The following is a 144179-nucleotide window of genomic DNA, read 5'->3' as shown; positions in this document are numbered from 1 at the left end:
TATTAGCAGAGAAGGGTAAAAACATGACTGTTCTGTTTCTGCTTTCTCAAACTGGAAACTGAAGTTCACTTGTAGCATGGGACCTTTCAAAAGTGGCAGGTTTCCATCTCCTGCTGGCAATGAGACAGGGAAAGCACCCTACAAGATGAAGCAAGAAGGCTCCCATTGTCAGTGACAACAGGACCATGAGCAAAGCAGAGCCACACCCAGGGTGAGGAGAGAAGAGCAGAAATGGGTCTCCAGAGCCCTGCAAGAAACTGTTGTGGTAAGGCAGGCAGCAGAAGGGATGGGACAGAGAGAAGGTAAGCGTCTTGGCTTGACATGAGTGCACTTCGGGGTGAAAGAGAAGTAACTACAAGGGGAAACTGACTAGGCAAAAGCAAGATTATCTTTGGGAGTGTAGGTAGGAAAGGCCACGAAGGGGTACAGTCAGGGCATGTGCACTGGGACTAGTACATGGCAGCCCAGCTCTAATTACAGAACCAATGCAAAGGCTGAAAGCAAGGGATGAGCCAGGAGGCAGTGAGACTGCCTCCCTCTGTGGCCCCACAGTGTACTTAATGCCCTGGGTCATCCAAGGTGGGTTAACTCACCCACAAAATGTACTTAATCACTCCTTTACAAAGTACTCTCAGAGTTGCCACGTGACCCAAGGCTGGCATTGCTGTTCTATTTTACAGATAAAAAGAAAAATGAGAAGATTATGTCAGTTGCCAAAAGGTATAAAACTAATTAAGTGACCGAGATTGCTAGAGCTTACTTCTTCAGAAATTGAGGCTGGGGCACTGTTCACTGCACTGCACCCAGAGGCCGCACTCTGCCCACAATGGAGTTTCCAGCCATGTTGGGCATCTGTTGCCTATTTCTCCTTGTTTAATTAAGGAAGCTTCTCTTTTGTTGTTGCCTTGATTGAACTTAAAAGAAAAAAGTCGCAGAAAAGATATATCAAAATCTGGCCCTGGGACTGGAGGGACTGCTTGGTGGTTAAGAACACCTACTACTCTTGAAGAGGACCTGAGTTTGTTTGTTTGTACCCACGCTGGGCAGATCGTAACTGCCTGTAACTCCAGCTCTGGAGATCTGATGCCTCTGGTTTCTATGGGCATCTGGGCTCATGTGCATACTCCTTCCTACTCAGACTCACACAATTTTTTTAAAAAAAATTTTTTTAAAGCCCAAACCAGCATAGCTTAGAAAAAAAAAAAGTCAGTTTCCCATGTTATTCATGGAGCCACCAAGGCCCAGCTGTAGTCAGGGCACCCCTAATTCCACTCCCACTACCCCAAATTCCATATGGCTGCAATTGAGGGTAATGATGACCAAAGGGTTTATAACAACTTTATCTAAAATAATTCTCTCTCTCTCAGAGGATATATTAGTCTCAATTCTGCTGGTGAAAATGGAGGGTTATAGTCAAAATCAGACTTTTACAAAGACATAGAAGAATGTAACTCAAAGGAATGGTCTCTGCCAGGATTTAGAACTCGACCCTTTGGCTAAACAGCTCTGCCAAGCTCCTTCCAGTTAATGCCCTGCTTTCGGTACTAAGAAGCAGAATAAGCCACCTCAAACTGAGTAATAGCTTTTCTTGTGGGTCATGTGATTTTACTTTAAGAGATTTTTTTTTCCAGCCAAGAGGAGACTCTGTCGCTAAGGCTCATAGTCTAGCATGCTAAACAATGTGACTTTTTTATTTTTAAAAGGTCTGTTTTGAAATGAACAAACCTTAACACTTCATCATGCTGAGAGGAGAACCCAGAGCGGAGAGGCAGTCTCCAGGGCAAGCAAGACACGGAAACTGAAGTCACCTGCAAGGGCTGCCAGCCTGACTGCCTCAATGTTTTTTAATCAAACAAAATGACCACAGACCTCCTTTTTCTTTCAACTCTGACAAAATGCCCATGTGTTAAAGTTCCACAGCCAAAACATCTGTCAAATGCAATGATATCTAATAGACATTTCACAAAACAGAGATTTAAGAGTTTAGTTTTCTAAGACTATAAGCCTCAGGCTTTCAAACAAGATACACCCCACACAGGCAACACGGACACACACACACACACACACACACACACACACACACACACACACACACACACACACACACAAAGAAGGTACAAAACTGCTCATCTCAACCACTGAGGGCAAGTCCCTACAACAAATACAAAACAGCTATTGCATGACCTACTAAAAGTGTATTTTTATAACTACTGACCTCTGGGTGAACTAAACAATGAAACTGTTCACAAACCTGACAGAGAGCAGCTTTTCCAAAGTGAAACAGTGAACCACTGTCTCTAATGCACTCACCAAGCTAAACAATTAAAAATGGCATTTAATGCTAGCATTTAAAAAGCCATTGTAAAGTAGCACTGTCAAAATTATTGGTCTTGTGTCAACACACACACACACACACACACAGCATTGTTTCATTTTAGTGTTTATTTTAAGAAATAAAACAATGTATTTAGTAGAAAAATAAAGTGAAAAAATTTAATCCAAAGAAAGTCAGGGGTAAAGTTTCACCAAGATGTTGTCAACATAGCTTGGGCATCAATGCCGTAGAGTGGCATGACACAGCAGTAGTTACTGTGTGGATCAAAAAAAAAAAAAAAAAAAAAAAAAAAAAGCTTGAATTCGAGTTATCTAATTACTGGTTGTGTGGCTTCGGGAGAACAGTGTCTCTGAGTTTCTGTTGTCGTTTACAATGTGGCATCAGAATGCTGACTGCCTCCTGGAAGTTATGCTAGACATAAGGAATAATATAAAGTACATATACAAGGAGCTTAGCACAGACCACATGCCTGACAAGGTAAGATTGTCGTTATCATCACTGAAAAAGCCCATTCAAGACTAACTGCATATTTATCATGCAATATTGAGCACTTTTGAGGTGGATGCCATAGCAGTTAGTGGTGGGGATGGGGGGATCTACATAATCACTAGAGAGAAATAAGAGCAATGAGAGGCAGAAAGGACTCAAGCAGCTCAAAAACTCATGGCTTCATAGTCAGCTAATCATATGACCATAGTAAAGACAGGCATTAGCATCAGCCTTGATTTAGCACAGTAAATTCAAACCACTCAAACTCTTGCAACACCACTTTAACACTTTGGAAGGACAAGTTTTCAAATTGCATTAATCATAAGTCATTCTTAATTATTTCTTAGGTCAGTTCACAGTTTTCTAGTGTGATTTTATGTGAGAAACTAATTTGAAAATTGGGAAGAAACATGGCACGGGAGGAATCATATCATCAAACCAAGCAGATACAGCACTGTGAATAACACACGAGAACATTCTAGAAACCAGGTAGATATGGCAGTGTGAAAACACACCAGAACACTCTAATTGCCTCAAAGATGAGCTCCCTCTCTGATGTCCTCAACCCAAACACTGTGTTTTTCAGAAAACTAGCCAGTCATTCTGAGATCTTGTAAGAGTACAATCTTTTAATGTTAACTTTAAAACATGTTGCTATGCTATATACACAAAGTAAAACACTATTCAGCCATAAAGTGTAATGACTGTCATTTTCAACAACAGACAGAAGTAGAATTTATCATGTCAAGTGTAATGAGGCAGGTGCAGGGAGATAATAATAAATATCACATGAGTTCACTCACATGTGGAATATAAAAAAGCTAATTCAAGAACCAGGTATGCCATAGGCCTTTAATCCCAGAAACTGAGAGACAGCAACTGGCAAGTGAATCTCTGAGATCCAGTCCAGCCTGGTCTCTATAGTGGATTCTATGCAAGCCACGACTGCATAGTGAGATTCTGCCTCAAAATAAAAAATTGTAAATGTGGGAAATAGAGCACTCATTATATGCAGATGGTTAGTGAGGCAAGGAGAAAAGTTGGGTTGAATTGGACTAAGAATTGGCAAGTAGCTATAGTGGCACAGGCAAACCCAGCACTCAGAGGCAGAAGTAGGAGGATGATAAGTTCCAGGCTAGCCTGGGCTACATACTGGAAAAAAAAAGTTCTAGTATGCTACTGCAAGCAGGGTGTATATTTCAATAGCCAAAAGAAAGGGTCTTGAATATTTCACCACAAAGAAGTAATAAATGTTTGAGGAGATAGATATAATTATCTTGATGCATAAACATCATACAATATTTATATACACTAAAACAGTACTGTCACTCCTTTAATAACATTGTTACTTTTATGTAGCAGTGAAATGTAAATTTAAATAAAAACCATATTATTAATTTCAACAAACTTAAGGAGATCTTTTTTTGTATTTTATATAACCAAGTCCATTTAAATGAAAACAAACATTTATAGACAATATTTGAGAATTTGGGCGTCGTTCTTTCCAAACTACTTCCAACTGGTAATGGGAGCTGTCATGGGGGATTCGAAGAAGATTCAGAAATCCTGGCTGTAGTCTGTCAGGCTGCTTTGTCCAGCTGTTTTGAATGTAGGATCACTTGGTACTCTGTTTTAGGCAGTCTGGCTTGATCAAACCACATTAGTCTGGAAGGAATCCACATCTTTTCATTTTCTGTGGAAACAAAAATAGAAATACTTTTCCCAAGTAACATGTCCTTGAATTTAATTTTGGAGTAAAATTTAATTCATTATTTTACATGTCAATCCCAGTTCCCTCTTCCTCCCTCCCACCCTCCCAACCTCCCTCACTCTCTCCCTTCCTCCCTCCCTTCTTCCCTTCCTTTTACCCTCTCTGCCCTCTCACATGCACTCTAACCACCCTCCCATCCCCCCACCCCAATTCCGTATGTAGGGGAATGCCATCCAGTTGGGGTCACGTAGATCTGACAGGTCATGTGAAGTAGGGACTAGGGCTTCTCTCCTGTCTCTAGATTAAGGCAGTTATCCCTCCATGGGGTTGTGTTCGCAAAGTCATTTTGTGCTCCAGGAATACATCCTGGCTCTACTGTCTGAGGTCCCTTAGACCCATATTCAGGGGGGCCTGAGTCAGTCCCAGGCTGGCTTCCCAGCTATCAGTCTGGTGGCCCTATATCTCCTCCTTGTTCAGGTAAGCTGTCTGTATGTGTATCTGCCACCTGGTATTGTCCTCTCCCTCTGCATCTGAGTTCTACTTCGACTCAGTGTTTATGTGTGGGTGTTTGCTCCTGTTTCCAACAGGCATTAGTTGAGGGCTCCATGGATAAGTTAGTTGTTGATCTCACTCTCTGGGAAGGGCATTTATGATAGCCTTTCCACGGAAGCTCAAATTGTTATTTGGCAGCAGTCTTGTAGTTCTCTAGACCTTTCTTTGTGTTCAATTTTATCTTCAAACCAATATTGGCTCCCTCTTTTATGTTCTCTCTCTCTCTACCTCTCTCCCTCTCTCTCTCTTTCCTGTCTTCTATTCCTAACCAGGCTAAATCTTGCTGGTCACACATGTTTTCTTTTCCTCCCCCTCGTTTTCTCCTACTTCTCTCTACATTCATTGCCCTCCCGCACTTCCCCTGAGCACTGAGGGAATTGTCCCTTCCCAGTTCTGTGAGGGACTTTATATGAATCTCTTTGAATACACCATGTATCCTATTTCCTCTGGTGGTGAGAATTACAGAGTGAGTACATAACTGTGTTCCTCTTTTTGTGACTGGGTTACCTCATTCAGGATGGTTTCTTCAAGTGTCATCCACTTGCCTGCGAATTTCAAGATACCATTATTTTTTTCTGAAGAGTAATATTCCATTGTGTAGATGTGCCACATCTTCATTAACCATTCTTCAATTGAGGGGCATCTAGGTTGCTTCCAGGTTCTTGCTATTACAAATAGTGCTGCTATGAACATAGTTGAACAGATGTCTTTGTTGCATGGATGTGAATCCTTTGGGTATAAGCCTAAGTGGGGGATTGCCGGGTAAACTAATTCCTATTTTTCTGAGGAACCACCATACTGATCTCCAAAATGGCTGTATGAGTTTGCACTCCCACCAGCAGTGGAGGAGTGTTCCCCTTTCTCCACATCCCCTCCAGCATGAGTTGTCATTGGTGTTTCTAATTTTAGCCATTCTGGCAGGAGTAAGATGGTATCTCAAAGTTGATTTGATTTGCATTTCCCTGATAGCTAGGGATATGGAGCATTTTCTTAAGTGACTTTCAGCCTTTTTGAATTCCTCTATTGAGATTTCTTTCTTCAGTTCTATACCCCATTTTTTAATAGGGTTATTTGGTGTTTTGTTGACTAGTTTCTTGAGTTCTTTGTATATTTTGGAGATCAGCCCTTTGTCAGATATAGGATTGGTGAAAATCTTTTCCCAGTCTGTGGGCTGCTGTTTGGTCCACTGTGTCCTTTGCCTTACAGAAGCTTCTAAGTTTGAAGAGGTCCCATTTATTAATTGTTTCTTTCAGTGTCCGTGCCCCTGGAGTTATGTTCAGGAAGCAGTCTCCTATACCAATTTCTTCAAGGGTACCTCCTACTTTCTCTTCTAAGAGGTTCAGTTTGGCTGGATTGATGTTGAGGTCTTTGATCCATTTTGACTTGAGTTTTGTACATGGCGACAGACATGGGTCTATTTGCAGTCTTCTACACACCCTCATCCAATTGTGCCAGCACCATTTGTTGAAGATGCTGTCCTTGCCCCATTGTATAATTTTAGCTGTTTTGTCGATAATCAGGTGTTCATAGGTGTGTGGGTTAATATCAGGATTTTCAATTCGATTCCATTGGTCTACCTGTCTATTTTTATGCCAATACCAGGCTGTTTTCAGAACTATAGCTCTGTAATAGAACTTACAGTCAGGAATGGTGATGCCTCCTGAAGTTCTTTTATTGTATAGGGCTGTTTTGTCTATCCTGGGTCTTTTGTTTTTCCATATAAAGTTGATTATTATCCTTTCAAGGTCGGTGAAGAATTGTGGTGGGATTTTAATGGGGATTGCATTGAATCTGTAGATTGCTTTTGGCAAGATTGCCATTTTTACTATGTTTATCCTATCTATCCAAGAGCATGGGAGATCTTTCCATTTTCTGGTATCTTCCTTAATTTCTTTCTTTAGAGCCACAAAGTTATTATTATATAGATCTTTACTTGTTTGGTAAGCGTTACACCAAGATAAACTCAAAAAAATCAGTAGCCCTACTTTTTTCAGACAACAAAGAGACAGAGAAAGAAATCAGACAAACATCACCCTTTACAATAGCCACAAGCAACATAAAGTATCTTGGTGTAACGCTTACCAAAAAGTAAAAGGGTTGGGAAAAGATTTTCCAATCAAATGGAAATAAGAAGCAAGCAGGCGTAGCTATCCTAATATCTAACAAGTTAGACTTCAAACCAAAAGTAGTCAAAAGAGATGAAGACGGTCATTTCATATTCATCTCAGGAGAAATCCATCAACACAAAGTCTTAATTCTGAACATCTATGCCCCTAATACAAAGTCACATTCGTAAAAGAAACACTACTAAAACTCAAAGCTCTTGTAATACCTCACACACTTATAGTGGGAGACTTCAATACACCACTCTCAACACTAGACAGGACCACAAATCAGAAACTCAACAAAGAAACAAAAGAATTAACAGAAGTTATGTCTCAACTGGGGTTAACAGACATCTATAGAACATTCCATCCAAAGACAAAAGAATATACCTTCTTCTCTGCTCCACATGGAACCTTCTCTAAAATCGACCACATACTAGGTGACATAACAAACCTCAATAGATATAAGAGAATAGGAATAGTCCCCTGTATCTTATAGGACCACCATGCTTTAAAATTGGAATTCAACAACACAAATAGCAGAAAACCTGCAAACTCATGGACACTGAACAATATGCAATTGCACCACTCCTGGGTCAAAGAAATAAAGAAAGAAATTAAGGACTTTCTAATATTCAACAAGAATGAGGATACAACATACCCAAACTTATGGGACACCTTGAAAGCAGTGCTACGAGGGAAGTTCATTGCACTAAGTGCTCATATGAAGAAAACAGAGGATAGTCACATAAGAGAATTAACAGCCCAACTGAAAACCTTAGAACAGAGAGAAGCGAATTCATCCCGCAGGAGTAGACGCCAGGAAATAATCAACTTGAGGGCTGAAATCAACAAAATAGAAACCAGGAAAACAATACAAAAAATCAATGCAAGTAAGAGTTGTTTTTTTGAGAAAATCAACAAGATAGACAAACCTTTATCCAAATTAACGAAAAAGCAGAGACAGAACATGCAAACTAACAAAAGCAGAAACGAAATGGGGAACATAGCAACAGACACAGAGGAAATCCAGACAATTTTCAGGTCATACTTTGAAAATCTGTATTCCACAAAAATTGAAAATTCAAAGGAAATGGACAAGTTTCTGGATAACTATCACTTACCAAAATTAAATCAAGAACAGACAAACAACTTAAATAGACCTATAACCCGCAATGAAATAGAAGCAGTCATCAAAAGCCTTCCAACCAAAAAAAGGCCAGGGCCAGATGGATTCAGTGCAGAATTCTACCAGACATTCAAGGAAGAACTAATACCACTACTCCTCAAACTGTTCCACAAGATAGAAACAGAAGGTTCTGTGCCAAACTCTTTTTTGAGGCCACAATAACTTTGGTACCCAAACCTCACAAAGACACAACTAAGAAAGAAAACTATAGACCAATATCCCTGATGAACATCGATGCAAAAATACTCAATAAAATAATGGCAAATCGAATTCAAGAATACATCAGAGAAATCATCCACCATGACCAAGTAGGCTTCATCCCTGGAATACAGGAATGGTTTAACATGTGAAAATCTATCAACGTGATCCACCATATAAGCAAACAGCAAAAGAAAAACCATATGATTATCTCCCTAGAGGCGGAAAAAGCCTTCGACAAAATTCAACACCCTTTCATGATAAAGGTATTGGAGAGGTCAGGGATAACAGGAACATACCTAAACATAATAAGAGCAATATACAGCAAACCAACTGCCAACATGAAACTGAATGAAGAGAAACTCAAGCCAATTCCTCTAAAATCAGGAACAAGACAAGGCTGTCCTCTCTCTCCATATCTCTTCAATATCGTACTAGAAGTTCTAGCTAATGCTATAAGACAACAAAAGGAGATCAAGGGCATCCAAATTGGAAAGGAAGAAGTCAAACTGTCTCTATTTGCAGATGATATGATAGTTTGCATAAGTGACCCAATAAACTCTACCAGGGAACTCCTACAGCTTATAAACACCTTCAGCAAACAAGCAGGATACAAGATAAACTCAAAAAAATCAGTAGCCCTATTTTTTTCAGACGACAAAGAGGTAAAGAAAGAAATCAGAGAAACATCACCCTTTACAATAGCCACAAGCAACATAAAGTATCTTGGTGTAACGCTTACCAAACAAGTAAAAGACCTATATAATAAGAACTTTGTGACTCTAAAGAAAGAAATTAAAGAATTATGAGGGTTATTCCGGGAAGAATTTCTGACATTTATCTCTGCTTTTCATTTGCATTAGCGATGTAATAATATGAGTTTTTGTAAAAAATATTTACAGATATTCTCTGGAAAGTTTTCATAAAATATAAGAATAGGAATTTTTGCTTTTGCATAATTGTGGTTTATTACTTAAACTAGGAAACCAAGACTGACAACAATATAGACCAAATATATCTAGGTCCAAGCTTCAAAATTTTAGGTATTTAAAATGAAGTTTGGGCATGATACTGTAGTGAGATTGTAGCATAATGTTTTATTTCACTTAAAAATTTCAGCATGAAAGACATATTTGCATCTAAGAATATCTTCAAAGAACAATAAAAGTTAGTCCCTCATGCTGCATAAGAGAGAAAACTTACCTAAAATTTCACTGAAAATTGGATCCCAATCCTTAGCAGGAAATGACTTGTATAAAAAGTCAAACTAAAGTAAACATATTATATTTTCTACCTGCTCAATGAATGTCATTTGACCACTCAATCCCAACAAAACAATAGGTACATAGGAGGGAGGGAATAGAAGTCCTGCACTGTACTTTTCTATTGTGTAGCCATTACCAAAGGGAAGACTGTACACAAAGGGTATTTGGAGTAACTCAGCTATCAGTTCACCACAGGGACCAATAGCCTCAGAAAGAACAACATCAAACTTGGATTCTTTTAGTTTTGCCATAAATTGTTTGTTTGTAACTACTTCTCTACAAAGCTTTAACTACATATTAGAATATTGCCGAAACTTTCTTTTCAATGATGGGTAATATCTCCAATACCTATCTTTTGGTACATCATATACCCACACATTGACCCATTTTGTAAAAAACTTTTCTGTTTCCTCCTTATTGGAAGCTGTAGGAAATGTTTCATATATGAGACCAGATGCTTTTTTGGGATCAAGAAAGATAGAAGATGAAGGTCTCAGAACTGTCACTTCATGACCCCTTTGTGCGAGTCCATCCAGGATTATCTTTAAATTCATCCAGTGACTGTATTCCATTGGCCACACCAACACCTTCCCACAGTTGCCGGATCTGAAATAGCAGCAGCATCTGCAGCAGGAACAGCACAGGTATCCACTTCACAGGCATCCTGGGGAATCAAAGCTCTTCAGTCCACAGTGTGGTCCCTTCTGTCACTACTCATGTTTTTATCTAATAATAGATTAGTCAAGAAGTTAAAATATAACTTGCATTGTTCAAAGCTGATAGCTGAATCACCATCAGCATGTTGGAGGTCAAAATACAGAAAGCTAATTTTGATTACTATTGTTTTACTGGAATGTGTTTAATGTCTCTTTTATGATGAAGTATTTTCAATAAACCAGGAATTGATGACTGCATGTTCAATCATATATGCTACATAGACATTAGAATAGTCTAAAATGTCTCACAAAAGCACTGAAAGGAGTATTATGGCTGCTCTCTGAATTCTTCTCTAGACAGAATGGGAAGCATATTAATTTACACAGCTGAAAGTTATTTCTTTCATAGAATGAAATAAAATATTTTTGTGGTACATTGACAAATGTACTTGTGTACATAAAAATCACCAACTTAAACTGTGTGACAATTGATTTATGGTACATTTTTCATAAAGCATAAATACCTCAAATACCAGTTTGCAAGAATTTCATGAGAAGTAGTATCCTTATTTAATTCTCACTTTGACAAAGCCACAAAACCTGGGAAAGTGAAACCAACCATGGCACTGGTACATTCCAGGAGGGACCAAAATGTGGAAGGAAGTGTTGAGATTGCACAATGTAGGTATGAGGGCCAGAAGTAGTGGATAGCTGGGGTGGAACAGCATTGTCTGGGCATTACAGAACTGTTGCACCCATGAATTGTGGTGGTTGTGAGCGGAAGCACAAAATCCACACAAGATTAAACCAGACACAATCCCAGAATGGATGGGTGGGTACTTGAAGTACAATGTCTGTCTAAGGAGCTTTTGGCAGGTGATAATTACTAAGGAAGAAGAGTCAGAAGCTCAAGCCTTGAAAGTTATTGGCATGTGCCAGGTGGCTTTATACCCCCCACATTCTGACAGCACTAAGTGAACTCAACCAGGTTTTAAAAATGAGATCCTGAAGTTGGGAGTGAAAAGCAGTATGGGGGGTGGGAAAATGGAGGGCAGGGAGGGGCTAGCGTTTGATCAGTACATGTTATACACATGTCTCAAACTCTGAAATAATAACACAATGGTCTTATAAAAAGAACTGAGCACAACAAGGCATCTACAGTCTTGGCACAGAAAACAACACTGAACCACAGGGAACTTAACTTGGCATGAAGAGAGTAAGCAGGAGACTCCTTGCAGCTTCTTGTCTGCAAAGACCCTGTTTCTCACAATCTTGGAAGCTTGTTTGGTGAGCCTCACAGTTAGCGATTGCATTTTACCAGAAGAAAATTACCTAGAACATATTTTTCCCTCTATCACCAGATCCTCCTGCATAGATCTGCTTAAGATGTCTTGAAAGGTAGATGGACAACTTTCTCATAGTCCTTGTATCTTGAATCATCCTGCTTTATAATCCTATTACCTAGCCCTGCATACATTCACAATACTGAGAAGCACATGGGAAAACTACTTAATTTTCACTCAGTAGAATCCCTTGTAAAATAATTTGGTAAATACACTGACTCACCCCCCCATATTCTTCATGCAAATCAGTTCCTAAACACCTATACTTAGACTTATCACAGAAAGAGCTTTACTTCTTGGTACCATTTTCCCCCCATTAGATACATTTCTTGGTGCTGTGACATTCTCATGTCAATAACACACATTCACTGTGTATTTCATTTGATCCCCACAAACAATAATGACATTGTTTCTTCTCAATGAGCTGTGTGTTTTTGTGAATGCATGCTTATAAAAACTCTTACCCTATTTAAACAAGGCTATATACAAAGAAAACTGAAATTTTGAAGATATGAATAATTCTCCCAATATTAGTCATTATTTAAACTTTTGTTTAAATTTTTTTAGTTTTTTTGTACAGACAAAGCACTATTATAAATCTACCAAGAAATATCCTTTTTCTGGGTTTTTTCTATATTGTATCTAAAATCTTTTAACAAAGCAATAAAACTTCTTCCTAATATGGAAGATGATTTATATTAATCCCAGGTAGTCAACAGGATTTTGGATTATGGCGTTGCTAATGATATCGGAGAGATCATGCAAAAATTTGCCGTATAGTTTAGTCAACACTTTGCCATGGCCCACGTTTCCTTTATAATGCATAATGTCATGATAACTACATAATCTCTAAGTATAGCTTGACTGTATAGGATAACAGTATGAGGCATAATCATACCTATTGTCCACATGAGTTCCAATCTGTATATATAACTCACCAATCCAAATCCCAAGTAATGAGACTATGGCTTTCAGATATGGAAGTCCTACATATTAGACATTTCCTTATCTTGGAGTCACTTCTACTCTTTTGATCATTGGTGAAATCCCTCAAATTTTGGTTGAGTTGATTTTATGTAAATTGTATAAAACAAAATCATCTCCAGTGTCAATAATTTTTATGGTACAACTGTCAAAACTGACCAGATGTTAAACTCAAAAGATGCCTCAGTAGAGGTGTAGAACATATTTTATTTGCTTTAAATAAAGAAAGACATGCAGCAAGGCATATAAAGAGAACATATATATATATATATATATATATATGAACATATATATATGAACATATATATATGAACATATATATATATATATATATATATGAAGCACTCTTTTAAAATAAAATTCCTGGAGAGCTCATGAACCCCAGTCTGACAGATGGGGAACCAGCCTGGACCGAACCAGGACCCCTGAACACAGATGAAAGTTAGGAGGCTTGGGTAGTCTATGGGGCATCTGGCAGTGGAATCAGTGTTTATTGCTAGTGCATGAATGGACATCAGGTGCCCATTCCCTATGGAGGGATATTCTCTCAGCCTAGATACACAGGGGAGAGCCTAGGCCTTGCCCCAAATGATGTGGCAGACTTTGATGATTCCCCACGGAAGACCTTACTTTCCCTGAGGAGTGGATGGGGGTGGGTGGGGTGGGAGTTGTTGGAGGGCATGGGAGGATGGGAGGGAGAGGGAACTGGGAATGATATGTAAAATAAGATTGTTTCTAATTTAAATAAAATTCAGATATAAAACTCAAAAAATAAATTCATTATCTTAATGATGTACAAATACTCACTGAAATGTGTAGGATTGTCTCTGAACTCAAAGAGGGAAGCAGCCTTGACCATTCATTTACACTAGTAATCGAGGTGACTCTACTTAAACTTACAGAAATCACAAAACTTACATATACATAACCTTATGTCAAAAAAAGGAAACCAGTCCTGGTATAGGTTAAGAAGTTGGAAACTGAATCCTAAAGCATTGGGCAAGTAAGTGAGTGTATCTAATACCAGAATGGGAACACAATCAGCCCTTCCATATCGCTAGCTTAAGTGTAGCTTTCAGGAGATACAGACTGTCAAGATCTTGTTAGAAGTCACTAAGAGGAGGCAGAGTCTTCATGAGTACTGCATAGTCAATGCACCTGTAAGTACCAAATGAAAGAAACCCATTGAATTTATACTTTGTGATTTATAGGTGTCTGCAGAAAAAGAGAGAGATACAGAGACAGAGGCAGGCAGAGACAGAGAGCGGGAGGGAGAGAATGAGAGAGAGAGAGACAGGGGTGTAATCGAAATAATGCTAACTAGTTCAATTTTTCAGCTCAGTTGAGTGAATTCCAAGAGAATTTGAATATACATAAGATCAAAGATAGAAGCTATGGATTAATCATATCCTAACGCCAACTTCTCATAATCATGCAGTCAGGCATTAATTCTATTTGACTTCTCAGAATGGGTAGCTCTTATCAGAATCACAAAGCAATAAATAGCGGAGTTATGCAGCAGGTAGTATATCTTATCACATCACTAGGGCGGTAATCTAAAGGTTAGTATCTATTAACATGATTCAACAAAAATTTCATCAGTTATCTCTAGAAACACCGATCTAATAGCTTGTTTACTTTCAAAATATATGTTAAAATGCAATGTCCGATATTAAATAAAAATCACTTTTATCATTTATAATGTACTTACTTTATTATAACGGCCACAGATGGTGGTATCACGATGCACCATCTTACAGTTTCTGAAAATATGATCTGTACTTTGGTACTGTAATAGACTTTATGACTTACTTTGATTTTACTTTTTACTCTTATATCTTCCTACTTCAGACAAAGACAGAGCTATTCTTCCCTATTCTGGCTGTGTTTTGGTGCCTCTAAAGACATTTGGCTGGGTAGCTACTCAGTCTCAGAGTGTATCCCATCCAACTTTCTCTCTGAATAGCTCTTGAAGAATCATATGAACACAATCATTAAAATGTGTAAGCAATGCAAATATGATCATATTGTGTTTCACACATGTACTGCATGACACAAGTGAGAGTTTCCTAATATTTTGTATATTATACTGTATTTATCCACTAAACTAACTTGGCCTTCTCTGGATGAAAAGATACAAAAGCTGGAACTCTGGAAGTGGCCCCTTGGATCACATGCCATGCTCCTCCTTGGATGCAGCTTCCCTGCCTTTGTGTTGATACCTGTCTGCAAGATGGCTTTGAAAATAGCCTGTGGGTCTGACTCTAGCTTTGGTTACCATCGAACTTCCAGCACTGTTGCTAAACTGACAAATGCCCACCTGTGCTTTCCAGGACCATCTGGACCCCACCTGTGCTGGCCTGACACAGCTGAAGGACTTCACCATGGCATGGGTCAAAACCATAATTTCCTAAACATCCTCATGGGAGGAGATTGCCCAGTGCAGCTCTGCAGCAGCATTTTATGCCTGGCAACTGTTCTCTGCCTGATGAGGTGTCTGTTCAATTTTTATTAATATGAAATTATAAGAAATGTTTGTTGCAAATAAACCGAGTATATTCAAAAGACGAATCTTGCTTGGAAATCCTTATTGTGGAGCTTCTCACTGCCCACTGACCATGCTCCCTGTATCCTCAATCTTACTTTGGTTACCTAATTCAACATGATACAGATGACAAGAAAACTGCAAGCAGCCTTCAAACTTAAAAAAGTTATCAGCTGGGGAAGGACTTTTGCCAGATAGTGTATTTCTGAATTTAATAAGTATAGAACTTTGTCTCATTCAGTGTTTTCATAGGAGACAGGGGATCAAGATCATAATGGGGGAACCCACAAAGACAGCTGACATGAGCTTGTGGGAGCTCACATCTCTGGACTGACAGCTAGGGAGTCTGCATGGGACCACCTATGCCTTCTGCATGTGGATGACAGTTGTGTAACTAGGTCTATTACAGGGGCTCCAATAATGGGATCAGGACCAGTCACTGGATTTTGGGGATCTATTCTCCATGCTGGGATGCCTTGTCCAACCTTGATGCTGGAGAGTAGCTTGTTCCTGTCTCAACTTGATCTACAATGTTATGTTGACTCCCATGGGAGGCTTGTCCCCTTCATAATGGAGGAGGAGTGAATGGGGGGGGTGGGTGGAAGGGAGGTGGAGGGAGGGAATGGGAGAAGACAGAGGAGAAATTGTGGTTGGTATGTAAAATAAATGAAATTAAAGTAATATTAACAGATGAAACAAAGTCTACATTTTATTTACATTTCCCCCTCTTTAACAATATGTTTGCATTCATTTCTTCAACTCCATTTAACATTGTCTTTCTTGTTCTGAGGCAATCATCAGTAGGATATTATGATAAGATGTATGATTTTTTTTCAGACTTTTTAAAGTAATCGTTGAATTAAATCCCTCATACACATGTAATTATACAACATCTAGCTGTGGTCATGACTCTTATGAATATGAGAAGGGATGTCAGGATGAGACCATTACTTGTTTCTATTTTTTTTCACAATATTATTCCATAACAGAATAAGGATATTCCTTTGTTTGATTTTTTTCCACATTTTTTATTGATTCTTTGTGAATTTCACATCAAACACCCAATCCCACTCATTTTCCGGTCCTTGCACATCTGCTCTCCAGTCTTGTAACCTCCCCTCCATAATAACATAGAAAATAAAGCTCACAAAAAATGTCTCACTGTAGAAGTGGCAATGTATCTCAAGGTGTGTTCTTTTATACAAACAAGTTACTTGCAAATGTTCATTGCAATGAGACATTGGTCTGCTTTGTAACCTCTAGCTTATCTTACTTTATTGGTAATGAATCCTCAATGAGACTCCTGTGGGATATTCTATTGTAGCTCTGAGTCATGGAGATCCTGCAACTTTGGTTCTGTAGGAGCAGCCACTCCATCAACTCTAGTAGTTTACAGATGGAGTTGGTGTTGGGTGTGCCAGCTCAAAGCCCTGGATATAGGCCTAAGTGGTAGCTTAGTTGGTCAGCCCACCCCCTCTACCTTGCCCATGTCACTAGGGTCAGCTCTCCCATGATGCCCAGATAAGTGGTGGGCTGCCTCTACTGTGCCCACACCATCAGGGCCAACTCTTCCACACCCATGCCTCCAGTGCCAGGTCTCCTGCACTGTACACATGAGGGGCAGCACCAGCTCCCACGCACACTAAGTCATGAAGCCAGCTCTTCCACACCATGCAGAGCCAGCTCTTCTTAGCTGCTCAGGCAAGGTGCAGGGCCAGCTCTCCCTAGTGCTGAGGCCAGCAAGTGGTGACCGGTCAAGCTCTCCTGTGCCAAACCGCTAGGGCCAGTTCTCCCACACTGCCAAGGCAATGGGCAGGGTCATCTTTTCTGTGTTCATGTCATCGCTGATGCTGTGGTGGCTGGTGAAGGGTTTGACTGGCTCAGCACAGTACTGAGATGAAAATATGGCCTCAAAAGTAGACTAGAGTGAGAGATCCTCATCTGCATGGACACTGACACAGACCCTAGCTCCAGAAGACCCATGGACCCAGACATGGCTCTCAGAAGCACTCCAGGTCCAGTTATCACTATAGCTTCAGATGGCAGTGTAGGTCTCTCCCATCATGCAATTTCTTGCTACCTGCAGATCTCCAGTCCCGAGTTCCACCTCTCTTCTTAGTGGACAAATGGCTCCCACTCCTCTCTCTCTCTTTTGTCCATCACATATCTGTTCATCATAGTGGCATTTGCTGTGACCCAGGGCCAGGGTCCTCTTTTGTTTGAGATTTTTACATTTTCATTTTCATTTGATGAAGGTGAGGGTTTATTTCATCTCACAGCTCTCTGTGCATTACCCAGGAAAAGCAGGTCAGGGGAAAAAGAATCAGGAGGCAGTACTGATGCACACACTGTGGAGGATCTGTGTGGAGGAACAGCTTGCTCAGCTTTTTTCTTTTTATTGTATCTTTTATTTTTGAGATTATAATATAATTCCATTATTCCCCCTCCCATTTCCTCCGTCCAAAGAAGATATGCCTTGATCAAGTAATCAGTGAATGTTTAGTAGTCAGTTCATTAATCAGAATGATTCCAAAATTTAGTTCATGTAGTACTTTCTCAGTGACCTCTACTCATTCTTCATTTTCTTTCCCATCTTTACAAACTTTTGATAAACAAATAAACTGGATTTTATGGCAAGGACAGCTATGGATGCCACACAGGCCAGTAGGAATCCAATCACATCCAGAGAGTGGTACTGGTACCAGGTGAGGTTGTATGCAAGTGGCCTCAGGTGCTTGGCTCCTTTGTGGCGCATGACAAATTCAATCCAGAAGGTGGCTCTGTCCAGAGGCTTCATGGGCTGGTCATGGTGAATGGTTGATAACCACCTAGCATTCTCTTTATAGCTGAAATAAGTAAAATGGACATCAGCTTATATAATGGATGAAAAATTCACATGCATAATATTCTGTAAAGTAGATAGTAAAGAAAATGATACAAACATAGCAGGAAAATGAATTATGCTTTATGTTCATGACTAGAAAGATATTCGAGGTATGTGTGAGGTCCTTGAGCATGGAAGGACAAACATCTAAAAAAAAACAAACAAAAAAAAAAAAAACTGGAAGATCAAATAGTCTTAGAGTTTGGAGACAGCTAAACCTTATGTACAAAATATCAAAATTAGATCTTATTTCAGAATATAAGACTTCAGTTACCCATAAGCAACTATTAATACATTGTGTGTTCAAAATGTATACTAGTGTCAGGATATATAAGTAGAAGGCAAATCCCTCTCAAGTCACAATTATGGTATATATCTATATAAAGCTGACATAGTTTGAGATGATATTTTTATTGAACTTTATCAATGTTTAGTAGTTAGAATTACAAAAGTGTCCTGGTTCTTATTAATTAGCTCTAATAGCTGCTTCCCATTGCTTTTTTGCCTTTTTCATCTTGGTTATAAGCTACTAAGTAAAGCAGATAGGAAAGGTAGCTTTCTTCACTTTTACTGGATACTGGGATTTTCATTACTTATATTATTGTTATTATAAAGTATAACCACAATATATTTTTCCTATTATTTTTAAATAAATAAATTATATGTATATATGTGTGTGTGTGTGCATGCACGCGTGCTTGTGTGTGTGTTTGTGTGTTGTGAGATACGCTGATTATTGAAGTTAAAGTTGCAATTGGTTATAAGCACCTGGCATAATTTTTGGGAACAGAATCCTTGTCCTCTGATGGAGTAGATCTTATCTTTCTTATCCACTGGGTCATTTTCAAGCCTAATTTTTGTTATGATTGTTGATATTCATTTTTTGCTGTCACTGTAACTTTAGAAGTAAAAATGGTAAATATTGCACGCTGAAGTATTATAGGTGCATTCTATTCCAATACTGAAATAATTATTGATGAGTATTTAAAAAAAGAAGGGCAACTTAGACACTAACCCAAATGTCAGTTTGATGTAGCAGAAGTAGCAATTGTAATAACGGTAACTTACTGTCTTAAACTTACTAAGCAAACAGAGAATCATGTATTTCTTCTCATTAAATAATTTAGCCCATTTCTTAGTATGCATATTACTTTTACTTAAAATTTAGCATACAACTTATCTGGTGGGAAAATGGGAAGAGGGGGAGGATCCTTAGGGAAGGGAGAGGGAAATTAATACCAAAGAACAGAAAACCATAAGCTAACAATAAGAATGGCAGAAAAAGCCACAAAAGTTGTACTATTAACAATTTATCCAAATCCCCCATAACACTTGCAGTTCCATGTATAAATATACATATATGGTGTTAATGATCTTTTTCATCTGGACTGATCATGCTCCATCTAAGAGACAAAGATCACCTAACATAAACCCCAATGCCAGACATGAGAAAACCTCTTTTAAGATGTTGTCCAGGTCTGTCAAAAAGACTCCTGAAATGTAAAGTCCATTGATGTAGTTTATTCTCCACATTTGGAAGGTAAGTTTGTATTGCTGAAAGAGCATGGAATTCAGAAACAGCCCAGAGACCTTTGAGGTGAAACTGATTTGAAAGTCACTTACTTAAAAACTAGCTTTCATGGTGCATCATAGAAGTGAGGATTGAAAGATTTCAAAAGTCATGTAACCAAGACATCTGCTGTGAAGCTGCATGTTTGATAAGCTATATTCACAAAGTCCCGGCAATATGTATATCTAAACAAGGTCTTAATAATGGTGATACCAATAGTTATTCTCAACAACATAAGACCCTAAACAAGATCTGAATAAGGATGAAACTGTCATGGTAACATGGAAAGAGGTCAATCTCACTCTGGTCTCAACTCTAAATAAAATTATTATAGACACTTGAATAATGCTGAGGGTGGAGAGAAATAATCTTTTTCAGGAAAGAGCTTCCAAATGGATTTTTTTTTATATCAAACACAAATAATGATGGACTTATTCATTTGCTTCACTCTAATGGGTTTTCAGTATTTGAACTTATCCTAAAACAGATGGCATGTTTCAACATTTAGCTATACACTTACTTTTATGTTAATATCTTTGTTATTTCAATACAGAAGGTTACAACTTCCATAAAGGGTACATATCTCTTTTTTAACACCCAAGTTTCTCTGTTTTAATGTTTTCCTATAGCTTCTAGGTGTAACACATCTGGTTCAACTCATAACATTTCATTTAACTTCACTTGTTGGGTATGTTTTCCTATAGCTTCTAGGTGTAACACATCTGGTTCAACTCATAACATTTCATTTAACTTCACTTGTTGGGTACTGTCCTTAATACTCTGATTAGTTACTTTAATAAAAGATTTGAAAAGAAAAATTGGCAAGAGCTGATGGTATATGACTGTTGACCATGCAGTTTGGAGGGTATAGTAGAAGGGTTGCACGTTTTGGACGAGACTGATTCACATAAGAAAGAAACATAAAGTGTCACATGCAAATAAAATAATAAAGCCAATAACAAAAAGAGAGAAAAACCTATGACACTGAGTCATGCCCTTATTTGTCTCTGTATCTACCACTTTTTTTTTCCCTTCAGGATAATTCTTGCTCCTTTGGCCTTCAGTAAGAAGCATAAGGAATGAAAAATAAATAATGAATACACATTTAAAAAGGGTATACTCACGAAGGATTATCTATGACTGCCTCCAGTGCGTTGAGCAAATCTGACCTTGTCAATGTTTTTAAATTTAATGCAACAGCTGCTCCTTTGGCCACCATGTAGGCAATGTTATCATGCTGTTCTGCAAACAATGGAATGCCAATCATAGGGATTCCAAAATGAATTGCCTCATAGATGCCATTAGCTCCACCATGAGTTACAAAGGCTTTGGTTTTCGGATGACCTAGAATAAGATGAATTCAGATTTATTAGCAGTTCTAGTAATGTAATTAGAAATGTACACTGTGAGGAACTGAAAGAAATATTTTCTATATGAAGATTCTTTGTTTATTAATTGGATTTAATAATTTAGCTTACATCAAGACTACAGTTTACCTTCCTTCCCCATTAGAAGTACTCCTTCTATTCTTATACTCATAACTTCAGTAAAATGGTTTCCTAACTCAGAATGAGAATAAACTAAATTTACAGAGAAACATCTTGCAAATTTACTTGTGACTTGAGACTTAAACTATGAAATACTGATTTCCAGTTGATCACATGTACTACATGGTAGATAAGTGAAAATTAGGAGTTAAAAAGGCCAAGTGTGTATCAGAAATTGTTATCTTAAATAAATAATACATCCACTATCTGTAATATAGAGGATTTTGAAGTCAAGGAGTATAGGTTCATTTTCCAGAGTCTTACCTAGAAGGTCATTCTGGGGAAGCCATTTGTAGATTCTGGTATTGGGTCCTAAGGTGTCTGGTGTTTTGCCATCAAATCTCCAAAGAACCTGTTAAAGATAATCTTTATTGCTAGATTCCAGTTTAACATTATACAGGTTGAACAGGTTATATTGAGAATTTAAATGTACATAAATACACATATGTGTAAATAACAACATTAATGAAAAATGATGCTATGAATCTGAAAGACAGCATGGGTATGAGGGGGCTTGGGGATAGAAATGAACAGAAAAGTGTGGCACATTACTAATAATTTTTATTTTTGATAAATATATCTTGATAGTTGTAATAGTCTAATTTTAATATTATATTTTATATTTTTGGTTGTGAACCTAGCCTTTAACAGCTGAGCCATCTCTCCAGCCCTTAGTATTATATATATTTTAAATGCTTAGAGTTTACTTTTATTCACTTGTCACATGTTATTTTTAATGAATTTCAAGTTTTTTTTCTTTATTTATTCATGACAATTATTTTTGATCCACAATTCTCTTATGTCTGGAGTTTTCTGAAACAATGCCATAATGGTGGCCAATAGAAATGTGGAGTCAGTCATTTGACCCACCTCAGGAGTAACATTGAATAGTGTAGATTTACATCATGGTCCAGGTTTGGAATAACATGAGGAGAAATCTGAGTATTTGAGAGAACACTCTAAGAAAACAGGACAAGAGACTTGTGACCTCAATTTCTTCAAAACACAAGATTTTTCTTGGAATGTATTCTCATCCTCTTCCCAGGTGTAGCAGAGAGGAGTGTGTTAACCACTTCAGTTTAACTACTACTGCTTGCTATTGTTACCCTGATAATGTTTAAACTGTCCTTTGTGTGCCTCTGTGGTGGTTGCAAAGAAAATAGCCTACTAAGGAAGTGGCACTATTAGGAGTTGTGGCCATGTTGGAGCAAGTATGTCACTGTGAGTGTGGGCTTTGAGGTCTCTTTTGCTCAAGCTTCCCTGTGTGTGCCTTTCAATAGACTTCCTGTTGCCTGCAAGATGTAGCATTCCCGGCTCCAACATCATATTTGCCTTCATGCAGCTATACTCCCCTTCATGATGGTAATGGACTGACCCTCCTGAAACTGTAAGAGATCCACCACAATTAATTGTTTTCTTCAGAAGAGTTGTCATGGTCATGATCTCTTTTCTCAGCAATAAAAACCTAGCTCAGAGAGCCTCTATAGAAAAACACATTTGTTTCTGTGTTTTGTCACATGTGGCTTGTCCTTGTGATTGTATATGGCTTCAGTTCATGTGATCTTTACTCATATGACCTTTCTTAAGCCTCAGAGTATACACTGTTTGATTCTTTGATAAAGTTGTCTATCACATAAGACTTTATTCTGCCTCGTTTATTGGCTGCATTCTCTCAAGACCAACTTTCTCTTTAGCTGTTACATTGACTCCTTCACACAGAGCTGAAGTTGGCTACATGATAGAACATGGCCTGGCCTCATAGAACGATGTGATTGAGAATAATGATGCAGAAACAAGGGAAGACTTTGCAGTATATCAAAGATTGTGCATATTTTTTAAGAAAGGAGGACAAGTATCAAAATCTCAACTATTAGACTACAAACAAATTGCTTGTGATCATTATCCCTAATTTCCAGAAGAAGGCACTTTAGATGAAGAAGTATGGGAGAGTCTGAATGAACATTGAAAACACATATAAATTAGTGGAGGAGATGTCTATTTGATTTGGGTTCTTGAGCATTGATTTGGACTATTCATAGAATATATAAGGAGAATAAAAAGGTTATTCATCATGAGGAAGACATGGCTATTTTTGCACTATTATAAACTAGATGATCACACTGTAAAATGGGTAAAAGAGACCAGAGAGAGAGAAAGTGAGAAAGAGAGAGAGAGTTAGAGAGAGAGAGAGAGACTTTCCCAGTGTAGGTAAAATCAAAAGTAAAACAGCACCCTTGGCAACAATCTGGGTGATGGCTCCCTCAGCTCCCTTATTGGAATCGACTTTAAGAATATTTCCTGTATTGCCTAAGACAATCCTGAAGCACGGTGTGAGGAATCTGACAATCTATCTAAACTTGAATTCACTCTTTTTGATGAGGATTTAAGAGCCTCCAAAAACCTAACTTTACAACATAGACAAGCTAGGGCAGCAGGGAAAAGGATATCATTTAGCAATTTCTCGCTGGCCTCCTGAACTGAGCTTAGAATTCCCAATGATATTTCAACAAAATGAAAATATTTATCAGGTGCTAGACATGGATACAATGAAAGATTTTAGGAAGGCTCTTGCTTTATGGATCCACTGTTCTATGAAGTTATGGTTATCTTTTTGACTGCAACAATAATATGCAATTGGTTCCATATGATTCTTATGTAACTGTTAAGATGTTTCCTAGGTCTATCTAATTACTTAAGCGGCAGGTGTGGCTTGCTGATAAAGTCCATTAAAAAGTTTGATAGTTAGGACTGAAGAATAATCCTACAAATATCACATATGAAATGCTTATAAGGACTGGAAGATGGGTGTCAATGGATTATCAGCTGCTCAATATGCCTCCTGAATTTTCCCACATATTAGGGATGTAGCCATCTATCACCAGCTGGATGAAAATTGATATGGTATCTGAAATTGGGTCTAGTTATGTAAAAATTATACAAAGTCCCTCTGAACCTTATGTTAGTTTCATGGGAAACTCAATGATGCTATTGGACAACAAGTAAAAGGGGAACAAATTCATGAACTATTAAAAACAGCTTTTGATAATGCTAGTCAAGATTTCCAAGGATTAATCTAGTTATGTAAACATTATACAAAGTCCCTCTGGACCTTATGTTAGTTTCATGGGAAACTCAATGATGCTATTGGACAAGTAAAAGGGGAACAAATTCATGAACTATTAAAAACAGCTTTTGATAATTCTAGTCAAGATTGCCAAGGATTAATCAAGCCTCAAAAAAAAAAAAAAAAAAAAAAAAAAGAGAGAGAGAGAAAAAATGTTATGGACTTTCCAAAGTTATGTAGAAATCTAGAGCTCTATAAACATAGAGAAAAATTAGCTGTTATAGAAATCTATGCTGTACAAAAACAGATTTTAGCAAAGTGGCCACTTAAAGAAAAAATATAAATTGTCCTTGCAACACTGAATGCTCAGAATCAATAAGCTTCTGGCTTATTGCCTATTTGCAAGAAAGAAAAATATTGGGTTATGATGGGAGATGTCATTCTGTAAATATGTGTCTCATACTGGTTAATGAATAAAGTACTGTTGGCCAATAGGAAAGGAAGATAGGAGGGACTAGAAGACAAGGAGGAAAGAGGAAGTAGGAAGGAGTCAAGATGGAGAGTGTGGAGAGATCTGGACACCAGCCGGCTCTCTGAGGGTAAGAGGAGTCCCCATGGAAATATATAGATTAGCTGAAATGGGTTAATACTTAAGACAGAGCTAGCCAATCGGAAACTAGTACCTGGCCAACAGCATTATATCTGATGCAGAGTCTCAGTGTGTTATTTGTGGCTGGCACATCGGTGGGTCAAGACCAGTGGCGGGAGGGAAAACCTTACTCCTTACATATGGTGCCCATGTGGCTAATAAGAACTCCCACTTAAAATTTAACAATAGCTTAAAAAAGGGTTTTACAAACAAAAGAACAGAGAAAAGCAAGGTTTTTTGGTAGCAGCATTTTTCTCGGTTGTACTCTGATTTGCTAGAGACAAGCAGATATTAGCACGGCTCCTTTAAGGGAAGATTCCTGACTCAGCATAAGTGGCAAAAAGCCTCACAGCTTTTAAGAAGCACTGCTAACAATTTATTGGTGTGTACAAGAGCTTGCAATGGCAATGACCACGTCTCCAAGCCGGCAGCATGCAGACCAAGGCAGTGAGAACAGTTCTCAGTGCTGGCGGCAAAATAGCCGCAGCCATCTTTGGTAAACTGCGACAGAAACAGCTATGACTTTCATTTTAGCAATGTTGTTGTTTAACAGATAAAGACTCGTGGCCAGAAATAAAGATAAAGATTTACAGTAAAGACGGATTCATATTAAGAAAAACCACTAAAGGTGTAGGCTTGGAAAGGAAAAGAAATAAAATGGTTTTAAAAAGACAGGAGCTGGGTGTGGTGGCACACACCTTTAATTCCAGCACTGGGGAGGCAGAGGCAATCAGATCTCTGTGATTTCAAAGTAAGCCTGGTATATAGAGTTAATTCCAGGACAGATAAAAGTTACACAGAGAAACCCTGTCTCAAACAATAAAAAAAAATACAAATAAAAGAAACAGAGTTATAAAAAGGCCACATAAAGATGGAGAGAATCTGTATACTGTACGGCATTATACTGTCTTTGTATTATTTGACTGATGAGGAAATAACTGTTAAAACGCATGCTGCTGTATTAATTCAATTTATAAATTTTAAAAATGCTTTGACTTCAAAATTTAAGTCTAAGGACAAGTTACTGGGGTAAAAGGATTTCTATTTTTGTTTCCACAGAAAATAAAAAGCTGTGGATTCCTTCCAGACTAATGTGGTTTGATCAAGCCAGACCCCCTGAAACAGAATTGCAGGTGATCCAACATTCAAAACAAGACAGCCTTGCAGACTACAGCCAGGATTTCTGAGTCTTCTTAGGATCCCCATGAGAGCGCCCCTTACCAGCAGGAAGCATTTTGGAAAGAACGACGCCCAAATTCCCAAATAGTGTTTATAAATGTTTGTTTTCATTTAAATGGGGTTGGTTATAAATGGTTAATGATCACAACCAATATTTTTAAAGGTAAAAAGGGGATTATGGTATAGATATAAATACTTTGTTTTGGAATGGATTTTCATTTATTGATTACTTTGTTTTGGAATGGATTTTCATTTACTGATACAATTTAAGGTGAATTTTGTGATATGTATATTTCTCCTGTTGTTTAGGTATTTTGTTTATAAAGCTCATTTAGAAATGCAATGTATAAATTAGTACAGATTATAGATAGATAGCTATGATAGTCAAAGCTTAGAGTTAAGTTAGTTAGGTTTTTCAAGATACAGAGATATATTTGAGATAGATAGAAATTCTTCAAACCTTTCAAAAACCTACAGAATATGGCATTTAAAATGGTTTAGGGTTTTTCTTGACAGTGAGACATAAATACTCCTGGCAATACCACCTGCACCAGAAAGGAAGATGGAAGATGGACATCAAAGAAACACGCTATGAAGTTTGCTGTCAATATAGCAAGACTAGCCATTTGGACAAGATACTGCTCTTGTCTGGACTGTTTGACCTTGTGATGTATAAACTGGACATGCAGGACCCACAGAAAAGTGACTGCTGATTCAAGATGGACATTGCTACAGAGTCCCTGCTTCATGGAAGAGTCTGCCAGACAGCCTGCAGGACACAGAGAAAAGTCACTGACAAACTGCCAATACAAAAAACAGTTTAAAGTTTCCTGCTTTGCTGAAGAGTCTGCTAGACACACTATGGCCTATGGGCTGAAGATGGAAGATTACAGAAGAACTTCAGGTGACTGACAAGGCAAAGATGTCTTTGTCATTTCTAGAGTTTATATACTGTACTTCTGTGATCTTTGATGGAGTTGAAGACAGATAGTTATGGTTATAGTTTTCCTTAGTTAGGCTTAAAGATAAGTTACATATAGGACTTTAGACACATAAAGACATGATAGATGATGGAATATTTTCTTCAAATCTTACTAAATGTTAATGGACTAAATATTGTTAATTGTGATTCTTACTTGATAAGTGTTGTGCTATAAAATTTGCTAGGTTAAGGTTAAATCCCTTCTTTTTATTTAGACAGTAAAGAGGAGATGATGGGAGATGTCATTCTGTAAATATGTTTCTCATACTGGTTAATAAATAAAGTACTGTTGGCCAATAGGAAAGGAAGATAGGAGGGACTAGGAGACAAGGAGGAAAGAGGAAGGAGTAAGGAGGAGTCAAGATGGAGAGACTGGGGAGACGAGAAGCCACCAGGCTCTCCGTTAAGAGCACATGGAAATACATAGATTAACAGCAATGGGTTAATACTTAAGACAGAGCTAGCCGATAAGAAACAAGTAAATAGCCAAAAACATTATATCAAATACAGAGTCTCAGTGTGTTATTTGGGGCTTGCACGGTGGCGGGACAAGACCAGAGGCAGGAGGAAAAAAATTTACTCCTTACAGGGTTAAGAGATACTGATCTAAATATGATAAGGATGACAATACATTGCCGGGCAACAATAACTATGCCAGTTAACAAACAGAGTAACATGTTGAGGGGTTCCCTAAAGACCCCACAAAATATGAGGGTTTAAATCTAAAGCAATAACATTTATGCCAGCTTCAGATTGTAATCTGTCTATTCTTTTGTTACAAGCTGTTATCAAGGAAGTGCTGCCATTGGTTGTCCTTGCTCTAAAGCATTGCCATTTCCTCTCTTCTGTGTCCTTTTAAGTTACACACAGGATACTGCCTCAAACAGATGGACTTCTACTGGTTTGCAATAGTTTGTCCTTGAAAGGAATCTTTGTTCATACAGGAGTCATTGATGATGATTATACAGGGGCAACTGCTGTCATGATCACTGTGCCTACTAATTGGCCATTTCAAGTGGGAGAAAAAAATGCAGTTATTATTATTGTTTCTATACTCCCTTCACATAGAAATGTGCTTTATGAGAGAGGGTTCAGTAGTACAAATAAGATTTTTATCTTAAGTCCCTTACTAAAGGAAATGATGAACCATTATTGGATTTAAAAACAAGAAGAAAAATGTTTATAGGATTAATTCCTATATTTTTATTATAACTGTAGAAGAATGGCCTCCTGAATGGTCTGTTATGGCAGAAAAATTCAATCCCAATAGGGTTTGGGAGTATGAACTCTAACGAGATTAAACAGAATCCTACAAAATCGCAATGTATGATCTCAGAAAGCATAATGGAAGTTCTCCAGCCTTATGCTACTCATGTTGTGATTAATCTTTGGGGAAGAGACTTTCTAAAATAAGCTCATGCAGAAAACTATATTCCCATCTCTGAGATACCCATTCTTCACAATTACATTGCTGATGATAAGCTTTGGTTTTCACAATGAAAAAGACTAGAAAAAGTGTTACAAACGATTATTGAACCTGCATTTCCATGTGGACAAGAAAATGAGCATGGGTTGGGTTTTTCATCCGTGTCAAAATTACCTAAATATCTAGCAACCCTGTTGGTATACCTCAACAGCATATTTCTAAAGAAAGGTGTGGATCTTCACAAGGTAGTCAGAAAACAGTAGAGAATGGGCCCATAGAGCCCTTCCCTCCCCCACCCTCCGGAATCCTCCTGGTTCCATAATCAAAAAATAAAAAGAACCTGGCAAATGGAGATGGTTGATTGATTTATTAAATGTTAATGCCACCCTGTGGCCAATGAGAGCTTTACAGCCTTGTTTCACAGACAGCTATTGTTAAAGACTGGCCCTTTCACCCTCCCTAGGAACCAGAAAGGAGATGGGACAGGTCATTCCTTGGGGGCAGGGGAGGAGGGGAGGGAAGGGATATTGGGATTGACAGGTAAAACAAGAGTGTTACTCACTTAAATTAAAAAATGTAGAAGGGAAAAAAGATTGGCCTTTAATAACTTTGCGTTTATGAAACGTTGCTTTGATACTTCATAAGGTAATTTTTTGCTTTTTCTGTTCCTTGATTCAATCATAAAGAATCTCAGCTCTGGTACAAGTGGGCTGTGTTACCTCAAGGCATGACAAAATCCCCTATCATGTGTCAGTACAATGCAGGAAAGGTTTTAGAGCCTGTGAGGGAGGCCTTCCCTATGGCTCATGTGTGTTAGGATTGAAAGCAGGACAAATGTCTGAGGTGCCTGTTTAACATTTCAATGCTGACCTGGATACCAGGTTTTCCCTGTATCCCTCAGTTGATACCTATTACAGGGCCTTCCTGGCTGGCATACCCTGCACCCTGTCTTGAACTCTCCAGCCCAAGGGAGACTGTTCTTCTCAATATAATCCAACCATTTTGGTTACCCATTCTTTTTTTTGTATATTTGGCCTCCTGGCTGCTTCACCTGGTTCCCCTTTCTTATCTCTTCTTTCCCCTCTCTACCAACCTCACAAGGCATAACTCAGTCTGGCCATGACCATTCTGGACTTTCTCAGATTTCTTTGTCCCTGACTCTGGTTATCTTCTCTCTTATATCTATAATATACTTTCTATCATGCCTAGGACGAGTCACGTCCTTTCTTTTCTTTTTCATTTCTTGTTTTCATTCAATATAATTCATTGTATGGATGATATCATGTTAGTCTCCCCCAAAGAGAAGGAGCTACAATTCATATATGACATGTGTTACATAAAAATTGGCTTACTATTACCCCTGAACATTTACAATGACCAGATTCTGTGTAATCTCTGGGGCAACTAGTTTCTAGAACATCTACTAAGCACCAATTCCCCCTTCCCCTCACAAATGTCTATTAGATAATACAATTTTACAAAGCTCAATGGCTTTTGAAAATCATTAGGGAATATTAATTATCTACATACCACTTTAGGAATACCTGATTATGTCCTAAACAATCTATTTAAAACTCAGAAAGGAGAGACAACATTGGATTATTCTTTATGTATCTTGAGAGGCAAAGGAAGAATTAAAGCTATTTGAATCGAAAATAAAAGAGGATTTTGTGTATTGTGCTGGTCCCTTGCTACCTTTAAACTTACGTATTTTCACCATTCAATTGTCTCCTACAGGTAGTGTCGCACAAAGCGATGGATAAATCTTTAGAGTTGATTTATTTACAGCAGAAAGGCCATAAAATACTAAGTGCTTTCCTTATTCTTCTTGCTCAGCTAGTAAACCAGGCGAGGACCCAATATCAACAATTATATGGATTTGATCCTTGCTCGTTTACATTACCTTTAAGCAATTATCAGTTTTAAAGAGAGCTACAGAACTCTATGGATTTTATAATTTCATTTATACATTACTATGGAAGGCTAGGAAACTGTTCTAATTTCATCATCGCATCCTATAATTTTTTGGAGTGTGTTTTTACCCTTTTCCCAGGTGTAGTAGATAGGAGTTGGTCTACTTCATGTTGACCACTTCCACTTGCTATTGTTATCCAGGTAATGTTTAAACTGTCCTTTGTGTACTTCTGTGGAAAAGCGTGTTTTTGCCACACACACAGCTTGCCGTTATGATGATATACAGCTTGAATTTGTACGGTTTTTATTCATGACCTTTCTTTACCCTCAGAGTGTACTGTCTATGCTTCTCTGAATAAAGTTGACTATTGCATGAGACTTTAATCTGCCTCATTTATCACCTCCATTCTCCCAAGTCACTCTGCCTCTGGAGCTGTGACAGTGCAGTTTAAAACAAGAGAGTAAAGCTGCTGTATCAACTTCACCCCAAAAGATACATGTTCTTTGTTGAGCAATGCTGTCCAAAAACAGACTCAGAGTTCCATCTGCTGTCCAAGATTACTATGACCACAATGAGTGTAGTTTCCCTCCCTCCCTCCCTCCCTCCCTCTCTCCCTCCCTTCCTTTCTTCCTTCCTTCCTTTATTTCTTCATTTTTTCTGTTTTAGAAATGATATGGCTCTTTTGTAATGTGGAAGGATACAAAAAATTAGTAGTCCTCCCATATACAGATGATAAACAGGTGGAGAAAGAAATCAGAGAAACATCACCCTTCACAATAGCCACAAATAATGTAAAATGTTTTGGGGTAACTCTAAGTAAATGAGTGAAAACCCATATGACAAGAACTTTAAGTATTTGAAGACTCAATTAAAGATTTCTGAAAATGGAACAATCTCCCATGCTCTTATATAGGTAGGATCAATGTAGTAAAATTGGCAATCTTACCAAAAGCTTTCCACAGATTCAATGCAATCCCCATTAAAATCCCAACACAATTCTTTACAGCCTTGAAAGAGCAATACTCGATTTCATATGGAAAATCAAAAACTCAGGATATCCAAATCATTCCTCTATAATAAAGGAACTTCTTGGGGTACCACCATCCATGACTTCCAGTTCTACTATAGAGATACCGTAATAAAAACAACTTGGTATTGGCATAAAAATAGACACGTGGATCAATGGACTAAAATTAAAGACCTTGATATTAATCCACATGCCTACAAACACCCGATTTCTGACAAGGAAGACATAATTGTACAATGGAAAAAAGAAAGCATCTTCAACAAATCGTGCTGACATAACTGGATGTTTATATGTAGACATTTCTTTCTTTTATTTCATATCTTTGGGAGTTTCATTTAATAATGTACTTTTTTCATGTACACTTCCTACCCCAATCTTTCCTGAATCAACCCCTTCCTTTTCCACTCAACTTGGTGTCCTTAAAAAAAGGATGCTTGAAGACCAATTTATGTATTCTATATATCATATTCTTGAATGTTTGGCCTTGCAGTAGACAATGACTAACTTACAAGGGGGTACCCTCTTCCCCTTTCACAAGCTAATAATTGTCAGTAGCTCCATGGCTTTTGGTGGGATTGTGTACCCAACTTCCCTCTTCATTCTTAGGTTTATCTGTTTTTGATTGCATAAATTTTGTTCACAGTTTTTTTATTCACTTGAATTCAAATCTATGCAATCATTGTCTTTTCATAAGAAATAATTTTTGATTAAGGAGTCTAAGAATCTTAATGCAGATATACAAATCTCTAGTAACTAATGGCACAAAAAATTGCATGTAGAAGTTTGAATATTAACCCACATTATTGTAATTGTTGCTGAGATTGAAAATTTCTTCCTATACTTTGGGCTCATTCTCTTCCTCCTTCCTTGGGTGTTCTGTACGTGTTGGAGTATATATGAGCCAATTCCCGTGAGATTGAATTTTTAAGCATTCCAAGGTGAACCTGTGGAATGGTGAGAACTATAGATATTTATTCTGATGTCTCTCTTGTTTTTTGTTTGATTTTATTTTTCTGCTGGCCTGGAGGAATTCTTTTATATTTGCCTTCTGTTTCTGATAGGAGTAGTGGCATTAAAGACACATACAATACCTTGCATGACTTGATATGGGTTTGGGGGATTCAAACTGAGCTGATTGCACCATAGAAAGTGTTTATCATACTGAGCCAATTCTCTAGCTCAGAAAGCCATTAAATGTAGCAAACAGATGTTCAAATGTACTAGCTCCTCCATGTTATGAGGCTTTTAAGGGAGTTATAAAATTACTATTGTTCAGGGCCTGGACTGGAGCTGAATCAATGAGCCTATTAATCCATACAAGGACACTTTGCAGTCTATTGTAAATAATTTTCTATTCACAAGTGGTTTTTGAAAACATTCCCAAATCTAATGATACTTCTTTATGTCCTACTGATTGGTATGTAGTCCTTATGACTAACTGCAAAGATTTTACTGTAGAGGTCGTAATGTTCTGAAACAGTAAAATTGTTCCACATACAGGCCTATGATAGATGCTAATATTAGAATTCTCAGACAAATTCTCAGACCCTTATCTACATGGCTAAGATGGATTTGCTGTATGACTGACAAAATTAACTACAAGTTCAAAAAATTAATGGAGAAGATTAAAGAGAGTCGGTTCCATCACAAAACTTAAAAATGTTCACAAGCAGTCCACTTAAATTCATAGTATATTTTATGAAATGAGTCACCTGCAATTTCTTTTAAGTTTAGATTCCTTTGGATTCTTTCTTCTTCTGTATTTCTTCCTTGAGTGGTAGGACTTTCACTTTGACTGGTTCTAAGCAAGCCCTGTGATTACCCTTTTATGTTGCACAGATATCACTGGGAGGTAAGCACCCATCGGTGTCTTTCCTTTATATATTTCTTCTACAAATATTGGCGAGGCAGTCCAGAACATAGTTTTTTAATTATCTTCATCTCAAATAGCAAAAGTGTTCTTTGATTGAGAGTGACGAACATTGGACTCCCTTCCTTTAAATGGCCCTCTCATTGCACACTAAACAGGCCTACTCCAAAGTTAGGATGCAGAGTCATGCTACATTTCAAGCCTTTTCAATTCCTGCTTACTGTTATTCTGCTAGAATAGTAAATAACTCCCTGAAAAAATTCTAATGTATGCAATGACTTTCAATAATTAACAAATAGAATAAGTGACACTGAAGAATTTGACTATGTCTATTGACTCTTGATAGCAATGTCATCATCATGCCACCATTTCAGAATGTGCATACAGTGATCACAGTGTTTATATTTAAGTCACTCTCAGTCAAAACCACCTTCTGTAGTATTGCAGCATCTGTTGTGAATATATTTCTAAATTGGCTAAGGCCAATTAGAGCTTACTTAAAACTTAATGTTTCAGATAGTTATTTTATAATCAGACCTTTCAAAGGACTTTCACAGTCTTAGTATACAGTCATCTGCCTTGGAGCAGTTTACCTTACCTTTTGTGGAATCTGGGCAAGGGCCCATGCAATTGCATTGGCCTTTTCTTCTGACATGTTCCTGACCAATGACCCCAGAGTAAACACCACAACACCATGCTCTCCAGAGGTCTGGACAAAGTCTTCCATTTCCTGTGAAGAGAATTTGCTTCATTACAAATACCAATTGTAGAAAAAGCTAGAAGAATAGAAATTAAAGTGTTCCTAGGAATTTTTAGAATAGCGATATTAAAACATACAGAAGACAAATATGGCAATGTCAAATATCGGAACTTCACAGGAATCAATACAAAGTGAACTCAATAATTGTGCAAAAAACATTCTAAATATTTCCCTCTGGCAATATTAAAACTCAGGAGTACAAGTATATTATTGAAATTTTCATAAAATTGAAGCTTCATTTACATGTTTTCATCCTATTTTTCCTTTACTATTCTATTTTTCTCCTATACCACCTGATTTAATATTACTAAGTAGTGTTTGATGAAATATCTATGTTGTAGTATATACATATGTAGTAGTTAACACAAACTTAGTTTTTTGTGAAATAATCATAACTGCTTGGCAAACATGTACTATATATTAATTTTCTGATATTGTGTATAAATAGGGTATTATCAGATATGATCTCCACAATTTAGAGGTTGGAGATAAATTATATCTATGTTATTTCTCTGGATATCAAACAATTACCTCAGATGAATTTAACTGACTTAATTTCTCTCTTTTGTGCATGTGTGTGTTTGTGTATGTGTGTGTGAACATGTGTGTGTGCTTATGTGCATTTGCTTATTTGTTGTGTGCTTGTGCTTGTAAGTGCCTGTGTATGCATGTGTGTGTGTGTGTTTGTGTGTGTGTGTCTGTTTACTGAGGGTCCTGGGGAGGTTCCCTGCCTTTGTATTAGTACGTGGATACCAAAAGTTAAAAATTGATGCTTTCCTCTATCAATCTTTAACATACTTTTTGAGACTGTCTCCCACCTAACACAAATCTCATCACCAGCAAGCTCCAGGTATCAGCCCATTTCTGCGTCCTCAATACCAATGCCATAGCACTGTGCTAGGGCACCCAATTGTTTACATGGGTGTTGGGATTCAAACTTTCATCCTCATAGTTGCTTGGAAAGGACTTTACCCAAGTAACATAACTGACTTAATTTAACTCACTGATATGAATATTCCCCAGGTCTATCCCGTTCTTTCCTGAGTTTATTGATCTCCTAGTTAGAAAGTTAGCAAGATACTTAATCTTCTTGTTAGCAAGATACTTAATCCCACTTTCTAAAGATCTCTACCACTGGGAGCAAAATGTAATGAAAGGTGAAGAATCTCTGTCACCAGAAATTAAATTAAATGGAAAAGGTATTATAAAATGTATTTACCTTGGGCAAGGGCTTAGCAGGTTTACAGTGGAGTCCTCCAATATAGTCAACATTTGGTAAGGTTGGGCGAGGAAACTCCAAGTCCCAGTAGGACCGAATGAGCCACATTTCTGCTTTGCCCATTGTCTCAGCTAAGGTAGTGCTCCTTCCTGGATGGAGAAAATGAGCAAATGAGAAACTAAAAAGTCAACAGGATTATCATCTGAATATAAAATATATTTTCTTAAATGATGGAAGAATTTATGTTTGATGTAGAACATGTGCATCTAAAAACCAATGTTTAATGATATGTAACATAATTTGCATGTGCAATTGATTTGTGGCTCACATAATATAAATAAATGTCACTTTGGGTTTTTTATTAAGTAAACAGAATTACCTCATGTTTTCTCATTAATTTGAGATAATAAGTATCTATTGAAATAACCCACTAAGCCACTATATGTATAAGCACACATTTTACTCCTCTTAAAATCTACTAAAGGAACAGTGCAATATACACATACATTCCAGGTTAAAAGTCACACAATCACACCTTGCTGTGTAGCCTGGTCAGACTTCCCTGGGTCATTGTAATTTGTAGTTAATCTTTCTTCCTTGTTTTGCCAAAGGAGCTGTAAAGTTTATGAATGGTTGAATTTTTGGTTAGTGCTTCTATTTTTGTTTCATATTAAGAAGTTTAATAGCACTCATCCTATGAAAACCATCACAACATTTTCAGAAGTTATGATAATAGGAATTTTTGGCCAGTCTTAACTATGGAATATTTTTTAAGATAAAAACCTTCATGACTTCAAAATTACAGACTGAGAACATGTGTGCCCATGACCCTGTAGTGTTTAAACAATAGATGCTAAGAGAGCACACAATAAAGGAATGTGGTGTTAGTAGCAACCACAGTTCCATTTTGAAGTCTGTGAATCAACATAGTATCTTTCAAGCATAAGAGAATTCTTAGGAAATACACAGGAAATATTTTTTAATTTATCTTTTTATTTGTTTGGTTTTTCGAGACACCACTTTTTAACTTAAATAAAGACAGTGGCCTATCAAAGAGAAAACAATTTCTTCAGTGATTTTATATATATATATATATATATATAATATAATATATATATATTTATATATATATATATGTATGGATTGTAAAATATGTGATCCTTTAATCTACATCAATCAAAATTTGTTTACTGAGCTAGTGATTTATTAAAACAAATGAAAACTATAGTAAAATAATTACAAAATCACTTAGGAAAGGTCTCTTGCATCTCTTTGCAATGTATACCTCACCAGAATGTCCTGTATCAGAACTACTACCTGCTTCTATTTGATGAGTAATATGAGCTTTTATAGAGTTTGTGAGTTTAGTAGCTAATATATATTACATTTAATCACCTATAAAAGAGAACTCTCACTTTGTACTTCATGGACACAAGGATAGACTTAAATACTTATGGAATTTTGGTGACTGAACTACAGATAAGAAACATAACTTACCCAAAGTTTCACTGTAAAACTGATCCCATTTCTTCTCATTAAAAAGCTGTATCCAAAAGTCAAAATAAAGCATACATATCATATTTTTTACCCTCTCCATGAATGTCATTGGACCCCCAAATCCTGACAAAATTATAGGTACATAAGAGGGAGGGACTGGAAGTCCTGCGCTGTACTTTTCCATTATGTAGCCAGGAGAGAAGCGAAGACTGTACAGAAAAGGGATTTGCAGCAGTTCAGCTATCAGCTCTCCACAAGGACAAATAGCATCCGAGATAAGCACATCAAACTTGGATTTCTGTAGTTTTGTCAACAGTTGTTTGTTTGAAACTGTGTCTTTACAAAGACTTAGATAGCTATCAGAATATGCATCAAACAAATTTTGTAGCAAAGGAGAGTATGATAAACATGTATCTCTTGATATTTCATTAGTCCATACATCCGCAAACCTATGATAAACCTTATCCAGGTCATCTTTACTGATAGATGTAGAAAAACTCTCAAACTTCAGGCCAGGTGACTTTTGGGGATCAAGAAAGATGGAAGCTGAAGGTCTCAGAACTGTCACTTCATGACCCCTCTGTGCAAGCTCATCCAGTATTATCTTTAGATTCAACCAGTGACTGTATTCCATTGGCCACACCAACACCTTCCCACAGTTCCCAGATCTGAAGCAGCAAGTCATCTGTAGCAGAAGCAGCACAGTAGACATCCATTTTGCAGGCATCTTGGAAAATCAAAGTCCTCTGTTCACAGTGTGCTCTCTTCTGTCATTGCTTATCATTATATCTAAGAAGAAAAAAAAGCCATGAGTTAAAATTTAACCTTAGTTGGTCACAGCAAATACAGTAAATGACCTCATTGAACTTGTGAACTGAATAGAGATAGTGAAAGCAAATATTAATTATTTCGTATTTGCAGGCAAGTGTTTAATGTCACATGTTTTGTAATGAAGCAAATTTAGGATTAAATCACCTGTTTGCATAACTTTTCTGTTTCTAAGATATTTGAATAGTAAGTTTCAAGATCGCTGGTTAGAGAGGAGTTAGTCTGAAATTTGTTTCTCAACACAGAACCCAAGATGTAGTAATTGCACAGTGTATAATTACTTTATGGGTATCATTTTCAAGAATTTTTTGTAACAATGTTAATTAACATATTCACTTACACATAATTTCTAAAATAAGCTTAACAGTATGCCTAACTACTTGATTGACAGAAGCCTTGGGAAGCAGAGAGGCTTGAGCCTGCATAATAATCATGATGTCATTTGTTGTATCTGATTTGCAACAATGAACACAATCTCTGAGAAGCTATTCTTTTTTCTGGATAAAAAGCCTTGCTTGAAAACTGCAAAATACCCTCAGATTCAAACTGCCTTTGTGTGTGTGTGTGTGTGTGTGTGTGTGTTTTTGTTTGTTTGTTTGTTTGTTTGTCAGCGCTGCATCCTTACCCAGCTAGTCTTCAACAACCCTCATCCCAGGGATGCCCATAACTGGCTAGGGTGTTCCAAGGCAGTCTGTGTCTTCTTGTGTGCCCTGGAATCTGCTGAAGATATCAGTTTTCAAAGCACTCTAAGAGGCATAATCTAGAAAAAGTCTTTGATTATAAAAGCCAACGTCTCATCACCAAAACAAAATTTTAGTATTATAGATGTACTTTACCCTGTGATTTGATGGGGTAGTATCTATTATTCCAAGCAAGCTCCATAGGGGTTTATGTGGTTGGAACATGTGGCAGAACTGCCCGCAATACGGAGAACGAGAAGGTAATCCTTTCTGGAAATTCCTTACAAATACACCCAAATATTTCTTTCAATTGTGCTTTTATCAGTTAACTTAGCAATGAGAAAAGCATCAACTTAACAAAAATGAACAATAAAAAGAACAAAGGAACAATAGATACTCAAACAAGAAATGTAATTAATGAAGTGACAGTAGGATTTATTTAATTGTAAATAAGATGCTTGCATGTTAATTATAAATGGAGTTCTTAATTGGTCAAAGTAATAAAAACCTAGAGTCTGATATAGAGGAAAGTGCTGAGAGATCAGAAAGAAGGAGAAAACCACAGCCACACTATACCTCCTTCGTGTCTCAGGAGGCAAGCAAGCAAGTTCCCGTTTCTCCCTACTTATATCCTGTTTCTGACCAGTTACATCATTTCCTGTATTGTTAGCTAGTGGCAAGCTCCATTAGCTGACCTCAGATGTGCTTTACTTGTACAAGCAAGATATCACCACATATCCTTCCTTTTTTTTTTGGTCTAAAATTTACAAAAAGTTAATAACTAATATAAGAAAAACTATACACAGTAAGTACAATTAGTTTATCCAATATATACAGGCAGTAATTACATAAACAATATCTAGTCCATTAGCATTATGTCTTCTAAACAAGGAAAAGTACAACTCTACTATCTAGTCTTCAACTCCCTCAGTGACCAGAGAAGTCAATAATATTAACTGAGTAAACAGAAAGTTTGAGCATGTGACTTCCAAATACTATGAGGAATGACAGAAACAGCTGACTGCCTGGACAGTCAGCCAAGATTGCTCTGCAATGCTGGGTCATCCATCTTTGGCCTATAGGCCTAGCATATCTGACAGACATTTTCATGAACTAGGATAATCTGAAGGACGGGACCACCTTTTCTTGGCGAGGTTTGTAGTCACTCTTTTCAGTGTCCTGTTTGTCCAATTAGGAAAGCATACTGTCAGCAGTTGAGGCAAGGACAATTTCTTGCCTAGTGGCTTACCTTTGCCACTAGGCAAAGTAAACTCCATGTGGAGTTTCTTCCATGGCCATCATCTTCTCCCATGTAGATTCAAACTGCCAGGAGCAGACATATCTCCTTGTCATAAATAAGAACCTATGTTATTAAAACAAGTTAAATAACATATTCTATAGATCTCTGAAGTGTTTGAAAATGTTCTGTCTTTCTATAATATCTGGTTGACCTTGTCAGTACACAGAATGTGACAGTAAGTTTGATTGTAATGTTGACTAAGTACTAAAATATACTGGCTTATTATCCCAATTGTTGATAATAATAACTTTCAAGGACTAGAGACTTGTATAATATTGTAAAATGAGCTGTATAGATATAATACCTCAAATAATATTAGAAATGTATGTATAGCATGTTACTTTTAAAACTTTAGACTTAAAAAGGTAGGATAGATGATAAAATATTTTCTTTAAGTTTTGTAAAATGTTATTGATCTAAAAATCATAACTCTAATTCTTGCTTGACAACTTTTGTTGTATATAATTTTGCTATGTTAAAGTTAAAACCTTTCTTTTGATTTAGACAGAAAAGAGGAGATGGTGGTAGTGGCCCTACTATATGGTGTGAATGTATGTTTCTCTTATTAGTTGATGAATAAAACATTGATTGTCCAGTAGCTAGGCAGGGATATTGGAGGAGCTACCATACAAAAAGAGTTATCAGAAGAGGGAGGCAGAGAGGAGCTGCGAGAGAGATGCCATGTAGCCACTGAAGAAGTAACAGATCCAGGCATTCCCTGGTAAGCCAAAACTACATGGAAATATTTAGATTAATAGACATGGTTTAATAATTAAGAGAGAACTACCCTGTAAGAAGCCTGAGCCATAGGCCAAACAGTTTATAATTTATATGGGCATCAGTGTTTTTAGTAGGTACTGAAGTGTGGCAGGACCAGACTGGACAGAAACTCAGTCTTCAGTTAACAGGTCAAATTTCTTAGTTAAAATATGAAGACTATGTAGTTCAAACATCTGAACACAAGATTCTTCACAGTGTGTCAAATTGCTACCTCTCCTCAGTGTGGCTGGAGAATGAATGCCTCTCTGAGACTTTACTTCTGTCATATACACTTCCCTAATGTTGGGATTAAAGGTGTGAGCTGTGATTCTCTTTTAGACTGACTCACTCTTGTGTAGATCTGGGTGACCTTGAACTCACATAGATCTGTATACCTCTTAATCCTGAGTCCTAGGATTAAAGGTTGTACTACTACCTCCTTGCTTCTGGGAGCTGGCATTAAAGGTGTGTATCACCACACACACTGCCTGATCTCTATAGCTTGAGGCTACTTTGCCTTTCTGAATCCTCAGTCAAGTTTTCATAAATCATAAATAATATATCACTACAATTCTTCCTTTTTGCCTAATAATAAAGAAGGCTACAGCTAACAAGAAAAACTTCTCTAGCTATGCTGAAGAAAGGCTACAGTCTGAGGCTTGTGAGAGCTCCTGTGATAGGATCACCCCATTCAGCCTGAGGTAGATGTAAGAATCTGGTGGTCAGCTGCTTTGTTTCCCACTTCTTCAGCTTGAACCCCAACATTAGTCTCTGGGTCATTTATTTTTCATGTTACAATTTCCTCTATTATATCTTCAATGCCTGAAATTCTCTCTTTCATTCTGTTGATTATGCTTGCATATGTAGGTCCTATCCATTTTCCCATATTTTTCATTTCAAGAATTCCTTTGGTTTGTGTTTCCTTTATTGCCTCTATTTCAATTTTCAGATTGTGAATTGTTTCTTTCATCTGTTTTTTTCAGATTGTAAAACCCAGCTTTATTATTTTTAATTTTTTTGGTAGATGACCGAGTAATGCTCTAAGAGAAAAGAAACTACAAAAATAAAAGAATTGAAGATTTAATTAAAATTACAGAAATTATCATTGTACATTTTTAGTGTAGTTTATTTATTTATTTATTTATTTATTTATTTATTTATTTATTTATTTTTGCATGGTACCCTAGAGAAGGGGAAAGAGACAAGATATCCTGAGCAAATTGGGATCACTGGAGGAGGGGAAAAGCAGTTAGGAGAAGAGGAGGGGAGATGAAGACATGAAGGACCAGGAAGATTGATTTGAGGGAAAATAGAGGAGAGCAAGAAAAGAGAAACCTTATAAGAGGGAGCAATTATAGACTTAAAGAGAAATCTGGCACTAGGGAATTATCCAGAAATCTACAAGGATGACCCCAACTAACTATCTAAGCAATAGTGGAGAGGCTACCTTAAATACTCTTCCCCTATAATGATACTGATGACTATCTTTCACCTGTTTGATTGTTTTTCTTGGCTTTTAAAAATAAATTCATTGATTTCTTACAATATTTTGTTTTTCCCTTGATTTCTTTAAGGGAATTTTTCATTTCCTTTTTAAGGGTCTCTATTGATGGAAGATGTTATTCTAGAAATATGTTTCTCTTATTGGTTAATGAATAAAGCACTGTTGTCCAATAGGGAAGCAAGATAGGTGGGACTAGGAGAGGTGGAGGATTCTGGGAAACATAGGAGAGTCTCGATGTGATCTCAGGAGGAGAGGACATGTGAGTCTGGCATTCAAGATAAGATAAGATCATAAGAAACACTAATAGAGTCTCTGTGTGTTAGTTTGGGACTGACACAGCTCTGGGACCAGGCTGACAGGAAAGCACACATAACACTCTATCATCTTCATAGTTATGTTTTAGGTCATTTTCTTCTGTGTTGGAATGTTCAGGTCTTCCTGTTGTAGGATTACTAGGTTCTGGTGGTGCTATATTGTTCTTCAGGTTGTTGAATGTATTCTTACATTAACATACTACCCATCACTTTCTCCAATAGGTGCAGTCAGTGTCTTTGCCTCTTGGTTTGATTGCTGTCATCAGTTTCTGTGTCTTAGGGATCCTCTTGGATAGATCATTGCAGTTGCTGTCTGTATATAAGGGATCCACTGACATAGCAGGGTATGGGTGGGTTTGTGGATAGAATGGAACTTATAGATTATAAGGTCCAATATGGGGGGGTAGTGTAGCAGCCTTTCTACAGACTGACCAGTTAGTACATCTGAGATAGGGAGGGGAGGGGAATGGGATTATTCCTTGGGCCTAGGGCCTGGAGCCGAGAGACAGGGCTGTCCAGCTGGGAGGCTGCTGGGTCACCTTTTGGTCTGCTGTGCAGTAGCTGTCTGTGTCTCTGGTAGCAGCTGACCCATCTAGTCAAAAACCTGGAAAAAAACAGAAGTAATTCCACTGATTTATCCTTTCTTTGTCATTATTACTTTCACCATTACTCTTTCGACTGCTAAGCTTAAATAGTAAATAATGAATATATAAATGAATAGCTAACTAAATGAAATGAGACCAAGACAGAGCTATCTGGTAGAAGTACATGCTTATCATGTGCAAAATCATGTTCAAAGGTAGAACAAATATGGAAGAGGTTATACTCACAGAGGATTGTTAATGACTGTTTTCAGTGCATTGCACAAATCTTAAGAGGACATGGTATTGAATTCTAACCCAACAGCAGCTCCTTTGTCTCTAATGTGAGCAATGTTATTATGTTGTTCCCCAAATAAAGGGATGCCAACCATGGGGATCTTATGATGGATTGCCTCATAGATTCCATTGGCTCCACAGGGGGTTGCAGGAGCTTTATTTTTGGGATGACTTAGCACCAGATGAAAGACAGTAAATACCAAGAGATGTGCAAAGCTAAAACTTTAGGTACAACATTTATCATATGTACATCTTTTACTCTATGGAAACTGTGACTTTCAAAGTGTGTTTTGAGGAGTCCTGTTCCTTTGAGGAAATGCCTCCCTGTAGGAGTGTGCAGTTTTGTAAAGAATACATATGGAGGGGAAACAAAATTGACACTCACATAGTCACCCAAATCAACTAAGTCAATCCTGGATATCAATGAGGTAACAGTTATCACCATTAGATCACTCTCATCTAGCTACAAGCCTACCCATAGACCATGCTGCGAGGGGACTGCTTGGTGTCCTGACACCACACCAATTAGGGTACTCAGAACAAGTTTTCTTTCATACTTATCAATCACCCCACCTATCATGGCATCCAGGAATTGTAACAGGAATTGTACCTCTAACCCCAGGTAGAGAGACCATCAGCATACCTTACATCATATCATCTATGCCTGTACAGCATATACTCCTATACTCAGCCTCCCAGGAAAATTACCCATGCAGCAGTGACACTATCTCCTGATAAATTAGGGTCATCTTTAGAATCCAGTGAGCCCTTTCACAGACATCTTAAAATCAGCAGTCAGAATCTTTTAACTCTATGAATAGTTTGGTTCTGGACTCAGAAGTCATACCAGTCCCTGACTGATCTGGGACCACTTCACATACACCATGCATATTTGGGCAGCTGAAATTAGACCTGAATGCATGTCATTTTGTGGATAGGAATGTGAGACTGGGTGTGTGAGTAGATGGCAGAAGTGGGTGAGTGTGTCAAGGTAAAGTGTATGAAATATCAAAAGAATAATAAAAACATTATTCCAAAACTATGATTTTATTATTTATAATTATTTTCATACATACCTCTTACCATTCTTGAGTCAATGATGCCAAGGACAGTTACATGAAACAATTCTAATATTATATATAGAGATACATAAGTTATTTCATCTAAATGCTTGTTAATCTCATTTAGTGTTATCAGAGGTTCTTTAGTATATTTATAAAGGTATGATATGCACATGTATATTATATAATAATTTATAAAGTTGTATATAATTAAGATAGTTCCAATGTTTACTTTACAATAACTGATGTACAAAGTGACTGAAAATTCTGATTACTTTGTATGGATTTAAGTGAACATACTATGTAGTAATAGAAATACAATTGTTATAACCCTTCATCCAACCTGTAAGTCTTGATTTATGCTTTAGAAAGGGAAGTCAATCATCTGATTACTTGAAAAGTACTAAGTAGCAAATATTTGAGAGGAAGGCAGAAATATTTAACATAGAATAAGACTCCACAGTAGCTGACAGGGAACCTAATATAATAACAGTATTATTACTATTGCTATAAATTATGATTCATTGTTTTGTTTACTTTCCCCACTTACTCTCAATGATAATAACACTGTAAGTTTCCCTTTATTGAAACTGAGAAACACCCCAGCTAACATAATATTTCCTACACAAACTACTGAGTAAACCTTTGGACAGTGAAAAGTTGTTATGGAAAGTCTTAATAATTTGGATTGGAGTAGTATTTGGTTTTGTTAAATAAAGGGAGATAATTCTTTTTATACTCTTAATTTTTTGTTTAAAGACAATCTTATTTTACAAACCAATCCCAATTCCATCTACTTCCCACCCTCCCACTCTCCCCACAATCTCCCCATCCCACCCCAGTCCACTCTTCAGAGAGGGTCAGGCCTTTCATGGGGGATCATCAAAGTTGTCACATCAACAAGTAAATATTTCCATGAAGATTTCTTTTATTGACTAAGTTTAGTGATTGCCTACATTGAAAATAAGAATTATTACATTTTTACACTCAGTGCATATTTTTCTCTGTGGTCATTTTTCTAGTTAGCTGTGATATCTAGAGCCACACTATTCAAGAAAGCTTTAGTACACTGGTTCTCAACCTGTGAGTCACAACTCATTTGGGGTCACCTAAGACTATTATTAGAAAACACAGTTCCAATGGTCTTACTGAGACACAATTCCTCCATCCATCTCCTGGCATGTCATCCCACATGCAGATATGCTCACACATGAGTAATTAGAACTCTATTCAAGGGTCTCAGCTTTCAGAAGGTTGAGAATCACTGACTCCTGTAGGCTTGGCATAGGACCATAAAAATATACATCGATGTCATAAAATTTCCAATTTGTATCCTATGGAACAAAACTGAGATCTCAAGCGATGAATGCTTTAGATGGTGTAGTGAAAGAAGAAATACTAGTTTTGCTCAAAGTATTACTGAGACCATTCATAGTGCTGTGGAATGCATTTTCATTGGAGCTAAAATACTGGTAGAGAATTTTCCATCTTCATTATTGTGAGATGCTCACATTTACTTTTAAAAAATCTATAATGTATTAGTTCTATGGCTGTATTTGAAAATATAATTTTAATATTGTGGCATACTTTTTTCTATTAATCAAGATACCCAAAGCATCTTCATATATATTAGATAGTTACTACCATTAATAAGTATTATAATTCAAAGGTAAATTGCTGCCTTCAAGCTCAGTGAATTTTTTTCTCTAAATAATTCCACTGTCTTGAAAGTTTCTTTAAACTTTAAGAGGAAAGCCTAAGTAGAGGAAATATGTAAATACCGGTGAGTCTTGGGGGTTGTATATTGCTTATTCTCAACTTTACTTCCTGTCTTCTGTGGAATGAGTAGCTTCCCTCATATACTTCAGCTGTCAGCTAACACAGTGCCAGATTCAAAAGACTGAGATTTCTGTGATTTGAACTTCTCTTAGCATTGTAATCTTTCCTTTAAAAACAGTTTTCATGAAAGTATAAACCTTTGTCTTTCCAAGGAGCTTTATGATGTGGGTGGTGGCAGAAACTGTGCCTATGCAGTCCACCCACATTTCAAGAACTTATTTTGGGGTATCCAATCTACTTTAAAGTTTTTAATGATGATACTCTCTGACATGATGAAATTAACTGATTTCATCTTGCTGACTGTTCTGTATATTTCATATATATATATATATATATATATATATATATATATATATATCTTATTTTACGTATCTGCTACACCAACTCCAGTGGGGTTTGTGTGACATGGTGAAAATCATGTTTTTGGACCAGAGGCATATGTTCCACTGAACTTAGTCTTCCCCTATGCTTTGTTTCAGTACACTGGTCAAATTCTATGGATTTGGGGTCTATACCTTATCTTTCTTGATTTTTATGGCTTTTAATTAATACAACAGGTCCTGGCCAAGTCTTGGTGGATAGTGGATAGTGAAAGGATAAAAGTTCAGAGACTAAAAATAGATGGGTAAATATATATGGAGAAAAAGTGTATTACACACTTAACTTTATAGAGCAATTAGCTAGAGCAAGGCCTCCTTGGTGTTTATTAACAAAAGGGACCAAATTAGTTTAACAAGACAATTATAAAAATTGTATGTTCCCTTCACCCAAAAGTTGGATGCAGGGGACTTCAAAAAATAACCAAATTGGCCTGACTGGCCATAAATATATTAAGCTTTGCAACTTCTGCATTTTAACATAGGAGTCAGCTTGGCAGGATTCTAATAATAAAATTGACCTCAGGTCTGAGACTCTTAACCACTGCCTGGAGGCCAGATGGTACTCACTACTTCCTGCTCTATTCTTTTAGTTTCAAGGTAAATTGTCAACATATAACCCCTCCCTCCGTCCCTTCCTCCTGTGCCCCCAACAGTCCTTCCATCCCATTCCCCCTCTCACTCCACAAAGAGGGTGATGCCTTCCAGGAGGAATGATCAAAATCTATCAAGTCATTTGGAATAGGGACTAGGCCTTCCCCCCTGCCTCTAGGCTAAGGGAGTATCCCTCCAAGGGAAATGTGCTCCCAAAGTCTATTTGTGCACCAGGGATACATCCAGGTTCCACTGTCAGAGGTCCTTTAGGCTGCCGCAGCCTTCTAACTGAGACCTACACTCAGGGTGACTGAGTCGGTACAATGCTATTAGGCTGGGGTCCCAGCTATCAGTCTGTGGTCCATTAGCTCCTGTTTCTGTAGCCTGGTCTTGACCCCTTTTCTTATCACTCCTCCCTCTCTGCAACTGGATTCCAGGAGTTCGGCTCAGTGTTTAGCTGTGGGTATCTACCTCTGTTTCCATGAGGGTTTTATAATGTCATATAAGTTAGTTATCAATCTCATTATTAGGGAAGGGCATTTAAGGTAACCTTTCCACTGTTGCTCAGATTATTAGTTGGGGTCATCCTGTGGGTTTCTAGACATTTATCTAGAGTCAGTTTTCTCTTCAAGCCTATAATGGCTCCCCCTCTATTATGGTTTTTTTTTTTTTTTTTTTTTTTTTTTTTTTTTTTTGCTCAGGTCTATTTATTTCCTGACTCAATCTTTCTGGTCCCACATGTTCTTCTCTCCTCCCCTTCTCTTTCTCCTAACTCCCACTCACTCACTGCCTTCCACCCCACCCCCAATATGCTCAGGAGATCTGTTCCTTTCCCCTTCTGTAAGGGACCCTGTATGAATATCTTAGATTCCTCCTTGTATCCTAGTTTCTCTGGCAGTGTGAATTATAGGCTGGTGATCTTTTGCTCTATGTCTAAAATCAATATATGAGTGTTCTATGTCTAAAATCGATATATGAGTGAGCACATACCATATTCCTCTTTTAAGATCTTTCATGTTGTTCCCTAATTGTAGAAATGCAGAAACACGTGACCCTGTGAAAATTTATTCTTTTCATTGGCAATGTTCAATACTTCACTTTCTTTATGTTCTTCCCTCTCTCCCTCCCTCCTTCCCTCATACCCTCTCGGCCCACTCACAAGACCACCCTCCCCTCCCATACCCCCACCCCAATTCCACATGTAGGGCAATGACATCCAGGTGGGGTCATGTAAATCTGTCAAGTCATTTGAAGTAAGGACTAGGGCTTCTCACCTGTCTCTAGGTTAAGGCAGTATCCCTCCATGGGGGATGTGTCCACAAGGTCCTTTTGTGCACCAGGGATACATCCTGGTTCCACTGTCTGAGGTCGCTTAGACTGCTCAGTCCTTCTGGCTGAGACCCATGTTCAGGGGTGCCTGAGTCAGTCCCATGCTGGCTTCCCAGCTATCAGTCTGGGGGCCCGTTAGCTCCTCCTTGTTCAGGTCAGCTGTCTCTATGTGTTTCTGAAACCTGGACTTTTCCTCTCCATCTGCATCTGGATTCTACTTCGACTCAGTGTTTAGTTGTGGGTGTTTGCTTCTGTTTCCAACAGGTATTAGATGAGGGCTCCATGATGGTGGATAAGGTAGTTGATGATCTCACTATCCAGGAAGGGCATTTATGGTAGCCTTTCCACGGTTGCTCAAATTGTTAGTTGGCAGCAGTCATGTAGGTCCCTAGACCTTTCTTTACATTCAGTTTTCTCTTTAAACCTATAATGGCTCCCTCTTTGATGTTTGTTCTCTCTCTCTCTCTCTCTCTCTCTCTCTCTCTCTCTCTCTCTCTCTCTTTTGTCCTCTACTCCAAACCTGACTCAATCTTCCTATTCGCTCTTGCTTTCCTCTCCTCCCCTTTTCTTTCTCCTACTTCTCTCTCCATTCACTGCCCACCACCACTTCCCATATGCTCTGGGTGGCTTGTCCCTTCCCCCATATATGAATCTCTTAGAATACACCTTGTATCCTAGTTCCTTTGGTGGTGTGAGTTACAGGCTGGTGATCCTTTGCTCTAGGTCCAAAATCCATATATGAGTGAGTACATAACATGTTCCTCTTTTTGTGACTGGGTTACCTTATTCAGGATGGTTTCTTCAAGTTCCATCCACTTGCCTGCAAATTTCAAGATTCCATTGTTTTTTGGTTTTTTTTGTTTTGTTTTGTTTTTGTTTTTGTTTTTTTTCTGCAGAGTAGTGTTTCATTGTGTGGATGTGCCACATCTTCTTTATCCATTCTTCAGATGAGGGGCATCTAGGTTGCTTCCAGGTTCTTGCTATTACAATTAATGCTGCTATGAAATTAGTTCAGCACATGTTTTTTGCGTGGATGTGGATCATTTGGGTATATGCCAACAGGGTGATTGCCGGGTCCTGTGGTAAATTACTTCCCATTTTCCTGAGGAACCACCATACTGATCTCCAAAATGGCTGTATGAGTTTGCACTCCCACCAGCAGTGGAGGAATGTTCCCCTTTCTCCACATCCCCTCGAGCATAAGTTGTTATTGTTGTTTCTAATTTTAGCCATTCTGGCAGGAGTAAGATGATATCTCAAAGTGGTTTTGATTTGCATTTCCCTGATAGTTTTCAAGTCTTGAACCATTTCCTCATAGCTAAAGATGTTGAGCACTTTCTTAAGGTTCTTTCAGCCTTTTTGATTTCCTCTATTGAGAGTTCTTTCTTCAGTTCTGTACCCCATTTTTAATAGGGTTATTTGGTGTTTTGTAGACCAGTTTCTTGAGTTTTTTGTATATTTTGGAGATCAGCCCTTTGTCAGATATAGGACTGGTAAAATTCTTTTCCCAGTCTGTGGGCTGCTGTTTGGTCTTGTCCACTGTGTCCTTTGCCTTACAGAAGCTTCTAAGTTTGAAGAAGCTCCATTTATTAATTGTTGCTCTCAGTGTCTGTGCCCCTGGAGTTATGCTCAGGAAGCTATCTCCTATACCAATTTGTTCAAGGGTACCTCCTACTTTCTATTCTAAGAGGTTCATTGTAGCTGGATTGATGTTGAGGTCTTTGATCAATTTAGACTTGAGTTTTGTGCATGGCGACAGACATGGGTCTATCTGCAGTCTTCTACACACCCTCATCCAATTGTGCCAGTACCATTTGTTGAAGATGCTGTCCTTGCCCCATTGTATTCTTTTAGCTGTTTTGTCGAAAATCAGGTGTTCATAGGTGTGTGGTTTAATATCAGTATTTTCAATTCGATTCCATTGGTCTACATGTCTATCTTTGTGCCAATACCAGGCTGTTTTCAGAACTATAGCTCTGTAGTAGAGCTTAAAGTCAGGAATGGTGATGCCTCCTGAAGTTCTTTTATTGTACAGGGTTGTTTTGGGTATCCTGGGTCTTTTATTTTTCCACATAAAATAGATTATTATCCTTTCAAGATCAGTGACGAATTGTGCTAAGATTTTAATGGGAATTGCACTGAATCTGCAGATCGCTTTTGGCAAAATTGCCTTTTTTTATGTTTTTTTTTTGTTGTTAATATTTTATTAAAATTTGAAACAAACTTGTTTTACATGTCAATCCCATCCCTCCTTCCCTGTCTCCCCCACCAGCCCCCATCCCATCCTATTTCTGCTCCCCAAGGAGGATGAGGCCTTCCATGGGGGAATCTTCAAAGTCTGTCATATCATTATATCATTTGGAGCAGGGCCTAGGCCCTCCCCCATGTGTCTAGGCTGAGAGAGTATCCCTTTATGTGGAATGGGCTCCCGAAGTCCATTTATTTATTTATTTATTTATTTATTTATTTATTTATTTTATATAACCAAGTCCATTTAAATGCAAACAAACATTTATAGACAATATTTGGTAATTTGGGCGTCGTTCTTTCCAAACTTGTTCCTGCTGGTAAGGGGCACTGTCATGGGTGATTCTAAGAAGATGCTGAAATCCTGGCTGTAGTCTGTAAGGCTGCTTGGTCCAGCTGTTTTGAATGTAGGATCACTTGGTACTCTGTTTCAGGCGGTCTGGCTTGATCAAACCACATTAGTCTGGAAGGAATCCACAGCTTTTCATTTTCTGTGGAAACAAAAATAGAAAACCTTTTCCCCAGTAACTTGTCCTTGAACTTAAATTTTGTAGTCAAAGCATTTTTTAAATTTAATAATTATTTTTCATTTGGGATCCCAATTCCCTCTCCCTCCCTCCCTCCCTCACTCCCTCCTTCCCTCCTTCCCTCCCTTTTACCCTCTCTGCCCTCTCACCTGCACTCTAACCACCCTCCCCTCCCATCCCCCCACCCCAATTCCATATGTAGGGGAATGCCATCCAGTTGGGGTCATGTAGGTCTGACAGGTTATGTGAATTAGGGACTAGGGCTTCTCTCCTGTCTCTAGATTAAGGCAGTTATCCCTCCATGGGGGATGTGTTCGCAAGGACCTTTTGTGCACCAGGGATATATCCTGGCTCCATTGTCTGAGGTCCCTTAGACTGCTCAGTCCTTCTGGCTGAGACCCATATTCAGGGGTGCCTGAGTCAGTTCCATGCTGGCTTCCCAGCTATCAGTCTGGTGGCCCATTAGCTCCTCCTTGTTCAGGTAAGCTGCCCCTATGTGTTTCTGCCGCCTGGTCTTGTCCTCTCCATCTGCATCTGGGTTCTACTTCGACTCAGTGTTTATGTATGGGTGTTTGCTCCTGTTTCCAACAGACATTAGTTGAGGGCTCCATGGATAAGTTAGTTGTTGATCTCACTCTCTGGGAAGGGCATTTATAGTAGCCTTTCCATGGAAACTCAAATTGTTAGTTGGCAGCAGTCTTGTAGTTCTCTAGACCTTTCTTTGTGTTCAATTTTATCTTCAAACCAATATTGGCTCCCTCTTTTATGTTCTCTCTCTCTCTCCTTCCTGTGTTCTATTCCTAATCGGGCTCAATCTCCCTGGTCACACGTGTTTTCCTTTCCTCCTCCTTGTTTTCTCCTACTTCTCTCTCCATTCACTGCCCCCCCCCACTTCCTCTGTTCTCTGGGGGACTTACTATATTTATCCTATCTATCCAAGAATATGAGAGATCTTTCCATTTTCTGGTATCTTTTTTAATTTCTTACTTTAGAGCTACAAAGTTCTTATTATATAGGTCTTTGACTTGTTTGGTAAGTGTTACCCCAAGATACTTTATGTTTATGTGGCTATTGTAAAGGGTGATGTTTCTCTGATTTTTTCTTCTCAGCCTCTTTGTTGTCTGAATAAAGTAGGGCTACTGATTTTTTTTTTTGAGTTTATCTTGTATACTGCTAGTTTGCTGAAGCTGTTTATCAGCTGTAGGAGTTCCCTGGTAGAGTTTCTTGTGTCACTTATGTAAACTATCATATAATCTGCAAATAGAGACATTTTGACTTCTTCCTTTCCAATTTGGATCCCCTTGATCTCCTTTTATTGTCCTATAGCTTTAGCTAGAACTTCAACGTCAATATTGAAGAGATATGGAGGGAGAAGGCAGCCTTCTCATGTTCCTGATTTTAGAGGAATCACCTTAAGCTCATCTCCATTCAGTTTGATGTTGGCTGTTGGTTTGCTGTATATTGTTCTTATTATGTTTAGGTATGTTCCTGGTATCCCTAATCTTTCCAAGACTTTTATCATGAAAGGGTGTTGAATTTTGTTGAAGGATTTTTAAGCATCTATGGAGATGATTATATGGATTTTCTTTTTCAGTTTTTTTATATTGTGGATCATGTTGATAGATTTTCATATGTTAAACCATCCCTGAAATCCAGGGATGAAGCCTACTTGTTCATGGTAGATGATTTCTCTGATGTTTTCTTGGATTCGGTTTGCCAGTATTTTATTGAGCATTTTTGCACTAATTTTCATCATGGATATATATTGGTGTGTAGTTTTCTTTCTTAGTTGTGTCTTTGTGAGGCTTGGGTACCAAGATAATTGTGGCCTTGTAGAAAGAGTTTGGCAATGAACCTTCTGTTTCTATTGTGTGGAACAATTTGAGGAGTATTGGTATTCTTCCTTGAATGTCTGGTAGAATTCTGCGCTGAATCCATCTGGCCCTGGGCTTTTTTTGGTTAGAAGGCTTTTCATGACTGCTTCTATTTCATTGCAGGTTATAGATCTATGTATGTTGTTTGTCTGTTCTTGATTTAATTTTGGTAAGTAATAGTTATCCAGACATTTGTCCATTTCCTTTAAATTTTCAATTTTTGTGGAATACAGGTTTTCAAATTATGACGTGGACATTGTCTGGATTCCCTCTGTGTCCATTATTATGTTCCCCTTTTCGTCTGGTTTTGTTAATTTGCATGTTCTCTCTCTCTCTCTCTCTCTCTCTCTCTGCTTTTTTGTTAGTTTGGGTAGAGGTTTGTCTATCTTTTTCATTTTCTCAAAAAACCATATCTTTGTTGCATTGATTTTTTTTTTTGTATTGTTTTCCTGGTTTCTATTTTGTCGATGTCAGCCTTCAAATTGATTACTTCCTGGCATCTACTCCTCTGAGGTGTGTTTGCTTCTTTTTGTTCTAAGGCTTTCAGTTGTGCTGTTAATTCTCTCATGTGACTATCCTCTGTTTTCTTCATATGGGCACTTAGTGCAATGAACTTCCCTCATAGCACTGCTTTCAAGGTGTCCCATAAGTTAGGGTATGTTGTGTCCTCATTCTCGTTGAATTTTAGAAAGTCCTTAATTTGTTTCTTTATTTCTTCTTTGACCCAGATGTGGTGCAATTTCACATTGTTCAGTTTCCATGAGGTTGTAGGTTTTCTGTGATTTGAGTTGTTGTTGAATTCCAATTTTAAAGCATTGTGGTGTGATAAGATACAGGGGACTATTCCAACTCTCTTGTTTCTGTTGAGTTTGGTTATGCCACCTAGTATGTGGTCAATTTTAGAGAAGGTTCCATGTGGAGCAGAGACGAAGGTATATGCTTTTGTGTTTGGATGGTATGTTCTGTAGATGTCTGTTAAACCAAGTTGAGACATAACTTCTGTTAGTTCTTTTCTTTCTTTTTTGAGTTTCTGATTGGTAGTCCTGTCTAGTGTTGTGCGTGGTGTGTTGAAGTCTCTCACTATAAGTGTGTGATGTTTTATATGAACTTTGAGTTTTAGTAGTGTTTCTTTTACAAATGTGGGTGCCTTTTATTTGGGGCATAGATATTCAGAAGTGAGACTTTGTGTGGATGGATTTCTCTTGCAGTGAATACAAAATGACCGTCTTCCTCTCTTTTGATTAATTTTGGTTTGAAGTCTAACTTGTTAGATATTAGGATAGCCACATCTGTTGTTTCTTGGGTCCATTTGATTGGAAGAAATTTTCCCAACCCTTTACCCTGAGGTAATATCAATGTTTGAAGCTTAGATGTGTTTCTTGTATGCAGAAGAAGGATGGATTCTGTCTCATTATCCATTCTGTTAGCCTATGTCTTTTTATAGGTGAGTTAAGACCATTAATGTCTTTTATAGGTGAGTAAGGACCATTGATTGTTAATGCTTGTCTATTTTAGATTTGTTGTTGGCAGTGGTGTTGTCAATATATTAGTTCTGCTTTACCCTTGATTTCTGGTGTAGTGAGATTATCTGTGGCCTATATCTTTGTGGGCATAGTTAACTTCCTTGGGTTGGAGTTTTCCTTACACAACTTTCTGTAGTGCTGGATTTGTAGATAGATACATATTGGGAAAATCTGGTTTTGGTTTTCTCCATCTATAGTGATTGAGAGTTTTGCTTGGTATATTAGCCAGGGCTGTCATCCGTAGACTCTTAGTACTTGTGGAACATCTATCTAGGACTCTCTGGCCTTGAGGGTTTCCATGGAGAAGTTAGGTGTAATTTTGATAGGTCTGCCTTTATATGTTACCTGTCCTTTTTCCTTTGCTGCTCTTAATATTCTTTCTTTATTCTGTATGCTAGGTGGTTTGGTTATTAAATGTTGTGGGGTCTTTTTTCTTTGGACCAGCCTATTTGTTGCTTGTTATGCTTCTTGTACTTTATGGGCATGTCCTTCTTCAGATGGGAAAGTTTTCCTCGATGATTTTGTTGAATATGTTTTCGGCACCTTTGAGCTGGGCTTCCTTACCTTCCTCTATGCACGTTATCTTAGGTTTGGCCTTTTCATGGTGCCCCACATTTCCTGGAGGTTTTGTGTTAAGGATTTGTTGGATTTACAATTTTCTTTGGTCAATGAATCTATTTCCTCTAGTTTATCTTCTGTGCCTGAGATTCTCTCTTCCATCTCTTGAATTCTGTTGGTTATGCTTGTGTCTGTAGTTCCTGATCATTTGCCCAGTTTTTCTATTCCCAGCATTCCTTCAGTTTGTGTTGTCTTTATTTTCTCAATTTCAGTTTTCAAGTCTTGAACTGTTTACTTCACCTGCTTAATTGTTTTTTTTTCTTTACTTTCTGTACTTTCTTTACTTTTCTTAAGAAATTGTTCATTTCTTCTACTTTTTTGTTTTTTCTTCCATTTATTTAAGGGATTTTCTCACGTCTTCTTTGAGGGCCTCTATCTTTTTTATGACGGTAATTTTTAAGTCGTTCCCTTCTGCTTCATCTACTTTGTTTTTTTCTGGTCTAGTTGGTGTAGATTCCCTAGATTCTCGTGGTCATGCTTGTCTTTCTTTTGTTGGGTGTTTTCTTGTATTGCTGTCTTCCCATAGCTTCTTCTAGTAGGTATTGTTGGGGTCTCTCCCTCTCTCTATGGTACTTCCCCGGTGGGCTTAGGTGGGTCAGAGTCTTGATGTCTGTAGCTCTGGATGGTTCAAGCTCTCTAGGCCACAGGTAGGAGCTCAGTGATGGGAGTCAGTGATCAGGCTCCAGCAGAAGCCTGGGGGGTCAAAGATCCTGACTCAGGATGCTCCTTGTGCCTATAGGCAGATCTAGCCTGGTCCTGGCACTCTCCAGCTGAGGCCTCTGTAGCAGAGACCCTGTGATGGGGGTCATGGAAATTGCTGGCAGGAACTCAGAGTGGTCCTGCAGAGATAGGTAGATCTGTAGTAGATCTTTCTAAATGGAGAGACAAAGGTGGTCAGGGAGGGGAAGGGAAGAGAGATGATGGCAAGGTTGTCTTCAGAATATACTAAGATTTCCTGAACTGTGTGCTCCTGTTACCTAGCCCTGCATACATTCACAATACTGAGAAGCACATGAAAACCCTACTCTATTTTCACTCAGTAGAATCTCTAGTAAAATAATTTAATAAATACACTCATTTATTCTCGATATTCCTCATGCAAATCAGTTCCTACAAACCTATACTCAGACTTATCACAGAAAGAGTTTTCTTCTTGGTATCACCACCACCATCATCCCTATCATTTGTAAAAATACATTTTGTGGTGTTGTGACATCCTCATTTCAATAACATATATTCACTGTGGACTTCATTTGATCCCCACAAACTATAACAACATTGTCTCTTCTCAATGAGCTGTGTGGTTTTGTGTATGCATGCTTATATCACCCCTTACCCTATTAAGCAAAAGCTGAATACAAAAAAGTGAATAATTCTCCCAATATTAGTAATTATTTAATTTTTTTATGTTTTTCTTTTTTATACAAACAGCAATTATTAATCTACCCAAAGAAATATCCTTTCTGGTTTCTTTCTATGTTGTATCTAAAATCTTTTAAGAAAGCAATAAAACTTCTTTTTGGGGGGAAGGGTTGTTTTTTCCTTTCTCATATATATAATTTTTTATTTTCATATCTATCCAAATTCTCTATACCTCCATCCTTCCCTCTCTCTCATGCCTCCCCACCCCCTCCATCCCACCCACTCCAAATACAAAGGCAGGGTGATGCCTTCCAGAAGGGTTCATCAAAATCTTTTAAGTTATTTGGAGTAGGGACAAGGCCCTCTGTCCTGCCTCTAGGCTAAGGGAGTAAGTATCCCACCATGGGGAATGTGCTCCCAAAGTCCTTTTGTGCATCATGGATACATCCTGGTTCCACTGTCAGAGGTCACATAGACTGCCCAGGACTTCTAACTGAGACCCACACTCAGGAGGTCAGGGTTGGTACAAAGCTGGTTTCCCAGCTATCAGTCTGGGGATCCATGAGCTCCCCCATCTTTAGGTCTGCTGTCTCTATGTTTCTGTAGCCTGGTCTTGACCTCTTATCACTCCTCCTTCTCTGCAACTGGGTTCCAGGATTGTGGCTCAGTGTTTAGCTATGGGTGTCTGCTACTGATTCCATCAGCTACTAGATGAGGGCTCTATGATGGCATATAAGTTAGTCATCAATCTTATTATCAGAAAAGGGCATTTAAGTTAGCCTTTCTAGTGTCGCTCAAATTGTTAGTTGAGGTAATCCTTGTGGGTCTCTGGACATTTCTCTACAGTCAGTTTTCTCTTCAAACCTATAATGGCTCTCTCTTTTTATGGTATCTTTTTTGTCTCTCTCTCTTTCTCGTCTATTTGTCCCCTGACTCAATCTTCCTAGTCCCATATGTTCTCCTCTCCTTCCCTTCTCTTTCTCCTAACTCCATTTCCACTCACTGCCACCCAACCCACTTCCAATATGCTCAAGATTTCTTGGTCTTTCCTCTTCTGTGAGGGACCTTGTATTAATCTCTTAGAATCCTACTTGTATCCTAGTTTCTCTGGCAGTGTGAATTATAGGCTGGTGATCCTTTGTTCTATGTCTAAAATTCATATATGAGCGAGTACATACCATGTTCCTCTTTTTGTGAGTGGGTTACCTCACTCAGGTTGGTTCCTTCAAGTTTTAATCATTTGCTGTGAATTACAAGATTCCATTGTTTTTGTCCAATGAGTAGTATTCCATTGGGCAAATGTACCATGTCTTCTTTATCCATTCTTCAGTCAAGGGGCATCTAGGTTGCTTCCAGGTTTTTGCTATTACAAATAATGCTGCTACAAACATAGTTGAACAGATGTCTTTGTTGCATGGATGTGGATCATTTGGGTATATCACTAAGAGTGGGATTGCTGGCTCCTATGGTAGACTAATTCCCATTTCATTGAGGAACTGCCATATGGCTGTACAAGTTTGCACTCCCACCAGCATAAACTGTCATTGGTGTTTCTGATTTAAGCCATTTTGACAGGAGTAAGATGATCCTTTTGAGTTGTTTTGATTTGCATTTCTCTGATGGCTAAGGATGTTGAGCACTTTCTTAAGTGTCTTTCAGCCATTTGAAATTGCTCTGTTGAGAATTCTTTATACAGTTCTGTACCCTACTTTTTATTAGGGTTATTTCGTGTTTTGGTGACTAGTTTCTTGAGTTCTTTGTATATTTTGGATATCAGCCCTTTGTCAGATGTGAGGTTGGTAAAGATATTTTCCCAGTCTGTGGGCTGCTGTTTCATCTTGTCAACTATGTCCTTAGCCTCACAGAAGATTCTAAGTTTGAGGAGGTCCCATTTATGTATTGTAAATCTCAGGGTCTGTGCTACTGGTGTTATTTTCAGGATGCACCAATTTGTTCAAGGGTATCTCTCACTTTCACTTCTAAGAAGTTCAGTGTGGTTGAGGTCTTTGATCTATTTGGACTTGAGTTTTGTGCATGATGATAGACATGTGTCTATCTGCAGTCTTCTACACACTATCATCTAGTTGGGCCAGCACCATTTGTTGAAGATGCTTTCCTAATTCCATTGTATCATATTAGATGTTTTGTAAAAATCAGGTGTTCGTAGGGGTGTGGGTTAATATGAAGATTTTTGTTTCGAATCCATTGTTCTACATGTCTATATTTGTGCCAATACCAAGCTGTTTTCAGGACTATAGCTCTATAATAGAGTTTGAAGTTGGGATGGTGATGCCTCCTGAATTTTCCATGTTGTACAAAGTTGTTTTGGCTATCCTGGATCTTTTGTTTTTCCATATAAATTGATTATTATCCTTTCAAGGTCAATGAAGAATCGTGCTGGGACTTTGATGGGGATTGCATTGAATCTGCAGATTGTTTTTGGCAAGATTGCCATTTTTAACTATGTCTATCCTACCTATCCAAGAGAATGGGAGATCTTTCCATTTTCTGGTGTCTTCTTTGATTTATTTCTTTAAAGACACAGAGTTTGTCGTGTCTACCTCGACCTGCAAGGAAACACGACCACGACTTTTCTTCAAGCAGTTTATTCAGGAACCTTGTACATCAGCTTCTGCTCCACCCAGCCCCAGCAAGCTCTTAAATATGCACTCACTGCCCAATCAGCTCATGCCACCTGGAGATCCCGGATAGGCCACAGAAGGAGGAAGCATTCCAGATTCATCAAGCACTTCCAAATAGGACTTGTTTACAGCTAAGTTCAGACTACCTGGCATCCAGCCAGGTACCACCTTGGGGCTGGCTTGTTTACAGCTAAGCTCAGACTACCTGGCATCCAGCCAGGCACCGCCTTGGGGCTGTGGCTTCCCACAGTTCCCCCTTTTTTGTTTAAAACACAACAGGCAAGGGGAGAGGTCTGATCTCTGATGAACAAGGGATATTGGAATGGCCCCACGCCCAGTTATCAGACAAGCTGGTGCCACACCAGTCCAGTATCTTTCCTCAGAATTGGGATTACGATACCAACCCATATGCAATCAGACTTGCCCTCCATAAAGCCGATAATAGCTGGCCTCAAGTACAGTATTACTTCTCTCATCCTGAGCGTGATGACTACTTAGCTTTTAAGTACAGTTAACCAAGCCTGAGGTGATTGCCCTGACTCCAGGGCTGAGAAGGCTTATGTAATCATGGCATTACTTCTCTGCTGTGTAACCCTCATCTTGCTGATATACCATAAAGCAATGAGACTGACTAGGATAAGCATCCCTCCCAGGGCAAAACTAACATTTCCCTCTACAGGACTAATATCCTTATCTGAAGGCAGAAAAGGTAAATTTAAACTTAAATTTCTACTAAAAAATCTGGGAAAATCTTGGGCAGAATGCCTAATTGGCATGGGTTTAGGAAACACTGACAGGATCCCCCATCGTGGATCCGTTTCCATCTTGTTGACCAGTACCACCATCATGATCGTCAGCATCAGGTGCATCACTCTGCTCGTGGACCTCACCATCTTCAGAGGCAGGAACTCTCCTGGTCAGTGTTTCAGGAATCCACAAAGGTTCTGACTGATCCTGTGGGTAAACAGAAACAGACCCTTTCGCCCATGATAACACAGGGTAAGGACCCTTACATAGTCCAGAAATGACATCTTTCCATTTTACAAATCCCTTATCAATGGAGAGGACACTGTGATGGCGATCAGCAGCTGAGCGTCCATCCACATCCAATTGAAAAAAAATTAAGAGTCAGCAGAGCTAGAGATATTCTCTCTTTGGGGGTGCGGCCTTGGCCTATTCCCCCTTTTTGTTTTATTAAGCATCCCTTCAAAGTTTGGTGAGCTTGTTCAACAATGCCTTGACCTTGTGGGTTGTAGGGAAGACCATGTCTCAAATCTATCTGGATTTGCTTACAAAATGCAGAGAAAGATGCAACAGTATATGTTAGTCCATTATCAGTCTTTAATTGCTGCGGCATACACCACACAGCCCAAGCTTCTAAGCAGTGGGTAATTACATTTTTTTTGCCTTTTCTCCATTTAAAGGAGTAGCATGTATCACTCCTGAGCATGTATCCACAGAGTCATGCACATACGTAATGTGCCAAATTCAGCAATATGAGTAACATCCATCTGCCATATTCTAAGAGGGGCCAATCCTTTGGGATTAACCTCCCAAGTAGGCGGATGTAAATACACTACACAATTTTTACAAGCTTTAACTATATCGGGAGCGGCTGAGCAGGATATCCAGAAGAGATTCTGCAAAGTCTTCGAATTAACATGAAATTGAGAATGAAATTGCTGAGCTCTATCTATTGGGAGAGAGGCAAATATAAAGTGCATCTGGGTACACTTATCCACTAATTCATTTTTCTCACTAATTGATCCAGGCAATCCAGTATGCGCTCTAATATGTTGGATATAAAAGAGTTACGAAGGTTTCCAAATGATCTCTTGTAGCTGAGTTACATGTGGCTGAATAGGGCTGTTAGTTTTTATTTTTCCAGCTACTCCAAATCTTTAACCAAATTAACAACATAATTGGAATCAGAAATTAAGTTGAAGGCTTCAGAAACTTTCCTAAAAACCTCTAACACTATTTGAAACTCCACTATTTGAGGCGAGCCTGGCATAAATTGACAGATAATTGGAGCAGCTTCTCCAATACATACGTGCTGCACCCAGTCTTAGAACCATCTGTAAAAATGGTTACTGAACCCACAATGGGTACTTTACAGGTAACTTTTGGGAAAATAACAGGATGTTCCTTAAGCATTTCACGCTGACATCCAAAAAATTGTAAACATTGCTGAATCCCCATCAAACCTAGACTAGCAACGCTGGTTGGATAATGCTCTACAGACTTAGTCACTGAACTTTTGGGATGGATCCATAGCAATGACGCCCCTTGCCATAATACTCCTGTGGGTTGACACACAGTTGCCAGGATACAAAGCCAAATGGGTTGATCGGGGATGCATGGGATAAAAGAGGACATACTCAGCCCTTGTTCCACCTTTTGCAATGTCACTCTGGCCTCATCAGTTAACACCCAAGGAGAATTTAAATCAGGGTTGCCAATTAATATATCATATAAGGGTCTCAATTCTTAATTGGAAAGCTTCAAAAATGGCCGATTCCAGTTTATATCTTCTAACAATTTTTGAAAATCGTTTAAGGTTTGCAAGATATCTAATCTTAAAGTAATTTTCTGAGGCACTACACAGTCCTTATATATCTTGGCTCCCAAGTAATCAATAATATTGCCCTGTTGTACCTTTTCTGGGGATATATATATATATATATATATATATATATATATATATATATATATATAGCCCCTTGTTCTCTAGGATCTTTAACAACTCTCCATATACCTTGTGTAGTAATTTCAAGCCGTTACTGGCCATTAAAATGTCATCCATATAATGTACACATCATACCTCAGGATATCTTTCTCTAATTGGAACAATGGCACGACTCACAAAAAGCTGACACATAGTGGGGCTATTAGCCATGCCCTGGGACAGCACTACCCATTCATAGCACAGATTAGGTTCTTCATGGTTAACAGAAGGCAAGGTAAAAGCAAATCTAACACTATCTTTAGCACACAATAGGATGGAAAAGAAACAGTCCTTAATGTCCATTGCTATAAGGGACCAATCCTTGGGTAAAGCTGACAGTAAAGGTAAGCCACGCTGCCTAGGCCCCATAACTTGCATTTGCTTATTTATGGCTCTTAAATCATGCAACAACCTCCATTTCCCCGCCTTTTTCTTTATCACAAAAATGGATATATTCCAGAGTGAAACAGAAGGCTGAATATGTCCTAATTTTAATTGTTCTCGAACTAAAGATTTAGCTGCAGCAAGCTTTTCAGAAGAGAGAGGACATTGAGGTACTCAGACTGGCTCCTCTGTATTCCAGGTAATGGGAATAATGTCCTCAACAGCCCCTAGGAAAAACCCAAGCCCTGTCTAGGGGAATGAGGCTTGGCCTGAATTAGGGATCTCTGGCCTTGCAAATACTTTCTTAGCCCATAAGAGGGATGGTGACCCATGGCCTGCATCATACCTTGTGCCATAGGGGAATATTTGCCTTCATTAGTAAGTCTATATCCCATCCCCTTCCACAGGTCTCCACCCCAAAAAGTGACTGGTAACTCTAAGACTTAAGGTTGTATGCTTCCAGAGTAGCCTTCAGTATCTTTCCAAGCCAGCTCCCGGGCACTTACACTGGGAACTTTAGCATACCCCAAGCCCTGTAAAGTTTGAGAGGATTCTTGAACAGACCAAGCAGGAGGCCAATCCTTCATCCAATCACTTGGAGTCATACAGAGTCCAGTAAGGGATTGAATTTGCGCCACTGTAAAAGCAGCATTTACCCCATAGGTGCGGAGAGACTCCGCAAGTGCTTTAACTGTTTTAAAATCAAGATATTCATAATAGTGCTGCCCTGCATTATTCTGAAAGACGGGATAACAAAATTCATGTTTAACCTCCTTCCAGATCTCTGGGCAGAAAGACCACCCTCCAGGATCATCTAACAAAGAAGTTACATTGTATGGAGAAGGGGGTGGTCCCGGAGTGGTAGGCTCCACCTTGCAGGACTCAGAGTGCTTTCCCAAAGATGATTTCTCCATTTTCTTTACCAACATTTCTAGTTCCTCTTCTGATTCTGAGCTACTTTCCTCTAGACTTTCCCTGGAGCTTTCCTTATCTGACTTCATGGAGTGCTCTTCTTTCAACTGTTTTAACACTTCTTGCCCCTTTTCGACAGCCTTGCAGCACCTTTGATCCTCTAAGCTGCTGCAAACAAGCCTCCACTTCGGTCTTGTCCCTGGTCTCTATGTTCCCTGTTCCCAGGCAAAGTCTAGGTCTTTCTCAAGCTTGTCCCAGCAACTGATTGTTAAATTTCCAGAAACAGCCTACCAGGAAGTGACTGTCTCAACCTCCCGGAGGAATCTCTCTAGAGCACTCTTCTTTAACTTCAGCCCCTTGGATTGTAACAGCTCTTGAAGAGGAAGGAAAACTGGCCACCATGTTGTATTTCCCATACTTTCACTTTGGGTTCCTTCTGCTTTGTCCACACCTGGAACTTTATTGCTCCTCACCAGAGACCTTATTGCCTCTTTACCGAGGTCCTTAAGTTGGTCCCACCTTACCTTGGACTTACCAGTCGACTGCCCTGACTGCAGGAAGTTCTGAGCCGCTCACCCACTGAGAGAGGATCCCTGTACGGGCCACCACTTGTGGCATCTACCTTGGCCAGCAAGAAAACACGACCACAACTCTTCTTCAAGCAGTTTATTCAGGAACCTTGTACATTAAGGAGCTTCTTCTCCTTCCAGCCCCAGCAAGCTTTTAAATATGCGCTCACTGCCCAATCAGATCATGCCATTTGGAGATTCCAGATAAGGCCACAGAAGGAAGAAGCACACCAGATCCATCAAGGACTTCGAAATAAGGCTTGTTTACAGCTAAGATCTGACTACCTAGCATCCAGCCAGGCACCACCTTGGGGCTGTGGCTTCCCACAAATTTCTTGCTATATAGATCTTTAACTGGTTTGGTAAACATTACCTCAAGATACTTTGGTGTTTGTGGCTATTGTAAAGGGTGTTTGTCTGATTTCTTTCTCAACCTTTTTATCATCTGTATATTGTAGGGCTACTTTTATTTATTTATTTATTTTAGTTAGTCTTGTATCTTGCTAATTTACCGAATGAGTTTATCAGCTGTAGGAGTTCCCTTGTTGAGGTTTTCGGATCACTTATGTAAACTATCATATCATGGGCAAATAGGGAGTTTTACTCTCTCCTTTCCAATTTGTATCCCCTTGATCTCATTTTGTTGTCTTGTTGCTTTAACTAGGTCAAGTACAATATTGAAGAGAAATGGAGAGAGTGGGCAGCCTTGACTTGTTCCTGATATTAGAGGAATCACCTTAAGCTTCTCTCAATTCAGTTTGATATTGGCTGTTGGTTTACTGTATATTGCCTTTTATTATGTTTGGGTATGTTCCTGTTATCAACAATTCTTCCTAATAAGGTATAGGATTTGTATTAATCCTAGGAAGCCAATAGAATTTTGCATTATGCTGTTGGTAATGATATTGAAGATATAATGCAAAAATTTGCCATATAATTTAGTCAATACTTTGCCATGGCTGATGTTTCCTGATAATGTGTACTATGTCATGGAAACTACATAACCTCTAAGCATAGCTTGACTGTATAGGCTGACAGTATGAGGCATAACCATTCTTATTGTTCACATGAGTTCCAATATGTATATATAACACACCAGTCTAAATCCCAAGTGATGAGAATATGGCTATCAGATATGTAAGGCTTTAAGAAGTCCTACATGTTAGATATTTCATAATCTTGGTGTCAATTCTACTCTTTTGATCTTTGATGAACATCCTCCATATTTTTGTTTAGCTGATTTTATGTAAATTGTATAAAATAAAATCATTTCCAATATCAGTAATTTTTAAGGTACAACTGTCAAAACTGACCAGGTGTTAGACTCCAAATATGCCACAGTAGATGTATAGGAGTACATCAGGAATTTTAGATCATATTTTATTTGTTATAAATAAAGACATAAAACAATTCCCCTTAACATTGCCTGTCTTCTTTGTTCTGAGGCAATCAACAGTAGGATAGTATTAAGATAAGATATATGATTTTTTTTTCAGTTTTTTAAGTAATTGTTGAAATAACTTTCATACACATGTAGTTGTGCATGTAGCTGTGGACATGATTCTTAGGTATATGAGAGGGAAGTCAGATTGAGACCATTACTTGTTTCTATTTTTTTTCACACTATTATTCCATAACAGAATAAGGATATTCCTTTGTTTGATTTTTTCCACATTTTTTTATTGATTTTTTTGTGAATTTCACATCAAACACCCAATCCCACTCATTTTCCGGTCCTTGCACATCTGCTCTCCAGCCTTGTAACCTCCCCTCCATAATAACATAGAAAATAAAAACCACAAAAAATGTCTCATTGTAGAAGTGGCAATGTATCTCAAGGTGTGTTCTTTTATACAAACAAGTTACTTGCAAATGTTCATTGCAATGAGGCATTGGTCTGCTTTGTAACATCTAGCTTATCTTACTTTATTGGTAATGAATCCTCAATGAGACTCCTGTGGGATAGTCTATCGTAGCCCTGAGTCATGGAGATCCTGCAACTTTGGTTCTGTAGGAGCAGCCACTCCATCAACTCTAGCAGCTCACAGATGGTTTTGGTGGGGTGGGCCAGCTAAAAGCCCTGGATATGGGCCTAGGTGGTAGCTTAGTTGGTCAGCCCACCCCCTCTACCTTGCCCATGTCACTAGGGTCAGCTCTCCCATGATGCCCAGATAAGTGGTGGGCTGCCTCTACTGTGCCCACACCATCAGGGCCAACTCTTCCACACCCATGCCTCCAGTGCCAGGTCTCCTGCACTGTACACATGAGGGGCAGCACCAGCTCCCACGCACACTAAGTCATGAAGCCAGCTCTTCCACACCATGCAGAGCCAGCTCTCCCTAGTGCTGAGGCCAGCAAGTGGTGACCAGTCAAGCTCTCCTGTGCCAAACCACTAGGGCCAGTTCTCCCACACTGCCAAGGAAATGGGCAGGGCCATCTTTTCTGTGTTCATGTCATCGCTGATGCTGTAGTGGCTGGTGAGGGGTTTGACTGGCTCAGCACAGTACTGAGATGAAAACATGGCCTCAAAAGTAGACCAGAGTGAGAGATCCTCATCTGCATGGACACTGACACAGACCCTAGCTCCAGAAGGCCCATGGACCCAGACATGGCTCTCAGAAGCACCCCAGGTCCAGATATCACCTAGCCTCAGATGGCAGTGTAGGCCTCTCCCATCAGGCAATTTCTTGCTCCCTGCAGATCTCCAGTTCTGCCTCTTCATAGTGGACAAACAGCTCCCACTCCTCTCTCTCTCTTTTGTCCATCACATATCTGTTCATCATAGTGGCATTTGCCGTGACCCAGGGCCAGGGTCCTCTTTTGTTTGAGATTTTTACATTTTCATTTTCATTTGATGAAGGTGAGGGTTTGTTTCATCTCACACCTCTCTGTGTATTACCCAGGAAAAGCAGGTCAGGGGAAAAGGCAGGAATCAGGAGGCAGTACTGATGCACACATTGTAGAGGATCTGTGTGGAGGAACAGCTTACTCAGCTTTTTTCTCTTTATTGTATCTTTTATTTTTGAGATTATAATATAATTCCATTATTCCCCCTCCTGTTTCCTCCGTCCAAAGAAGATATGCCTTGATCAAGTAATCAGTTAATGTTTAGTAGTCAGTTCATCAATCAGAATGATGCCAAAATTTAGTTCATGTAGTACATTCTCAGTGACCTCTACTCATTCTTCATTTTCTTTCCCATCTTTACAAACTTTTGATAAACAAATAAACTGGATTTTATGGCAAGGACAGCTATGGATACCACACAGGCCAGTAGGAATCCAATCACATCCAGAGAGTGGTACTGGTACCAGGTGAGGTTGTATGCAAGTGGCCTCAGGTGCTTGGCTCCTTTGTGGCGCATGACAAATTCAATCCAGAAGGTGGCTCTGTCCAGAGGCTTCATGGGCTGGTCATGGTGAATGGTTGATAACCACCTTGCATTCTCTTTATAGCTGAAATAAGTAAAATGGACATCAGCTTATATAATGGATGAAAAATTCACATGCAGAATTTTATGTAAAGTAGATAGTAAAGAAAATGACACAAACATAGCAGGAAAATGAATTATGCTTTATGTTCATGACTAGAAAGATATTCAAGGTATGTGTGAGGTCCTTGAGTATGCAAGGATAAGCATCTAAAAAAAAAACTGTAAGATCAAATATTCCTAGAGTTTAGAGACAGCTAAACCTTATATACAAAATATCAAAATTACATCTTATTTCAGTATATAAGGCTTCAGTTACCCATAAGCAACTATTAATACATTATATGTTCAAAATGTATACTAGTGTCAGGATGTATAAATAGAAGGCAGATCCCTCTCAAGTCTCCATGGTGGTATATATCTGTATAAAGTTGACAAAGATTGAGATAACACTTCTATGGAAATCTATCAGTGTTTAGTGGTTAGAATGACAAGTGTCCTGGTTCTTATTAATTAGCTCTAATAGCTGCTTCCCTTTGCTTTTATGTATTTTTCATCTAGGTTATCAGGTATTCAGTAAAGCAGATAGGAAAGGTAGCTTTCTTCGCTCTTACTGTATACTGGGATTTTTATTAATTATATCATTCTTATTATAAAGTATAACCACAACAAATTTTTACTACTATTTTTAAGTGAGTGTGTGTTTGTGTGAGTGTGTGTGTGTGTGTCTGTGTATGTTATGAGATACACTGAAGAAAAACTTTCAGATGTTTGTAACCACCTGACATGGGTTTAGGGAACAGAATCCTGGTCCTCTGATAGAGTAGATCTTATTTTTCTTACCCACGGAGTCATTTTCAAGCCTAATTTTTGCTATGATCATTGATATTCACTTTTTGCTGTCTTTGTAATTTTAGAAGAATTGTAAAAATTTTATTCCAACATTGAAATAATTATTGATGAGTATTTAAAGAAGGGTAACACAGACCATAATGTCAGTTTGATGTTGCAGAAGTAGCAATTGTAATAACGGTAACTTACTGTCTTAAACTTACTAAGCAAACAGAGAATCATGTATTTCTTCTCATTAAATAATTTAGCCCATTTCTTAGTATGCATATTACTTTTACTTAAAATTTAGCATACAACTTATCTGGTGGGAAAATGGGAAGAGGGGGAGGATCCTTAGGGAAGGGAGAGGGAAATTAATACCAAAGAACAGAAAACCATAAGCTAACAATAAGAATGGCAGAAAAAGCCACAAAAGTTGTACTATTAACAATTTATCCAAATCCCCCATAACACTTGCAGTTCCATGTATAAATATACATATATGGTGTTAATGATCTTTTTCATCTGGACTGATCGTGCTCCATCTAAGAGACAAAGATCACCTAACATAAACCCCAATGCCAGACATGAGAAAACCTCTTTTAAGATGTTGTCCAGGTCTGTCAAAGAGACTCCTGAAATGTAAAGTCCATTGATGTAGTTTATTCTCCACATTTGGAAGGTAAGTTTGTATTGCTGAAAGAGCATGGAATTCAGAAACAGCCCAGAGACCTTTGAGGTAGAACTGATTTGAAAGTCACTTACGTAAAAACTAGCTTTCATGGTGCATCATAGAAGTGAGGATTGAAAGATTTCAAAAGTCATGTAACCAAGATATCTGCTGTGAAGCTGCATCTTTGATAAGCTATACTCATGAAGTCTCAGCAATATGGATATCTAAACAAGATCTTAATAATGGTGATACCAATAGTTATTCTCAACAACATAAGACCCTAAACAAGTGCTGGATAAGGATGAAACTGTCATGGTAACATGGAAAGAAGTCAATCTCACTCTTGTCTCAACTCTAAATAAAATTATTATAGACACTTGAGTAATGCTGAGAGTGGGAGAGAAATAATCTTTTTCAGGAAAGAGCTTCCAAATTGATTTTTTAAATCAAAGAAAAATAATGATGGTCATATTCATATGCTTTATTCTAATAGGTTTTCACTATTTGAACCTATCCTAAAACAAACAGCATATTTAAGCATTTAGCCATACACTTACTTTTATGTTAATATCTCTGTTACTTCAATACAGAAGGTTACAACTTTCATAAAGGTTACATATCTCTTTTATAACACCCAAGTTTCTCTGTTGTGATGTTTTCCTATAGCTTCTAGGTGTAATACATCTGGTACCACTCACAACATTTATTTTACGTCACTTGTTGGGTATTTAAGTTTTGTACAGTCCTAAAAGCTCTGATTATTTACTTTACTAAAAGAGTTGAGAATAAAAAAGAAGTGAGAGCTGATGGCATATGCCCGTTGGCCAACCAGTTTGGGGGATGAAGTAGAAGGGTTGCACATTTTGGACCAGTCTGATTTACATAAAAAAAGAAACATAAAGTGTAATGTGGAAATAAAAAAAAAAATGACAAAAAGAGAGAAAAACCCATGACACTTAATCATGCCCTAATTGGTCTCTGTATCTACTATTATTTTTGACTCCCACATAATTATTGCTCTTTTGACCTTCAATAAGAAGCATAAGGAATGAAAAATAAATAATGAATACACATTTAAAAAGGGTATACTCACGAAGGATTATCTATGACTGCCTCCAGTGCGTTGAGCAAATCTGACCTTGTCATTGCTTTGAAATTTAATGCAACAGCTGCTCCTTTGGCCACCATGTTCGCAATGTTATCATGCTGTTCTCCAAACAATGGAATGCCAATCATAGGGATTCCAAAATGAATTGCCTCATAGATGCCATTAGCTCCACCATGAGTTACAAAGGCTTTGGTTTTCGGATGACCTAGAATAAGATGAATTCAGATTTATTAGCAGTTCTAGTAATGTAATTAGAAATGTACACTGTGAGGAACTGAAAGAAAAATTTTCTATATGAAGATTCTTTGTTTATTAATTGGATTTAATAAGTTAGCTTAAATCATGACTACAGTTTTCCTTCCTTCCCCATTAGAAGAACTCCTTCTATTCTTATACTCATAACTTCAGTAAAATGGTTTCCTAACTCAGAATGAGAATAAACTAAATTTACAGAGAAACATCTTGCAAATTTACTTGTGACTTGAGACTTAAACTATGAAATACCGATTTCCAGTTGATCACATGTACTACATGGTAGATAAGTGAAAAATAGGAGTTAAAAAAGGCCAAGTGTATATCAGAAATTGTTATCTTAAATAAATAATACATCCACTATCTGTAATATAGAGGATTTTGAAGTCAAGGAGTATAGGTTCATTTTCCAGAGTCTTACCTAGAAGGTCATTCTGGGGAAGCCATTTGTAGATTCTGGTATTGGGTCCTAAGGTGTCTGGTGTTTTGCCATCAAATCTCCAAAGAACCTGTTAAAGATAATCTTTATTGCTAGATTCCAGTTTAACATTATACAGGTTGAACAGGTTATATTTAGAATTTAAATGTACATAAGTACACATATGTGTAAATAACAACATTAATGAAAAATGATGCTATGAATCTGAAAGACAGCATGGATATGAGGGGGCTTGGGGATAGAAATGAACAGAAAAGTGTGGCACATTACTAATAATTTTTATTTTTGATAAATATATCTTGATAGTTGTAATAGTCTAATTTTAATATTATATTTTATATTTTTGGTTGTGAACCTAGCCTTTAACAGCTGAGCCATCTCTCCAGCCCTTAGTATTATATATATTTTAAATGCTTAGAGTTTACTTTTATTCACTTGTCACATGTTATTTTTAATGAATTTCAAGTTTTTTTCTTTATTTATTCATGACAATTATTTTTGATCCACAATTCTCTTATGTCTGGAGTTTTCTGAAACAATGCCATAATGGTGGCCAATAGAAATGTGGAGTCAGTCATTTGACCCACCTCAGGAGTAACATTGAATAGTGTAGATTTACATCATGGTCCAGGTTTGGAATAACATGAGGAGAAATCTGAGTATTTGAGAGAACACTCTAAGAAAACAGGACAAGAGACTTGTGACCTCAATTTCTTCAAAACACAAGATTTTTCTTGGAATGTATTCTCATCCTCTTCCCAGGTGTAGCAGAGAGGAGTCTGTTAACCACTTCAGTTTAACTACTACTGCTTGCTATTGTTACCCTGATAATGTTTAAACTGTCCTTTGTGTGCCTCTGTAGTGGTTGCAAAGAAAATGGCCTACTAAGGAAGTGGCACTATTAGGAGTTGTGGCCATGTTGGAGCAAGTATGTCACTGTGAGTGTGGGCTTTGAGGTCTCTTTTGCTCAAGCTTCCCTGTGTGTGCCTTTCAATAGACTTCCTGTTGCCTGCAAGATGTAGCATTCCCGGCTCCAACATCATATTTGCCTTCATGCAGCTATACTCCCCTTCATGATGGTAATGGACTGACCCTCCTGAAACTGTAAGAGATCCACCACAATTAATTGTTTTCTTCAGAAGAGTTGTCATGGTCATGATCTCTTTTCTCAGCAATAAAAACCTAGCTCAGAGAGCCTCTATAGAAAAACACATTTGTTTCTGTGTTTTGTCACATGTGGCTTGTCCTTGTGATTGTATATGGCTTCAATTCATGTGATCTTTACTCATATGACCTTTCTTAAGCCTCAGAGTATACACTGTTTGATTCTTTGATAAAGTTGGCTATCACATGAGACTTTATTCTCTCTCATTTATTGGCTGCATTCTCTCAAGACCAACATTCTCTTTAGCTTTACATTGACTCCTTCACAAAGAGCTGAAGTTGGCTACATGATAGAACATGGCCTGGCCTCATAGAACGATGTGACTGCGAAAAATGCTGCAGAAACCAGGGAAGACTGCAGTATATCAAGGCTTTGTATTTTTTTTTTTTTTTTTTAAGAAAGGACAAGTATCAAAATCTCAACTATTAGACTACAAACAAATTGCTTGTGATCATTATCCCTAGTTTCCAGAAGAAGGCACTTCAGATGAAGAAGTATGGGAGAGAGTCTGAAGGAATATTGAAAAGGCATATAAATTAGGGGAGTACATCCCTATTAGATTTTGGGTCACTTATGCATTGATTTGGACTATTCATAGAATATGTAAGGAGGATAAAAAGGTTATTCATCATGAGGAAGATGTGACTAATTCTTTGCATGATTATAAACTAGATGATCACATTGTAAAATGGGTAAAATAGGGGGGAGAGAGAGAGAGCAGGGAGAAGGGAGAGAGAAAGAGAGAGAGACGAGAGAGAGAGAGACAGAGAGAGTGTAGGTAAAATCAAAAGTAAAACAGCACCCTTGGCAACAATGCAGTGATGGCTCCCTCAGCTCCCTTATTGGAATCGACTTTATATATATTTCCTGTATTGCCTTAGATTATACTGAATCATGGGTTGAGGAATCTGCCAATCTATCTAATCTTGAATTCACTCTGAGGATTTAGAAAAGCCTACAAATAAGCTAACTTTACAACATAGACAAGCCAGGGCATGGCAGGGAAAACGAATTCATTTAGCAATTTCTCGCTGGCCTCCTGAACTGAGCTTAGTATTACCAGTGAGATTTCAAAAAATTGAAAATATTTACTAGAGGCTAGACATGGATATAATGAAAGATTTCAAGAAGGCTCTTGCTTTATGGATCCACTGTTATATGAAGTTATGGTTATCTTTCTGACTGCAACAATAATGTGCAATAGTTTCCATATGATTCTCATGTAATTGTTAAAATGTATCCTGGCACTTTCAAATCACTTAAGCGGCAGGTGTCGCTTGCTGATAAAGTCCACTAAAAAGTTCTATAGTTAGGACTGAAGGATAATCTTACAAATGTCACTTATGAAATGCTGACAAGGATTGGAAGATCGTTATCAACGGATTATTAGCTGCACAATATGCCTCCTGCATTATCACACATATATTATTGATGTATCCATCTTTCACTGCCTGAATTAAAATTGATATGGAATCTGAATTTGGGTCTAGTTATGTAAAAAATATACAAAGTCCCTCTGAGCCTTATGTTAGTTTCATGGGAAACTCAATGATGCTATTGGACAACAAGTAAAAGGGGAACAAATTCATGAATTATTAAAAACAGCTTTTGATAATGCTAGTCAAGATTGCCAAGGATTAATCAAACCTCAAAAAGAGAAAATGTTATAGACTTTCCAAAGTTATGTAGAAATCTAGAGATCTATAAACATGGAGCAAAATTAGCTGCTACAGAAATCTATGCTGTACAAAAACAGATTTTAGCAAAGTGGCCACTTAAAGAAAAAATATAAACTGTCTTTGCAACACTGCTCAGAATCAATGAGCTCCTGGCTTATGGCCTATATGCAAGATGGAAAAATATTGGGTTAAGAGATGCTGATCTAAATATGATAAGGATGACAATACATTGCCGGGCAACAATAACTATGCCAGTTAACAAACAGAGTAACATGTTGAGGGGTTCCCTAAAGACCCCACAAAATATGAGGGTTTAAATCTAAAGCAATAACATTTATGCCAGCTTCAGATTGTAATCTGTCTATTCTTTTGTTACAAGCTGTTATCAAGGAAGTGCTGCCATTGGTTGTCCTTGCTCTAAAGCATTGCCATTTCCTCTCTTCTGTGTCCTTTTAAGTTACACACAGGATACTGCCTCAAACAGATGGACTTCTACTGGTTTGCAATAGTTTGTCCTTGAAAGGAATCTTTGTTCATACAGGAGTCATTGATGATGATTATACAGGGGCAACTGCTGTCATGATCACTGTGCCTACTAATTGGCCATTTCAAGTGGGAGAAAAAAATGCAGTTATTATTATTGTTTCTATACTCCCTTCACATAGAAATGTGCTTTATGAGAGAGGGTTCAGTAGTACAAATAAGATTTTTATCTTAAGTCCCTTACTAAAGGAAATGATGAACCATTATTGGATTTAAAAACAAGAAGAAAAATGTTTATAGGATTAATTCCTATATTTTTATTATAACTGTAGAAGAATGGCCTCCTGAATGGTCTGTTATGGCAGAAAAATTCAATCCCAATAGGGTTTGGGAGTATGAACTCTAACGAGATTAAACAGAATCCTACAAAATCGCAATGTATGATCTCAGAAAGCATAATGGAAGTTCTCCAGCCTTATGCTACTCATGTTGTGATTAATCTTTGGGGAAGAGACTTTCTAAAATAAGCTCATGCAGAAAACTATATTCCCATCTCTGAGATACCCATTCTTCACAATTACATTGCTGATGATAAGCTTTGGTTTTCACAATGAAAAAGACTAGAAAAAGTGTTACAAACGATTATTGAACCTGCATTTCCATGTGGACAAGAAAATGAGCATGGGTTGGGTTTTTCATCCGTGTCAAAATTACCTAAATATCTAGCAACCCTGTTGGTATACCTCAACAGCATATTTCTAAAGAAAGGTGTGGATCTTCACAAGGTAGTCAGAAAACAGTAGAGAATGGGCCCATAGAGCCCTTCCCTCCCCCCACCCTCCGGAATCCTCCTGGTTCCATAATCAAAAAAAAAAGAACCTGGCAAATGGAGATGGTTGATTGATTTATTAAATGTTAATGCCACCCTGTGGCCAATGAGAGCTTTACAGCCTTGTTTCACAGACAGCTATTGTTAAAGACTGGCCCTTTCACCCTCCCTAGGAACCAGAAAGGAGATGGGACAGGTCATTCCTTGGGGGCAGGGGAGGAGGGGAGGGAAGGGATATTGGGATTGACAGGTAAAACAAGAGTGTTACTCACTTAAATTAAAAAATGTAGAAGGGAAAAAAGATTGGCCTTTAATAACTTTGCGTTTATGAAACGTTGCTTTGATACTTCATAAGGTAATTTTTTGCTTTTTCTGTTCCTTGATTCAATCATAAAGAATCTCAGCTCTGGTACAAGTGGGCTGTGTTACCTCAAGGCATGACAAAATCCCCTATCATGTGTCAGTACAATGCAGGAAAGGTTTTAGAGCCTGTGAGGGAGGCCTTCCCTATGGCTCATGTGTGTTAGGATTGAAAGCAGGACAAATGTCTGAGGTGCCTGTTTAACATTTCAATGCTGACCTGGATACCAGGTTTTCCCTGTATCCCTCAGTTGATACCTATTACAGGGCCTTCCTGGCTGGCATACCCTGCACCCTGTCTTGAACTCTCCAGCCCAAGGGAGACTGTTCTTCTCAATATAATCCAACCATTTTGGTTACCCATTCTTTTTTTTTTGTATATTTGGCCTCCTGGCTGCTTCACCTGGTTCCCCTTTCTTATCTCTTCTTTCCCCTCTCTACCAACCTCACAAGGCATAACTCAGTCTGGCCATGACCATTCTGGACTTTCTCAGATTTCTTTGTCCCTGACTCTGGTTATCTTCTCTCTTATATCTATAATATACTTTCTATCATGCCTAGGACGAGTCACGTCCTTTCTTTTCTTGTTTTCATTCAATATAATTCATTGTATGGATGATATCATGTTAGTCTCCCCCAAAGAGAAGGAGCTACAATTCATATATGACATGTGTTACATAAAAATTGGCTTACTATTACCCCTGAACATTTACAATGACCAGATTCTGTGTAATCTCTGGGGCAACTAGTTTCTAGAACATCTACTAAGCACCAATTCCCCCTTCCCCTCACAAATGTCTATTAGATAATACAATTTTACAAAGCTCAATGGCTTTTGAAAATCATTAGGGAATATTAATTATCTACATACCACTTTAGGAATACCTGATTATGTCCTAAACAATCTATTTAAAACTCTGAAAGGAGAGACAACATTGGATTATTCTTTATGTATCTTGAGAGGCAAAGGAAGAATTAAAGCTATTTGAATCGAAAATAAAAGAGGATTTTGTGTATTGTGCAGGTCCCTTGCTACCTTTTAATTTACATATTTTCACCACTTAATTGTCTCCTACAGGTAGTGTAGCACAAAATGATAGATAAATCTTTAGAGTTCATTTATTTACAGCCATAAAATACTAAGTGCTTTCCTTACTCTTCTTGCTCAGCTAGTAAACCAGGGGAGGACCCAATGTCAACAATTATATGGATGTGATCCTTGCTTGTTTACATTACCACCAAGTAATTATCAGTTTTAAAGAGAGCTACAGAACTCTATGGATTTTATAATTTCATTTATACATTACTATGGAAGGCTAGGAAACTGTTCTAATTTCATCATCACATCCTATCATTTTTTGGAGTGTGTTTTTACCCTCCTCCCAGGTGTAGCAGATAGGAGTTGGTCTACTTCATGTTAGCCACTGCCACTTGCTATTGTTATCCAGGTAATGCTTAAACTGTCCTTTGTGTGCCTCTGTGGAAAAGCATGTTTTTGCCACACACACAGCTTGTCGTTATGATGATATACAGCTTGAATTTGTACGGTTTTTATTCATGACCTTTCTTTACCCTCACAGTGTATTTCTGTGTATAAGTTGGCAATAGCAAGAGAGTTTAGTCTGACTCATTTATCAGCTCCATTCTCCCAAGTCCCTCTCCCTCTGGAGTTGTGTACATTTTTAAACAAAAGAGTAAAGCTACTGTATCAACTTTACTCCAAAAGACTTATGTTTTTTGTAGGCCAATACAGTGGAAAACAGTCTCAGAGCTCCATCTACTGTCCATAATGACTATGACCACACTCAGTGTAGCTGACATTTCTTTCTTTCATTTCATTTCTTTGGGAGTTTCATATAATGTACTTTTTCCATAATCACTTCCTATCCCAATCTTTTCTAAATCAACCCTTTCCTTTTCCACTCAACTTGGTGTCCTTAAAAGAAGGATCCTTTAAGACTAATTTGCCAAATATTTTTGGATATGTGGTCTTCCAGGAGACAATGAGGGCACCATCTTCCCCTCTCACAAGGTAATGATTGTCAGTAGTTCCATTTCATTCAGTGCGATTATGTACCCTCCTCCCTTCTTTATGCTTAGGTTTCATCTGTTTTGATTGTACAAATTGAATCCATAGTATATTTTATGAATTGAGTCACCTGAAACTTTTTTTAAGTTTAGGTTACTTTGGATTCTTTCTTACTTTTGTATTTCTTCCTTGAGTGGTAGAACTTTCACTTTGACTGGTTCTATACAAGCCCCATGTTTCCTCGTTTATGATGCACAGATATTACTGTGAGAGAAGTATCCATCGGTATCTTTCCTTTATATATTTCTTCTACAAATATTGTTGAGGCAGTCCAGAACATAGTTTTTTTATAAACCAAAGTGTGTTTACATTGAGAGTGGTGAGCCTTGGATTCCCTTCCTTTAAATGGCCCTCTCATTGCACACTAAACAGGCCTACTCCAAAGTTAGGATGCAGAGTCATGCTACATTTTAAGCCTTTTCAATTCCTGCTTACTGTTATTCTCTAGAACAGTAAATAACTCCCTGAAAAAATTCTAATGTATGCAGTGACTTTCAATAATTAACAAATAGAATAAGTGACACTGAAGAATTTAACAATGTCTATTGACTCTTGATAGCAACGTCATCATCATGCCACCATTTCAGAATGTGCATACAGTGATCACAGTGTTTATATTTAAGTCACTCTCAGTCAAAACCACCTTCTGTAGTATTGCAGCATCTGTTGTGAATATATTTCTAAATTGGCTAAGGCCAATTAGAGCTTACTTAAAACTTAATGTTTCAGATAGTTATTTCTATAATCAGACCTTTCAAAGGACTTTCACAGTCTTAGTATATAGTCATCTGCCTTGGAGCAGTTTACCTTACCTTTTGTGGAATCTGGGCAAGGGCCCATGCAATTGCATTGGCCTTTTCTTCTGACATGTTCCTGACCAATGACCCCAGAGTAAACACCACAACACCATGCTCTCCAGAGGTCTGGACAAAGTCTTCCATTTCCTGTGAAGAGAATTTGCTTCATGACAAATACCAATTGTAGAAAAAGCTAGAAATTAAAGTGTTTCTAGGAATTTTTAGAATAGTGGTATTTAAAACATACAGAAGACAAAAATGGCAATGTCAAATATTGGAACTTCACAGGAATCAATACAAAGTGTACTCACAAATTATGCAACAAACATTCTAATTATTTTCCTCTGGCATAATTAAAATTCAGGAGCACAAACATATTATATGAAGTATTCATAAAATTGTAACTTCATTTACATGATTTATCCTATTTTTTTTCCATTGCTATTCTACTTTTCTCCTATAACAGCTGATTTAATATTACTAACTAATGTTTGATGAAATATCTATGTTGTAGTATATACATTTGTAGTAGTTAACACAAACTTCCTACTATGATTAATACAATGCTTTGATTCTTTGTGAAATAATCATAATTGCATCGCAAACATATACTATATAATAATTTTCTGATATTGTGTATAAATAGGGCATTTTCAAAGATGATCTTCATAATTTACTGGTTGGAGATAAACTATATCTATGTTGTTTCTCTGGATATCAAACAATTACCTCAGATATATGTTAGTCATAGATTTTGATAACTGATAGTTTCTAATGTGATGAGTTTAACTGACTTAATTTCTCTCTTTTGAACATGTGTTTGTGCATGTGTGTGTGAATATGTGTGTGTTTATGTGAATGTTCTAGTGTGTGCGTGTATGTAAATGTGTGTGTGTGTGTGTGTGTGTGTGTGTGTTTACTGGGGGTCCTAAGGAGGTTCCCTGCCTTTGTGTTAGTACCTACATACCAAAAGTTAAAAATTGATGCTTTCCTCTATCAATCTCTAACATAGTTTTTGAGACTATTTCACACACACAAATCTCACCATTTTTAACAGATTAGTGGCCAGCAAGCTCCCAGTATCAACCCATTTCTGTGTCCTCAATACCAATGCCATAGCACTGTGCTGGGGCACCCAATTGTTTACATGGGTGTTGGGATTCAAACTTTCATCCTCATAGTTGCTTGGAAAGGACTTTACCCAAGTACCATAACTGACTTAATTTAACTCACTGATATGAATATTCCCCATGTCTATCCCATTCTTTCCTGAGTTTATTGATCTCCTAGTTAGAAAGTTAGCAAGATACTTAATCTTCTTGTTAGCAAGATACTTAATCCCACTTTCTAAAGATCTCTACCACTGGGAGCAAAATGTAATGAAAGGTGAAGAATCTCTGTCACCAGAAATTAAATTAAATGGAAAAGGCATTATAAAATGTATTTACCTTGGGCAAGGGCTTAGCAGGTTTGCAGTGGAGTCCTCCAACATAGTCAACATTTGGTAAGGTTGGGCGAGGAAACTCCAAGTCCCAGTAGGACCGAATGAGCCACATTTCTGCTTTGCCCATTGTCTCAGCTAAGGTAGTACGCCTTCCTGGATGGAGAAATTGAGCAAACGAGAAACCAAGAAATCCACAGGATTGTCATCTGAATATAAAATATATTTTCTTAAAAATGATGGAAGAATTTAGTTTGATGTAGAACATGTGCATCTAAAAAACAATGTTTATTGATATGTAACATAATTTGCATGTGCAATTGATATGTGGCTCACATATATACATAAATGTCACTTTGGGTTTATTTTTTAAGTAAACGGTAAGAATTACCTCTAGTTTCCTCAATAATTTTATCTCATGGTTCCTCAGTAATTTGAGATAATAAATAGCTATTGTAATAAATCACTAAGCCACCATATGAATAAGCACACATTTTTCCTCTTAAAATCTAGTAAAGGAACAGTGCAATATACACATACATTCCAGGTTCAAAAGTCACACAATCACACCTTGCTGTGTAGCCTGGTCAGACTTCCCAGGGTCATTGTAATTTGTAGCTAACCCTTCTTCCTTGTTTTGCCAAAGGAGCTGTAAAGTTTATGAATGGTTGAATTTTTGGTTAGTGCTACTCTTTTTGTTTCATATTAAGAAATTTAATAGCACTCATCCTATGAAAACAATCATACCATTTTCAGAAGTTATGATAATAGAAATTTTTGGCCAGTTTTAACTATGGCATATTTGTTTAAGAGAAAAAAAAAAAAAAAAAACCCAGGACTTCAAAAAGTACAGACTGAGCACACACGTGCCCATGATCCTGTAGTGTTTAAACAATAGATGCTAGGACCGTACATAATAAAGGAAAGTGGTGTTAGAAGCAACCACAATTCCTTTTTTTCAAGCCTGTGAACCAACACGGTATCTTTTAAGCATAAAAGAATACTTAGGAAATACAGGGAAATATCTTTTGATTTCTTTTGTATTTGTTTGGTTTTTTGAGACAGGGTTTCTCTGTATTGCTTTGGAGCCTGTCCTTGAACTCTCTCTGTAGACCAGGCCAGCTTCAAACTCACAGAGGTCCTCCTGACTCTGCCTCCCTACCTCCCTTGTGCTGGGGTTATAGATGTGTACCACCAATGCGTGGCATGATTTATCCATTTGTTTATGTATGTGTGTGTGTGAGTATATGCTAAGTTTATTCAGGTGCCCACAGGTATAAAAGGGCAGCATGCTCCCTGAAGCTGGAGATACAGGAAATTTTGAGCCACTGAATCTGCGTGGCACTACTAACAGAACTCAGGCACTTCACATGAACAGAAAATACTCTTAACCTTTTGGCATGTTTTCAGACACCACTTTTTAATTTAAATAAAGACAGTGGTGTATCCAAGCAAAAACAATTTCTTCAGTGTTAAATACATATTGGAATTGTAAAATATGTGATTCTTTAATCTACATCAATCAAAACTTGATTAATGAGCTGGTGATTTATTAAAATAGATGAAAATTATAGTAAAATAAATCACTTAGGGAAGGTCTCTTGCATCTCTTTGCAATGTATACCTCATCAGAATGTCCTGTATCAGAACTGCTACCTGCTTCCATTTGATCAGTAATATGAGCTTTTACAGAGTTTGTGAGTTTGGTAGCTAATATATATTACATTTAATCACCTATAAAAGAGAATTCTCACTTTTTATTTCATTGACACAAGGGTAGATTTAAACACTTGTGGAATTTTGGTTACTGAACTACAGAAAAGAAACATAACTTACCCAAAGTTTCACTGTAAAACTGATCCCATTTCTTCTCATTAAAAGTCTCGAACCAAAAGTCAAAATAAAGCATACATATCATATTTTTTACCCTCTCCATGAATGTCATTGGACCCCCAAATCCTGACAAAATTATAGGTACATAAGAGGGAGGGACTAGAAGTCCTGCACTGTACTTTTCCATTGTGTAGCCAGGAGAGAAGCGAAGACTGTACAGAAAAGGGATTTGCAGCAGTTCAGCTATCAGCTCTCCACAAGGAGAAATAGCATCCGAGATAAGCACATCAAACTTGGATTTCTGTAGTTTTGTCAACAGTTGTTTGTTTGAAACTGTGTCTTTACAAAGACTTAGATAGCTATCAGAATATGCACCAAACAAATTTTGTAGCAAAGGAGAGTATGATAAACATGTATCTCTTGATATTTCATTAGTCCATACATCCGCAAACCTATGATAAACCTTATCCAGGTCATCTTTACTGATAGATGTAGAAAAACTCTCAAACTTCAGGCCAGGTGACTTTTGGGGATCAAGAAAGATGGAAGCTGAAGGTCTCAGAACTGTCACTTCATGACCTCTCTGTGCAAGCTCATCCAGTATTATCTTTAGATTCAACCAGTGACTGTATTCCATTGGCCACACCAACACCTTCCCACAGTTCCCAGATCTGAAGCAGCAAGTCATCTGTAGCAGAAGCAGCACAGCAGACATCCACTTTGCAGGCATCTTGGAAAATCAAAGTCCTCTGTTCACTATGTGTTCCCTTCTGCTTATCCTTATATCTAAGAAAAAGAAGAAGAAGAAAAAAAAAAGCCATGAGTTAAAATGTAACCTGAGTTTGTTAATGCAAATACAATAAATGACCTCCTTGAACTTGTGAGCTGAATGGAGATAGTATAAGCAAATATTAATTATTTCGTATTTTCACGTAAGTGCTTAATGTCACATGTTTTGTTAGGAAGCAAATTTAGTTGTCAATAACCTCTTTGCATATTGCACATCTCTTCTGTTTCTAAGATATCTGAATAGTAAGTAGCAAGAACACTGGTTACAGAGAGGTTAGTCTGAAATTTGGTTTTCAACACATACCCCAAGATGTAGAAATTCTACAATTTAAAAGTATTTTAAGGGTAAATTTTTCAAGATTTTTTTGTAAGAATGTTGATTGACATATCCACTTACAGATAATTTCTAAAATAGCTTGACAGTATGCCTAAATTACTTGACTGACAGAAGCTCCGAAAAGCAGATAGGCACATGCCTCCTCCTACACAATGCCCATAGGGAAACAGTTGAAGACACTGGCCTGAATTATATCATCTGCTCAGGCAGCCAGTTAGTTCAACTAATCTGTCCACTGGCCATTCATAAGCCCAAGAAATAATTTACTTGCTTGTTATCAGAAACTTAGTGCCCCAAGGCCCTGAGAAGTAGATGAGCACATGAATCTACATTCCCTCCTCTCACTGAAACACCATTCCTGACGTCATCAATTTCTGTAAGATTGTTCGTGCAGGTCTTAGATATGGACATGATCTGTCTTCGTCTTCTTGTGTGCCCTGGAATTCTGCTGAAGATATCAATTTTCAAAGCATTCTAAGAGGCATAATCTAGAGAAATTTTTTGATTATAAATTAAGCCAAAGTCTTCACATTGACCATGTCCTTCACCAAAACCAAATTTTGGCATTATAGCTGTACATTGCCGCATGATTTGAAGGGGTAGTATCCATTATTGCAAACAAGCTCTATAGGGCTTTATGTGGTGGGAAAACATGGCAGAGACGCCTCCACATATGGAAAACTGAAAAATTAATCTCTGGAAAATAGATATACCCAAATATTTCTTTCAATTGTGCTTGTATCTGTTAACTTAGTAATGAGAAAACCATCAACTCACAAAAATGATATTTCCTGCACAAACTATTGAGTCAACCTTTGAACTTTGAAAAGTTGTTATGGAAAGTCTTAATAATTTAAGTTGAAGAGTAGTATTTGGTTTTATTTAAAGACAATCTTATTTTACATACCAATCCCAGTTCCCTCTACCTCCCATCCTCCCACTCTCCCCACGATTCCCCCATCCCACCCCTATCCACTCTTCAGAGAGGGTAAGGCCTTTCATGAGGGATCATCAAAGTCACATCAACAAGAAATATAATGCTATTTCCATGAAGATTTCTTTTATAGACCAAATTTAGTGATTGCCTTCACTAAAAATAATAAGAAATATTACATTTTCATACACAGTGCATATTTTTCTGTGGTCATTTTTCTAGTTAGCTGTGATATCTAGAGCCACACTATTCAAGAAAGCTTTAGTACACTGGTTCTCAACCTGTGAGTCACAACTCATTTGGGGTCACCTAAGACTATTATTAGAAAACACAGTTCCAATGGTCTTACTGAGACACAATTCCTCCATCCATCTCCTGGCATGTCATCCCACATGCAGATATGCTCACACATGAGTAATTAGAACTCTATTCAAGGGTCTCAGCTTTCAGAAGGTTGAGAATCACTGACTCCTGTAAGCTTGGCATAGGACCTTAAAAAATATACATCGATGTCATAAAATTTCCAATTTGTATCCTATGGAACAAAACTGAGATCTCAAGCGATGAATGCTTTAGATGTTGTAGTGAAAGAAATACTAGTTTTGCTCAAAGTATTACTGAGACCATTCATAGTGCTGTGGAATGCATTTTTCATTGGAGCTAAATGATGGAGAATTTTCCATCTTCTTCTTATTTTGAGATGCTCACATTTACTTTTAAACAATCTATAATGTATTAGTTCTATGGCTTATTTGAAAATATAATTTTAATATTGTGGCATACTTTTTTCTATTAATCAAGATACCCAAAGCATCTTCATATATATTAGATAGTTACTACCATTAATAAGTATTATAATTCAAAGGTAAATTGCTTCCCTCAGGCTCAGTGCTGAAGGATTTTTTCCTCTAAATAATTCCACTGTCTTGAAAGTTTCTTTAAACTTTAAGAGGAAAGCCTAAGTAGAGGAAATATGTAATTACCTGTGTATCTTGGGGGCTGTATATTGCTTAACCCCATGAAGAAGTAGCTTCCCTCATATACTTCAGCTGTCAGCTAACACAGTGCCAGATTCAAAAGACTGGGATGTCTGTGATTTGAACTTCTCTTAGCATTGTCATCTTTCCTTTAAAAACAGTTTTCATGAAAGTATAAACCTTTGTCTTTCCCAAGAAGCTTTATGATGGGGGTGGTGGCAAAAACTGTGCCTATGCAGTCCACTCACATTTCAAACACTTATTTTGGGGTATTCCATCTACTTTAAAGATTTTTAATGATGAGTGATATCTATGACATGATGACCTTAACTGATTTCATCTTGCTGACTGTTCTGTATATTTCTAAGATCTCTCATGTTGTTCCTGTGATGGTAAATTAAAAATTAGGGCTAATGGCAAGAAGGGAAAACTAGAGAGAACAAAAATTTCTGCCAGTAGATAACTTCCTGACTACAGAGCCACATGCAGAACAAAAATAAGAAAACCCCCTAACCTTGCACATGTGCTAATCAATCTTGCCTATCCATAATGACCTTGTAAAGGAACTTTGTACTCTATGAAATGTCTGTAACCTTGGAAACCTTGTGAACTGAGACTAGCAGTCTCAAGCCTCCCATTCCCTTTTCCGTTTTAAAAATGCTTTGCCATTGTAAGCAAGGGCTTTACTCTTCCTATACAGTGATGTCCCAGCTCATTTGGCTCTTAGTAATAAAAAACCTTTTGATTTTACAGTCCAGAGTCACTTCCTTGGAGGTTGAGGAAAATCGACTCAACAGTTCCCTCTGCAGAAACACGTGACCCTGTGAAAAGGTATACTTTTGGTTGGCAATATTCAAAACATTCTTCTTTAAGAGACCACTGAAAATGAAACCAAACAAAAGGGAACAAAAAGACTTTGATTTACCTCGGGCAAGGGTTTGCCAGGTTTGCAGTGATGTCAGCCAATAAAATCAGCAATAGGATTCCCCCGGAAGCCTCAGGCGGACTCCACCGAGCCCAGGACGATTCAGCCAGTTCTCGGAGGATCAGGCACAACCGATGAGGTAACCGGGCCCGCCCCTGAGCTGCGCGCGCACACACAAGGCGTGGGCATCGCTTGACTCTGGCGGCCACACGGGGAGAGCGGTAGGGGACTGCAGGCACGCCACTTCCGGGACCGGCGCCAGGGTGTGCTGGGATTCGTGCGGGTTGGAGGAAGCCGCGAGATCGCCGAGCTCAACCAGTCCTGCCTCAGCGTTTCGGCCAAGATGCTGGGGTCGGAGGTGGGGGCCCTCTCCGAGGAGGGGCAGGCGGGCAGGCGGGCGGGCGGGAGGCGCTTTTGGGGCTGCTGCTGCCCTCGCTGCGGTGGGCGCTAGGCAGCGGCTTCGACGTGAGCACGATCATGGCTGCGAGGACCAGAGCTGCTGTCGCTGAGCGGCCTGTGCCAGGAACAACCATCTCGGCGGCCCCGGCTCGCTGCCCAAGGGCCTGGCCCACTTGCCTTTCTGTCGTAGCCCACAGGTGCTCAACCTCAGCAGCAAGGCAACTCTTTCCAGGAGGTGCCCGCCTAACTGCCAGGGCTAGGCTTGCTGCAGACCCTCAGCCCGGGCTGCAACCAGCTGAAATTGCAGAGCACTCCTGCAGCGTTTAGAATGCTTATGCCTTGGAGGGAACTTCATTAAAGAAATCCCACCAGAATTAGCAAATCTACCCTCTCTGAATTACTAGGTGTTATGTGACAACAAACTCCAAAGTGTGCCTCCTCAATTTTCACAGTTGCATTCACTACCTGCTCTCAGTCTCCACAATAACTTACTGACATACCTGCCAGAAGAGATCTTCAACATTATTCATCTGGAAGAGTTGAGTTTAAGAGGAAATCCATTGGTTGTTCGGTTTGTTGGAGATTTTGTAAGACCCTCAGAATGAGGAGTCTTCCAGGATCGGTCGATACCCCAAGAACTCAATGTCCAGTTCAGTTGCTGCAAAATGCAAGAGGCTTTAATGAACAGGAAAACATTTGCACAAATAGGCTCCTCCAGCACACAGGCTCCCTCCCCTGGGCCCAGGTGTTTTTAAAGGCAAACCCACAAGCTTAGGAAGGGGGTGGGACCCTCTGTCCATTGAGTATGTGACCCTTGGAGGCCAGATGGTCTGCTATTAGGGTCAGCAGACCTTAGGGCCTCAGGGTGTGCTAATTAATCTTGTCTGGGCAAACCAGAGTTACAGCTATCTCTTTGTTTCCTAAGTACCCTATTTACCACCTGTTGACTCACAGGAAAGGAGGGGCAGTGTGAATTCTTATCTCAGGGCCTTGTGAGAGAAAGCTAGCAAATTCCAAGGAACAGATATTGGTTTCCAGGTTAGTCCATCATTAACATTACTTTTTAGGTCTTTCAACTTAACATATGACCCTCCAACTCTTCTGGAATTAGCTGCAAGGACCATTAAGATCCAAAGTATTTCTTTTGTTTTTAAATATATATTTACTATTTTTCTTATTTCACATATTGATCCCAGTTCCCTCTCCCTCCCATGCCCTTCAATCCCCTTCCCATCCCAAACCCCTCTCCCCACTCAACAGGGAGGGTGATTCCTTCCAGGAGGTATCATCAAAATCTGTCAAGTCATTTGTAGTTCAGGCTAGGCCCTCCCTCCTGCTTCTAGACTAAGGAAATATCCCTCCATGGGGAATGTGCTCCCAAAGTCCTTTCATGCACCAGGGATACATCCTGTTTCCACTGTCAGAGGGCCCTTAGACTGCCCAGGTCTTCTAACTGAGAATCATATTCAGGGGGCCTGAGTTGGTCCAAAGCTGGAATCCCAAATATCAGTCTGGGGTCCATGAGCTCCCCCTTGTTCAGGTCTGCCTGGTCTTGTCCTCATTTTCTTATCACTCCTCCCTCTATGCATCTGGATTCTAGTTTAGCTCAGTGTTTAGTTGTGGGTATCTGCTTCTGTTTCCATATGGTGGCATATATGTTAGTTATCAATCTCATTATCAGGGAAGGGTATTTAAGGTACCCTTTCCACTGTTGCTCAGATTGTTAGTTGGGATCATCCTTGTAGATCTCTGGACATTTCTTTAGAGTCAGTATTCTCATCAAACCTCTAATGGCTCCCTCTTTTATGGCCTCTCTCTCTCTCTCTCTCTCTCTCTTTCTCTCTCCACTTTTCTTCTCTTGTCTATACCTCCCCTGACTCAATCTTCCTAGTCCCACATGATTTCCTCTCCTCCCCTTCTCTTTCTCCTAGCTCCCTCTCCACTCACTGTCTCCCCCAACTCCCAATATCCTCAGGAGATCTTGTTCCTTTCCTCTTCTGTGAGGGACCTTGCATGAATCTCTTAGGTTCCTCCTTGTATCCCAGTTTCTCTGGTGGTATGAATTATAGGCTGCTGATCCTTTGCTCTATGTCTAAAATCCATATATGAGTGAGTACATAGCATGTTCTTCTTTTTGACTGGGTTACCTTACTCGGGATTTTTTTTTTTTCCAAGTTCCATCCAATTGCCTGCGAATTTCAAGATTCCATTGTTTTTTTATCTGCTAAGTAATATTCCATTGTGTAAATGCGCCACATCTTCATTATCCATCTTCAGTTGACGGGCATCTAGGTTGCTTTCAGGTTCTTGCTATTACAAATAATGCTGCTAGGTTACAAGGTAAACAACAACAACAACAAGAAATCAGTAGCCCTACTTTATTCAGATGGCAAAGGGGCTGAGAAAGAAATCAGAGAAACACCATTTACAATAGCCACAAACAACATAAAGTATCTTGGGTAATGCTTACCAAACAAGAGAAAGACCTATATAATAAGAACTGTGTATCTTTAAAGAAAGAAACGAAAGAAGATACCAGAAAATGGAAAGATCTCCCATGCTCTTGGAGAGGTAGGATAAACATAGTAAAAATGGCAATCTTGCTAAAAGCAATCTGCAGATTCAATGCAATCCCCATTAAATTCCCAGCACAGTTGTTCACTGACCTTGAAAGAACAATATTCAACTTTATAAGGAAAAACAAAAGACCCAGCATAGGCAAAACAACTCTGTACAATAAAGGAACTTTAGGAGACATCACCATCCCCGACTTTAAGCTCTGCTACAGATCTATAGTCCTGAAAACAGCCAGGTATTGGCAGAAAAATAGGCAAGTAGACCAACGGAATCAAATAGAAAATCCTGATATTAACCCACACACCTATGAACACCTGATTTTTGACAAAATAGCTAAAAGTATATACACCTATGAATGGAGAGAGGAGTAGGAGAGAGAGAGCAAGAGAGAAAGAATGAGAACATAAAAGAGGGAACCAATATTGGTTTGACAATAAAACTGAACCTAAAGAAAGGTCTAGAGAACTACAAGACTGCAGCCAACTAACAATTTGAGCAACCGTGGAAAGGCTACCATAAATGCCCTTCCCGGATAGTGAGATCAACAACTAACTTATCCATGGAGACCTCGTCTAATACCTGTTGGAAACAGAAGCAAACACCCATAACTAAACACTGAGTCAAACTAGAACCCAGATGCAGAGGGAGAGGACAAGACCAAGTTGCAGAAACACATGGAGACAGCTGACTTGCACAAGGAGGAGCTAACAGGCCCCCAGACTGATAGCTGGGAATCCAGCATGGGACTGACTCAGGCCCCCCTGAATATGGGTCTCAGCCAGAAGGACTGAGCAGTCTAAGGGACCTCAGACAGTGGAGCCAGGATGCATCCCTGGTGCACAAAAGGACCTTGTGGACACATCCCCCATGGAGGGATACTCCCTTATCCTAGAGACAGGAGAGAGGCCCTAGTCCCTACTTCAAATGACTTGACAGATTTAGATGACCCCACCTGGATGCCATTGCCCTACACGTGGAATTGAGGCAGGGAGATGGGATGGGAGGGTGGTAAGGGTGCATGTGAGTGAGCAGAGAGGGTAAGAAGGAGGGAGAGGGAACCAGGATAGACATGTAAAATAATAATAATAATAAAGATGTTGCACATTTACAGAATGGAATACTACTCTGTGGGAAAAAAACAATGGGATACTACTCTGTGGATAAAAACAATGGAATCTTGAAATTTGCAGACAAGTGGATGGAACTTGAAGAAACCATCCTGAATTAGGTAACCAAGTCACAATAAGAGGAATATGGTATGTACTCGCTCATATATGGGTTTTAGACATAGAGCAAAGGATCACCATCCCATAATTCACACTGTCAGAGAAACTAGGATACAAGGAGGATTCTAAGAGATTCATATAAGGTCCCTCACAGAAGGGGAAAGGGACAAGATCTCCAGAGCACATGGGGAGTAGGGGCACAGTGGGTGGAGTGGGAACTAGGAGAAAAAAAAGGGGGAGGAGAAGAAATTATGTGGGAATAGGAAGACTGAGTAATGGGAGGTATAGACCAGAGAGAGAGAGAGAGAGAGAGAGAGAGAGAGAGAGAGAGAGAGAGAGAGAGAGAGAAAGAGAGAGAGAGAGAGAGACTATAAAAGGGGGAGCCCGTATACGTTTGAAGTGAAAACTAAACCTAGAGAAATGGCCAGGCATCTAAAGCTGGCCCAAACTAACAATTTGAGCGACAGTGGAAAGGCTACCCTAAATGCCCTTTCCTGATAATGAGATCAAAGACTAACTTATCCACCATCATTGAGACCTATGGAAACAGAAGCAAACACCCACAACTAAATATTGAGCCAAACTGGAATCCAGATGCAGAGAGGGAGGACAAGAGCAGGCTGAAGAAACACATAGAGACAGCTGACCTGAACAAGGAGGAGCAAATGGGCCCCCAGACTGATAGCTGGGAATCCAGCATGGGACTGATTCAGACCCCCTTAAACATGGGTCTCAGTTAGAAGGCCTGAGCAGTGTAAGGGACCTCAGACAGTGGAACAAGGATGTATTCTTGGTGCACAAAAGGACTTTGGGGGCACATCCTCCATGGAAAGATACTCCCTTAACTTAGAAACAGGAGAGAAGCCCCAGTCCCTACTTCAAAGGACTTGACAGATGTAGATGACCCCCCCTTGAAGGTCACCACCCTACATGTATAGTGGGAGTGGGATGGGAGGGAAGGGTGGTCAGGGACCATGAGAAGGTGGGAGAGAGGTAACTGGGATCGATATGTAAAATAAAAAAAACACAAATAATGCTGCTGCTATGAATGTATTTAAACAGATGTCTTTGTTGCTTGGATGTGGATCATTTGGGTATATACCTAAGAGTGGAATTGCTGGGTCCTATGGTAGACTGATTCCCATTTTTTTGAGGAATGGTCATATTGATCTCCAAAATGGCTGAACAAGTTTGCACTTCCACCAGCATTGGAGGAGTGTTCCCCTTTTCCATATCCTCTCCAGCATAAGCTGTCATTGGTGTTTTTAATTTTAGCCATTCTGACAGGAATAAGATGGTATTTCAGAGTTGTTTTGATTTGCATTTCTCTGATGGCTAAGGATGTTGGGCACTTTCTTAAGTGTCTTTTAGCCATTTTAGATTCCTCTATTGAGAATGCTCTATTCAGTCTGTACCCCACTTTTTAATAGGGTTATTTGGTGTTTTGTTGACTAGTTTCTTGAGTTCTTTGTAAATGCTGGAGATCAGCCCTCTGTCAGATGTGGGGTTGTTGGAGATCTTTTCCCAGTCCGTGGGCTGCCATTTGGTTTTGCAACTCACTCTCTTCATGTCTCTTCAATATTGTACTTGAAGTTCTTGCTAAAGAAATAAGACAACAAAGGGAGATCAAGGGGATGCAAATTGGAAAGGAAGAAGTCAAATTGTCAGTATTTGCAGATGATATGATAGTTTACTTAAGTCACCTGGAAAACTCTACCAGAGAACTCCTACAGCTGATTAAACACATTCAGCTAATTAGCAGGATAGAAGATTAACTAAAAAAGTCAGGAGTCCTACTATATACAAGATAAAGGAGCTGAGAAAGAAATCAGAGAAACATTACCATTTACAATAGTCTCAAACAACATAAAGTATCTTGGGGTAATGCTTACCAAACAAGTGAAAGACCTATATAGCAAGAACTTAGTGTCTTTAAGGAAAGAAATCAAAGAAGACACCAGAAAATAGAAAGATCTCCCATGCTCTTGGATAGGTAGGATAAACATAGTAAAAAGGGCAATCTTGCTAAAAGCCATCTGCAGATTCAGTGCAGTCTCCATCAAAATCCTAGCACAATTCTTCACTGACCTTGAAAGGATAATACTAAACTTTATATGGAAAAACAAAATGCCTAGGATAGCCAAAACAACCCTGTACAATATAGAAAATTCAGGAGGCATCACCATCACGACTTTAAGCTCTACTATAGTGCTATAATCCTGAAAACAGCTTGGCATTGGCACAAAAATAGAAAGGTAGACCAATGAAATCAAATTGAAAATCCTGATATTAACCCACACACAAAGAACAGCTGATTTTTGACAAAGAAGCTAAAATTTTACAATGGAAGGAAGAAAGCATGTTCAACAAATTGTTCTGGCACAACTGGATTGTAGTGAGATAGTCCTTCTGTGGCACTAACCACGCCCATTGGGGGGGGTGGAGCGATGGGAGGAAGTTTCCTGTGGAAGGAGGTCGGAGAGAGAGCCGGAAAAAGCTCTCTTGCTGGCAGGACTTGGACAGGAGAGCATTGGGTGGAATTCCCTGGTGTTCATCTGTCTAGGTTGTAAGTTATTTCTCCCTGAATAAACATCTATTCGGCCTATTTGTTTATCCTGATCCCTATTTAACTGCGATATCTGGTGTCAGAAGTGGGATTAGGATTTTCACCCAGGCGGCAGACGCCGCTCCCCTCCCCCAACGAGCAGGGTCCCTTGCCTAACCAGGTGGACTCACCACAGCTTTGGGACATTTGCCTCTTCCTTACAGCAAAGGAGATCTTTGCCGCCAAAGCGGACCTGAGAAGGCACTCACCGCTTCTCATTTTTTGCCCATTTCCGCACTGCACTTTGCATTTGCACAGAGCTGCTCAGCACCTGCCCTGCTTGCGTGTTTTCCCGCCCGTAGCAATTCCACAAGTCTCCTTTTAACAAAATTTCGCTTGCCATAGTTTGTTAAGAGCTATTCTACAGGGAGCCGGCCGGCATTCTGCTTTCTCCAGACTCTCCATCTTGACCTCTCCTTACTACTTCCTCTTTCCTCCTTGTCTCCTAGTCTCTCCTATCTTCCTTTCCTATTGGCCAACAGTGCTTTATTCATTAACCAGTATGAGAAACGTATATATAGAATGACATCTCCCATCATCTCCTCTTTTCTGTCTAAATAAAAAGAAGGGTTTTAACCTTAACACAGAAAAATATATTATACAACAGTTATCAAGTAAGAATCACAATTAACAATATTTAGTCCATTATCATTTAGCAAGATTTGAAGAAAATATTCCATCATCTATTCTATCTTTGTGTGTCTAAAGTCTAAGTAACTTATCTTTAATCCTAACTAATGAAAACTATAACCATAACTATCTGTCTTCAACTCCTTCAAAGACCACAGAAGGATAATATATAAGCTCTAGAAATGACAGAGACAACTCACTGCCTGGTCACCCGAAGTTCTTTTGTAATCTTCCATTTTCAGCCCATAGGCCATAGTGTGTCTAGCAGACTCTTCAGCAAAGCAGGAAACTTTAAACAGTCTTCTTGTATTGGCAGTTTATCAGTCACTTTTCTCTGTGTCCTGCAGACTGTCTGGCAGACTTTTCCATGAAGCAGGAACTCTGTAGCAATGTCCATCTTGAATCAGCAGTCACTTTTCTGTGGGTCCTGCATGTCCAGTTTATATAGCACAAAGTCAAACAATCCAGACAAGAGCAGTATCTTGTCCAAGACTAGCGTCTTGCCATATTGGAAGTAAACTCCATAAAGCTTTTCTTCAAGGTCCATCTTCCTTTCTGGTGTTGCCAGGAGCATTTATGTCTCACTGTCAAGAAAAACCCTAAACCATTTTAAATGCCATATTCTGTAGGTCTTTTAAAGGTTTGAAGAATGCCTATCTATCTCAAATACTTCTCTGTGTATCTTGAAAAACCTAACTAACTTAACTCTAAGCTTTGACTATCATAGGTAATTATCTATAATCTGTACTAAATTATATATTACATTTCTAAATGATTTATATAAACACAATATCTAAACAAGAGGAGAAATATACATATCACAAAATTGACCTTAAATTGTATCAATAAATGAAAATCCATTCCAAAACAAAGTATTCATATCTATACCATAATCTCCTTTTTACCTTTAAAAAGATATTGGTTGTGGTCATTAACCATTTATAATCAGGTCCATTTAAATGAAAACAAACATTTATAAACAATATTTGGGAATTTGGGCATCGTTCTTTCCAAACTACTTCCTGCTGATAAAGGGCGCTGTCATGGGGATCCTAAGAAGATGTAGATATCCTGGCTGTAGTTTGCAAGCTGCTTTGTCCAAGCTGTTTTGAATGTTGGATCACCAGGAACTCTGGTTCAGGGGGTCTGGCTTGCTCAAACCACATTATTCTGGAAGGAATCCACAGCCTTTTATTTTCTGTGGAAACAAAAATAGAAATCCTTTTCCCCAGTAACTTGTCCTTAGACTTAAATTTTTGAGTCAAAGCATTTTTAAAATATATAAATTGGATTAATCCAGAAGCATTTCCTTTAACAGTTGTTGTTATATAGTCTTAGCAGTCAAAAGATACAAAGACAATATAATGCCATATAGTATGCAGATTCTCTCCATTTTTATGTGGCCTTTTTATTATTCTGTTTCTTTTCTATTTTTTGAGACAGGGTTTCTCTGTGTATCTCTTATCTGTCCTGGAATTCATTCTGCATACCAGGTTTACTTGGAAATCAGAGATCTGCTTGCCTCTATCTTCTCAGTGCTGGGATTAAAGTCGTGTGCCACCACACCCAGTTCCTCTTTGTCTCTTTAAAACCATTTCATTTTTTTTTCATGTCTACGTATATTTTAAAACACACTGTAAACCTTTAGAAGTTTTTCTTTTGTTTCTAAAACCCTTTTTTAAGCTTTTGTTAAATTTTAAGTGGAAGTTCTTACTAGCCACGTGGGCACCATCTGTAACCCTTTACTATCGGGAAACTCCTTAGGGGGCCTCTCGAAGGCTCCTACATCACAGGTGGTCTGAACATTCCCAGTCACAGTGGAAGACAATTTCCCACAGGACAATTAGAAAATTCTGTGCCTATTATAAAACCTCATACTGCTCCAGATGACAAACTAGTGACGGAAGTTGAATCAAATATGACAGAAGGAAATAAAAAATGTATATTTTGGCAAACCGCTATAAATAGTCATAGGCCTAGATTGATAGTTAAGATGAATAATAGACTGTTTGACGGTCTCCTGGACACAGGGGCGGATGTAACTCTCATATCTAATAAATCTTGGCCCCTGCATGAGGTAAATGTTCAATTCTTAGGGATTGGAACCCTGTCTCAGGTAAAACAAAGCACGAGATGGATTGAATGTATAGGACCAGAAGGACAGAGAGGAAGGTTGAGACCACATGTGGCTGATGTAGTGATAAATTTATGGGGTCGTGATCTATTACAGCAATGGAATACACAGATTAACATTCCTCCAGTATTAGATAGGAACCATAAACGACCTCATGATTGTGGAAAAAATATTATTAAGTACTATACAAGGCAGAGACCAAATATCCAGGTGGTACAAAAACAGAATACAAGTGCTGAACAAACAGAGGAACCAAAAGCCCTACCTTTAAAATGGCTAACAGAGGAACCTGTCTGGGTAGGAAAATGGCCTATGACCTCTGAGAAGTTAGAAGCTTTAGAAAGCCTGGTTCAGGAACAGCTAAATGCTGGACATATTGAGGAATCAACCAGCCCTTGGAATTCTCCTGTATTTGTGATCAAAAAGAAATCTGGTAAATGGAGAATGCTTACAGACCTGAGAGCCATCAATAAAGTTATCCAGCCAATGGGCTCTCTACAGCCTGGAATTCCCTTGCCTTCTTTGATACCCAAAGAATGGCCTATTATAGTTATTGATTTAAAGGATTGCTTCTTCACTATACCTTTACAAGAACAAGATAAAGAGAAATTTGCCTTCACGGTACCTAATTACAGTAATTCTCAATTGGTGAAGAGATCAATGGAAGGTTTTGCCACAGGGAATGATAAATAGCCCCACCCTGTGCCAATATTTCGTACAAAAACGGTTAGAAATAATTCGTAAACAGTTTTCACAATCCATAATCTATTATTACATGGATGATGTATTGTTAGCTGACTCTAAAGGAGAAATATTAGAAAAAAATCTTTGAGAAAGTAAAGGAAGTTTTACCTCGCTGGGGATTACAAATTGCACCTGAAAAAATACAAAAAAGGAGAGTCTATCAACTACTTAGGATATAAAATAGGTCTACAGAAAATTAGACCACAAAAAGTACAGATCAGAAGAGATCGCTACCAGACTCTTAATGATCTTCAAAAATTACTAGGAGAGATTTCTCAACTGCAAACCATTATTGGAGTAGAAGGGCATGATTTGAAAAACCTGAAAATGGCCCTAAAAGGGGATAAGGACTTGAATAGTCCATGAATACTATCAGCTGAAGCTGAGAAGGAATTAGAATGGGTAGAAAAGAGGATACTAGAAGCACATGTGGACCGCGTGGATCCAAACCTAGACTGTATTCTGGTTATATTACCATCTAGAAAATATCTTTCAGGGATTTTGATGCAGAGAGAAGATATCATATTAGAATGGATATTCCTACCACATAAACAGAATAAAAAACTAAAAACATATATAGAAAAGATCTCTGACTTGATTATAAAAGGTAAATTAAGACTTCGTCAGCTAATAGGAAGGGACCCAGCAGAAATTATAGTACCTTTAACTAATGAGGAAATTTCCTCCTTATGGAAAGATAACGAATATTGGCAGAGAGCTTGCAGTAACTTTTTGGGAACGATTAGCAACAACTATCCCAAAACTGAGAGAATCAAATTCATAAAGAAAACGATTTGGATCCTTCCACGCATTGTAAGACAAACACCTAATTCTGGAGTTCATACATTTTACACTGATGCAAACAAATCAGGTAAGGCAGGATATAAATCAGGAAAAATTAGCAAAGTGGTTCAAAGCCCTTACAATTCTGTACAAAATGCAGAATTGTATGCCATTCTCATGGTACTTATGGATTTTAAAGAACCCCTCAGTATAGTTACTGACTCTCAATATGCAGAGAGAGTCGTTTTACACATTGAGACTCCAACTGTTTGATCACAATTTTCAATTAAGTCTTTGATAAAACACTAGCAAAATGATGCACACTGAGTAGCAGTCATAATCTGTAAGGTGTAAGGTTTTTTTTGCCTGCCACATCAATAATCTGCCTGAGTGGTGCCACCTGGGACAGTTAGATTGACTGTAGTAAGACATCCTGACAGTTGTACTACCAGAGTTGCTTTGGTTTGTGCTGAACACTATGACATAAATAGAATGAGACTTCTTGTGTCAACCCTGTGCTTGAGCCTTTGTGACCAACTAACCAGTTTTAAATGGGATATGTAAACTTGAGCTCTTGTTTTGTGTGATTGTTACTGACTTTATGCAATATAGATGTGATGTGTGTGCCTTAATCCTAGCAAGGATATGGAAGCTTATTCTAGAAATGATTTCAGAACAACCTACAACCTACAACCTGACACTATGCAAAACACTAGGAAATAAGCTTGAACAGACTAGGTAAACAACTGTATAGATAATATCAAAAGTCCTGCAGGCCTGGAACTCTTTAAGTAGAATGGGCTGGCCAGGAGGCTAGGAACTCAGATCCACTTGCTTCTATCTCCTGGTGCTGGCATCAAAGGTGTGCACTGCCACCTACTTCCATGACCATCTTAACTTCTATTTGTTAACTGCAGTGATCTCTTACAAGCATGGCTTTTACATTTATGGGAGGCTATAGTCATGATCCATCTATTTACCAAAAGACAGAATAATTGTTCTTGACAGGAAAATCTAGATGGCAAGTAATCTTAGGAAAGCTGCTTTGTAACATTGGACCAAATGGGTAAAGTTGGACAAGGTTGTGCACACCTCCAATCCAGCATTTGGGAGGTAGAGGAAGAAGATCAGGAGTTCAGAGTTATCCTGAGCACCAAAGTGAAGTTGAGGCCAGCCTAGGCTATATACATGAAAACTTGTCTCAAACTGGGGGTGGGGAGGATTTTAACTGTCAAATGTGCCTTCTTTGCTTGTGTCGTGTACTAAACCAAAACTTTATCTGCATTTGAAATAAAAACTAATAGATAACATGACAGTTGAAGGTAGTCAGATTAGAGCTCAGTATGTTCATCCACAATAGAATAGCTCATGAAGTTGGTTTAACCATTGAACACTAAGAAAGAAGTATTGATGAAACAGGAGTGAAAACATTAAAATCTTTTGTCCTTAAGGTGTAAGAGAAAAATAGTAACAGATTATTGTCATTGGAAATTAACAAATTTTGCTAAGTAGTTTATTATGCAATAAAAACTAGTATTAAAACTAATTTGCCATCAGAAAATCTCTTAACTCACTACTTATGATTAAATAACTAACTTGTAATAACACAAAGACCACTTGGTAAGTGCTAAAAGGAGTTTCAGATTACATTAGGGCATCGGGTGCTCTCTTAAAGAGTGCTTGGGTAGAAGCCAACCCTATGCTGAGAATATTTGCATGTTAGGTTTCTTTTATATATTATTTTTATTTTAGTAGATTATATTAATAGATTAAAGGTATTTCATGGTTTGTGTGTGTTTGTATTACGTCATGAAACATGAGAGTTTTGTGGCTGCAGTTGTGAAACAATGCTGTAGTGAGTCAGTCTAGTAAGATTAACTTTTTTTATTTAGAGATTTTCTTTCTTTGTTTATAGAAGTGTTGTTTTCTACTGAATATGTAATTGTATGATGTTATAAAGTCTTTGCATTTCACCAGGTGAGCAGCTGTAAGCTGCCTAATGCATGATTATGAAAGGCACCAAAGACTTGGGCAGGACCCAAGTATCAAACTGTAAATGCTTTGTAATTAGATGACTTTAGTTAATATAGAATGTTCTCATGGAAAGTGTTCAGATTTATGGGACTGTAGTATTCTGGTTTAAATATTTCTACTTTCTTGATTGATAGTCGTTCTTGACCTAAGTAATAGCTTGAGTGGCTTTTTTAGGAATTGCTTGTAAAATAGCCTTGTAAATAGAGCATATAAGCATACATACACTTTCCAGCCTCCTAGAAAGAAGGTATACTGTTTCATCTTTTGTAAATATAAATATTACAGCCTGTGGTATTTAGATGTATCCTATGGTGTTCTTTCAGCAAAGTGTTTATTGCGGGTTTTTATGTATATAATTAAACTCTGTGAACAGTGTGCCAAATCAGTGTGCAGCTGTCTTTTTGCAGAGATGGGGATTATAGGGGTAGGTCCAGGGCCTTGCGCATGCTGAATGGGTACAGTCCACACCTAGCATAGATAGCTATTAGTGAAATCTTCATTGGCAGCTGTTTTACCTGTTTTGGTTGTTTTTTTTTTTCTTTTTTCTTTTCTTTTCTTTTTTTTTTTTTTAATCCATCTTTGGCTGTATTCTTTACTAGAGCTACCAATGATTGCTTATTTTTTTTATTTTTCATACTTTTTCTTTTAAGAAAGCTAATATTGACATTAACTTAGTGAAATAGGAGTTGACCATCTAGAATTAAGATTATCTTCTGAAGTCAGCAGGGTGTATTGTATGCTGTAGTCTGCCTCTATAGGTATGAATCCCATGTTAACCTAGCTAATGAACATTTAAAATCAACAAGGGCTGATTTTCAAAATGCAGCTATTTTATTTTCTGAGACAGGGCTTGGCTATGTATCCCAGGCTAAACTTGAACTAGCTATGCAGCCCAGTCTTGTGGGAAGCCACAGCCTCAAGATGGCACCTGGCTGGATGCCAGGTAGTCTGAGCTTAGCTGTAAACAAGCCTTATTTGGAAGTGCTTGATGGATCTGGTGTGCTTCCTCCTTCTGTGGCCTATCCGGGATCTCCAGGTAGCATGAGCTGATTGGGCAGTGAGTGCATATTTAAGGGCTTGCTGGGGCTGGGAGGAGCAGAAGCTGATGTACAAGGTTCCTGAATAAACTGCTTAAAGAAGAGTCATGGTCATGTTTCCTTGCTGGCCAAGGTACATGCCACAAGTGGTGGCCTGTACAGGGATCCTCTCTCTGTGGGTGAGCAGCTCAGAACTTCCTGCAGTCAGGGCAGTCGACTGGTAAGTCCCAGGTAAGGTGGGACCAAGTTAAGGACCTGATCTGCGCTATGAATGGGTAGTGCTGCCCCAGGGCATGGTTAATAGCCCCACTATGTGTCAGCTTTTTGTGAGTCGTGGCATTGTTCCAATTAGAGAAAGATATCCTGAGGTATGATGTGTACATTATATGGATGACATTTTAATGGCCAGTAACGGCTTGAAATTACTACACAAGGTATATGGAGTGTTGGTAAAGATCATAGAGAACAAGGGACTATATATAGCCCCAGAAAAGATATAACAGGGAAATATTATTGATTACTTGGGAGCCAAGATATATAAGGACTGTGTAGTGCCTCAGAAAATTACTTTAAGATTAGATATCTTGCAAACCTTAAACGATTTTCAAAAATTGTTAGGAGATATAAACTGGATTCGGCAATTTTTGAAGCTTTCCAATCAAGAATGAGACCCTTATATGATATATTAATTGGCAACCCTGATTTAAATTCTCCTCGGTTGTTAACTGATGAGGCCAGAATGGCATTGCAAAAGGTGGAACAAGGGCTGAGCACAGCTTCTTTAATGCGGTGCATCCCAGATCAACCCATTTGGCTTTGTATCCTGGCAACTGCGTGTCAACCCACAGGAGTATTAAGGCAAGGGGCGCCGTTGCTATAGATCCATCAGGAATGATACATGCTCCTCCTTTAAATGGAGAAAAGGCAAAAAATGTAATTACCCACTGCTTAGAAGCTTGGGCTGCGTGATGTATGCCGCAGCAATTAAAGACTAATAATGGACTAGCATATACTGCTGCATCTTTCTCTGCTTTATGTAAGCAAATCCAGATAGATTTGAGACATGGTCTTCCCTACAACCCACAAGGTCAAGGCATTGTTGAAGGAGCTCACCGAACTTTGAAGGAATGCTTAATAAAACAAAAAGGGGGAATAGGCCAAGGCCGCACCCCCAAAGAGAGAATATCTCTAGCTCTACTGACTCTTAATTTTTTTTCAATTGGATGTGGATGGACGCTCAGCTGCTGATCGCCATCACAGTGTCCTCTCCATTGATAAGGGATTTGTAAAATGGAAAGATGTCATTTCTGGACTATGTAAGGGTCCTTACCCTGTGTTATCATGGGCGAAAGGGTCTGTTTCTGTTTACCCACAGGATCAGTCAGAACCTTTGTGGATTCCTGAAACACTGACCAGGAGAGTTCCTGCCTCTGAAGATGGTGAGGTCCACGAGCAGAGTGATGCACCTGATGCTGACGATCATGATGGTGGTACTGGTCAACAAGATGGAAACGGATCCACGATGGGGGATCCTGTCGGTGTTTCCTAAACCCATGCTAATTAGGCATTCTGCCCAAGATTTTCCCAGATTTTTTAGTAGAAATTTAAGTTTGAATTTACCTTTTTTGCCTTCAGATAAGGATATTAGTCCTGTAGAGGGAAATGTTAGTTTTGCCCTGGGAGGGATGCTTATCCTAGTCAGTCTCATTGCTTTATGGTATATCAGCAAGATGAGGGTTACACAGCAGAGAGCAGCTTTATGGAGGGCAAGTCTGATTGCATATGGGTTGGTATCGTAATCCCAGTTCTGAGGAAAGATACCGGACTGGTGTGGCACCAGCTTGGCTGATAACTTGGCGCGGGGGCCATTACAATGTCCCTTGTTTATCAGAGATCAGACCTCTACCCTTGCCTGTTGTGTTTAAAACAAAAAAGGGGGAACTGTGGGAAGCCACAGCCCCAAGATGGTGCCTGGCTGGATGCCAGGTAGTCTGAGTTTAGCTGTAAACAAGCCTTATTTGGAAGTGCTTGATGGATCTGGCGTGCTTCCTCCTTCTGTGGCCTATCGGGGATCACCAGGTAGCATGAGCTGATTGGGCAGTGAGCACATATTTAAGGATTTGCTGGAGCTGGGAGGAGAAGGTTTTTCAAGGATCCTGATTAAACTGCTAGAAGAAGATCTCTCCTGAGTTGTGTCTTCCTTGCTGGTCGAGGTTGGGCACGACACAGTCTAGTTTGCTTGTAATGCTCTTGTCTCAGCTTCCCAGCTACTGGAATCATAAGTGTAAATAAACCATGGGTCCAGCTCCATATTTTACTTAGAAATGTGGCAAAGATGCCAGTTAGTCTAAAAATCTTGGTGTCTAAATTTTTGTTGTAATATTAAAAATAAACATTATAGATGGACTTCAAATATGAGAACTTTGGGGGTGATATAAATAAAAAGAAGAGGCAATCCTCAATAGTGCATCCCAGTACTGCAGCATACTTGTAACAGACACTGGAAATACTGGGTTAAATGAAGATTCAAGAAGGGGTTGTTTGCTGGGATGTTAAGGAAAACAAATCTCTAAGAGCAGCCAAGGATGGGTGGCCAGAGAAATTCCTGACCCAGTAAAGCCCTGTAGAGTAACAAGAAATTGTTTAAAAATTAATCCACCAAATGGCCTCCTACTGCCATCCAAAAAGCTTATCACTAAGTTTATTACTGCTAATGTTATTGAATCGGCCCCTGCTGCCGGAGGCTGTCCCATTGCTTCCCATAAACACATCCAGCAAGCTGTAGGCGTTCTTTCAATCTTGGTCTTCCCAGAGTTCCTATTGGCCTGTTTTATAATACAGCAGGTAACCTTAATAAATGTTTACATTTTCATTGTCTTTTTAAAAAACTGCAAATCAAATGTTTAGCTATTTACATAAACAAATTGTGTTTCCATGTGCATGCTTGTAGGTAAGACTTTAACACTAAAAGTATATATGTAAGATGATTTAGCTGCACTTAGTTTTAAAGTGCTGAATTTTTACCAAAATGTCTTGCTTTTCTTCTAAAAGTAGAGATTTTATTATAAGTATTGGTCTCCATTTAATCCAAAATACTGATTTTTTTTAAGTTAGACTAGGCATGTAACCCCCGTGGTGAAGGGTACTTTGTAGACTTTAGGCAGTGTGACCTGTATGTAGCACATAGTTTTCCCTTGCTTAGAGAAGAAGTGTTGTGTTAGCCCTCACTGTATGTGTATTAAGCATTTAATGTTATATAACATTCATTCAGTAGAATGCAATTTTATATTTTCATCATAGGGTGACCTTTTTGGTAGTGTATGTAGCACTATGCTTTGTGGTCTGAAAGCGCCTTTAAAGTTTTCCATTTAACCCAAAATATGGGGGAAAAAGTATATTAAATGGTAAATTGTCAATGATGGCTATGTGATCTTCTACATTGATTTGAAGGGGAAAGACTGATCCTGAGAGATTTCTTTGCATACAACAGGGCCCACTGTGTGTGTAGGGCTTCTAGGAGGGGTATTTTAACCATATTGTGCCAGGAGATCAGAGCCATCTGGAACCAAAGGCCAACCACCATCACCCTACCCTATTCCCAGTAGAAAGGTATATCTTTTATATAGTATTTTATTTAAACATTCATGCTACTAAAAGGACAGCAGAAGTCCTACTGCTGTCATATCTATAGCATTGTAGGAAAATATTGTCACTGAGGTCTGGCATGTTTTATCATCAATTTTCCTATAGGTTGAAAGGGGGATAGTTTAATATGTGTAAGTGCCACCTTGGCTTTTATATTTTTCTTGATCTCTATTTACTGAGGATTGAAGTAAGAAGTATTCCACTAACTCACAAAGTTAAACACTTAGTAGGTGATCTTGATGGGTGCTGCTAGGCTTTTACTCAGCAGTAGTCAGCTTCAATAACTGATACAATATTCAGTCTCATGTGGTGTATTATGTGTGCATTAGATTTAGTAGCTTAGTGAAGAAGGTTATTCACATGCAGAAAACTTTGAATTCATCAGAACATACTTTATTCTTTTGGCCATGAAAAAACTGAATAAAATTGTGTTATTTAGAACTCCAGTTGAGGAAAGAAACAAGGATGAGGTTGGCATTGCTGTTATTAGAACCATATCTAAGTTGGTTTGTTTTGTATATGAAGATGGCTGAAAGTCCCTGATCTCAGTTCACATGGTCAGCACTGTGTTCCTGGGAAACAGTATTGACTCCAGTAGTCACTTTTGAACAGCCACATGCAGACTTGTGTTGAGGTTTGTTGCATTCTGAGCCCACTTGATGTTTGTTAGAAACAGAACATAGTGGGAAAGACTGTCTATATAACAGCTTTAGCTTTTCATAAAGTTGGGGGCTTCATATGCTAAAAAAAATGCTGAAAAGGTGTGACTTTTGTCAAATTATTATGTATGCCCTGACTACAGTACCTAAAGTCTTGTGAATTAGAAATACCTGTATAAGTATATATACAATTAAAATGTAACTCAAATATAGATCAGTAGTGCAGTTTGTTTTATGGAAAAGACAGAGTCCTATTGTATCAAATTTATGTAACCTTTAATTGGCTAATATTCTAAAAAGAATGTTTAAACTATTTAAATTCTTATGCTTCCTCACCCAAAGGACATGAAAAAAATATATTAACTTTATATATCTTCTTTATGAATTTTGTCTTAAACATTGTGCCTTGTTTTATTAAACTGTTTTATTGAACTCCAACTCTGGTTTTTTGTAACAGCATTTTATTCTAAACAAACATAAAAAAATTCTTTATAATGCCTGTATTTGATATGTCACTACTTATCTGTTTTTTGAAATTATTGAATATACTACTCTAAAAATAAAAAATAAAATAAAATAAAATCAACATTAGGTCAGACTGGACAGGGAAACTCTCAATCCTAGTAGGACCTAATAAGCCACATTTCTGTTTTCTTCATCATTTCAGCTAATGTAGAAGGTCTTCCTAAATGGAGAAAATGAGGTAGTCATGGAGGGGAAGGGAAGAGAGAAGATGGTGGCAAGGTTGCCTTCAGAATATACTAAGATTTCCTGAAAAGTATTTGAATAATTTGTGCTCAGTTGTGTGTAAAGTATGCATTATAAACACAATATTTATTCAAGTGCATACTTTATCAGTGGCTTACATAATATTTTAATATGTGTGTTGTAGGCAAACTGAGGAGAAATTTTCTGTCCATAGTTACCTCAGTAAAGAGCCATCATTAAGACTTGTTAAGCTAAACCTCCATATAATTAAGCCTGCACTTCCTTCCTCCTTAAAGATTTGATTGTATTAGGTAAGTATATATAAACAAATGTTCAAGTTCTTGAGAGAATAATCCTATCAAAGTCATAGAAACAACTTGCTCTAGCAGTTCTTACTCTATTTCTGAAACCTTAGCAGCCTCTCTTTTTGCTTTGGTTTTCCAAGTGATTTCTGGATTTAATGACTGACTGAATTAATGATCCCCACTTCTACCTCTGCTTTATAGTAGGGACTTAATACACTTGTATTTTTATGTCAAGAACTTAACAGTATTTATTATATAAAAGTAGTCATGACACCTAGTAAAAGTACACAGAATAGAAATTTATATTCACCATTAATGGGGCTTATTTTTTTTTGAATTGAGAAACTTGACCTTAAACAAGTGACAATCAAACCCATGTGTAGCCATGGTTTAGAAGATTTGATATATTGAGATGGTAACACAGAAAAGAACTTGTGAAGGAATACAGAGTCCTCAGTAACCTCAAGTTAAATTTTTTGAGTCTGTGATTAAACTGACTGTCCCATAATAGGAATTAAAGCCTTCAGGACATATATATATATATATATATATATATATATATATATATATATATAATTTTTTACATAAAGAAAACATTATCTACATAAGACATAAGATCATCATTAGACTATAAACTTATATAATTCCCTATTCTACAGTTGTTAAGCATATTTTCTTCTTAAATGAGTAAAATGAGTATGTATGTCCCACAGTAATCCTGCAAGCTTTGATTGGTAATCATATGACCTTCTTGAATATCCTGTATACTAAGTGATTCTTTCTTACCAGTGATACCTGACTGCCCACCATTTGTGCATATAAAATAGGATAAAGGTAATAAAACTTGTCCCCCTATCTAGAGATAAAAGAGTTAACTTACCCAAAATTTTAGTGTAAAACAGATTCCATTTATTCATAGTAAATGACTGGAACCAAAAGTCAAAATAAAGCATGCACAGCATATTTTTTACCCTTTCCAAGAATGTCATTTGACCACTTAATCCTGACAAAATAACAGGCACATAAGAGGGAGGGAAGAGAAGTCCATCACTGTATTTTTCTATTGTGTAGCCAGGAAAATAGCTATCAGCTCATCACAGGGACCATTTGGATCTGAAAGAAGGACATTAAACTGTAAGTTAAAATATAACTTGGGTTGAGCAATGTTGATATAGTAAATGATTAGTCATATTATATTGACTAAAGTTATACATCAAATTAGTTAATGACTACATTAATGTATATATTGTGATGAAGTGTGTTCACTTACTGTTGTGTGGGAAACTTTTCTGAGAAGATACAACACACGCAAACACACACACACACACACACACACACACACACACACACACACACACACACATCTGTTCATGCCAGAAAAGCAATCCATAAGAGATCATAGTCATGATAGCACCAAAGTCCAACTTGCAGAACCAGTGAGTATCATGAGCCGGAAATTATTAAAAAGAGGCAAATGTACTGTGTCAATAATGGTCCTCCAAATGAGATAAAAAGTACAATTGCAAATCAAAGCAATAAGTTAAAGAGTTTCTGTCCTAGAAAATACATAACTTCAAGCAAGAAAATGATTTTGAAAAAGTTACAAAAACTGAGTACAAGTTGAACATTAAATGTGCAAATATCGCCATTGTGGATGGCACAGGAGAAAATGAAAATTATCAAAAATAATTCCATACTAATTTATGGAAATGTTTATTCATAGAAAGATCAGGACATTCAGTAAAAGAGGTTCAGAAGATATGCTATATGTTACATCAAAATAACCAGCTATGTCTTGTGGTTATCAAGTTGTCAAAGTCCAGAACAAAGAGATAATCCTGAAATGAGTGTGAACAGATTATTAATGATTTTTGTGGAGTTCTTAGTAAACTAAGAATTCTCAGTAAATATTCAAGATTATGTCACTCAAGGGAAATCAGGGCACTCATATATCTTGTGAGTCCCATATTAGAGGCAAATTACATGAAGTACAATCACAAAAATAATGTAAAACAAACACACAAAGAAAATGGAAAAAAAAAAAACACACATTTTCTGATACAGAAAATGAACAAACCACCGATATGGAAAATAACAAAGGAGCAAACATATACAAGAAAACACAAAATGAACAATATAACAGGTATATGTATTTGTTTATATACAATAACTACACTGTGAACAACAGCTAAATCCTTTAGTGACTTTTCATTGTTTATGTATAGTATACTTAAAAGTCTAAAAATGGGAGTAAATGTGTAAGTAAAATGCAAATGGATATAAATAGTACTGGGGTAAATTTCTTCATTTCTCATTTTCCATTGGTAAATGGAATGGCCACAAGTGTGGCTGAAGACTCAATGTCCAAATGTGAGCCTCAGAATTTCTCTCTGTTCTTTGTTCAAGTACTGTATTTTCAGAAAACTTAAGGCTTTTTTGCTTGTATTAGTCCTACCATGAGGGTATCTACTTAGTACTAGGTTAGTATCTAGGGTACTTGGGAAACAACAACATTTAGGATGTTAACAAGTGAGACTTCTGAAATACTATTTGCCATATAGCTTTTATTTTTTGCTGAGTTTTAAGAATGCTGTAGTTAAAAACAAGGTAATTAATTCTTGGTAACAGAGGAGTGGTCTGAGTTCTGTGTCTTGCATGATGTACAAAGGAAAAGGTCAACTTTGAGTATGACATTAGTGAATTCCCAGAAGATAATTTGTAAATAGGAAAGACGGTGGGATTTGTCACTGAAAATAAAAAAAAAATACATTTATTTCTTTATATTGTGGTATATTTGTACACTGTGTGAAGATGTATTGCTGTGATTGGTGTAATAAGAAGCTGAATGGTCAACAGCTAGGCAGGAGAGATAGGTAGGACTTCCAGGAAGAAAAATACTCTGGAAAGAAGAAAGGCGATTTGTCAGGAGATTCCAAAGAAGTTGGATATATGGTACAAATCAGAGTAATTGGGCCACTTCACAGAGTATAGATTAATAAAGATAGGTTAATTTAAGTACAAGAGCTAGTTGGGAAAAAGCCTAAGATAAGAGCAAGCTTTCATAATTAGTAATAAATCCATTATTTGCAGGTTGGCAGTCCCAGTGAGAAAGTATTACTATAGCCTTAAGACAAATTGTGTGTAACATTTTGTTTTTTTTAAAATAAATTAATAAAGTTAAAGGGCATTAGTATATTCTTATTGTGAATAAACTACAAATATGACTTTTACTACAAATACATTTTTAAAATTTAGTGACATATATAAAAACAACATATCTGTTTTCTGAACAGAGTTATTATTGTTATTAGTAAAAACTATTCCAAGTGTTTTACATCTATTCCTTTGGTCAAGGCATGTTCAGTACATCTCTACTTCCTTCTGTAATTTTCCATTTGCTAGCAGCTGAGCAGTCCATCCTTCTTTGATTCCTACTTCAAAGACCCCTCCTTCTTTGATTCCTCTCACCTTCTACTTCTATAAAACCCCAATTACTATGTTGACAGGGTTGTATTCAGTTTATTTTGAAATCTCTCTCTACTTCTATAGTTTGAATAAAAACTGCCTTGCCAATGTACAAAGAGGTTGTTCCTTTCTTTTTTTGATATACTTTGCTGGTCAATTTTAGTAGAAAGATAGTCCTTAAAAAGTTCTACAAAGCTTCAGGCTTCATTATCTTCTACACTAAACAGGCTGATGGCCCAGTGGATGTCATTATTTTTAGGATTGCAACATCCATTAAGTCAGCACTAGATTGTTTAAGGAAACTATATTAGAATTGTTTAGGTTTTAATGTTTATGGAGATGGAAACTATGTACATATACCAAATATTCCAAAGTCTTCTAAAAAATCAAAGGGCTATCTTGCCCAAACTGATACACAGTGCTTTGTTAAATAAAAGACTGTCTTATCACATACAACCTTCGATCACATACTAGGTCTCAATGAGTTCGCAAGTGGGCTCCTCACATTAATGAATCACTCTGTGTCATCATTAATGAATCTCTTGGTATCACAGTAAGGAAAGAAAGAAAAGCACTTCCCCCTGGAGTCATTTAACCAAGAGTTAAGTCCAGATTTGAATACTTTTCTTCATGTTCCCTGTCTCCAGACCTTTATTTCTTGAATCTGATTCTGTGTCTACCTGAAGGCTGTGTCTGCCTCTATGTCTGTCTGTATGTCTTTATTAAACAGCATAGAATGCACCACACAGGGAAGTAATGGAATACTTCACAGAAATCTTTTACAGCGTTTTACAAGGGATTAAATCACTGGCTCCAACTAATCTCAACTGACTCAGATAGCAAACAGCACTACAAATACCATTATCAGCAACATCCACACATAGTTGCTTTCAATCTTTATGGTGGATTTCAGGAAGTTGCTTTCAACTTCTATATTTGCTGCTTCCAGCAAATGATACACATGCATTGTCTGAATTTGGCAGAAACCATGCTGTCACCCTTGGGAACCATGCATAATGTGTTGCAAATGGATCTCCTTAGACTGCAAGGCCCTTTGGAGAATTCTGTCCCTTTGGCAAGGACCTATGGATACAGTACTACAAAGTCCTGTGCTGATCTTAGGGAGCTCATGGATTTTAGGCTTCTCTAAATTTGTTTTGTTTTTATAATTTTTTCATTTAAATTTGAAACAAGCTTGTTTTACATGTCAAACACTGTTCCCACACCATGCCACCCTCCCCTGTTTCCCCCACAACCCCCATTCCATCCCCTTTCTGCTCCCCAGGGAGGGTGAGGCCTTCCATAAGAGATCTTCAAAGTCTGTCATATCATTTGGAGCAGGGCCCAGGCCCTCCCCCTTGTGTCTAGGCTGAGGGAGTATCCATCTATGTGGAATGAACTTCCAAAGTCCATTTGTATACTGGGATAAATACTGATCCCCTACTAGAGGCCCATAGACTTTCTAGTCTTCCCTACTAATACCACATTTCAGGGAATCTGAGTAGGTCCTATGCTGGTTTCCCAGCTATCAGACTGGAGTCCATGAGCTCCCCTTTGTTCAGGTCAGCTATTTCTGTGGGTTTGTCCAGCCTAGTCTTGACCCCTTTGTTCATCACTCCTCCCTGTCTGCAACTGGATTTCAGGAGCTTGGCTCAGTGTTTACTTCTCTAACTTTTGCTGTGCTTAATCTATGGTAACTCTTAGTTTGACCTTGTTAGTTGTGATTATGCCTGAGTTTACTGGGAACAAAAGCCTCTACAGAAAAATTAAATTTCTCTGATCTGTTACAGAGCCCAACAAATTTCTCTGGTTGTTTATGGATGACTTATATAAAGATGGTCAGAGCTAGTCAGGGCCATCAATTTGAAAGATATCTGGTGGTCAGACTCCTCATTTTTTTGCCTACTTCACACATCCTTCCTGGGGTACAAGAATCCAAGTGGAGCTGGACTCCAGCATGGGTTAGGTAAATGGAAGAGTATGTAATTTAAGATTACAGTTATGCCTTAGCTAGGATTGTAAATGTTGATTACATGGGAAATCCAAAGGCAAATAAGCTTGATTGTTACATTGTCTTTTAAAAGTCTGATGGTTGAATAAGCAGTTTGAGTGCAGGACTGGCTCAAAGTCTTAAGCTTTAAGTGACCTCAAGGTGTATTATTAACTCTGGTTGTGAGGTCCAGCAAAAGTTCCAGTACCTTTGAATGTAAGAGATATTTTCAGAATATTTTATTACCATAATCTCTACTCATTCTCTTCCTTCCTTTCTTCCTTTCTTCCTTTCTTTCTTTCCCTTCTTCCCAAAATTTGCTAAGCAAACAAGCAGCATTTTTTTTTTAAACATTTTAAAAAATTATTTGCATTGGTGTTTTGCCTGTATGTATATTTGTGTGAGGGTATCAGATCTTGGAGTTACAGACATTTGTTAGCTGTCATGTGAGTGTTGAATTGAATCCAGGTCCTAAGGCTAGCAGTATTAGTAGCAGTTGTGGCTGTGTACAAGTGGCCCCTTTGTGATGCAATACAAACTCAATCAAGAACACAGCTCTGTCTAGTGGATTTGTAGGCTGAACAAAGAAAATGGCTTATAATCATTTAATATTTTCTTTATATATAAAGAAAATGAAATACATGTCACTATGCATGTGTAAATTAGAAAATATAAATATTTATGTAGATAATAAGGAGGACTTACATGAAAATTGGTTAAGTGTTTTATTCACTCTTAATTATGGAGGGCTTAGTATACAGGCCTGAACTAGAACGCAAATCATAGCAATACAAAAAGAAAACACAGAGAAGCATAACTGTCTTTAAGCTACAGTTTGAACCAGTAAAACTTCAAAAACTAAACAACCAAAATTAAAATGAGCTTTCTGTCTTTTGAAGCTATAAAACTTGAGTTAACTGGTAAGCAATTATTAATCTACCAGTTGTGCAAAGTTCACAATTCAGACACTGTCAGGTTCTCAGTGTGGTGCTTATGTAAACAAAGATAAGAAGGAATTGGAACTGACTACAAATTTGTTCTTATTTTTACCATTGATTAATTATTATAATTACAAATGTGCATGACCTATTTTATTTTGTGAATTTTTTACTGTATTAATTTTCCAAACAACCCCTTAAATGGCCCTTAGTTTTGTTCCTCCCTGTATTTTTACCCCTGAACCCCATCTTCTCCCATCCCTGTTCAATCTTTCTGTTCCAGCCCCACCAGTTTAGGTAGATATTTTACTACCCCCTAGTTCTTTACTTTACACCCAAACTCTATGGCTATATGCACTATTATTGGGTGGTATTTTTATTATATTAAGATATGTTCTTTATATCTCTAGATTTTCTAGGACTTTTTTCCTGAAGAGATGTCAAGTAAAAGTGCTTTTGTGCATCTAATGATGTGATTCTATGGTTTCTCTCCTTGTAGGCTGTTATAGTGTGTGGGTTTTTTTTTAAAATTCATTTGTGTATTTTATTAAAATATTTTGCTCCCATGTTCATCAGAGAGATCAGGCTATAGTTTCTTTCTTTCTTTCTTTCTTTCTTTTTTTTTTTTTTGATGGATCTTTGTCTTGTTTTGGTCTCAGGATAATACTAGCCTTTAAAAATTTAGAAAAGACTCTGTAAATGTTCCGTACTTTTGCATCTCCTCTGCCTACTCTTCTTTTTTCTGGTTTCTTGAGACAGGTTTCTCTGTGTAATCCTGGCTGTCCTGGAGCTCATTCTGAGGATCAGACTGGCCTTGAATTCATAGAGATCTGTCTGCCTCTGTCTCCTAAGTGTTGGGATCAAAGGTGTAACTCCTCATGGCTTGTTCAGTCTGTTTTCTATAGAACCCAGCACCACTAGTCCAGGGATAGCTCCACCTACAATGGGCTGGGCTCTCCCCCATTAATCATTAATTTAAAAATGCCCTACGGGCTTGTCTACATGTCAATTTTATGGAGGCATTTTCTTAATTAAGGTTCTCTCCTCTCAAAATGTGTTTTCTCCAGCTTGGGTCAATTGTACATAAAATTAGCACATGAATCTGAAATACAGGCAGAGAGAGAAAGAGTGTACACTTTTACCACCCAAAACAGGTTCCGCACCACAAAAAGGACAGGAGTGCAGAGAAAGCCCACAGAACGTAAGATCTGCAGCTGACAGCTAGTAAGCAATTGATGCAGACTGTAAGCATCTGTGCTTACTTAACTGGGACAAGATCGCCTGGTACAGCCTCAAGGAATTACATACAGCAGGTTGGAAGAGCCACAGCACAACTGAGGCTATGGCACTTTCATTGAGAACAATCAGGCTTTTTATACTTTTAACACAAACATAAAATAATGAGACTTGGAAGGATCAGTACAGTTGCAGTTGCCAGGATACAACGAAGTTTGCAAGACATACAGGGTACATAAGATTAATGTCTAAGATTAATTGTCCTATCAAGCTTTCATGCTTCCTTGACTACTAAAGGAGCACACAGGGGAACAAGGAATGGCGTGAACATTTCACTGTCTGAGGGAGTGCATTGGTCTCACTGAAGTCGAAAAGCACATTGTGCCCCAGGACTCTATCCTGAACAAGATGCCATGCATGCCACTAAAGATGAAAAGTAATCATCCATTTCACCCAGTGATCTATAAGAGAGATGTACCTATAACATATACTGGTTTGATAATGGTACACATAGTATACGACTGAACAACCATTCTTTAATTGAATATAATATCTACTCCACGAGATGGATCCAATACCTGACCCTGATAAAGTGGCCAAGAATCTGAAACTAGATAGGCCATGCCACCGGCAGAAAACTTACTATTATTCTACTAAAGGAACTCAGAGACTCACAACTTGACTCTGTGCAGACAGTGAGAGACTTTGGAGCAAAATGGGATATCTCTATCAAATCTCTCCCCTTAAGGCCCAGGAGTCAATAAAGAAGAGGAGGAGGAAAGACCTTAAGAGCCAAAGGTATGAATGACTCCAAAGAGTCAGTGTTTTGCAAACACAACAGGACTAATATGCATACAGAGAATGTGACAGTATGCTCAAGACCTGCTCAGGTTCAGACCAAACACATGCCCAGCACTAAGGGGGAATGGAAACAAGTGCTATTTGTGATTGATATTTGCTGAGAGAGGGAAAATAAGTTTCTCCAACAGTTTCATTGGGCATAAGAACTACCTACCCAGGAGAAGAGTCCATATTTCATTTCTTTTTTTTTTTTTTTTTTTGGTATGTTTTTTGATTTTTTTTTTTTTTGCCTCCTTGATTTCCCTTCCTTCCTTCCTTTTTTCTTCTTTCATTTATATCTTTTGATTTTAATGTTTTGTTGTTTTTCCTTTTTTTACATATTTTTGAGAGAGAAAGAAAATGAATTTGGCTGGATGGTGAGATTGGGAGGATCTGCGAGGAATTGGGAAAGGAAAATGTGATCAAAATATGATGCATGAAAACTATTTTAAATAAATATAGATTTTCAAAAATATAAAAGGAATTCATGCATTAATATCAGCAACACTGGAGAAATAGAAAAGTCCATTTTTATTAGAAAAGTATCTTCTCATAACACACTAAATTGCTGTAGTTATTCTTAGATAATATGACAGGCTGGTGACATTGATCCTTATATATATCAATTACAAACTGTTAGCTGTTATTACATTTCTACAGAACATGTTTAGAATTAACACTTTTCCATATTTGAGGACCGTAAGTGGAGAATGATAAGACTGCCTACAAGACCACGATAGAAATGAGTGAACAGATGAAATACACCTAAACATTTAACATATTTTGTCAGATATAGGGGGAAAAAGAGGGTTTCTGAAAATAGTGTAAAAGCAGAAGAATTGCAAGCTCTTTGTGGATAGAATTAATAGAATTAATGTAACTGTCACTCAGGACATTTTCAAACCTAGAAAGACCTAGTTCTTTTTTTTTCTGTTCCCCCTTTTCTTCTTTTCTGACATACAAAATTTTTGACAAGTAAGCAAACAACATTTAGTGATGATGAATGCCAGGGTTACAACACAGACCAGGAGGAACCCAATCACATCCAGCGAGTGGTACTGGAACCAGGTGAGGTTATGTGCTGCCACACGGAGGTGCTTGGCCCCTTTGTTGCGCATGACAAACTCAATCCAGAAGACGGCTCTATCTAGGGGCTTCACGGGCTGTTCATGGTGAATTCTTGATAGCCGCATGGCATTTTCTTTATAACTAGAAGACAAGCATAAACTGTCTTATTAATTGTTTATGAAACATCCTGTACATTATGCAAGCCATCAGTCATATGTAAGTTGAGGAATGCTTCATGTTTTCTGGAACTTTGTTGGTTTCAGAGGTTGTCAGAAGTTTAAAGGAAAAGTTGTGTAAGCAATCTGTTCTTAAGACAATGGGGTCAAATACAGACAGAAAAATTGTAGGATCCAGTATTAAATCTTTAGTCTCATCTTTCTGAAACAATTGTTATGTCATAGGAACTGTATTGTCCAAGGCTGTTTCAAGATAAAGATAGGGGACATCCATGTGTATAAGTGGCCACTGGGATCTAGGTAGCTCATGTTATAGATACAGGGTCATTTTAGAGCTCTGACATTGTTCACTGCTTCATAAACTCTTACATCTATCAGCAATGTGTGACTGAATACAAAAAAGCACCTCTGTCATTTAAGAGTGACATATACAAGCACAAGGACTTGGATGTTGTATAGGAAATAAAAATTGCTTCCTAAAATCAAATTCATCAGTTATTTGGCACAAAAATATTTAAGAGTTAAGTTTTATCATCTTTAAAAGGCAAAATATGTTGTCTCTTTCAGTTTCCCAAAACCGGGTCAGAATTACTCTGTCTCATGTTGGTTCTATTCTGTTTCATTTCATTGGTGGTAATGAGAGAAGGTATGTGGTTTGTGGATAGTTGCTTCAGTGCGACTGGACTGCCTTAGAATTGTGAAAGAGGCAATGTGCTTGTAGGTCCTCACACTTCATTATAAGAGTTTACACTGAGCCTCCTTCCCAGCTCCCTGTTGAAATTATTCATTGTTTTACAGGATCAGATAAATAATGGAATAAAAACACTATTCCCTGAGTTCCCAAGAAATCATACATATACTATTTGGCTTAGTGTTAATATAGAGTTATTTTAAGTTAAATATAAAATATAGTAAAATGGTACTTAACATAATCATAAATACTTTTAGAAAGCTCATATACATATAATCTTTCTAACGGTATATACTATTTATATATACTTGTATATATGTTAGCTTTCTAAATAGATACATCTAAAGATATTTATGATTCTTTTTGCATCAGTAATCTTAAAATGAACAGAAAAATATAATGAATTTTCTGTGTATTATTTAAAAGAATCACAAAATGTACACACTCTGATAGTTAATAAAAATAAATTATCACCAACTAAAAACTTGGTAACAGTCTAATGTATCACACATCTACGTTAACATTTACTCAAGTTATTAGTAGCTTGTCCCTAAGAAATATTGACATTCTTAACCCTAAGGTTGTTTCCCGAATTATATTTCTTGATTAGCCAAAATATTATGACATCCTTACACAGAAATAACTATTACTTAATTGTAATGTTTAGTAATACTACAAATTGTTATTTTGAAAAAAAGAATATTCAGCTTATTAGTTCTATCTTGTATCTAACAAATGTAAATAAGTGCTTATATAGTTATTTCTTGTGTGAATTTGTACAGTCATAAAATATTTTGCAAATCTATTGATTGGTACAATCTTCAAAGCCAATATTTTTTCCTTGTTTCATGAACTAACACCAAAAAACAGGAAATGAGTAAAACATTTTCCTTTATTTTTTGCATTTGTTTTACATCACCCTGTTTGAAAATAAGACAAATATAAAATATGAAACATTGGCAATTTTCTAGAATGATAACAAGGCTAACCAGGGGCTGGTATAGCTTTTCAAAACTTACGAGGGCTCATTAATGACGGCTCGCAAGGCATTGAGAAAATCTTCACTTGTCATTGTGTTCAAATTTACTTTCAGGGCTGCTCCTTTGGCCTTCAAGTGAGCAATGTTGTCAGGCTGATCGGCGAATATGGGGAGACCCACCATGGGGATCCCATGGTAAATGGCTTCATAGATCCCATTCATTCCACCGTGAGTGATGAAAGCTTTGGTTTTAGGGTGTCCTGTTTGAGGGACAGAGTGACAAGTTGGTATGAGTTTCAAGCTATCATAGTAGCACAAAAATGCATAGTGTCCCTCCATCAGGAATGGGCTCCAAAAGTCAGTTCATGCACTAGGGATAAATGCTGGTTCCACTGCCGGCAACCCTGACACCATGTTCGGGGCACCTTGTTTGATCTGATGCAGGTTCCTCAGCTGTGAGTTCAGAGTCCATGAGCTCACACTTGCTCAGGTCAGCTGTTTTCTGTGGGCTTCCCCAGAATGGTCTTGAGCCCTTTGCTCATCGCTCCTCCCTCCTTCTTCTCTACGACTGGATTTCAGGAGTTTGGATCAGTGCTTAGCTGTGTGTGAATCTCTGCTTCTGCTTCCATCAGTTACTGGATGAAGATTCTATGACGCCATTTAAGGTAGTCATCAATATGGAGGGATACAACAGGGGGGCCTCGGTCCTGCCCCAAATTAATATTAGATGATCCCCCATGGGAGGCCTCACCCTGTCTGAGGAGTGGATGGGGGGGGGTAGTTGGGATGGGGAGATGGTTGAGGAATGAGAGGAGGGAAAGGGAACAGGGATTGGTATGTAAAATAAGGTTGTTTTTTATTTACATTTTAAAAAGTGCATATTGTGAGTCACTGAAGAAGGAAATACAACCTACAAAGGTTGGGCACATGAGATTTCTTCCCCAGAATTAACCCCTTCTTCACTGACTGAGAAGGTATCACTGGGGCAATGATGTATTCCTAAAGAGAGAGGAGAGTTTTAAGTCGGGATGCTCTTTTGTGCACCAAGGCAAAAAAAAATTAAACAAACAAACAAACAAAAACCCCTAACTTAATGGCTAACTATTTAAATATATTTGCAAGGTGAAAATATAAATTATTCAATATTATCAACTGATTTGATGTTGGTTTTCTACATAGTTTATCAACCCAAGGTCTTACCAAGTAGATCATTCTGGGGAATCCAGTTAAAAAGCTGAGTATTGGATCCTAATGTGGCTGGTTTCTTGCCTGAGTATCTCCACAAAACCTGTTGAAGACAATGCTGTGATTTTGCAGGCTACCACACACAATGAAGATGTGGTATAGTAGCGGTGTTATTTAGAACAAAAGTAGCCTGTATTTATTAGGTGATCCTGGAGAAGGGAGTATATTTGTAGACCTGTTCATAACTGCTTCTACTAATAGTCTAATAAGCATAATGCTACCACCTTAATCTTTAGTACTGAAAAGCTGGTGGAACAAGAATTTAAATGAACACCTACTTTAATAAATCAGAATATTGGTTTCAAAACCAGTATTAATATGAATGCCATACACATTTATTTCACGTGGTCTATTGGTCCTGATCATCACGTCCAAAATGTGACTCCCCCCCCCCCCAAATATAACTAGGTTTAGTGTTTGTGGTAAATGTCTTTATTATTTATTTGATGACTTTCTTCTCCCCCTTTAGATTCCTATCCTTACTTGACTCTGCCTCTCTCACCTTCCATTTTTGTTTCTGCTTCTGTCCTTTCATCTTCATTCCTCTCTCCCTCTCTCTCCTCTCTCTCTTTCTCTCTCTCTCTCTCTTTGCGTTTCTAGACCAGATATCTGTTTCTCTGTGTTTCTAGACCAGATAGTTGGTTAAAATTTTAACATTTTGTTACATAATATTTTTCTGTAGAGAGAATGAGAAATGTTTATATAATTAAGAGGTAGAATATTGTAGGAGACTGTAGGCATAAGTATAGTTTGCATGCTTCATGTAAGTTTTTGTACTTTGTCTAGAACATAAATGTAAGCCTATGTAGAGAATAAAATATAGGATTTTAATTAATTTGTTAAATATAAATTGGAAAATTAATATTCTTTGATTATTACAAGTCCATACTTAAAAGTATTCTCTTCAATTTAGGAAGAATTCATGACTTGAGGCGTGCATCTATTTGTAAGTGAAGTTCACTTGGTAATGTCTTAACAAAACCTACAGTCTTTTTTTAAGCCTGGTTTCTCTCTGCTCTGTGTGTAACCTTGCCCATCTTGTGGACCACTTTCGTAAATTGTGAACTGGAAATTTTGCTAGCATTCAGTGCAGGACGTGGGATTTTAAGTTGTCTGGAATCTTTGTATTTGAGGGTTTGTGCCTAGTATTATTTTAACTTATTATGTTATGTTCAGTTCCTATACCTGGGAGGCCTGCTGTTATTTTGAAGGGAAATGGAGGAGGAATGGATCTGGAGAAAGACTACAAAAGCATGTTTTGACATAGTCATGCTGAGTAAGTAGACAAATGATCAAATATATCTAACAAGCACCTGATCAATATTTACTGAAAGCTATGGCAACTGTTCTCCTGAGTAATAAGTTTCAGTTTCCATCTTCAAAGAACCCTGTCAACCATGCTCTCAAGTTACCTCTAAACTGCTCTGCTCCTCAGGATCCAGAGGTTGTACCTACCTTCTGAGGAATCTGGGCAAGGGCTGAGGCAATGAGGTTGGCTTTGTCCTCTGTCAGGTTTTTGATCATTGACCCCAGAGAAAACACTACAACACCATGTTCCCCTGAACTCTGGACAAATTCTTCCATTTCCTGCAAACATAACATTCATTTTATTAAAAATACACACTGCTACCTCCCATGGGGGCACATTCCATTAATCCCAGTACTCTAGAGCCAGAAGAAGGCAGATCTCTGTAATTCAAGGAGAGCCTGGTTTATATAGTAAGTTCCAGGCCAGCCTGGGCTACATAGCAAGTCCTGTCTCAAAAACAGAGAATATTGTAAGTGAAAAAGGAAAGAAATTGTAAAAATGAAAAGATGTGTCAGAGAATTCTTATACCAATTCTGTCTTACTATTTGCAGAACTACCAAATCTTTTAAAGAGGAAATACCTCTCTGAAGCATACATAAAATATGTGCAGTAAAAATATGACACTAAATCAACATATAAGGAAGCAGCAGCTCCAGGCAGCTTATCTCCCAATAAGTGGAATTGTTACTTTCAAAATTTAACAATCCTCAAAACAATGAGCTTTTTGCAAAATTGGGAAATTATTCCATGCAAGTAAGGCTGAAATTTTAATATTTTTATGTCCATTACATAAAAAATTACTGCTAGATTTATCAACCTTCTCTCTTGATTGTTAGACAAATAATCAGGGCTACTTTTATTTATATAGTGTCTTCCCTACTTCATAGAACCAAGAAGAAATCTGTTAGTGGTGGGATTTTATAGTTACACACTTCAGAAGAATATAGTGGTGAATTTATTGCTATAGACATAATGACATTTGTGAGCAATGCTTATTGTCTTCCCGATTGATTGTATTCCACATAATTCTGACAATAATTATATTAATTGGAGTCTTACAGTCAAAGTAAAAGTATTTTACAAACAAACTTCCCTGAATATTCACATTTTTTAAAAATCTGAACAGAAAAGGATGGACTGAATTCCTCACAGAATGACATGTGAATGCCACCATTTATATATGTATCTTCTGCCTTTCATGGTCAAAATTACAATAAATTGATTGAAGTAGACTGCTATTTTCAGCTCACATCGAAGATTTTTAAGACCTTCACTATATTTCTCATTGGCAGTTTTTGTTTTAGAGATAGTCTTTTTATGCATCCCAGCCTTGCCTCAGATTTAAAATGTTCCCTGCCTGCATCTCTTCAGTGATGGGGTTAAAAATATAGGTGTTGAAAGATGCACTATTTCACTTTTTAAATTTACTCTCAAATATATATTTATATTGTAACACACACAGGCACACACATAGAAATACACACACACAGACAGACAGACATACACACACAGAGAGAGAGAGAGAGAGAGAGAGAGAGAAAGAGAGAGAGAGAGAGAGACTGAACCTTCTCTTGCATGAGCCTCATATTTCCTTAGTCTACATTTCCAAAAAAAAGATGAAAGCCATGACTGACTTTTACTTGGTCAAAGTCTACTTTGTTACACAACCTGAATTTGGAGTGAAGGTACCCCTTACTCCTGTTAGATATTCCTAGGCAGTTTTGTGGTCCCTATGCAGGGACTCTAAGATGTTAAATATAAGTGTGGTCCAGAGTTTACCTAGCAAGCAATCTGTGTATCACTTGGATACTGATTCATTAAATTTTATACAATAATATTCAGTTAATCTTGGTGACAGCTATAATATAAGAAAAACATATTCATGAAAGTTCACATTTAAATGCATCCTTCAGGGCCTACATAGGAACACAGAACTCCTGAGGAAATACCATTTAATCTGCAATCTTCTGAAAATTCTGTGCTTGAGGGCTTACAAATCAAACAACTTTTTACTTGTCTCCCCTCTCTCTACTGATACAGTTTTTCTACTTTGTTTACCTATTATCTTTTATTTCTTAGTGATTTTTGTTTCAACATTCCTGACTTTCACTTTTTTCTTTATAAGATCGAATATATGATATGCATTTTTTTTTACTCAAAAACTCCTACTTCATACTCATAGAGCTCCTATATATTACTTGAGTCTACCTTTTTCATTACTTTTACTTGATATTGATGACTCTCGATTTACACCAACTGGCCATATTTTTAAGACTTCTCAAAAGTTTTCTTCAGTGAAATAATAAATCTTTGGTTCTTTACCATAAGTATTTGAAAGACAATTTCATAACTGTCAATTCAAGATCAATGCACTAATTAATGCTTGATATTAATTAATTGATCAGGTCTGAAATACCCTGATTCTGAAGGCCTTCAATGAAAGCTTTCTTGACTTGTTACATCCTATATTTGCCTGGATCTCTCATGAAGGCATCTTTTTCTACCAAGCAGTCTGTCAGACACAGGAAGAAGACTGCAGGAAGTTTCCTTGGTGACCTTCATGACTCATTTTCATAACTCACTACAGTATCCACAGTACAGTTACAGATCCTCGTAACACATCATTCCAATTTTATTCTTAATCCTAAATCCTTCAGTAAAGTTTGAAAGAGCCATCAAGTTTCATCAAAGAGTAACTATGATGAGGAAAGTAAATTCCCCTAGTAGAGTGAAGCTACTAAATAGTAATACCTCTGTTACTAAAGTTGTTTACCTTGATGAAAGCAGCTATTGTATCATGAAATATGTAATATCTTCTCCTTCACAGACATACCTTAGGTAATGGCTTGGCAGGTTTACAGTGCAGTCCTCCCACAAACTCAAAATTTGGTAAATATGGACGAGGGTATTCAAAATCCCAATATGTCCTGATTAGCCAAATTTCAGCTTTCCCGACAGTTTCACAGTATGTGGTGGGTCTTCCTTGAAAACATAAAGAAGATTGAGTGGACAAAATTAGCAGGCAGGCTTGCTGAGAAAAAAAAGGCACCACAGAGAGGCTGGTGTGTTGGCTCAGTGGTTAATAGCTCTTTCTGTTCTTGTTAGGTTCCTAGCACACACATGGCAGTTCATAACAGTCTGTAAATATAGCTGCAAGTGATAATGGTACCATTTTATGGTTTCTAAAATCTTATGGCATTAGACACACATGTGGCACACAGACATACATGCAGGAAAACACTAATACACAGAAAATAATATAGTTCACAAATGTTCCAAATTTCTACATAAGTTATTGTGAAGAAAATTTGAATCCTCTAACATGCTAATCATGACTATATGTTTAAAGGAAGGGAGAAAGAAAAAAGAAGCAAGAATTGGGGGTGGTAAAAGTAGTAACTACAATTTCATAATAATAAAGCAATAATGATGTAAACATAGTTATAATGACTGATAAATTTCACAATCATTTTTTTCTCTACAATTGCATGGCTGAAGATAGATTACCTCTATTTAAAGCCTTTTATCACCTCTTATTATTTTCCAGATTTCACCCAAGATTACATCTGTTTTATTCCTTGCTGTACTCTGCTCTTTGTACAATGTTGTAGGATTCCACAAAACTCAGTCCAAGGTTTCTTCCTGATTCAAATTCCATCCCTTAAACTGATTTTTTAATATTATTTCAGTAAAAAATAATTGATGAAGTTATATTCAGTACAATCTTTTCTTTGGGACGAAACATACAGATGTAGCTAACCATGTAGCATGATAAATAAAAGACAAGACACAGAGACAGATATTGTGGTTTAAACTTCAAGCTGATGATCAGAAAGCACCTACTAATCTTTTCCAAGACAAAGTAGGACAGACCTCCAAAATTCCATGCTTCTGAGAAAAGTGTGCCAGATATACCTGGCCTATGGGCCTAGGGTAGATGTGCTAATGTTATAGAAGGTCTTTGGGTGAATGTCCAGACAGTGAGATGTCCCTGTTAGTAGGTAATATTTCATCCTCCTGGGGGTTTTGATGGAGCTGAAGGCTAGATAGGTAAAGCTTTCCTTAGTAAAGTAGGTACAAAACTTTGGAGTCACAAAGATAAGATAAACAGTAAAATATTTTCTCTAATTTTGTCAAATAAATATTGACTGGATATCATAACTATAATTCCTGCTTAATATATGTTCAGTAATATATAGTTTTATTATGTTAAAAACCTTCATTTTTAATTAGAGAAGGGGAATGCTGTAGAATAACCCTTTTGTACACTGCAAATATGTAATTCTCATTGGTTAATAAAAAGCGACAGGCCAGTAGCTAGACAGGAAGTATAGGCAGGACAGCCAGACACAGAGAGAATGTTGGGACAAAAAGGGGTAGACACAGCTAGAAACCAGGGAAATAAGATGTGCTGGAGGACAAGTAATGCCATGAGCCACATGGCAAAACATAGATTAATAGAACTGGTTTAATATACATGGAAGAACAAGTTGGTAATAAGCCTGAGCTATTGACTGAGCAGTTATAAATAATACTAAGTCTCTGTGTGGTAATGGGAAAGCAGCTGCTGGGTCAGGGAACTGGCAGACAGGATGGAAAAACTCTGCCTGCATGTAATCCTTTTAAGAAGAATAAGGCTTTGGCATAAGTTACTGGGTGCTGCTTCATCATACTTTGTCATGGTGAAAAATTTGCTAGAATAGTTTGTATTTCAGACAGTGAAATACAGAAATCTAGAAACAGTATTAATCTCTAAAAGACTTGATATCTTCAAACATTAAAACACAGTAAAAGTTTTCACATCACCAAGGACATTTATTTTATTTTTTATTTTATTCTGTTTCCTCATGAATGACTGATTTTGTCTTGCAAGCTGAGGCTCATTCTGAGACTGAGCCTATCTGTATCCACAAATCCTTTTCTTTCTTTTTTTTTCTTTTTTTAAGGATTTATTATGTATACAGTGTTCTGCAGGCCAGAGGAGGGTACCAGACCCCATTACAGATGGTTGTGAACCACCAGGTGGTTGCTGGGAATTGAACTCAGGACCTCTGGAAGAGCAGTCAGTGCTCTAAACCTCTGAGCCATCTCTCTAGCCAAATTCTTTTCTTAACAAGACAGGATGATATAAGAAATACCAAATGGAAAGACATGCTGGCATAAAAGTATGTAATAGCATAAAATATGTAATTTTTGATTGTGCTAGATTGCCAGGGGTGCTGTAATCACATCTTCCATGATTAGTTTTGCATTTGCAGCATGTATAGAAATATCAGGCACCTCAATTGACAGGAGAATGGCATAGATTTTAAAGCAATAATTTGCAGTTGTAATATTTATGGAACGAAATTCAGAGGCAATGAATTACACACTGAATTATTCTCATCCTAAAATTAGTTTATATTTCATCTTATTACTGCTACAAAAGATTTATTATTTTTACAACTGTATATTGTTTCCTTATAAGAAAACTTCCATTCTTGAAAAAGATACAATGAACTGGAATTAATTGTCTTCTTGTATATGACAAATAAAATCATGTTCTGTTCAATTGATACTTATCTTCACCTCACTTTTCTTGGGTTTGATGATGATTTATTAAATTTCAAAGTACTATTCAACAGTTCAATGATTACAAACACATGGTAATAATAGCAAAATAATTTCATAATGCTTTTCCAACTATTTATAAATAAACAATTTACTGCTTTCACTTGTAGACTTTTATATGAAAATCAAAGTTTATAACATGCATTACTTTTATTGTTTTTAAGCATTCATTAAGTTTTAAAACATTGTCTAACAATTAGTTTAGCATAAGTGTAGTCACTTACCTAGGACTTGACTGTAAAACTTATCCCAGAATGCAAAGTCATATTGCTGAAGCCCAAATTCAAAAAACAATGACAACATCATATTTTTCACCCTTTCTGTGAAGGTCATATTGTCTGTCAGTTCACCCATGATAACTGGTACATAGGAGAGAGGAACTGGAAGCTGGCCACAGTATTTCTCCATGGTGTAGCCCATGCTGAACCTCAGTGTGTTCACAAAAGGGATCTGAAGCACCTCGGCCACCAGTTCTCCACAGGGAATGACAGGATCTGTAACCATTACATCGTATTTTCCATCCCGGAGCTTGTTCATGAATGTCTGGTTGTATAATACACTCCTACAGAGATCTTCAAATGCTGAAGTCAGATGTAAAAAGAATTCTTGCAATTTTGTTGCTCCTTGCCAAAATGGCAAGTTTGGAATGACATTCACAGCTAGGTTCAGTAGCTCATTTAGATGACTCTCAGCAGCTTCTTTCCCATGAGGCAGAGGGATGTTCTCAAAGTGCAGTGCAGAATACTTATTCTGATCCAGTATGAGAGATGTATGTTTCAGAACAGTCACCTCATGTCCTCTAACCACAAGCTCCTCAAGAATAGTCTTTAGGTTTAGCCAGTGACTCATATCAGAGGGCCATACAAGGACCTTGCCACAGAAGCCATGGCCTGCACAGCAAAATTGCACCACAAAAACTGCTATGACCCACTTCTCAGATGCCATGATGTGCCCTTCCAGTCTGCTCTGCAGAGGGTGAGTGTTTACTCAGTTGAGTAACAATTTAGCTATAACATAAATCAAATATTAACCTCCAAAGTTACGAAAACACTCAGGTCAGGGGGTGTCTATCTGATTCAGTGCCAATAGAACATTGTTCTGTAGATTAGAGTGTACTTATGGAGAGCTGAATCAAGTTGTTTAACAATTCTACTTTGGGCTTTTTAAAAATGGAAAAATGCAATGTTTTCAAATTAATGGTGTAATGATAGCAGGCACAACAGCTGAGTGACAGCAGGAAGCTAAATGAAGATGAGATGAGGAGTTGGCATAGGCTGGGTGAAGAACACACACTAAAGAAAAATGACTTTGGAATTATGATGACTAGAGTAGAGAATTTCAGTTCACTGTGTAGGTCACAGGGTGTGTAAGAAGAAGCCAAGTTTCAGTAGGAGACTTTGAGGTTTATTTTAAATCTCTATGAAAATGTGTCAGTGAGAATACAATCTTGGTCTGTAGAAGAACTATAACCCTATGATGGATGAAAAGTGAGAGTTTATCAACAATTTAAAAACACAGTTCAATCTCAGTTCATAACCTGAAGAACCAGAATGAGGGGATGTCTGTAGCAAAGTCATTAAAGGAAAGGGGGAAGATCAATGGACTGGCCAGGGAAAGGGAAGGATGTGCTATTACTTCAGCTAAATCTTTAAGGATCAATACTTTATGAAGTGAAAAAGTGCTGTTTTAACTTAAAGAGAATAATAATATAGGTGCTACAATATAAAAGATCTATTAAGAATTGTGTTCAGTCTCAATGATGAGAAATAGATTATTAAAACTTCAAATTTCTGTTGGAGAGATGGCTCAGAGGTAAAGAGAGAGTACAGTTTTTGCAGAGAATCCAAGAACATTTCCCAGCATCATCTGGAGTCTGACAAGCATCTGAAACATTAGCTGGAGGACAACTGATGTCTCTAGAGGCTCTGCAGCTATCTGTACTCATCCACAGACACAACAGACATGCATAATCACAATTACATCTGTTATGTTTATTTTTTCAAAATTCTTTGGAGGTGTTACTTTGCCAACAAAAGATTCCTAAAACATATTCATATAAAATACCAAAGTAAAATTAGCAGCAAAGTCAACAAATTCTATGAATTAACAGGCTAGAGACTTCACAAAGAAAGCACTCCCCAAAAGGTCAGAAACGGCAGTTCCCAACGTGTGAGAGGGCAAACAAGTGCTCAAAGAAAATATTAACAGTATTATCTTAGAAAGCAAAGACCTTTGAAATAAAATGAATACCATGGAAGCAATAAAAATCACATAGTATGACAAGTTTTGTGGTGTGATATAATATTTGAAGAAAAGTGGAAGGGACAGTGTTATACAATATAAATTAAACCTTTTTCTTTTTCAACTCAACTGGCATCCGGATATAAGTGTTCTTAATATTTCTGGGCTTCTTGTGGTACATTTACACAATAAAGTACTACTCAGCAAAAAAAAAAAAAAAAAAAAAAAAAAAAAAAAAAAAACAATGGAATCTTGAAATTCGAAGGCAAAAAAATGGAACTTGAAGAAACCATCCTGAGTGAGGTGACACAGTCATGAAAAGAGGAACATGGTATATACTATGTACTTGTTCATATATGGATTTTAGACATAGAGCAAAGGATCATCAGCCTACAACTTACACCGCTAGAGAAACTATGATACAAGGAGGAAACTAAGAGATTCATACAAGTTCCCCCACAGAAGGGAAAAGGAACAAGATCTCCTGAGTATATTTTGAGAATGGGGGCGGGGGGTCAGTGAGTGAGAAGGAGTTAGGACAAAGAGAAGGGACCAGAGGAGAACATGTCAGACCAGGAAGATTGAGTCAGGGGACGAACAAATAGGCATAAGCCAAAAAAAAAAAAAAAAAAAAAAAAAAAGCCATAATTGAGAGAGCCATTATAGGTTTGAAGAGAAAACTGACTCTAGAGAAATGTTCAAAGACCTACAAGGATCAAGGATGACCCCATCTAACAATCTGAGCAACAGTGGAAAGGCTACCTTAAATGCCCTTCCCAGATAATGAGATTGATAACTAAATTATCCACCATCATAGAGATATTATCTAGTAGCTGATGGAAACAGAAGCAGACACCCACAGCTAAACACTGAGCCTAACTCCTAGAATCCAGTTGCAGAGAGGGAGGAGTGACAAGAAAATGGGGTCAAGGCCAGTCTACAGAAACCCACAGAGACAGCTGACCTGAACAAGGGGGAGCTCATGGACCACCAGAGTAATAGCTGGGAAACTAGCATTGGACTGACTCAGACTCCCTGGATGTGGGTCTCAGTTAGAAGGCCTGGGCAGTCTAAGGGACCTTTGACAGTGGAACCAGTATGTATCCCTGGTGAATGAAAGGACTTTGGGAGCACATTCCCCATGGAAGGATATTCCCTTAGTCTAGAGGCAGGAGGGAGGGCCTAGCCTGAACTACAAATGACTTGACAGATTCTGATTATCCCTCCTGGAAGGTGTTACCCTTCCTTTGAAGTGGGGGCGGGTGCAGAATGGGATGGTCAGGGGGATTGGGGGGCATGGGAGGGAGGGAGAGGGAACTGGGATCTATATGTAAAAAAGAATATATATATATATATATATATATATATATATATATATATTTCGTCTGAGTTGTTTGATTTTGTGAAAACTAGCTCTGACTATGCATAGGATTCATTTCAATAAACTTATTTGTACTTGTGTTGTGGCACTTTCAATTTTCAATTGAATTGGTCTCCATAGGCTCATATATTTGCTTGGTACCCAGCTGGTGGAACTGTTTGGGAGGGATGAGGAGGTGTGTCCTTGTTGGAGAAAGGGTGTCATAGGGCTTGGAGGTTTTAAAAGTTCATGCCATGCAACACCAAATTAGCTGTCTCTCTGACTTGTGGTTGTTGTCTTAAGATGTAAGAGCTCAGCTACCTTTCTAGCATCATGCCTGTCTGCCTATTGCCATTATGTTCATGAACTCTCCTCTGAAAATGTAAGTAGTTCCCCAAGAAATTCTTGTATTTGTTGCCTCTGTCATGATGTCTCACTATAGCAAATAAAAATATAACTCAGACAGGTGTCAGCTGCTATGCAATTAAAAAGAGTGTTTTAGTCCAAGAGGTGGGAATTACATTAGGGATGGACAAGACTGGGGGTGAGGAGAGGTAGAGCAGGAAGGAACATGGGCACCTTTTGAGCTGGGAAGCATGTGGTAGCTGAATGCTTTGGCGGGAGCTTGGGTCTGACTCAGCTTTTCTTTTTCCTTTAATATTTGTGGATGGGAGATGTAAAGTAATAAATGGTAAAAAGAATCATTTTCATCTGGTGCCCAATGTGTGGCCTTGTTCAACTATGCAGGAAGTGCAATTTTGTGACAGCAGAGACTCCCAGAGCACACAACCCATACATTCTTTCTCCATCTGTCTTCTGGCATGCCTTCCTGATTTCCTGCCTTCTGAGGCACAGACTCCTTTTCTACTCCTACTCTCCCAGGCTTATTCTTCTCAGCATGGACATGTGGGGGAGCAGAATTTAGTGTTGTTATGGGGATATCTTTCTATATATATATGTTTCTCTTATTGGTTAATGAATAAAACACTGTTTGGCTAATGGCCAGGTAGGAATGATAGGTGGGACAAAAGAAACTTTCAACAAAAAAAAAAAAAAAAAAAAAAAAAAATGGCGCACACACAAGGGGTGAGATTTTCCACATAAAACCAAACAAAAACTCAAAAAAGAATTCTAGAAACAAAAGAACAACAGGAAGCATAACTTCTTGGTAGCAGCATTTTCTCGGGTGGGCTCTGTTTGCTAGAGACAAGCAGAGGCTTGAAGCTTCTTTAAGGGAGCCCAAATAGGAAAAACCACAAGGCTCTTTCAGCAAAGATGTTTAGCAGATAAAAGTCTAGTGGCCAGAAAAAGATGGAGATACATGGTAAAGACAGATTCAGATGAAGAAAAATCTCTAAAGGGTTTACAGTGTGTTAAAAAGTATATGTAGGTTTGGGTGGTTAAAAAAGGACTAGAGGAATAGAGTAGCTGGGTGTGGTGGCACTCACCACTAATCTCACCACTCGGGAGGCAGAGGCAAGCAGATCTCTGTGTTTTCAAGGACAGCCTGCTTTACAGAGTGAATTCTAGGACAGGCAGAAGTGCACAGAGAAACTCAGTTTCAAACAAACAAACAAAAATTGCAAGGAAAAGAAATAGAGTGATAATTGAAAAAAAAAAGCCACATAAAGATGGAAAGTACACAGAGAGTCTGGATACTGTATGTTATTGTGTTGTCTTTGAATTATTTGATTGCTGAAGAAAGAGCAACAGTTGCTAACAGACAGTTGATTATAAATGCTGCTGGATTAATCCAATTTATATATTTTAAAAATGCCTTGACTTCAGAATTTCAGTCTACCCCATGGAAGGCCTCACCCTCCCTGGGGAGCAAAAAGGGGATGAGGTGTGTGTTGGTAGGGGGAACAGGAGAGGATGGGGGGGGGCAGGAACTGGGATTGATATGTAAAAGAAGCTTGTTTCAAATTTAAATGAAACATTGTAAAAAAAATTCAGTCTAAAGACATGTTATTTAGGAAAAAAGATTTGATTTTGTTTCCACAGGGGGGGAAAAAAAGCTGTGAATTCCTTCCAGACTAATATGGTTTGATGAAGCAAGGTCCTCTAAGCAGTGGCTCAGGTGATTCAACATCCAAAACAACTGAGATGATACAGCCTTGCAGACTACCTGGCCAGGATTTGGCCAGATTTCTAATTGTTTTTGTTTTTCTTTCTTTCTTCTTCTTCTTCTTCTTTTTTTTTCAGGATCCTTTGGGATTGACAGTGTCCCCAAACAGCAGGAAGCAGTTTGTAGATAATGATACCCAAATTCCCAGATATTGTTTATACATATTTGTTTTCATTTAAATGGAGTTTGTTATAAATGGTTAATGATCACAACCAATCTCTTATGGAAAAAAAAGGGGAGTATGAGATAGAAATAAATGCTTTGTGTTGTTATGGATTTTGATTTATTGATACAAATTTAAGGTCAATTTTGTTATAGATATATTTCTATACCTGTTTAGGTATTGTGTTTATATAGCTCTTTTAAAAATGCATTGTATAATAAAATAAAGTTTGTAGTTACCTGTAATAGTAAAAACTTATAGTTATGCTAGTTAGATTTTCTAAATATTTAGAGATAGTTTTAAAATGGACAGACATTCTTCAAACCTTTCAAAGAACTACAGAATATGACATTTAAAATGGTTTAAGTTTTTTCATGACAGTGAGACACAACTGCTTCTGGCAACACCAATTACTTCAGAGAGGAAGAGGGGTATCAAAGAAACTCATTATGGAGTTTGCCTTTGATATGGCAAGACTAGCCATTTGGGCAAGAAACAAAAGGAAACCAAGGGGATACAATTTGGAAGGGAAGAAGTAAAATTCTCACTATTTGCAGATGATTGATAGTTTATATAAGTGACCCAAAAACTCTACCAGGGAACTCCTACAGCTGATAAACACCTTCAGCAAAGTGGCAAGACACAAGATTAAGTAAAAAAAAAAAAATCAGTAACTCTATTATATACAGACAATAAAGGGACTGAGAAAGAAATCATAGAAGCATCACGTTTTACAATAGCCACATACAATATAAAATATCTTGGGGTAATGATAACCAAAGAAGTGAAAGTCTTATATAATAAGAACTTTGAGTCTTTAAAGAAAGAAATTAAAGAAGATACCAAAAAATGGAAAGATCTCCCATTCTCTTGGATAGGTAGGATAAACATAGTAAAAATGGCAATCTTGCCAAGAGCCTTCTGCAGATTCAAGGCAATCCATATTAAAATACCAGTACAATTCTTCACACACCTTGAAAGTGCAATATTCAACTTCATATGGAAAAACAGAAGGCACAGGATAGCCAAAACAACCCTGTACAATAAAAGAACTTCAGGAGGCATCACCATCTCCTACTTTAACTCTATTATACAGCTATAGTCAGGAAAACAACTTGGTATTGGCACAAAAAATAGACAAGAAGACCAATGGAATCAAATTTAAAACCCTGATATTAACCCACACACCTACGAACACCTGTTTTGACAAAACAGCTAAAAGTATACAATGGAAGGAGGAAAGTATCTTCAACAAATGGTGCTGGCACAACTGGATGATGATGTGTAGAAGACTCTAGATAGAATCATATCTCTCGCCATGCACAAAACTGAAGTCCAAATGGATCAAAGACCTCAACATAAATCCAGCCACATTGAACCTCTTAAAAGAGAAAGTGGGAGGTACCCTTGAATGAATTGGTACAGGAGACCACTTCTGGAACATAACACCAGTAGCACAGGCACTGAGATCAACAATTAATAAATGAAACCTCCTGGAACTGAAAAGCTTCTATAAGGCAAAGGACACAGTGGACAAGACAAAAGGGCAGCCCACAGAACGGGAAGAGATATTCACCAACCCCAAGTCTGACAGAGGCTGATTTCCAAAATATACAAAGAACCCAAGAAGCTAGTTACCAAAACACCAAATAATCCAATTAAAATTGGGTTACTGAACTAAATAGAGAATTCTCAATAGAAGAATCTAAAATGGCTGAAAGACACTTAAGAAAGTGTTCAACATCCTTAGCCATCAGAGAAATACAAATTAAAAACAACTCTGAGATACCATTTTACTCCTGTCAGAATGGCTAAAAAACATCAAAGACAGTTTATGCTGGAGAGGATGTAGAGAAAGGGGTATACTTTTCTTCTGTTGGTAGGAGTACACACTTGTACATCCATTTTGGAAATCATTATAGTGGTTCCTCAGGAAAATGGGAATCAGTCTACCTCAAGATCCAGTAATTCCACTCTTAGGCATATCCCCAAAAGATGCATTCATACAACAAGAACACCTGTTCACCTATGTTCATAACATCATTATTTGTAATAGCCAGAACCTGGGAGCAACTTAAATGCCCCTCAACTGAATAATAGATGGAAAAAATGTGGTGCATTTATGCAATGGAGTACTACTCAGGGGGAAAAAACCCAAAGGAATCCTGAATTTTGCTGGCAAATGGATGGAACTAGAAGAAACCATCCCGAGTGAGGTAACCCAATCACAAAATGACAAACACAGTATGTACTCAGTCATATATGACTTTTAGACATTGAGCAAAAAAATTGCCAGCCTACAATCCACACTGCCAGAAAGTCTAGGAAACAAGGAGGACCCTCAGAGAGACATACATGATCCCCTGGAGAAGGGGAAAGGGACAAGAGCTCCCAAGCAAATTGGGAGCATGGGCAGAGGAGAGGGAGTTAGGAGGAAGAGTAGGGAGAGGTGGGCATGACAAAGCAGGAAGACTGAGTCAGGGAAAGAATAGAGGAGAGCAAGAAAAGAGATACCATAATAGAGGGAATAGAGTTTTAAAGAAAAATCTGGCATTAGGGAAATGTCCAGAGATCTACAAGGATGACCCCAATTAACCATCTATGCAATAGTAGAGAGGCTACATTAAATATCCTTCCCTGAGCCTTCATCTAGTAGCTGATAGAAGCACAAGCAGACACCCACAGCTAAACACTGAGCCAAACTCTTGGAATCCAATTGCAGACAGGGAGGAGTAATGAGCAAAAGGGTCAAGACTAGGCTGGAGAAATCCACAGAAACAGCTGATCTGAACAAGGGTTAGCTCATGAACTCTAGTCTGATAGCTGGAAAATCAGCATAGGACCTACCCAGATTCCCTTAATGTGTTGTTAGCTGAGAGGACTGAGCAGTCTATGGGGCCTCTGGTACTGGATCTATTTATCCCTAGTATGCCAATGGAATTTGGGAGTCCATTCCATATAAAGGGATACTCCCTCAGCCTAGACATATGGGGGAGGGCCTGGGCCATTCTCCAAATGATAAGACAAACTTTGAAGACTCCCCTTTCTGCTCCCTAGGGTGGGGATTGTTGGGGAAAACATGAGAGGATGGGAGGGTGTGGGAATTGGGATTGATATATAAAACAAGCTTGTTTTTAATTTAATTTAAAATATATGAAAAAGAAAATTATTTTGGGACAATAAAAACAATATGCTGATCATGGGAATACCTGAACAAATTAAGACTGACAATTCCCCATCACATGTCTCTAGTAAAGTGAAATAGATTTTTTTGCATATTAAACATAAGGCATATTACATGTATACCACATAATCTTACAGGATAAACTGTTATAGGAAAACCTAATTATACTTTAAAAGAGGCGCTTAACAAGCAGAAAGTGGCAATAACAACACCTAGAGATGGATTGTAAAATGATTTATTAACATCAAAAATTTTAAATGCTAATGAAAAGGCAACAACATCTATAGAGACACATCCGATGAAATTAATACAAAAATCACTGAACTAAATCAGCTCATATACTTTAAAGATGTGTTGACCTCAGAATAGAAACCAGGATATATGTTATGTTAGAGAAAAGGTATTGTATTTGTTTCCACAAGAGAAGAAAGGGTATTCATACCATCAAAACTGACGAAGATTCAAATCAAATAGAAGAGTCTTGATTAGGAGAGGTGATAGCTCATGAACAGACATGGAGATTCAACTTGAAAAAAAGAAAAACTCACCAAAATTATGGTTTGGGCAGTGTTTTGCCTTGTTTTTCCAGGAAATAAAAAGAAAATATTCAAATGAAGAATCTAAATTCGTTTGGACAAAGTTCTCATTGGAAGAAGGGGGAAATCATTAGGTAAAATTAATTAGAAAAGGATTATTTCTGGCCTAATGGTATCTAATATTTCCTACTGAATAAAATTTCACAAAACTTTAAAAACATACAGTGTGCTGGCCTCTATAGACATATTAAACAGGTAGTCTTTATGTAGTACTGACTCAATTAAACACTAAAACTAGGCTAGGCAATGATGGACAAAGTCTTAAATCCCATTTAAACCAGCCAGTATACAAAGCATACACTGTCCTTTTTTTTAACAATCCAGAGAGAAATAGGGGGAAAGAACATAACAAAATAAAATTAAAAAAAGCAGCAAGCCAACTTTGGCAGCTATATTTGGAGATGGACTCACTACAAATTCAAAGGCTAAAGAAAAGCTGAGGGAACTTGTATTAAAGGCAATTTAATTTAAAAAAAACTGGGTTCTTGTCAAAAGACTGCACCATGCTTTTATGAAACCCCTCCCATGTCTGCCAAGAAGATCATTTAGACCCTGGCATTGGAAAACAGACAACCCATGTATCAGAAGGAATAAGAGACTTCCAAAGACTGATGGCCACAAAAAAGATGGGCAAGGATCAGGGATGTCATCTTTGTGTCCCTCAGAGAACTCTGTCATTACCATTGAGGGAGGGTTGCTGGTGATAGTTCATTTTCTGTTTCTGTGATAAATGACCAAGGCAACTTATAAAAGAAAGCATTTAATGGGGATTAATCAATCAGTTAATTAGTTAATTGGTTTTAGAGTTTTGAAGTCATTGAGAATGGAGCAAGGTCATGGTGTAAGAACAACTGAGAGATCACATCTTGATCCACCCACAGGAATTAGTGAGGGCAAATAGGGAATAGAATGAGTCCTTTCAAACCTCAGTCTCAGCCCAGCTTCACCAGCAAAGCCACATTCCTAATCATTACTAAAAGGTTCTACCAACTGGTGAACAAGTATTCAAACATAGGAGCCTATGAGGAGAATTCACATTCAAACCACCACACTGAGTAACTCTGGACTGACGGGAGATTTCATTCTGTAAATATGTTTCTCTTATTTGTTAATGAGTAAAGCACTGTTGGCCAATAGGAAAGCAAGATAGGCAGGACTAGGAGACAAGGAAGATTTGTGGGAGAGGTAGGAGGAGATTCAAAATGTAGGACCAAGAGAACAGAGGTTCCCAATCCTCTCTCCGTTAATAAGATCATGTGGAAATACTAAGATTAATAGAAATGGGTTAATATTTAAGATAGAGCTAGCCAATAAGAAATACTAGTAACAGGCCAACAGCTTTAAATCTAATATAGTGTCTCTGTGTGTTTTTTTGGGCTGCCACGGCTCTGGGACCAGGCTAGTGAGAAAACATACTTATATACTACTAAGAAGTTTCACATAAAACTCAGTGAAAGCTTAAGAAAAGGTTTTAAAAACAAAACAACAGAGACAAGCAAGGCTTCTTAGTAACAGCATTTTTCTTGGTGGGGTTCTGTTTTGCTAGAGACAAACAAGAGACTTGCGTGGCTCCTTTAAGGGAGGATTCTAGACTCAGCATAAGCAGCAAACAAACAAACAAACAAACAGGGCTTTTCAGAAGTGCTGCTACCAATTCAATGGTGTGTATGAGCAGCTGAAGAGAGTAGCTGGGGCACTGGTGGCACATGCCTTTAATCCAGCACATGGGAGGCCGTAGCAAGCAGATCTGGGATGGAAGTAATTGAATATTATTTTAATTAGGCAAAGACATAATTTTTTTAATGCTGTAGAATGTTATTTTAACTGTATAAAGGATATACTTTAACTGTATAACTGTATAACTGCTTAAGGAGGTAGGGTGTGTGATTAATTATGTAAAGATGAGTTGCATTTGTTTCACTTGCCTGTCTAAGGAACCTGATTGGTCTAATAAAAAGCAGAATGGTCAATAGCTAGGCAGAGAAAAGACAGGTGGGGCTGCCCAGCAGAGAGAATAAGTGGAAAAATCTAGGCTAAAGAAGAAAGAAGGAGAGTAGAAGGAGAGTAGAAGGAGGAAAGAATTAGAGAATTCATATAGCAAGATGCCAGGCAGATGGCAGCCAGCTAGACATAGAGAAGCAGTGAAAGTAAGGTATATAGAATTAGAAAGGTGAAAAGCACCCAAGGCAAAAGATAGATAAAAAAGGAAGCAGATTAATTTAAGTTAAAAGAACTAGCCAGAAATGTTCCTAATCTAGCCCTAGCATTCAAATAATAAGTCTTTGTGTCATGATTTGGGAGCTGGTTGGTAGCCCCAAGAAAAAAAAGCCTGGTACACGGCAGGTCATAATAAAATAAAAATAATTAATGTCTCTAATAGGACATATATAAGCATTGAAGAAGCCATATATAAGTTGTTAGTGAAACCTCTGAAGGTTTGAAAAGATGACTGGGAACTAGAGACAATTATCTTAGGGACACCATTTATCTTACCCACCAGATCAGCATTAATCAAAATGGAAAGTAGAATACCACTTTCATCATGATCACTTCAATCTTCTGAAGTTCATTGGGCTAGACAACTGGATTCATTCTCCTAGAGCCAATAGAGACATCAGAAGACGTGTGTGTGTGTGTGTGTGTGTGTGTGTGTGTGTGTGTGTGTGTTCATTGAAGTTCTAAAGCATCACTTCAGGAAAAAATCTAGACATAACCTGAACAACCTGATCATGATGGTATCTGACTGGTACTTGGCCTTATTTATCTTCCTGAATTTCCTACTATTCCCTCCTTTTGAAACATAGCTGCTCATGGTTGTGTAGAGCTGTGTGAAATATAGCCACTTAACTTTCTGGTTATGGTTTAATTGGTTGTACTGTATCTCTCAAATTTCACTAAATGGTCCAGTTTTGCCTTTCCCCACCAAAACAATGCTATGCACCAAGCACTAACTCAAGAGTGGAATCTAAAAAAAGCTTATTTGCAGGGGGCACACAGGCTTAATTTCCCTGGAAATTCACTAGCCACTAGCATCCTTCCCAAAAGGAAGAGCTAGATAAATATTTAGATGCATGCTCCATTCCTGAATTAACATAAATTGTAACATCCTTATTTACAATGGTCCTTATTTACAAATCTAACTTGTGACTGAACTATTAAATTCCCCTTTGGCATATGCTATGAGAAAGGGTCAGGTCCCTGGATGGAAAGCTTGTCCTACAGTGACTCCAGGTCAGAAAGCTCTAAGCTGGTTAATAATTCAACACAGAATGTTCTGGAAGAGTCCCAAAGACATTTTTACTCAAGGACTTTGTCTTTTGCTTATTTTCTGATCTTGTCACTTGTTTTATTTTAGTCCACCCAGCTCAGACTTCTCCTAAAGAAGGCATTGTCTCTAGACCAATTTACACTCCATTCTTACAAACAATTGCTAAGCCTTATAAATAATTGTGGTCCTTGAATTTATTCATTGTAAATTGGACATCCAAACTTAGGAACAGCTTTCAGATAAGGTCAGGCTTCTAGACTTAGAGACATTCTCCAAATAAGGGCAGGTAGATAGCAGGAAGTCCTCCATGTTAACAAGCTTGGAGAGAGCACCCAGGTCATGGTAGACTGTAGCCTTTGACCAGCAAGGCCTCCCAACAGTTTAATGATTATAAACATATGGTGATGATGGCAAAATGACTTCATAGTACTTCCCAAATTAGTTATCAATAAACAATTTATTACTTTTACTTATAGAGTTTTACCTGGACTCCAAAGTTTGTCAATGTATTTTTAAAAATATATTGATAAACTTTAAAATAATATTTAACAATTAGCTTATCATGGACTGTACTCCCTTATCTAGTATTTCACTGTAAAACTTATCCCAAATGCAAAGTCATATTGCTGGAGCCCAAATTAAAAAATAGTGACAACATCATACTTTTCACCCTTTCTGTAAAGGTCATACTAATATATAGAGGTCAAGATGTCTGTGAGATACAGTAGCCATAGAATATTTCTCTTGATTACAATCATTTAAATACTTATGAAGATATGGATCCAATTGTTTAACATTTGTACTCTAAACCTCTTAAAAAACAGAGACAAAATGTGGCATTTTAAAACTAACAATGTAATGGTAGCAGGCACAGCAGCTGAGTGTCAGGTTGAAAACTAGATTAAGACAATTAAGCTAGATGAATAGAAGAATGCAAGTTTAAGAAAAATGACCATGTATCAAATTGATGAAATACCTTAGGTGTTGGCCCCAGTTCACACTTTCCCACATTCTGAGGAAGAAGAAAATCTTTTGAGTCCATACAACTTTCTTGACTTATTGGACTGTTGGCCTGTTAGGATTATGCTGTGATGAGGATTATAGATATAATAAGTTATCACTCCTAATTTAGAGACACTTCTTTCACAGTCTTAATTCAGACAGTAAGTGGTCATATGAGTCATTTTAAGGTCATGGAATGGATAATCATTTTCTTCAATTGAGAGCTGGACAAAGTCCACTACTTTGCCCAGGACCACCACAGCTATGAAGGGAGCATAAACTATGACAGAGTTCAACTTTAAGGCTAAGGGAACTAAAATGGCATCAAGATAATATACTGAGATGTTCAGTGTCCTAAGGAGGGATTCTTCTGGGACATGTCCCAAGTCATTACAAGCATCTTGATCTTCTCTATTCAGGGTGTCTTTTTTTTTTTCAGGAGTAGATCTAGATTTCCCTATTTTTTCACTCTTCTTTGGACTAATTGCAGGATGTCATGGGAAACTTCCCCCTGTTCTACTGAACTGAGAAAAGCCCAACACAGAAAAACCCAGGAAAATGTGTGTTATATTTTACTGTAATAATGTGTGACCCCAGTACCAGCTAATTGATGGGAAAGATGGACCTGAAGTTGGGGTTTTAACTATTATACTTTACTTATTATAGTGTACAATTAATCCTTGTAAAGAACACTGGGAAAAGGATCTGAGACTTCATATGTCTACTCTTTTATGGCTGTAATATCTAAGCTCTGCTTCCTGCAAGGGAAATAAAAAATAAATAACCTGGAAAATATATATGTCCTGAAAGAACTCCTTCTTCAAGGATCTCATGTCTCAGTGGGATCAAAAATTTCTACTTCCCCTCCTGAATTCCTAAGGACAACTTCAGCCTTTCCATGTATCTACAGGTGCTCCTTTTGATCCCCAATAGCTTCAACTTCATCTCCTGTGTCCTAAGCATATTCACAGGGAGACCTTATATTATGGTGTCCATCTAAGGGATGTAATTAGGTCCAGGCACATAACAAGGGTGAAAAAAAAAGATATTTTGAAGATCCAGATAATTTTCTCAGCAGATTCTTGACTGTCTTGGACCTTGGATCTGTCTAACAGGGATAGTTTGGACAGGTTAACTATTTTAACTATTAAATCACTGAATCATGAACAAAATCAGAGAGGTCACTCAAAGAACAGCTGTCATGTTTTATTATAGACTAGAAGTTTTACATAAATATACTAAGGGTAAATCTAGAGCTACCCAAGGGAAACACTTAATGGGCAAACATTTCATCACCAAGTTAACTTTCAATGTAATAAAGAAGCTCCAAAAATTACAAATGACACTCCATACCCATATATACCAGCTAGTTTATAAACTCAGTAAATAAATCATTCAATAGCCTTTAGTATCTATAACAATCTAGATCTGTGAGGGGGGCAGATAAGCAAGACAAATTTTGCTAGTATAATTACAGATGCCTTTGACAGAAGCTTAATGTCCATCAGAAAACTTGAGAGAATCCACCTTAAATACAATTTGATTTAATTACTGTTTTCTTGGCAAAAGGCTGAACTAGTAAACATCTCTGGAGTCTGCCCAAGAAACTCATTTGGACTCTGATGTTAGAGAATTGACTACCCATATCTTTGAAGAAACAAGAGATTTCTATAATTCTTATGGCCATGAAAACAGTAGGCAGCTTGTAAGGACCAGGGAGATCCTTACTGATCCTTACTGTATTCACCAGAGAACCTTGTCTTCGCCACTGAGGGATTCTGGGTATCTCAGTAGTTTTCCTACTACTGTGATTTTTTAAAAAAAATGATTGCTGAAACTTGCAAAAGAAAGCAAATAATTTGACTTACAGCTTCAGTTTTAGTCTATAATGGTGTAGCAAAGCCATGGTAGCAGGGACAACTGAGAGCACAGGCCATGATCATCAAACAGAAATTGGAGAGGAGAAACATGGGAATGGCATGTGTCTTTTGACACCTAAAGCTGAACTCAGAGATACAGTCTCTCCAAGAAAGCCACACTACCTAATGTTTCCCCCAAATCTCTATCAACTGCTGACCAAGTATTCAAGCCTATGAGGAGTAGTCACATTCAAACCACCACACTGAATAACTTTAGATACTATGGGCAACTAGATTTATCTTAGTTGTGGATTATTTTATTACATTTGTGGGTAAAGCACAATTGTGTTACATAACTGTTGCAGGAATGGAAAGTAGAAATAAATTGATGTCAATGAAAAAATAGCAGCAATGACTTTAAGGGCCAGATATGAGTTGATAGTGAGACCTATGAAGGGAATAAAATACCTGACTAGGAAGTAAGCACATTTGCTGTATGGACATGCTTTATCTTATACACCACACCACCAAATTGGAAAGGACTGTACAACTGTCATCATGATAACATCAATGAAACTAAATTTTCTTGGGATAGACAATTGGATTTGTCTTTGTAGATCCAACAGAGATGTGTGCACAAGAAGGCCTACAACACATTTCAGGAAACAGTTTAGAGAGAAACTAAACAACCTGATCATGATGGTGTCTTTGTTAGTGTTACTGTTGCTGTGATGAAACACCACAATCAAAAGCAACTTGGGGAGGAACAGGTTTATTACTCTCATGGTTCCATATAAAAGTTCATCATCAAAAGCAGCGAAGACAGGAACATGAAGGCAGAAACTGGTGCAGAGGTCATGGGACGGTGATGCTTACTGGTTTGCTCTTCATTGTTTGCTGCTCAGCCTGCTTTCTTATTGAATCCAGAACCACAAACCCAGGAATGACACTACCCACAATGTCCTGGGCCCTCCCATATACATCATTAATTAAGAAAATACCCTATAGATTTGACTATAGCCCAATCTTATGGAGGCAAGTGAGACTCCCTACTCTCTAATGAATCTAGCATGTGTCAAGTTGTCATAACACTAGTCAAGACAGATGGTGTCTGCTTTGTCCTTGACCTTAATAATTCTCTACTGTTTCATCTTTTTAAAGACACAAATGCCTAATGAAATTTGTGCTTGTGGCTGGATTTATTGTACTACATCTCTTAAATTTCACTAAATCTTGCTATTTTTGTTTTTCTCCATCAAGAAGGCAGTTATATACAGGCTGAACTAGCACAAAACTGGGACCTAAAAGAGACTTAATTGTAGGGGTATTCATAGGCTTAATCCTGGAGACCCAAAGGCAGTCAGCCCAAAAGGAAGAATGGGGCCATATTTAGATACACGCTCCATTCCTTGGATTAGCTCTGGCTCTCATTCACACACATAACTTGGAGCTAACCTATTAAGTTCCCCTTTCTCCTATTCAGTGAGAAAGGCTCAGGTCCCTTGATGGAAAGCTTGTTTAATGGTACTTCAAGGTCCACCTTCCCTGAAGAAAGCCATATGCTAGTTCATCATTCAGCATAGAACATTCTTGAAGATTCTCAATAACATTTTCTCACAGGCTTTCTCCTTTCCTTGTTCTCTGATCCTATCACTCATCTTCATTTATCCTATAGTTCATCCAGCTCAGACTTCTGCTGTGGATGGCTTTACCTGTGAAAAAAAATTCCGACTTAATTCTTGGCAGTAGCTGCTGAGCCCTGAACATTACTTGTGGCCCTTTAGCATCTTCACTCATGTTGCCCAGGTCAAACTTGCTTCAGTGTGAGCCCTTATTTTCAGTTCATTGGATAAGAAGCCAAGAATCTAGAAACACACAGTTAATATATTCCAGAAGTTAAGGTAAATTTAGTTATAAAACCCACATGAGGAGACACATTGTGTTATAAATTCACTGAGGATGTTCTTGAAAGGACCACAAAATATTGTTATACAAATTAAACAATGTACCATTTGTTTGCTAAAGAGATACCCCATACTAAACACAGAACCCACTAAAAGGATCAAAATATAAGAAACATTTATTTGCAGACTAAGAAGTAAAATCCATTCAGATGGCTAAAATAGAAAGTAATTTATAATTTTGTTATTATTTTTTGAAACACTTTTGGCAGGGTAGAGGAATAAATTGAGAAAATAATACAAGTAAATAAACTCTTGTTCAAAAATATTATTATGAAGTTTGGACTACAACCCTCTGTTCATACAGAGGGAGATTTGTTTGTTTTTTCATCTTCCCTTTTCTCTCTCTTTTCATATTACTCATCCTTATTCTCTTCCTTCTTCGTCCTCCTCTGTTTATTCCACCTCCTCCTTCCTTTTATGATACAAGGCCTCATGTATCCTAGTCTAACTACTTCATACTTCCTTGCAGCAGAGACTGGCCTTAAATTATTTACTGTTCCTCCTTTCTCCCTGTCATTACTTGGATTATAAGAAGGCACCTCCCACCCCTCAGTTTCACCATTTGCTTCTGAATTAACACAACAAATTAGTAAAGTTTTACATATATCTTTGAAAATGCATGTGTCATGGGAACCACAATCTTTGGGGTGTTTGCAAATAAATCATGCCTCAAACATGCATTATCTAACATTGGCAACATATTTGTTTAAAATATGGTAAGTCTGCTCTTAGGACTCTTTTCTTCCTTTTGGGTTACCTTGTCCAGCCTTGCTATGAAGGCCTTTACTTTGTTTTGTTGTTTCTTGTTTTTTTTTTTTTTTTTTTTTTTTTTTTTTTGTGTGTGTTTTGCTATTGCTTCTTGGAAACCTGCTATTTTATGAAGGGAAATATAAGGGGAGTGGATCTGGGACAAAGGGGAAGTTGGTGGGGGGGTTAGGAGGAGTGGAGGGAGGAGAAACTGTGGTCAGGAGGTATTGCCTGAGATAAGAATTTATTTAAAAACAAATAAATAAATAAAACTTTTAAAATTACAAAATATATTATATGCATATATCTGTGTTATTTGTCTCTAATTTCGATGGTGTTTGAATAGTCCTACCTTTAAGCATTATATCTAACATAAGACTATTCCTGAGGTTTTAAAGAGAAAACTTTTCTATCAAATATTTGTTCATATTTGACTATTTAGAGTCTCAGTGTTTAAATATTTTCACAGCAAAAATATTTGAAAACTATTTTATTTCTGTCTTGTAGAAATAAAAATATGGACACTTTGGAAATGACAGAAGTTTAAATATTTTATTTAATTTTTAAAACTTCCAAGTGCATCTTCATGCTTTTATCTTTTCTTATTTATGTAATTTTATACAAAAAGTTGAAAATTAAATTACACAACACTGTATATCTGCAGTCATACAACTATGTATCTTACAACTATGTATCTTACATATGTATGATATACAAATTCCAAGAATTATCTGTTTTGAGGATGTTGTCAGTGAATTTTCAGAATCTGGTGAATATATCAGAAAAATGAGTTTGTCTCAGATCATTTATTTAATAATCTCCTAATTTCCTTAAAATTATACATATTCACAATCTTTCTTTTTGAAGATTTATTCATATGTTTATGTGTGTGCTTCTGTGGGAATGCTTGCACATGGGATCTAGATGAGGGTGTCACACTCCTAGGAAGGTGTGACCTGTTCAACCTGGTTGCTGTTGATACAGCTCAGGTCCTCTGTAACAGCAGCATGTGGTCTTAAACACTGAGTTGTCTCTCCAGAAAGCATTGACACATTGTATTCTCCTTGCTGTACAGTTTATTCATTTTATTTATGCTGTGATTATATAGTCAAGGTGCAGTAAAATAAAAAGCACTGACGTGAATTTTCCATAGTTACTAATAACCATTGCTAGTAATAGTCGTTCCTAATGTATTATATTGAATAATGTTGAAAATATTTTCTGTGTACAAAAGTGATACTAATATCCCCCTCTAGGCGAACTTTTTACAACCAAGATTTTTCATACAGAGGGAATAGTCAAGTTCTGTGCTTTGAGTATTGGGAGTGCGATGTGTATATTGATGAGTTGGATTGTGAGATTTTTTTGGCTTCTTAAAATGCCCCTTCCATCACAGGTTTTTAAATTTTTACACAATATTTGTTTTGTTTTGTTCTTTTTATTCTATCTGCAA

At 37.8% G+C, this 144179-nt stretch overlaps 3 protein-coding genes across 3 annotated transcripts in view; all 3 read right to left on the bottom strand.

The window, feature by feature from the left end:
• LOC127232466 (UDP-glucuronosyltransferase 2B7-like) overlaps positions 1-10507 on the bottom strand; it is a 13773-nt gene extending 3266 nt beyond the window's left edge. The window contains 4 exon segments of the mRNA XM_051198599.1: positions 2655-2746; positions 6299-6351; positions 9783-10455; positions 10457-10507. Of these exon segments, the coding sequence (XP_051054556.1) occupies positions 2655-2746; positions 6299-6351; positions 9783-10455; positions 10457-10507 (869 nt within the window).
• A 7285-nt stretch (positions 10508-17792) lies between these two features.
• LOC127232302 (UDP-glucuronosyltransferase 2B17) lies at positions 17793-37727 on the bottom strand. The gene is made up of 6 exons (XM_051198340.1): positions 36962-37727; positions 35465-35613; positions 34084-34215; positions 21638-21725; positions 20951-21170; positions 17793-18218 (listed from the first exon to the last, which is right to left on the bottom strand). The coding sequence occupies exons 1-6, from the start codon at positions 37686-37688 to the stop codon at positions 17939-17941; spliced, it is 1596 nt and encodes a 531-aa protein (XP_051054297.1). The 5' UTR covers positions 37689-37727; the 3' UTR covers positions 17793-17938.
• A 29130-nt stretch (positions 37728-66857) lies between these two features.
• Positions 66858-125174, bottom strand: LOC127232465 (uncharacterized). The gene is made up of 16 exons (XM_051198598.1): positions 124439-125174; positions 121438-121586; positions 118751-118882; positions 117251-117338; positions 116091-116310; positions 114065-114345; positions 100764-100919; positions 85521-85761; positions 85182-85424; positions 82691-82793; positions 81223-81949; positions 79394-79542; positions 77961-78092; positions 70526-70613; positions 69838-70057; positions 66858-67265 (listed from the first exon to the last, which is right to left on the bottom strand). The coding sequence occupies exons 1-16, from the start codon at positions 125157-125159 to the stop codon at positions 66986-66988; spliced, it is 3930 nt and encodes a 1309-aa protein (XP_051054555.1). The 5' UTR covers positions 125160-125174; the 3' UTR covers positions 66858-66985.
• Positions 125175-144179: the final 19005 nt, after the last annotated feature.

The sequence above is a fragment of the Phodopus roborovskii genome, unplaced genomic scaffold (genome assembly GCF_943737965.1).
Source record: "Phodopus roborovskii unplaced genomic scaffold, PHOROB, whole genome shotgun sequence".
Classification (NCBI taxonomy): domain Eukaryota; kingdom Metazoa; phylum Chordata; class Mammalia; order Rodentia; family Cricetidae; genus Phodopus; species Phodopus roborovskii.
Note: the sequence above shows the minus strand (reverse complement) of the source record. Positions and strands in the feature narration are given on the sequence as shown.

Coding starts and splice junctions, on each gene's coding strand:
- LOC127232465 (XM_051198598.1), bottom strand. CDS start 125,159: ATGGCATCTGAGAAGTGGGTCATAGCAGTTTTTGTGGTGCAATTTTGC. Junction 85,425..85,520: donor CCTCCGACCCCAGCATCTTG/GCCGAAACGCTG, acceptor CGGTCCCGGAAG/TGGCGTGCCTGCAGTCCCCT. Junction 70,614..77,960: donor TTGCCCAGATTCCACAAAAG/GTAAGGTAAACT, acceptor TATCTTTAACAG/GTTCTTTGGAGATTTGATGG.
- LOC127232302 (XM_051198340.1), bottom strand. CDS start 37,688: ATGCCTGCAAAATGGATGTCTACTGTGCTGCTTCTGCTACAGATGACT. Junction 21,171..21,637: donor TCCCCAGAATGACCTTCTAG/GTAAGACTCTGG, acceptor ATCTTATTCTAG/GTCATCCGAAAACCAAAGCC. Junction 18,219..20,950: donor GCAGTCATAGATAATCCTTC/GTGAGTATACCC, acceptor TACTTATTTCAG/CTATAAAGAGAATGCTAGGT.